The 144,179-nt window shown below is 42.1% G+C and overlaps 3 protein-coding genes across 3 annotated transcripts in view; 2 read left to right on the top strand and 1 right to left on the bottom strand.

Annotated features, from left to right (window-relative positions):
* TEX30 (testis expressed 30) overlaps positions 1-9,792 on the top strand; it is a 17,189-nt gene extending 7,397 nt beyond the window's left edge. Inside the window, exons 2-5 of the mRNA XM_082244517.1 lie at positions 1-91; positions 3,520-3,571; positions 7,236-7,438; positions 9,529-9,792. The exon at positions 1-91 is cut by the window's left edge and continues 146 nt beyond it. Coding sequence (XP_082100643.1) covers positions 1-91; positions 3,520-3,571; positions 7,236-7,438; positions 9,529-9,693 — 511 coding nt within the window. The 3' untranslated portion in view covers positions 9,694-9,792. The remainder of the gene's footprint in view (positions 92-3,519; positions 3,572-7,235; positions 7,439-9,528) is intronic.
* A 20,108-nt stretch (positions 9,793-29,900) lies between these two features.
* On the top strand, positions 29,901-60,242 carry RMP64 (ribonuclease MRP subunit p64). Its single transcript, XM_082247193.1, has 9 exons — positions 29,901-30,036; positions 36,437-36,591; positions 40,524-40,600; positions 42,003-42,134; positions 46,067-46,144; positions 51,300-51,637; positions 53,088-53,146; positions 54,322-54,572; positions 59,801-60,242. Exons 1-9 carry the CDS (start codon positions 29,952-29,954, stop codon positions 60,183-60,185), a joined length of 1,560 nt encoding a protein of 519 aa, XP_082103319.1. The 5' UTR covers positions 29,901-29,951; the 3' UTR covers positions 60,186-60,242.
* A 16,907-nt stretch (positions 60,243-77,149) lies between these two features.
* On the bottom strand, positions 77,150-118,749 carry LOC309548154 (ileal sodium/bile acid cotransporter-like; the record flags this gene model as incomplete). The annotated part of the gene is made up of 6 exons (XM_082248116.1): positions 118,055-118,749; positions 109,357-109,475; positions 99,586-99,674; positions 84,693-84,868; positions 80,839-80,996; positions 77,150-77,277 (listed from the first exon to the last, which is right to left on the bottom strand). Exons 1-6 carry the CDS (start codon positions 118,447-118,449, stop codon positions 77,150-77,152), a joined length of 1,065 nt encoding a protein of 354 aa, XP_082104242.1. The 5' UTR covers positions 118,450-118,749.
* Between the last annotated feature and the right edge of the window lie 25,430 nt (positions 118,750-144,179).

The following is a 144,179-nucleotide window of genomic DNA, read 5'->3' as shown; positions in this document are numbered from 1 at the left end:
CCACTTGGCATCTCATGGATTGCTCTGTCTACGATTTACATGCAAAGGACTCAATCTTGTTTACAGAACCAAAGCTTACAATGCTGTGGTGGTATGTAAATCATTAACATGGGCAGTAATTTCAGGTTTGCTACAAAAATCCCAAGTAATATAGCATAGTTATATAATTACATTGTTTAGGAGGAGAAATTACACAAAAATCCAGTTCCTTCTACCCATATGTTCCTTAGTCATTTAGCAGTGATCTGGGTGCTTTTGCTCATTCCAAGTGCCACATATGGCATGTAGCTAATACATTGTAAACAAGCCATAAAAGTGAGCAATCCAAACTGAATTTATATTGGAAAATAGATAGTTAGTGCATACCTTCAATGAAAACCATTATAATTACAATCAACCAATTAGTAGATCTCTAAATATAGACAGCTGATGTTCCATTCAAATTTCTACAGTTTTTCCCTTGCGGGCTTGCCTATTGGTCATAAGGTGGTAACGACCAGCAGCAATGTTCAGGAGGTTGCAGATCTTATTTTTAATGTGGTTTTCATTAAAGGTAACTTTTACTTATTCATTTTGTATATCATATGATTGATTTGAATTGCCCTGGTGTGTGGCGTGTTTACGCTCAGGCTATGCCAGTGTTTATGGTGGAGTTTGCATTAAATCATGCATGCGCACAGACGTACATCTGTGGCTGTAGAAAATCTGCACCCAAGGTTGTATGCTTGTGCCCAAGTGCGTGTTTATGCAAGCATTGGTGTAAATATCATATAGCACTGTACAGCCATTTATTGCAGTGGGAGGCTGTATGGTGCAGCTGTGGCACCCTTACACTGGCTATGATCTCTGCCACTGTATACGCTCTTCCGGGCATGTGCATGAAACCTTAAAGGATAAGTTCACCTTTAAAAAATAAATAAATAAATGCACCAATTTTTGCAGGTAAAAAAATATATGCATTGGAAAGCATTGCACCAGAGATCAGCAGATCGCTGATGCCATGCAGATCTCCTGCAGACTATCACTGTGAGCTGTCTGGCCGTACATCACATACTTGCTCCTCCCATTGCTGGGTCCATTGACACAATGCCCCGCTCCCTCATCACTGGCTTTAATTGACAGCAATGGGAGCCAATGGTTCCCGGGTGCCCCAGCAAAGCCAGCGAGATCTGGAAGTGAGGGGGGAGAAGAGCTGCAGATGCGCACAGCACTGGATCGAATGAGGGTTCAGGTAACTATAAAGGGGGGGGGGTGAGGGGTGATGCTGATGCCTATTAGAATAAAAAATGTTTAGGCTTTAGAACCACTTTAACATTTTCTGCATTAAGGTAAAAAAACCTTCTATGTGCAGGAACCCCCCCAGCCCCCTTTATGCTTACCTGAGCCCGATCTCGATCTAGCTGGGCATGAGGACTGTGGCTATCTCCACTCTCTCCTTCCCTACAGGGCAGATTGACAGCAGCGGGAGCAATTGGCCATCTGCTGCTGTCAATCAACTCTGAGACAAGGGAGCAGGGGGCGGGGCCAAGTCCTTATGTCTGTGTCTATAGATGCAGGCAGCGAGGATCGGGATTGAGCCCGCATAAGTGCCCTGATAAGTAATGGCTCCTATCATGTCATGGGCACTCCACATATCTGGCCTTTATGGAAGTGTGGCAAAAGAAAGCCATAAGAAGTCCTCTTTGCAGTTAGCGAGAAGCCATGTGGCGGACAAACATGTGGAAGAAGGTGCTCTGGTCAGATGAGACCAAAATTTTACTTTTTGGCCTAAAAGCAACACGCTATGTGTGACAGAAAACTAACACTGCACATCACCCTGAACACACCATGGTGGTGGCAGCATCATGTTGTGGGGATGCTTTTTTTAGCAGGGACAGGGAAGCTGGTCAGAGTTGATGGGAATATGGATGGAGCCAAATACAGGGGAATCTTGGAAGAAAACCTGTTAGAGTCTGAAAAAGACTTGAGACTGAGGCCTTCCAGCTTCCAATGGTCCAGCAGGACACCTTTCACCTTCCAGCAGGACAACAACCCTAAAAATACAGCCAGAGCTACAATGGAAAGGTTTAGATCAAAGCATATTCATGTGTTAGAATGGCCCAGTCAAAGTCCAGACCTAAATCCAATTGAGAATCGGTGGCAAGACTTGAAAATTGCTGTTCACAGACACTCTCCATTCAACCTGGCAGAGCTTGATCTATTTTGCAAAAAAGAATGGGCAAAAATGTAACTCTCCTAGATGTACAAAGCTGGTAGAGATATACCCAAAAAGACTTGCAGCTGTAATTGCAGTCAAAGGTGGTTCTCCAAAGTATTGACTCAGGGGGCTGAATACAAATGCATGCCACACTCTTCAGATAGTTATTTGTAAATAATTTTGAAAACCATTTATCATTTACCTTCCACTTCACAATTATGTGCCACTTTGTGTTGGTCTATCCCATAAAATCCCAATAAAATACATTTAAATTTTTGGTTGTAACATGACAAAACTTGGAAAATCTCAATGGGTATGAATACTTTTTCAAGGCACAGTACAATGCATCACATAACTTGATTTTGTTTGTTTTTTTTACATTTTTTAAAATTACATTAATTCAATTCTATGGCATATCGTAAAACACTGCGTTGTAATAAAATGTATGTCTGCATTATTTTATCACAATGCGCACCAAGGGGTTTTAGGGGTCTTATACTGTAGAAACTCTGAAAGCTGTGAAGTGAAAAATTGCAAAAATGGTTTGGCCACCTGAGGTTAAAAGTGGAGAATGTGGCTTGGCAGTGAAAGGGTTATATCCGGGGCACAGCCTATCTGCACAGAACTGCAGTTTTTTTTTATTAGGCATAACTGGCAGAACTGCTCCATTTTCTTGCTGGTGATATGTGGAAATTGCCACTCTCTTTGTATAGACTTATATACCAGTAAAGTTACTAAGACTTTATCTCATAGGCACCTCAGAGATACAGACATTGGTGTGCGCAGCCTATGGCATTAGGGTGTGCACCTCGAAGCTCAAACACACACATGACTGTGTCTGCAAACTCAGCTACATGGAACGGTGAATGAATGGGAAGTCCTCTGTGCTTAGAGCCTTCCTGTTCATTCACAAACTGAATCATTGTAAACACAGTTAGCTATGCTTCAGTTATGAATGGATACAGTAAACAAGTGTGTTCACTGTGTTCATTTAGAAAAAGAAGGGGCCGTTAATTCACATATCCTGATGGAGAGGAAAGCCACCAGCACTGCAGAGTGTGGGGCCAACAAGAGGGGGGGAAACCTGGGCAGTAGGGGGAATCAGTACTGCCCATAGGGATTAGGGTGTGCCTAGGCACACCTGGCACACCCCCTGCGCATGCCTATAGATACAGACCTGCCTATGAAGTTTGAATGTGATTGGTGATACAACAAGCAGAGAGAGGGAAAGTTAGTTACACAGCATATCCCTCAGGAAGCACAGATGTATGAATACATGTAAACTTTGAATTTATTGTTAGAACTATTTTTTTTCTTTTTAGATGTATATAAAATCTCTGGATGATTATAACATTGGCGGGATTTTCCTTCTAGGTGAGCTGTCTTCTCTACCATTTAATGTCCTATTCGTTATAATTGTAATATCTGGTCAATATTATTATAAAGCACATTCTGCTGAAATGAAAACAGCGTAGGTTAATTTTTCTATATTCAGTGCCCATCCACTGATGCTCCCCTTTGCCCCCCCCCCCCACTCCTCCAAATTTGGTGTTGTTTATACGTGAGTTCTGGCAATACTTTGCCCACAATCACAATTGTCAGTGTGCTGCCTACATTTGTTACCCATATATACATGTGTGTGTGTGTGTGTGTGTGTGTGTATATATATAGATATACACATGTCATGCCAACATATTTACATAACTGCCATTGTGTTGACTGCATATTGCCAAAAAATGCCTGTGTATTACCACATTGCACATCCCAGTTCTCCAAGTGTGTGACTAACCAACTGGTTATTTTGGGGACATATTTTCATAAGTTAATCCCTCCATCCCGATCCCAGTCTCAAGGGGTTACAAAACTGCCTAGGTACTTTATGATGTATCAACATACAGTATGCTAATCATAGGAGTGTGCACAGGGTGTGTCAGGTGTGCCTAGGCACGCCCTAATCATCCTGTGTGATGCCGATTCCTCCTGCTTCCTGGTGCCCCCTGTCTCCCCCACTGCAGTGCAGCCCGCTTTCCTCTTCTCCTTTCCCATCTGCTGCTGCGGGGGATGATTCAGGATGCATGACTGAATGAACACAGTGAGTATCCTTTATCAATCGCTCCTGTGAATATTCTTAACTGAAGCATAGTAAACTATGTTTACTATGCTTCAGTGTGTGAATGGACAAGAAGCTGCTCATCACAGAACACTTCCCATTCATTCACTGTCCAGTGCAGCTGAGGCTGCAGAGAAAGGGACTGAGGAAGCTCTGTCCTCAGTCCCTTTCCCTGTTTAGACGCTTAATATTTCACCAAAGCCCCCCAACAGGGCTCCTAAAAAAAGAAAATATTAAATAACATTGTAAAGAATAATTAAAAAAATAAAGTTGTTAAAAATACAGTACTTAAAAAAAATAATAAAAAAGTAAAAACTACTGACACCAATCTCGGCTCTACTGATACCATCTGCTGCTCTGCTGATATAAACGCATGTGTGTTTGTGCGCTGGCGTGCACACCCTAATGCAATAGGCTGTGCACACCAATGATACTAATCATGCCAGTAAAATGGAAAGACAACCGTATGCCAGGAATTACTCATTACCAGCTCAGTCCTCATGAGCCTGTCATTCTATCCTCCATTTTCTGCTACCCAAACAAATTTGGGCCTGCACACAATATTTTGGCCATGGGCCACCACAGACCTGATAGCGAGCTTGAAAACCCAACTCCGGGCAAATAAAAAAAGGATTCAATGCAGTGGGGCTGTGCAAGGGATAATTGCTTCTTTGTATTTACAGAAACAATAAAAGGTAATTTACTTACCCAATCGTCGGGGGGCTACTCGCAGCTAAACTGGTCCTCACAGCTCACATCCTCGCACTGTAGCTGTCTAGGGTCCTGAGGTCATCAAAACCAAAGCAGGAGCCATAGCCCTGCCCTGGGTATGAGGATGCGGAGGGACAGTCCACCGCCAGATAGTGTGGGAGAGCCTCTGCCAGAGGAGCAGAGCATCAGGTAAGTAAATGGGTTCTCCTCTCCCCAGGACAAAATGAGCTACTAACTAAAGAACTGCAAGGCATCATATTTTATCAGCTCGGAGTTGGGCTTTAAATATTTGCATTTACTTAAAGCAGTGTTTCTCAACCTTTTTTCAGTCAAGGCACCCATTAAAATTATGGACAGTCTCATGGCACCCCTTAAAATAATGGATAGTCTCATGGAAGAGCACTAAGGGGCTGGAGGGGGGCTGAAGAGCACTAAGGGGCTGGAGGGGAAGCTGAAGAGCACTGGGGGGGGGGGCTGAAGAGCACTGGGGGGCTGGAGGGGGGGGGGCTGAAGAGCACTGGGGGGCTGGAGGGGGGGGGCTGAAGAGCACTAAGGGGCTGGAGAGGGGGGGCTGTACAGCACTGGGGGGGGGGGCAGCAAAAGAAAAAAAATGAATAGGAGGAGCGGTGGGGCGGCTGCATATAGAGGAATTGATCTTTCCATATTCTTCCTGCAACCGCTGATTGCCTGCAGAGAGGAGAATCAGGCATCAGGCAGCTGTAGGAATAATATGGAAAGATCAATTGCTCTATATGCAGCCACCCCACTGCTCCTCCTATCCAGTCACACAGGGAGGCTGCTCAATCCTTGGGTACTCACCTTCTTCCAGCCCCCGCGAGCAGCGCAGCACAGACCGAGGGAGCAGCTGCCTTAACATGAGGAGATGATTGGCATGAGTACCGGCTTGACACCCCCCATTGGTATGCCACTGCTGGCGTGGATCATCCAACTGTAACAGCTTTAATTGTAATTGCCGGGCGCTCGCTGACACACACACTCCAGCCTCCTAGCCCGGCCTCTTTGATAGACATCACACGTCCTGGTTGGCCAGGTGTTCTGTCCATCAAAGAAGCCGGGCTAGGAGGCGGGACTGTGTGTGTCAGCGAGCGCCCGTAAATTAAAATTAAAGCTGTTACAGTGGGATGATCCGCGCTCTGATATTATCCAGTCCGTCGGCTGGCCGGCTTTCCTCTCCTCTTGCTCCCGGAGCTGGCCCTACATAGTTTTCCACTCGCAAAATGCGAGCAGGCGAGTGGAAAATTTGAGGGCTGTGTGTGTGTGTGTATATATATATATATATATATATATATATATATATATATTTTTTTTTAGCAGAGACCCTAGAGAATAAACTGGCAACCGTTGCAATCTTTTATGTCACACTGTATTTGCACAGAAGTCTTTCAAACGCAGTTAGCCCAAATTATAATGTGAAAGAAGATGTTACGCCGAGAATGGTGATCTTTTATTCTAAGCAAAAAAAAATTGTGGTTTCCATTTTATCCAGAATCGTGCAGGTCCACTAAATACCTTTTCTCATCAGCAGTATATAGCAGTCTTGTGACTTCTATTAGTGTCTGGCTGAGCAGTGGTTAAAGCTTATAGGAGGAGTTTTAATTCTCCTCTGACTGTCCTATGAGGCTGCATGACTCTGTGCCCTGTGCCAATTACTTACACCCTCCCCTCAAAAAAAAAAAAACTCTAGCAATACACACCCAACTGAGCATGTGCAGAGTGCCCCCAAAGCTCTATACTATCAGTAGATGGATTTGGAACTGTGGGGAGGATGAGAGAAGACAGGATCAAACAGCCTTTTTACACAATGCAGAGGCTTAACCCCTTAGGTTCCACAGTGAGTATAACAAGCATGGTTTACTGCATATACAGACTGATTTTACTGTTGTGGATTTAGTAACACTTTAATGTATACATTGATACAATTTTTTTTTAGTAAAGACTGTATGAATGTGAAGTGTAAGATATTCTGCAATTTAAAATATTACCAGTTTAGCTTTTTATCTTAAAGGTGGTAAATTAAGTTGGTTATTTGCTGTTAAGCAGTAAGTTAAAAACAGTTTTCTGTTGCTAACATCAATATGACTTTGACTAGTAACCTAACTCTTATTAACAGACTTGGTTACAGAATGGATGATGCCACAGCTGTTTATATTGAATGGTGGTGATTAAGATTTTGTTTTTCCCATTCTTCTTGCACAGGCCGATCCATGGGGTCCCGTGCTGCTGCTTGTGTAATGAGAGCAGCTTGTGAAGATGACGATGATGCAGTCCAAGGCCTGATTTGCCTGTCATATCCTTTACACCCTCCTAATGCAAAAAGCAAGCTCCGGGATGAAGATATCTTGCAGATAACTAAGCCAATGCTGTTCATCTCTGGTTCAATGGATGAAATGTGTGATAAGGTGAACATAAACTTAGTATGCACAGTTTTTATAATTAGCATTTACACCTTTGATAGTTTTTTACACTGATCAACAGATATGGACTTGTACATGTTAAAGCGAAAAGATCTCTGCAAAGTGGTTTACTTGCATGCCAATAATATGTCGACCTGCATACTTGTTTTGGGTCTGTAACCCAGAATGTACTTTAATCGGTCAAAATAATCAAATCAGAGAATCAATAAAAGCCCAAGAGATTCTAATGGGAGAACCACAAAGCCCAGACAGCAATAAATTCACCCACGTGTAGAAACGGAGATCCGAAGAAAGTATACAGATGACTGTCCCTCCACCAACGGATATCCTATGCGCTCACCTTAATGGATGGACCCCTGAGTCAACAGGAGGTCATAAGCGCATGTACCCGTGAATTGGGGTAAAGTGAACACCAGCCATGTATACTGCTCCCTCCAGGCGATCACCTACCACATGCAGATAAAAAGAGATCTAAGTGCTCTCTGTTTACACTAATCGAGCTTTATTAAGATATAAATAATACCACTCACATTTAAAATGAAAAATATTAGCCTAAAGAGACAAAATGGAGCCTTGTGTAATCTTTGTCTCGTAGAATGGCAGAGGGTGATGTCATCAAAGGCAGCTCTCCCCATACGCGTTACGTCCAATAGGACTTCCTCGCTGATGAAGTCCTATTGGACGTAACATGCACAGGGGGAGGAGCTGCCTTTGATGACGTCACCCGATGTGATGTTTTTTTTTTAACTCTTTATTTATAATAGAAACTGTATCAACATTCTAGAAAACAAATGACAAATCACATCCATTACAATTCAAGCAATATAGTGTAAGGTATTCATAAAGCCCACATTTTGTGCTTCTAAGTACACTTCTATTCTTTAGTACAATCAGCATACAAAACATGTTGCTGTGTTCGCTGCTAACAGGTTTTGGTTAAAAGCAGCAGAAGCCAATGGCTCTCACTGCTCTCAGGCAAGCCTATCACAGCTGGTAGAAGAGCTGCTGCAGATGTGCACATCGCTGGACTGAGATCGGGTTCAGGTGAGTATTTGAGGGGGGTAAAGCCATTTACCCTAATGCAGAGAATGCATTAAAGTAAAAAACCTAGCTTTACAACCACTTTAAGGCTACATGTGAATTCTAATCTCATTGACTATAATAACCCAGTTCAGTTCACACCTTGTGTGAATCAGAACCAGCCTTGGAAATTCATTGTGCTTCAGTGTAGGCGGAACTATGTAGACATTTGCTCAGCTTGAGACACCTACTGAAAAGCAATAGCTTTGTCATCTTAGGTTGTTTTGAGCTGGCCAATCCTTATGTTATAATAGCATTTGCAGTGCATCTAAAACAGCTGATCGAGGAGACCTGCCAGCCAGTAGCCAGGGGCATGTGAATGGGTTTTCAATTTTTTTTGTTTTTTATCACTGTTGAAGGGCTGAGTCTAAAGCTTTGAGTGATATGTAAGAACAAAATACTTTAAAGTTTTACTAAACCCAGGACCCTACATTTACTATATCTGGTCTCCCACAGTACACACCATGGACATGCAATTATTTTAGTAAATATAAATTGCTAAATACCTTTATTCATCAGCAGTATATAATAGTCTTGTGACTTCTATCTGTGTCTGGTTAAAGCCTGTAAAAGGAGTTTTCATTCTGCACTGGCTGTCCTATCATGATGCAGGACCCCTGTCCCCCTGTCTGGACAGTGCTGATTGGCCCTGTGCTGATCACATGCACTCCCCCAAGAAAAAAACAACTCTCTAGCAATACACAACAATCTGAGCATGGGCAGTCTGACTCCAGTAACTCCGTCTTATCCGGACATGTTCTGTAGACAATGCGGGAGGATCTGTGTGTACAGTACAGGATCAAACATTTTTACAAAATGCCGAGGATTTACCCCTTAGGTTCCACAATGAGTATAACAAGCATGCTTTACTGCCTATACACACTGATGTTACTGTTGTGGGTTTAGTAGCACTTTACGTATGAATTGATGCTGTTGTGTCTCTAGTTATATCACACTTTGCAGAATGTACTTTTAATTACCATCTCTTATTATAGGCTTTGTTGATGAAGACCATTGGAAAAATGAAAGCTCCTGTACAGATCCACTGGGTTGAAAATGCCAATCATGGAATGTCTGCCAAAGGAAAGACAATGGAGGACGTTATGACAGAAATAAATGAACAGACTTTGTCCTGGATTCAAGACATATTGAAGCTGTAAAGACTGGTATCACGTTTACTCAGCAGAAAACCAAGCCACGTCTACTTTGTTACTATGTACTCTCTAGTAATTTGCCAGCGTTTGTTGGAAACACCATTCTTAGACATTAGCAATTATAGAACATCTTCTATTTAGGGGGCATACCTAGATATCTGTTTCATTTCTAGAGTATGGCCCAGTGGGGATGTTAGTAGTATTTGCAGCATTGTTCCTTGTAAAAAAAAGACATTCCAAATTCCTGCTACATTATAAAAACCACCACGGGCATTAAACTTTTGCCTTGAACTATGCTCTTTAGTTACAGGATTACTGAACCACGCCTATGGTGGCTTACCATAGTGTGATAAAATTATATAGTACAGGTATTAACTGCAGTTACATGTTAAGGAAAATCTGCCATGAGAAAATATTTGGGCTGTCATTGCTTACTTCCTTCTGATACTTGTACGTGCCTGGCTGTCGTAGTCATTTTCTAGCTTTTAACACTCCTGGAGCCACTGACCCGGAACCTGTAGGGAGAATTCCCTGCTCTGAAAACTTGTTACAGGTCAGTGGCTCCAACTCTCCATGCTAGAGGATTAACAAGACCGGATGGCATCTAGCATTTTAAGGAGGAAGGCATCAACATCATACCAAAATTTTTCCAGGTCTTTTATTTCAGTTAATAGAACACATCCTTCCAGTTTTAATATGCGTTCAGCATTAAATGTTTCACTCTTTTTGTCATGTTTAATTTTGGCTTTTTTCCTTGCTAGTCTGGCCTAGTCGAAATTAGTTTTTTACTGCTTTTTCAGTGTTGTAAATATTTTTCTATTATTAAAAAAATATGTAGGTATTGTATGTAAATTTTTCCACAGGCACAAAGCAAAACATCGCAATTGTGACACATAAACACCCTTATTCGCTGCTCAACCTAAAGCGGGGTTCCACCCTAAAAACTATTTTTGCATGTCTGGTAGCTTAGATGAACCTGAAAAAGAATTGGATAATTTTTTTTGTTTCACTTACCTTGTTTTTAATGAAAATATACTTACTTTCCTTCCTCTTCCTCCCTCTGCGGCCGCAGCCCACGACGCCACTTCCTCCTTGCATTGATTCCTGGGAGATGAGCGTCATTAATCCCAGGAGTCAACACGCCTGCACCGGAGCCACTCATCACTTCCAGTGCAGGCGCGTCATTCCCTGCTGAACAGCTTCTGGGCATGCGCAGAAAGTTTTCAGGGATGACGAGCAGGGCATTCTGGGACTCCGACGTCACCGAGAGGACACAAGGAGGACGCTCCGGCTTCAGATGCCCACACCTGAGATGGCAGCGCTGGACAAGACATTTTCAAGGTAAGTATTTCTTCTTACAGGTAAGTGAAACAGGGGACAGTTCAGAGGCTATCGTTGCTTAAATGCACTAGCCCTGACTGTCCCGGGGGTATTTTTAGCTTAGAAACTTTTTTTTAGCCCGGAACTCCGCTTTACGGGAGAGCAGTAAGAAGGCAGTAAAACACAGCTCAACCGTGCATTTTTACCACCTCCTCCAACCTCACAGCTAAACTTAGCCCATAGGCTGTTAAAAATCTAATCTTTAATGGTGTAGCTTATTATTTAGAACTACGTTCTTTAATCCTTGTGGACATTATTAAACTTAATGGCCTTTCTCTGCTTACAATTTGAGCCCAATTGGGGTTTGCGAGATCTGGCTTTCAAGATTTATAACATTACTTGGTAACCTTCCCTTATACTGTTTTCTTTCTTATATGCTTTTTATAACAAGTGTTGTTACAAAGTTCTATACAGAAATGTCTATTGTCAATAACAATATGTTATGATATTTTAAAAATAAAAATTTATATTTTAAAAAACAAATTAAAGAGGAGTTCTAGTCTCCCCCCACTAATTTTAAAGCCAGCAGCTACAAATACAGTAGCTGCTGACTTTTACTATAAGAACACTTACCTGTCCAGGGATCTAGTGATGTCCTCACCCAAGCTGATTCTTTAATTGGCTTCAGGTCCAGGCGATGGCATCTTAAGTAAGGGAAACTGGAAATGAAGCCTCCCGGCTTTACAGCTGTTTTCCTACTGTGCATGCACAAGCTGCGCTGCTCTTAGTGAATGTTCCTGCAGTCTTCTGGGACCTGTGATGTGTCCCAGAAGGCTGCAGAGGGAGTTGTGGGGGGCCAAACTTGTCAAAACCAGGTACCTGCTTACCCCCCCCCCCCCCCCCCACAAAAAGGGCCAAATGTGGTAGTGGAAAGAGGGGAGGGGAGAGTATGAAAACAAGTTAAACTTCCCTGGTTTGGGTAAAGTTCCTCTTTATGTCTTCATTGAAATACTGGCATGCAATTTACAAACTTTTGCAGGGTTTATTTTTGCTTTTACCTGATAATTTCACTTTTGGCAGATGTGTCTGTCTGTCAATCTCCATACTACCATACTATATGCAAGGAAGATGGCAAAGAAGGATGCAGGCAGAGTTGAGGGAGGTGGCCAAGGATCTCCTTGAATGGGTTCCATGAGTACTAGGGACTAGTAATCCTTACCCAACAGTAACAGTGGTGCATATATGGTATCCTCTACTAAGCTCCATGGCAACAAAAAGAAAGGGTTGGACCTAGCTGCAGAGAGATTTTTCAACCAGCTTAACTACTTTTCTCTCTGACTAAATGTAAAAATTGATTAAACCTACACAGATGAAACAACCATGCAAATCAATTGGGGAGGGAAGGCTGAGCAGATGCTTCCTCCTGCACCAGATTAAGATGACCATTTTCCTACGAAGGTCCTCCTAAACAGACTTTAAAAGACTTTGCTAAATGATAGTTACTTAACTTAAAGTACACTGTATTGAGAGAAATGTGTGGGCTGCCATTGCAGGCTTCTTATTTTTAACACTAGGTGCCTTCTGGTCATGCTTATATTTTGGTTTCAGTGCTGTAAGTAACTGATGTGCAACAAATGTAGAGATGAGGACATCTGACTTTCACTTACTACATTCTCATCCAGGTCTGTGTCTTACAATCTACGAAGCCAGACGAGGCCAAGCACTTAGAATCTTCAGGTGCTTGTCAGCATTAAGAATCCTGGTAAATCTCACGACAGGTGCCCTTTAGGCTTAGGAACAGTTCCTAATAATAAAAAGTACACATATTTTATAAAATAGTATTGTATTTTGTGACAACAGGAAGTTATTCATACAGCTATTAACTTACTGATACAATAAATCCACCTAAAATAAATATAGGGTAATCTTAAAAGTTAATTTAAGGACACAAACTTTAAGACTTTACCCTTTGGGCTATACTGCCTTCTACAGGTGAATTGCACACTGGCAAATAAAAAAAAAAACATAGGCCAGATCAGGAAAAGCTGCCTACTACTAGCATGCCTCAGTTTTGTAGCAAAACCGTACCAAGAGCGTGGGCATGAACACAGAGAGGTGGGACCTGTGTCCCTCAATGGATTCCAAGAAAAGGACTTTAGGTGGGTAAAAAAGTTCTATTTCTTTATTCGTCCATTAACCAGTTGCCGACTGCTCACAGTATATTTACTGCGGCAGTCAGCCCCGGCCAGGCAGAGTGACGTAGGTCTACGTCGCTCGCCTGTCACTCCTTTTAGAGCCAATAGCGGACGAGCGCGCGCCCGCTGAGGCTCGTTCACAGAGGAGTGCGGGCGTGTGACCGGCGGACCCGATGTCCACCGGTCACACTACGATCGCCGGTACAGCGGGAGAAAGACAGAGCGGCTTATGTAAACAAGCCGCCTGTCAGTTCTCCCTGTGTAAAAATGAAGATCAGACGGTTCTACCATGTAGAACCGTTGATCTTTGTTTTTACACTAGGAGACCTGTCCCCCTACAGTTAGAATCACGCCCCTAGGACACACTTAACCCCTCCCTCTGCAATAAAGTTAACCCCTTCCCTGCCAGTGTCATTTTGCAGTAACAGTGCATATGTATAGCACTGATTACTGCAGTAATGTCACTGGTACCCCCAAAAGTGTCAAAAATGTCAGTCAAGGGTCCGATCTGTCCGCCGCAATGTCGCAGTACCGCAAAAAAAATCGCAGATCGCCGCCATTACTCGTTAAAAAAAAAAACACCAAAAATGACAAAAATCTTTCCCTTTGTTAGTAAACGCGATAACTTTTGCGCAAACCAATCAAAATACGCTTTTTGCGATTTTTTTTACCAAACATATGTAGCGTAAAACAATTTGGCCGAAAATGTAAAAAAATTTTGATTTTTACATTTTTTTTGGGGGGGAATTTCATATAAAAAAAGTGAAAAATATTGTTATTTTTGCAAAAATTACGCTCTTTTTTTGTTTATAGCGCATGATCAAAAAATCGCACAGGTGATCAAATACCACCAAAAGAAAGCTCTGTTTGTGGGAAAAAAAGGACGTGAAATTCGTTTAGGTACAGCGTCGCACGACCGCGCAATTGTCCGTCAAAGTCACGCAGTAAAAAATCGCAAAAAACCCCCTGGTCAGGAAGGGGGTAAAATCTTCCGGGGCTTAAGTGGTTAAGGGACACAGGAAGACATTCATCTTCAGAATGTCCAGAAGCAGTCCAACTGAGAGGTAGTAAACACAGAAAACAAATTCTAGGTTTGAAGGATCAAATTAAAGTTTAAAGGAATCTGAGAACAATAAAAGGTACTTTTCTTAGATATGCATACATACAGTACTTGAATAGAATTTGTTTATAACCAAAGTTTTGTGTCACTAGGACACTGCCGAATCAATAGAGAGGGCGAAACACTTTCTAATAAAGTCCTCTTCAAACAGTCACAAGGCAAATAGGAGCTTGGAAAGTACAAATATCTTTTCAGGGTGTTCCCAGCAGTGTTAATTTCATAGACTAAAACCGACTAAAACGTTTTCGTTGACTAAATTATCACAATTTTAGTCGACTAAAATACAACTAAAACTAAAACAATTCAGATGACTAAAATACGACTAAAACTAAAATGCCATTTTAATCTTAAGACTAAAATACGACTAAAACTAAAATGGCATTTTAGTCAAAAGACTATAACTAAAACTAAATCGAAATTTGCTGCCAAAATTAACACTGGTGCATGCTTAAAGCTTAATAGCATAAATAATAACATATTAGATTTTTCACTCCAGGACCAGCAGTAGTATATAATGAGTTTGAAAATTGTAGAGAAATGCTTAAATAATGCATTACAAATTACAATTGAACTACACCCATTCGATTATAGATGACTAAAATGAGTTTTAGTTGACTAAAATGTAGGACGTTTTAGTCGACTAAATACGACTAAAACTAAAACTCTTGCAGAAGACTAAAATGGGAGTAAAACTAAAATGCCATTTTAGTCCTAAGACTAAGACTAAAACTAAATTGAAATTTGCTGCCAAAATTAACACTGGTTCCCAGTCTGTGTAAGAGAGAACTTGGAACAAGTGCACAGAAAAGGTTTTGGTGGTCTTAGGCGATCTTAAAGACCCAAGACTAGGCAAAGCACCAGTGGAAGCAGCAGGCTGTCCTTTTGGCTTCAAAGTGCTATGTACTGTCTCAATAAAAGCAGAAATTATCAATTTTAGTTTGGGAGTGATGGCAGAACACTGTGACCCCTCAGACACAAGTTGATTGGGTAGGAACTGAAGAGATTCTGAATCAGTCTCAGCGCCTGATGGCTCAGAGTCTGCAGGCCAATCTGATGCAGAATCTGCAGAGGAAGGCATAGCATGCTTGTTGCCTCTTTGTTTAAGGTCAGCAAACAACTATGTAATTTGGGCCATAAAGTAATGCATGACTGTAAACATAAAGAAAAAAACCTTCTTGGACAGAGCAGAAAAGGGCGGACATGCCCAACAGAACTAGTGAAGACTCAGAAGATAGCACAGACTCTAGCTGCCGAGGGCAAGTTGATTCAAGTCTTCAGAGGTACATCAGTAGGAACAATGCAAGCAGCACTGGAGCCGATGTTCTGATCAGGGGCGTACCGTGGGGTTGGCCAGAACGGCGCCCGCCAGGGGCGCAGGCCAGGGGGCGGCGGAAAAACACTGTCAGTGTAGTGCAGAAAAGGCAGTGACTTACCGCTCCTCCTGGTCCTCCGTTCAGCCTGAGCCCCCCGGGCCCCGCGTTCGGCGCCCCCCCGGCGCCCCGCTCAGCTTCAATCCCGGAAGCCGCTCGCTGTGTGTGTGTCACTGTAACTGTGTGTGTCACAGTGTCGGACTCGGACGTGCGATGGGCGGGCCGGCGGCGCCCCTCGTCACAGGGCTCCGCCCACATGATGATCCGATCTCGCGTCATCAGCAGGCTCCTAGGCGGCAAGGCAGCTCCAGAGTCCAGGCTAAGGCTCAGCAGAGCAGGCTGCCGGTAACAGAATTCTGCACTCTCTCTGCCAGAGTGCCAGTGCAGTGTGACCCCGTCAGTGAGCGAGGAAAGCAGACTCCCAGTCGCAGGCAGCTCCCAGGTACTACTATATGAGAAGAACTTATAAAAGAAGAAATATTATAAAATTAAATGTATACTGTATATATATATATATATATATATATATATATATAATATAAACACAGGATATGGTGACCTCTATACTGCACTATCTCTATATATATATATATATATATATATATATATACGCACAGGATATGGCATCCTCTATTATTATTCTGCACTGTATATATTATATATATATATATAGTGCAGTATAGAGGATGCTATATCCTGTGTGTATATAATATATGTGTGTGTATACATATATATATATATATAGTGCAGTATAGAGGATGCCATAGCCTGTGTGTATATATATACACCGTATATATATATATATATATATATATATATATATATATATATATATATAGTGCAGTATAGAGGATGCCATAGCCTGTGTATATATATATATATATATATATATATATATATATATATATACCGTATATATATATATATATATATATATATATATGTATATAGTGCAGTATAATAATAGAGGATGCCATATCCTGTGCGTATATATAGTATATATATAAATATATATATATATAGCCTAAATCTCATCTGACTACTATGCTTCTGAGTCAAAAAAATTGAAAAAGGACTGTATAACCTAAACATTATCTCTAATGGATACGCAGACGATTAGAAATTAATAGAAATTGATGTAAAGAGACAAACAACAGAATATCTAACTCTTTAATGATTGGGGGACTCTTTAATGATTGGGGGGGGGGGGGCGCCGATACAGCTTCTCGCCAAGGGCGTTGGAGACCCTAGGTAGGCCTCTGGTTCTGATTCAGGAAAAGTGTTAAAGAAAAATAGAGCTGGTAAAAAAAAATAGGTTATCCCATTCCCAGTAGAGCCAAAAAAAAATGACATCCATCCTCCTAGGACACTAATAAAAACCCAAGGCGTGCTGATGGTAAGAGGGGTTCTCCTGTACTTGCCTACTGTATTTTTTTTGCCATGTCTAAACCTTCTGTGGCATCAATATAACCCAAAGGCTAAAATCTTCCAGTATCCGTCAAAGCATGAGCAAGAAAGGGGTTTTATTTCTTTGCAAACAATAAGGAAATATACTGAATATAGATGTGAACAATGTTTTTAGATGCTTCAAGGTTGGAAAACGGTTGGGTAAAGCTAAAATGCAATATCTTTAGCAGGCACAGCCACAAATACTGGAATCTAAGTAAAATTGAAAATAAGACAATCTGTGTGTTGTATACAGACAGTAAATAATTTACGGCTTGCAGGGAACAAAGCTGTTGACACATGTTCCGAATCTAGTTCCTACAGAGACTCTGTCAGATGCATTTTCTAACATCTGTTCTCAAGAGTATGTCCTAACAATCTCTTCATTAACTGCAAATAGAAGATTGGAAACAAGTAGATTTTCTGATTTACAAGAAATCTGGCAGCGAGTGATGAAAGGACCATATGGATAGAACTCTGCAAAGCAACTTTTGTTTAACTGTTACAAATAAAGCTAAATCAGGATCAAGTTAGAAATGGAAGTTTTGAATTGCGCTACTGGAAATGAATGCATTGTGCTGAAAATATATATTTTTTTTAATCATTCATTGAGGGACATAGGAATTTTGAGACAATTAGGTTTTAATCTGATGCCTACAGAAGGTTCAAACACTGGCAAACACGAAAAAAGCTGAAGGCCATCCCCTGTAAACCCTATCTTTTAATCATTATAGCTTAGTTTTTTTGCTAGCTTTTTTTTTTTTTATTAACCACTTAATCCCCGGAGGATTTTCCTGCTCAAAGACCAGGGGGTATTTTGCGATTCGGCACTGCGTGATTTTAACGGACAATTGCGCGGTCATGCGACGCTGTACCCAAATTAAATTGATGTCCTTTTTTCCCCATAAACAGGGCTTTCTTTTGGTGGTATTTGATCACCTGTGTGATTTTTACTTTTTGCGCTATTAACAAAAAAAGAGCGACAATTTTGAAAAAATAACAATATTTTTTAAATTTTTTATATGAAATTCCCCCCCAAAAAATTGAAAAATCAACATTTTTTAACATTTTAGGCCAATTTGTTTTCTGCTACATATGTTTGGTAAAAAAAAAAAATCGCAATAAGCGTATTTTGATTAGTTTGCGCAAAACGTATTGTGTTTACTAACTAAGGGAAAGATTTCTGTCATTTTGGGTGTTTTTTTTTTTTTAACGAGTAATGGCGGCGATCTGCGTTTTTTTTTTTTTTGCGGGACTGCGACATTGCGGCGGACAGATCGGACCCTTGACTGACATTTTTGACACTTTTGGGGGTACCAGTGACATAACTACAGTAATCAGTGCTATACATATGCACTGTTACTGTAAAAATGACACTGGCATGGAAGGGGTTAACTTTATTGGTGATGCAGGGGTTAAGTGTGTCCCTAGGGGCATGCTTCTAACTGTAAAAGGGGTGTGGCTGGTGATGTAACCACAGAGACATACGATCCTACATAGCAGGATCGTATGATCTCTGCAGTTAGATCAGGGAGAATGACAGGCGGCTTTGTTTACATCAGCCGCCTGCCTTTCTCCCTCTCCACGGGGAGATCGCGAGTGACCGGCGTACATCGGGTCCGCCGGTCACACGCGCGGACTTGTTAGAGAACGAGCAGGGGCGGGAGCGCGCCTCCGGCAGCACGCGCTCGCCCCCTAGAGGCTCTCAGGCTAGCAACGTAGTACTACGTCACTTTGCCTGTACGGGGCTGACCGCCGCAGTAAATAGTCGTGCGGCGGTGGCAAGTGGTTAAGTCGGTACACTGTAGCTATTTTTTCTTTAGATCAAGACTTCAAAAATGCTGCTTGAGGTATCTCTAAACAGCAGCAGCAGATTGGTATATCCTTAGCAATAGCTTTTGAGGTTACACCCAGACCCTGCTGGACTGAAATACTGCAGGGCAAATCTGGAATGGTTCTTCAAACAGTGGGCTCTGCATTGTAGCACTTTTCAGACCTTGGTGTACCATATTAGCCACAGAACGCTTTCCGAGTCCAGAACTGTGGTGCAGCCTCTGTAAAACCCAGTCTCTTAGGACCCACATGGTGAACAGGCCTTTGAATGTGGCAAGGCCAGCCTGGAATGTGACCTTTTAGCACTGGGCTCTGCATTATGGAGCTTTTCAGATCTTCATGTGCTATGTTTGTTAGCAGTTAGTTTCTGGGTCCAGGTGTATGATACAACCTCTGGTGTGACCCTGTCTTTCAAGGCTTATTTATTGAATTAGGCCAGTCGGCTGAACCATTAGGTGTTACTTCACAGTAAGCACAGTGTGGGCATCATTTTAAATTTACTGGCATCCTACTGCAACAGTGGTTAAGGCATTGAGCATTAACGTCATCTGCTAAGTGTGCATTCTCTTTCCCACCATCTTGCTTCTGAAGCATCAAGTGGCTCTTTGGTTCCATTCCACTGCCCACTTACAGTGACTGAAACTCAAGTTTCATAACCCAGGCAGCTGATGTTATTGAAGGCTTTCAGTCACCAGATGCCTGGGTTCTGGGTATATTTGCTGACTGCTACGCTGTGCAACGTGTCTTCTCCAAGGAAAAACAGGTAATAGTCCTGCTGCTATGGGTGATCTCAGCCCATACTCCTCTAATAGTTCCAAGGATGTTTTCCCAGTATCCCCAAATAGAACCAACACCTGTAATTTGGGACCCCTATCAATATAGGGTCTTCATCTGTGGAGTCTATTTGGGAAGGGGGGTGGCCTCCCCCAAGTCCCCCAGGAACTTCCTAGCTGTGTATGTGCCCAGCTACTGGAGTTCTATGTGCTCTCTGGGGCCAACTCCAACAGAATCATGTAACAAAATGTGAAACTAAAGTGCCACACCACTGCTAAGATTTCCATATACATCTTTGTTCTGATAAAAGTCCAATAAGTACCTGTAGATCCAATAATAAATCCAAATAAATTCATTGGGGGTTGATTGATAACAATGTGAAAAAACTAGACGTGAACTGGACCTTTTTAATGTTTTTTTTTTTCCAGTGTGAATACAAAAACAGGCCCTGTCAGCAGCTGATTTGGCAGCCAATTTGAGCCCAGATGAAGGGGGCATGTTTGTACCCCTGAAACGTGTTGGCTACTTTTTGGATTGTCTCCTGACTTTCATTAGAATAAAGTTGTATCTGGACATCTTAGCAGTGGTGTGGCATTTCAATTTTGGCCATTACAGTATCCTTCAGTGGAGTCCGATATACAAGAGGTTGTTTCAAACCTAATTGATGTGATGTTTATCACCCTGTGTGAATAAGTAGGATCAGCCTGTTGTTATAGCCCCTTGGGTCTTGTAGAGCTCCTACAGCTACAAAGACACGTCTACTACATTCACTGTTTAAGGGCTTCTTTGTGGTCTGAAAACATCCTGAAACGTCCGGGGCCCCACCTGAGACTCTGCTTGACCATTTCCTATTTAAGATGTGATTTACTAATAACTGGTCCATGCACAATGTAGATCCATGTCAACAGAGATGCCACTAGAAAAGTCAACGGTATACATTACCTATGGGGATTTCACTGATAATATGTTGAATTCCCTCCTTAGATCTCAGTTTGAGTTAACTGGATTGGCCTTCCATCCTGTATCATTGGTAACTCTGATCTTTCAAACCATGTCAGAATGGATTAAGCTTCGTAGATAAAATCCTTCCTCTGAGGTAGTTCCCCACATTATGGAGCTTTGGAACAGATGTCTAGAGCCTTTTACTTTTGTTGTGAGGGTCTTCTACAAGCCTCTGAACTTGTGTCCCACATAGGACTGATGTCTGTATAAAAGTTCAGGGCACTGCGCATTTCTGTATATTTCGGTTGTCTGTATAAATGCACTGCGTGGGACGCTGAAGAGACATCGAAGGAACAGCTCATTTGTCTTCCCTTCAAGGGACATTATCTCTATGGACTGGCGCTTTGAACTGTCATTAGTAGTGCATTGGGTGGCCACAGTATGCTCATATCAGAGCTTAGAATATATGCAGAAAGGTCAGAGAAGCACCCTCCCTCTACCTCCTCTGCCTTCACATCACAGTTTGTTCTGTCAGATCCTCTGAGTCTAAGTCCTGATTAGACAGTAGGTCCAGAGGTCAGAGATCTGTAAACACTTCTGGCAAGCTTTCCATATGAAGGTTCACCTCCCCCCCTTCCCACTTCTACAAGGCTGGGTTGTTGGGAATCCTTAATATTTGGATACTCGTGGTTTAACCTGCAGCATGTTTCCTGTGCTACTACTCCTAGCTCTTCTTTTACGCAGACCTCACTGAGTTATCTGCATTCTGGGACACTCTATTTCTGTCTTAGTAGGATCTTGCCCTTGGGAGCTATGCCAGTGGCGTAACTACAGGGGTTGCAATTGCGGCTCCCCTGTACACCTGGATAGGAGGGGCGGTGGGGGCAGCATGTAGAGAAGTCACTGTCCTCCTTTTTCCTCCTGTAACTGCAGGAGGAAAATGGGGGAGATTGGTTCCTCTGTATGCTGACCCACCACTCCACCCATCCAGTTCACTTGTATTCTGCTGTCTCTGGGCCCCTGTGTGCTCCCCTAGTCCCTCCCCCACTGTGCTCCCTCCCCTCTCCTGTCGGCTGCTGCATGGATGTGTCACAATAGAGAACCAGAAAGGGGTCGGTAAATATGTAATTTACCAGCTCCTTCCTTTTCTGAATGGACAGAGTCATAGTCAGTGACATTGTAAAAAAAAAAAAAATAAAATGATAAAAAATAATACAATTAAAATACCAAAAAAATAAAAACTACTGACACCAGTGGGTGAACTTTCAGGATCGCAAAGGTCACACTTGCGACCAGGCTTTGGCATTCCACCAAGAGGCCCCAAGATGGCAGGAAGGGGGCCCACTGCAGAACTTGTCAAAGGGTCCCGTTGAGGGACCATAATAAAGGGCCCCGCAATGAGAGTAAAGGGCCCCAGGATCAGTGGGAAGAGCCCCAGTCCTGAAGGGAAGGGCCTTGGCCAGGGTCTGGGGGGCCCTTCATGATTTCTTGCACCGGGCCCTGAAGGTTCTAGTTACGCCTCTGAGTTATGCCCTACAAGGGTATTCCCTCTGTACCTCAGGGAAATTCTGTATCCCTAATAATGCTGATTCTCAGTGGTGTAGTAGTTACCACTTTCGCATAGCAGAAAAAGAGTCACTGGTTCGATTCTCAACCTGGACACTACCTGCCTGAAGTTTGCATGTTCTCCCTGTTCCTGAGTGGGTTTCCTCTGGGTACTCCGGTTTCCTCCAACACACCAAAGACATGCTGATAGGTTAATTGGATCCTGTATAAATTGGCCTTATTATGTATATGTAAGAATGTGATTTAGGGACCTTAGATTGTAAGCTCCTTGAGGGCAGGCACTGATGTGAATGAACAATATATATGTAAATCGACAGCGCTATCTAAGTACCTGAAATAAATAAATAAATTACAAGTATTCTCTCACCCCAGAGGGACCATCTGAGTTACAGAGTCAGTTTGGACCAGTTTCCACTTTTCCATCCCCTAGCAATGTTCTGATTCCTCAGTGTCTTACAGGTAGCACTTGTAGTTGTTGACAGCACTTGACCTTATGTCTACCCTAGTGTTTTTTTCTTGTCATTCCCATTGTGCGACTCTTAGGCAACTTTCCTTGAGATGTTTTATGGACTCTAATAGCCAGAGGTCTCTCAGAGGGCCCAGTCTCTGCAAGTTTTCACCAATTGGAGCCTTACAAATGTCTAGTGTAGGTAACTATTGGTCACCAATGAGTGAGGCAAGCCAGGTTAGATGCTCCTTCTGGGTTAATAGAATCTTCCCTAATGGTCAAGGTACCCCCCCTCCTTCACATTTAGGGGCTAGTGGGGGCACTTGGTGGCTTGCCCTCTTTACTTTATCTCCTTTATTTTCTGACAATTGGCTTTCCTTAGTATCCTTTGCATCTGGGAGTCTGGACTTGCGGAAAGATGTGCAGGCCGTCCTTAGGGTTTTATTGTCCCTGATATACACCCTCAGTCTCTTGGGGTCCCTGGGGTGGTTCCATCCATCATCGTGAGAAAACTCCTGTTTCAAGACTGTCCTCATGTCTGAGAATTGAGTCTGGTTCCCCAGAGCAATTAGTGTCTGCTTCTTCAGGGAGGTCCAGTTGTGAGTATTCTGAACTCTGTTGGCCATCACCTTAGTGCTGTAAGACCTTCACCTACTGGAAGGCTTTAAAATTCTCCCTTTGACAGAGCAAGTGACCTGGTCGCTATGCTAGAGGACTTTGAGGATATTACTCTCAACCTCATGGTTCCTCAGAAGCACTGTTTTTGCTTTCTGAGATTTTAAAAATGTGTCCACTTAGTTGTGCTTTATCTCTTGCACTGCAGGGAAAGACTATCTCTGGAGTGCTTTATAATCCTTTAAATTTTCAGCAGACAGCTCCAGCTGCAACCCCATGGCAGAAACTCCTTGTGCACACACTCATCTGGGGGTCTGCATGGGTTTGGATTATGTGGAGTTAGCTCTTTCTATTTTGGCTGATTCTATATTCTGTATCTATAGAAACTTAAACTATCTTCCCTGCTCCTGTCCTTTATCAGGTGGTCAGTCTTAGCTCTCTGGCTAAGGGTTTTCCCTGTTCTGCAGCGGAAGTTGCTCTGCAGGATCATAATGAGTTGGTGGACTTGTATTCCCATGCCCTGTATCAGGCACACAGGCGCTGCAGTGAGTTTTCCCTGTCAGGTTCCAGTGACAGTGCCTAACATCATTCATGAAAGGTCTTCTCGTCCTACTGTTTTCCAATGTTGCTTTACTAGTATGGGAAGGTTGCCTTCCTAGTCCTGTCTATTATGATGGGGGTTACTTCTTGCCTTAATTTCCTCTTTGTCTCTGTCACTTAAGGTGGTTCCATTGGGGTTGTCTCAAACTCTTTAGGTCCTTGACCACCTCTTTGTGGTATTATGTTAGTTCTCTTTTTTAATTATCTGAGGTTTAGGGTTATGTGTTTAAGATTTGGGTCTTTTATCATCCTTAGTTGACAATTTTCCTTTCTGGGCAATTCATGTTGTTGGTCTGTTTTCACCTTTCGGGTAGTTAAATCACTGCATCTGTTGGTGGTTGCTTAGCTTACAGCTGCTGCTGGTGCAGACTCAGTGTCTTTCAAAGTTGTCCTTTCCTTTGGTAGCTATTGTTTTTCTGGACTGAGCTTTAGGTTGATCTTCTGTGACTTCCCCAGGGTCGTTAGTTCCCCTGTCCTGCTGGAATCATCAACTAGTCTGGTTTCGATTCAGGGATTGGTTCTTCTGGTTGTTGAAGATGGCCTTTGGTTATGGTACGACTGTTGCCCAGTCCTGAATGTTTCAGAATTTATTTTGTCCCTAGGCTTGAGTAAATAAAATGTTTGTACTTACTATAAAATATTTTTTTTAAAGTCTACTGAGGGACACAAGTCTCCCCCTCCTGTGTTTTTGGACGTATGCACTGCTTGCTCACAAAACTGAGGCTTGAAGGTTAGAGGCATGCTTATACGGGGGCTGATTTCACAACCACTTGTTTTTGTACTAAGTACTGCTGCATTGTGTTGGACACATTAGGCTTAAAAAATTGTGCAAGAAGCAAAGCTGAAAGTTAAAAGTGCAGTACTTAGGCAACTGCATAGAATACATTTTGCAGAGGTCTGACTTAGGCAAAGCTAAATTTAATTGGCTGCTATGGGTTACTGCCCCTTTCATTTAACTCTTTGAACTGTATGTTGAAGAAGGTTGCATATACTAGGATCCATGTTAAAGACCTAGCTGCCTATTGCCAATAGGAGACTGCTTCTCACAGTCAGACTTATGGCAGATGCTAATGTCATCAGCTCAACCACCTGTCTTCCACACATTGTTGATTGTTGTGATTAACTCACCTAGTTAATTGGCTTGTTAATTAAATCACTATCATCTATTAGTTGCTAGTGGGAAAGTAGAATACTGTTTGTGTTGGTTGTTCCTTAGATATGTTAATTATATTTCTGTACACAATTTCATCTGCATATGATAATGTAATCAGGCACCTGACCTGGTGGGGGTATATATTTGGTGTGAGTTTGTTCAATAAATGTTCCAGATCTTACACAAGCTATTCTCGGCTAGTTTTGTATGTAGGTGAGGCTGTAATATCTGATATCTATGTTCACGATTGGAGGAAGCCCTATATATGACGGAAACACAAAAGCACATTGTGGGTCGTGGTTCCGTTACACCCCCTTTGTGTTTATTATTCATGACCCTTGTCACTTTGGGGCATTCTCCTCTTTTCTTCCTATGCTGGGGATGCCACTGGAAGTAACAGGATTTCTTCCCAAATTAGGGAAATTCCCAGCTTACACAAGTGTGAAAAGAACACGTGCCTCCCTTGTAGGAATTCTCCTACCTATTGTTCTGATGGCAATTCTAAATTCTTGGATTTGCCATAAAATTCTCTGACAAAAATGAAATAGAATTAAAATAAATAGATCTAGGTTTGAGCTAGGGCAGTGTCATGGTTAGGGTCAGTGTCTTTTCACGTAGGAATAAAAAAGTGCACATGATACTTGGTTACCAGTCATAGGTCATGCGTGCCCCAGCAGCAGTGCACTCCTAAACAGCAGCAGACTCAATCATGTATATATACGTGACTGAGCCTGCATGTGCAGCCCCACCCTGCCACAGTATATCTACAGGAGCAGGGTGGCAAGTGGTTAAAGTATAACTAAAGGCAACTACTTTTTTTAAAGTTTTGGATAGAGTGGAGAGGTATTAGAACACCTGTCAGTTTTTATTGCTGTCTGTGTCCCCATTAAGGAGATTCACCCTATTTGTCCTGGTTATCATTATAATTAAGGATAGGCCGATTATCGGCAAGGCCGATATGCACTTTCCCCGATATATTGGTATCGGCCCCAGATATATTGCCGGTATTTTTGTGACGTCATTCTGCCTTCTTAGGCCGCTTCCCTTGCCTTGGACAGCCTCGTCTGGAGTCAGGACTAGTCTTGCGGGAGTGTATCACAGCCATACACCCACCCACAGAAGCCCCGGTGCCAGCCAGCCACCCACAGGCCCTGTACCAGCCAGCCACCCACAGGCCCTGTACCAGCCAGCCACCCACAGGACCTGCACCTGCCAGCCACAGGCACTGTACCAGCCAGCCACCCACAGGCCCTGTACCAGTCAGCCACCCACAGCCCCTGTGCCAGCCACCCACCCACCACAGGGTGCCAGACAGCCAGCCACCCACCACAGCGTGCCAGACAGCCAGCCACCCACAGGCCCTGTACCAGCCAGCCAAAGGCACTATACCAACCAGCTGCCCACAGGTTCTGCACAAGCCAGCCACCCACAGCCCCTGTGCCATCCACCCACCCACCCACCACAGGGTGCCAGCAAGCCAGCCATTAGGCATTAAACAAAAATTAACATGTTCAGTACCAGATTTGTGTCAAAAATTGTCTTTATTTTTCAAAACTTTAAATGTACAAAATATCGGCCCATATCGGCCAATACCGATAGGTTGTGACTAAAATATCGGTATCGGCCCTGAAAAAAACATATCGGTCTATCCCTAATTATAATTAAAGGTGAAAGTAAAAGAAAATCCCAAATTTTGGGTTGTCTCCAGAAAAGTAATAGAGGAGAAATCTTCCAATGGGGACACTATTTCTGGTGACCTGGGGGTCCCCAAGGAATTCCATTAATTTGCAGGGATTTCCCCTCACGTCCTGTTTGGCTATGGGATAGGAAGTGAAGGGAAATCTCCCCAATGGGACAAAGATAGGGAAAATAAATCTGGTTATAACACTCCCTTGCTCTATCCAAAATGAAAAAAAAAAAAAAAAGTTTTACCTAAAGTTCTACTTTACATTTGATTTTAGAATAAGTTGACTAAATTGAATAAATTTACTTTACCGAACGGAAACTCCATACAAAGTAAGAAGAGCAAGAAAATGTTTCTATCCCACTCCTTCAAAGTTTCTTGTCACTGTGGTTGAAAACCAACGCCGATTTGACCCATTAATGATTAGCAAAACAAACAAATTATTTTCCTAAGAATTTTTGTTCAAAATTCTCTCCATCTATGGCCAGCTTAAAGTGGAGCTCCACCCAAAAGCAGAAGCTCTGCTTGTCTGCCTCCTACCCCCCTTTCGCTGTCACATTTAGCACCTTTTAGGGTTGAGCAGGTACCTGGTTTTGACAGGTACCCGCTCCCACTTCCAGCTGAGTTCGCTGCGGCGAAGAGACATGTAAGTTTGGCCCCCTTCTCCTCCCCCCTGCAGCTGGCCCTTTTACAGAGCGCAGCGCAATTATCGCATGCGCAGTAAGAAACCCACTGAGAAGCTGCAAGGCTTCACTGCCAGTTTCCCTTAGCTGAAATGGCTGTGCCAGCACCCGAGAGCCGATTCAAGAATCGGCTCAGGTGAGGACACCGCTGGATGCATGGAAAGGTGAGTGCCCTAATAGTAAAACTCAGCAACTACAGTATTTGTAGCTGCTGACTTTTAATTTTTGGAGGGGGAGGGGTGGAACATCACTGTAACACATGTTCAAATTACCTTAACCACTTTACAACTGCACTAAAGCTGATATACAGCTACAGTGCGGCTCTACAGTTCTGGGAGTGTGAGCCTAGATGTCCACCTGAGAACGTGCTTTCTACGTTTATCAGGAAGTGTCTGTGATCACTGCGTCCCTTTGACACAGCTGATCCCAGATCGGGTAAAAGGCCAATCACAGCAGCCCTTTACTATAGTTATATAATTGGTAAGGTTAAATAAAGACACCAGTCCAACCTGTTGTGTGTATGTGTGTGAGGTTATGTCAATATTAAATCCCATAAAACTGTATGTTGCGGCCGTTAAGATGCCCATCTAAAAGTTTTTGAAACTAGGGACACTCTCTGCTGATACCACTGCTTGTAGAAGAGAGTTCCAAATCCCCACTGCTCTGACAGTAAAGAACCATCTATGAAGTTTATGGCTAAACTGCTTCTCCTCCAATTTCAATGAATGGCCGCTTTGACTTTTTAAACTCCCTCCCACTGAAAACGTTTTTTCTCTATGCGAAGGTCACCGGTAAGGTATTTGTATATGGCGATCATATCCCCTTTCAAGCGTCTCCTCTCCAGAGAGAATAAGTTCAATGCTTGCAGTCTTTCCTCATAGCTGAGATTCTCCAGTTCCTTTTATTAGCTATGTTGCCCTTCTCTGGATTCTCTTCAGTTCCAGCACATCCTTCATCCAGCACCATGTGATCAGCTGAGCCGATTATCGGCTCTCCTTTCCTAACGTGCTTTGTCTTTTTAATCTATCAGGGCACAGTGAGTATAGCATTTACATTGATAATCAGGGAACTGATCATTAGTGCTGCCTATCAGTGCAGCCTCATCAGTGCCCATCAGTGCAGCCTCTTCAGTGCCCATCTGTGCAGCTTATCAGTAGCCATCAGTGCAGCTTATCAGTTCCCAACAGTGCAGATTATTAGTGCAGCTTAACAGTGACTATGAGTGCAGCTTAACGGTGCCTATCAGTGCAGTTTATCAGTGCAGTGTATGTGTCCACCAGTGCAGCTTATGAGTGCCCATCAGTGCAGACGTATCAGTGCACATCAGTGGAGCTTATTAGTGCCTATCAATGCAGCTTATTAGTGCCCATTTGTGCAGCTTTTCGGTGCCTATCTGTGCAGCCTCATAAGTGCAGCGTTATCAGTGCCCATCACTGCAGCCTTATCAGTACCTATCAATGCAATGTATTAGTGCCCATCACTGCAGCTTATCAGTGCCTATCAATGCAGCGTATTAGTGCCCATCACTGCAGCCTTATCAGTACCTATCAATGCAACATATTAGTGCCCATCACTGCAGCTTATCAGTGCCTATCAATGCAGTGTATTAGTGCCCATCACTGCAGCTTATCAGTGCCTATCAATGCAGTGTATTAGTGACCATCACTGCAGCCTTATCAGTGCCCATCACTGCAGCTTATCAGTGCCTATCAATGCAGCGTATTAGTGCCCATCACTGCAGCCTTATCAGTACCTATCAATGCAACATATTAGTGCCCATCACTGCAGCTTATCAGTGCCTATCAATGCAGTGTATTAGTGCCCATCACTGCAGCTTATCAGTGCCTATCAATGCAGTGTATTAGTGACCATCACTGCAGCCTTATCAGTGCCCATCACTGCAGCTTATCAGTGCCCATCACTGCAGCTTATCAGTGCCTATCAATGCAGCGTATTAGTGCCCATCACTGCAGCCTTATCAGTGCCCATCACTGCAGCCTTATCAGTACCTATCAATGCAACGTATTAGTGCCCATCACTGCAGCTTATCAGTGCCTATCAATGCAGCATATTAGTGCCCATCACTGCAGCCTTATCAGTGCCTATCAATGCAGCGTATTAGTGCCCATCACTGCAGCTTATCAGGGAAGAAAAATGACTTATTTACAAAATGTTATAACAGAAACTAAGAAAAATTTCTTTTTTATTCAGCAAAAAATAAAAACCCATTGGTGAGTAAATATCCGTTTTAAATGTGTAGATATATACTCTTCCACAGATGATTGGAGCTGTATGTACCCTGTCATTAGCCCCGATAAAGTGATGTCTCAGTCGGTCGGTCCCAGTAAATGATGGACCATGATCCATACTCAGCTCTGCAGTACAGCAGGGACACACGTGTGTTTACATGGGCGGGGCCATCGGTGAGCAGGAAGTTTTGGTGTCATGGAGTGAGTACTTCCGGGGCACTGTGAACTCATACACACGTTGCTGTGGTAGAATTGGGTGCTGTAATATGGCAGCTGAACCCTGGAACCGCCTGGATATCCCTCGTCCTGCCATCCAATGCCAGGTGTCCTTGCCGCTGGGGGAAGACACAGGTGAGTGCACGGAGCTCTGCACTACAGCGCCGCCTCTGGCTGCTTCATAGAAGAGCATGAACTGCCCATACTAGACACTGCCAGCTTCCCTGCACTGCATACAGCATGACCCCTCCAGTACAGAACACTGTGCTTCTGATCAGGGTCTATCCTTTAGTGGAGCTCACTGGCTCATGAGGTAGGTGATGAGATGACTGTCATTAGGGCTCATTCACACCATGTCTGCTGATCTGTATAGAATATAGATCAATGCATGATCAACACAATGAAGAGCTCAGTTTGCATCATCCTCTGAAAAAATGCATCTACATTTGTATGGAGTGCCACTCCCCATGCTGTGTGTCACTGCATTGGGTTTAATAGAACTGAATGAGCCCAGGTTCACGTTGAATCGTGGAGCTTCACTTGAAATCGCATGCCGCATGTCAGTGCGACTTGGCTGACATCTGTGCGGCTTTATGCACAGATGTCTATGCATGTCGCACCTGAAATCGGCAAAAATAGCACCCCTGATTTGAACAGTTCAGTTACCAAAATAGAGTGCGACTCATCAAATCGGATGACAAGTCGCACTGGTGTGACGGGGGCCTAATGTCATTTTGTGACATTTCAATGCAAAAAAGTAACAAAAACAAACTTAAATCCTTGTGTTGTAACAATACACATCAGCACACCCATGTTTTGCTGAAGTGGCTGGCATGAATGAGCACTAATGGAGTGGGTTGTGTTGGAGGTTTGGCTACCTACCTTCTCCCTTTACTCCTGAGTCACCACCAGGCTCATCAGAAATTCTGAGCAAGCTTCTACTCCTGAAACCTGCCCAGAGCCTATCTGGCTGCCCCCTACTGCCATGTGACAGCAGTTGGCACTGGTGATTGGATGCTCAGACCAACAAATGGCCGTGTCCTACTAGCTACAGAGATTTCTAGTTTTACATGTCGTTGGCGATAGGTAGCAGAGTACAGTCTAATCAAAGTGTTGAACTCGTGCTAAAGGATATATATTGGGTAGGTGAGTAGGCTGCAGCCTCCCAGAAATATAGTCAGAGACTATATAAAATATGAAATCTAGGTATGGGAATGGCGCTGTCTACTGTAAGGTATGTAGATAATTTGACACGAAAGTGTGTAAAGAAATGCACAAAGATGAATAAATATCAGTGGCACAAAGATAAATAATCACAAAATAAGCTAAAATATAATGTGGCAAAAGGTTCAAACCTTACAAAGTATCTAAAATATTTAAATAAATAACGATTGCAGTGTATAAAGCGACTAAGTGTATAAAGGGATATTAAATATAAATGGGTCCAATAAAGTGCAAATGTAAATTTATATAAGTTATTAAATAATTAAAGTGACCAGTGCAATTAAATGAAATCTACATAAAGTGACTCAGTGGCAGCAAAAAAACTGTGCTGTATATATCTGGTGCATCAAAGATGATAACTAATAAATGAAGATAAACTAAGTGACAAAAAAGATTAGTCCATATAAGTGACAAAATTCTTCATACTGGAATCAACCCCCGTGGTGGGTGGTAGGTGAGGTGCTCGGTGCCCCTAAGGTAGGTAGCCCACTCACCAGAAATACCCCACACAGGGGTAAAGAGTGGGTATATAGATACAGGAGGTAATCCCTCTGTTGAATCCTGTTCCTCTCCGGGGGTCCTGGGGTAGGGATAGGTCAGGAGTGCCCAGTATGGCTCCGGAATGGTTCCTACAGGAATGCCCAGGTCTCAGGGGGGTCCGCTCTCATATAAAGTATATGCTCCAGTCACAGCCAGGTATAGCAGAACAAGGTGTAGGCAGGTGGATAAAAAAAGGCCAATAGTGTAATATTGCTTAAACTCTTTATTCGCATTAACACATAAAAATGGGAACTCACAATAATCCAATGTAAAACGAGCGTGTAATAGGTCTTTGGAACGCAATGCGCTCCATGCGAATGCTGGAACCGGAAGTGATGCGACGGCGCTGTACACGTTTCGTAATCCCACGTCTTCAGCAGCTGTTGTTGTTTTTTTTTTTTTTTTTTTGCGAGACCCAACTCTGGAGGAATGAGTACAGAAGGTACAGCAGTCGACAGCATTGCCAGTCTGGAGGAGGGGGAGTGTTAAAAGTATTAGCAGATTTAATTACACTAACAAATTGCAGACAAATCCAGCTCACACTTTATAATCAGTTACAACAAACAGTGTTTTCCTTTTTTTTTTTTTTTTTTTTTTTTTAGGATAAAGATTTTACATGCCAGTGTTAATTGGTTTGTCTCATCCATGTGTACTGATACATTCTGCTGGAGAGCTTGTGCTGTGAAAAACAGACTTGCTGTCCGGAAATCAAGATGGAAAAAAAAAACAAAGTGCTAAAAGAAAACAAATGCAGTCATCACATCTAAGAATTGGTCATCTGCAATATAATAAATGTTTTGCTTTTGGTTTATTACTGCATTAAGGTTATACCTGCAGTTCAGCTTTAATTTTGCAAAAACATGTAAGTTGTATATCAACCCTTTACAGTTGATGGGAGACAACCCTTTACAAATTCATAATGCTGGAAATATTCTGTGAGCTTCCCATTCATGCAATCAGTGTGATTGGCTGTCAAAATGATCACATGATCGGGAGCCCTCCCCACTCCTGATTGTAAAACATGACTGGGAGCTGTAAGTAAATGTGGTGGTCACTTTGCTAGGGGTGCTGGCTGTATGCATACAAGGTGTTTCTAAAATGTTCAATGAATGGTATCAGGAAAAAAAAAACAAAATGGAAGATACAAACAAATTACCTTTTATTGGCCTTTAAAATATTCGCCACCCTTCACAACACACTTTTGGCAATGTTCATAAAGCTTCTGGAAACTGTCAGCGAAGGCCTCATTAGGAATCGACTACAGGCGGTCCCCGGGTTACAAACATCCAACTTAAGCCCCGTACACACGTACCGATCATCGGCCGAACGATCAGCCGTCTTTTGTCCCCGGGCTGTCGTGTCCGCTGAAAAGTGCAAAAGACTGCACACGAATTTTGTCCGCCGACTGCAGAAGTGATGTCATGTGATGGTTAACTTTCCCTGTGTTTTTTTTTCTTTTTTGAGCATGCCCAGTCTTGCAAATCTGCTGTCTGTCGGCCGAATTCTGTACTGACTGGCGAACAATCGGCCGTTCTGGTGTCGGCATACAAAATTTTTAATGCTTGCACGACAGATTCTGTTTGGCCGAAAGTGCGCTGTCGGCTGTCGGAAGCATCATACTAACAAGCCGAAAATCGGCCGATCGGTCGTCGGCCGAATCTTTTCGGCCGACAATCTGCAGGTGTGTACGGGCCTTTACAAAAGACTCCTACTTACTAATGGAGAGAGACAACCAGAAGTGAGGGGAAATCTACCCCTTGGAAGGGAAATTCACTCCTGTAGGAGTTCTCATGGGAAAAAGGAGTCTCCACTGAAGCTTTATCACTAATCCTTGTTTCCAACAACCCAAAATGTTCAAAATCCAGTTGTCATAGGGACAGAAAGTGAGGTGACATCTTCTGAACAGGAGCACAGACAGCAAAACAAATAGCATAGGGGAGGGTTCACACCCCTGTACCATCCAATAAACGTAAAAATGATTATTTTGGCTAGAGCTAAAATTGAAAATGTTCCTGTTCCGACTTACAAACTTGACTTAAAAACAAACCTACAGTCCCTATCGTGTTTGTAACCCGGGGACCCGCCTGTATAGTAATTAAGTGGTGTGCTGTTCTACTTATTATACAATGTGATGCTTTCAACAACAAATAATTGAATATGCAAAAAAAACAAGGAGAAACCAAGGAAAAAATTGGACTTTTGAGTGAGGACAGCTGGACTGTATGATGAATAAATGAATAAATTTATTAAAAAGAGTCACCTATACAACCGATGAGGACACATACAGAGAATTGGCATACAAAAGACTGTAAAATTCCTTGGCTGCATTCCTGGCAGCTTTTCCTGGGCTAGTTTGTCTATCTCAGTTGTCTCCTTGGATGATTAATCTTCCCCATTGTTTACCCAATACATGGATATACTTATACATATATATATATATTTTTATCTTTTTGATCCCAGCGTGCCTCCTGTGCCATCTTTCGGATTGCTGCCAATTCTTGTAGTGCGGTTTTTTTTTGATTTTTGGTTCTCAGTTTTCTTCATTCCGGCTGCCCCCCATGCTGGTTATTGTCTATGCCCCAGCCCCGGACCAGGCGTTCTCCGGATCGGCTAGTATTTTTTCAAACATATCATACTACTCAAGGTGGTGTTTTCTCTACCATTTTTTTCTTTTTTTTTTTTTCTCCTTTTTCAATATATTATAATTAAACCCCGTCTCATTTATATTTTGTTATAATTTAGATTACCAGTTTAAGATATACAACCTGTACTTAAGCTCCTGATGAATGGACGGAGGTCCAAGAAACGCGTCGAGCCTAAAATAACTCATATGTAATTTCAAATCTGATATAAGTAAAGACTGCAAGCCTACAGTGAGCATGAAGTCATATTAAATCTGTTATACCTTTTAGAGATCCTAGTGTGATCCATGTGAAATTGTATTTACTTTTAATTAATGTGAATTTTACAATCTTTTGTATGCCAATTCTCTGTATGTGTCCTCATCGGTTGTATATGTGACTCTTTTTAATAAATGTATTCATCATACAGTCCAGCTGTCCACACTCAAAGTCCCATTTTTTTCCTTGGTTTCTCCTTGTTTTTTTTGCATATGTATTTAGGGATGGAGGCAACTGGACAGAAAAGGTGGCAGACCATATTTCTTTTATTTCTTTTCTTTTGTTTTTTTAACAAATAATTGAAGTGATAAAAAATACATATAAGTAAAGAAAGTCCATATAGAAAACCCCTAAAACAGTAACACCAATACAACAGTGCACTATAAAGCAGTGATAATAAAAATAGAAAGATTAAAAAATATAAATATATATATTTATAATAATGGCCAGAAGTTCGTCTCCCAATAAATTTGATAAAAGTTTGTGCATAGGTGCTCCACAATATAAATGAAAGTCTTCAGTGATCTGTAGTGATTCCTGTGTAGGATCCAACCCACCTGCTTTCCACCTTGAGTGCAATACACGCTCACCTGAAACAAACAGATATCTCTCAGTGTGAACAACCGCATCACAAGAAGATCCTCTATCTTCCCTTGAATCCTCCTCTGCCCAGGGTAGGCTCCACATATAATTTTGAACAAACAGAATGATTTCATTGTGCAGTACGTTTTTTTTTTTTTTTTTTTTTTTTTTTTTTTTTTTTTTAAATCAGATTTATTACTTAAAAACAACTTAATCTGATACACTCACATTTAGGAAGATTGTAAGTCGCATAAAATCCAATAAGAACACTTGTGAAGCAGGGAGCGGCTTCAGCTCATGTATATGCGTCGCAGTGACACCAGATCTGATGTCATAGGCTCTTTCTATGCATTGCGTCACTGGTCACGTGACTTCCTCTTTAGGAATCAATCGCAAGAACCACTGTCACACATTCTTTGATTGCCGTCACGTCCTTGACCTTGGACTTTTGCAGACGACACTTTTTGGGTCTCAGGGAAGACTTTGAGTGCCATTTTATCAATTACCACTTGAATTCAGGATTGAATTGGTAGCACCAGGTCTCATCCCCTTTGACAATGGTTCCCAGAAAAGATGGAGCCTGGTCACACATGGTAATGAAATCTCCAGAGGTTTCCATCCATTTTGCTTTCTGTTCGTCTGTCAGCTTGTGCGGCACAAACCAGAAATGGATGTTCCACTTTACCCAAATCTTCGCAGCTGATGGTGCACATCATGTTCTTGCTAGTGCCCAGTTATTTCGCCATCAATCTTAGTCAGTCGCCGATCTCATGCCAGCATTTGTCGCACTCGCACGATCGTGTCTGGGGTTCAGCTTGTCAACGGCTGACCCAAACGTGGCTTATCCTTCCCGTCGTGAAAGCCTCTCCGTCACTGTTTTCCCTAATTTTTAGCAGAACTTAATGTTCACTCATTGGTTCATTGCACTGTGACTCTACCTCACAACAGACTACGTTCGACTGCCTGCAGTGGATTTACACATGTACTCTACGCTAGGCGGTGCTTCTCTTCGTATCTCTGGATAGCCATGTGCATGTGCGCACACCTGGCCCATGTTGCCATTGAGTTATCGAACCATTCACCAAACTTTAAACACACCTGATATGCGGTGCACCTTGGCATTGTGCTGCCACATATGACTATGGCCAGTGTTAAGGGGTTCAATTGTACTAGTTGTTTGTATTTATTGTATATGAACTAGTTTTGTTTTATACATTGTTATTCCAACAATTCATATGTGTATATGGAAAGGGTTCAACATGTAGAAATCGTATTCTTTTCATATTTAGAACAACTCCTCGTCAATCTCTCAGAAAGTTGTCAATCTGCCGACTCCTTCTTGAAGAGCAAAGAACTGAATGTTGAAGCTGCTACTCTGGATTCTGTATTATATATTTATCATCACCGGCTGAACTCCCACAAGCCATATCTGGCTTTAAAGCAGGTACAAATATTACATTTCTGATGTGACCAAGAATTTCCTTTTGTCCTATCAATGTAGGTATTTTCTCTGCCTATTCCTTCCTCTAATCATGGTGTCTGTACTTTGCAGAACAAAGCATCTGTGTGCATTCAGCATTTTGGAATCCCTTTTTTTGTGTTTCCGGAGCTCCATGCTCCAGGCTTGACAAAGTTTGCTTGAACTCTAGGAACCAGCTAGATTTTTTCACGCATGCCGAATGGCCGGCTTCTTTTGGACCGGCTGCCAAACACACAGGCCCAATGGCGGACAGTTTTTAATGAACCGGCTGATGTTGCCCACCATTCGACCCGTGTGTACTTTGTTTACTTCTTCTGAGAGAGATTAGAGGAACACTCCAACCACCATGACCACTTGGTGGTAGGAGTCAGAAACGCTGCACATGCTTGGATATTTACAATTATGTACTGGGGGCTAGTTTCACCCCTAGCACATGTGACTTACTGCTGTGGGTACACCTTGCGGGTACTACTGGTGGGAAACGCTTGTGAAGATCACGAAGCGGCGCTTTAGGAAGCATGCAGAGCCGATGCTTCCTGTATCCTGTGCATTTCCTGTATTCCTGTGCATTTGATATCACTCCGCCTGTGACAGGACAGAGCCGGAACTACACGCGAGGCATCAACTCCGCTCTGTCACAGCTGACAGATACCGTTCTTTCGCCAGACATCCCAAGTCTCCTGCGAGGTGTGGGAGTCTCCTGCATGCGGGCATGGCACTTGCTGGTGTCAGGGAGCTGCAGCCTGCATGCGGGAGACTCCCGCACCTCGCAGGAGACTTGGTATGTCTGACAAGACCCCCTCTGGCAGTGTAACCCAGTTGCCAGGCCGCTAATTCTAGTCGCCAATGTGACCTGGCGCCTGGGGTTTGTCGAGCTCTGATGTAGAGAACTATCAGGCACTTTGTTCTTGAGGCTTAAAAACAGTGTTTCAAGTATTTGGTGCCTATACAGTATGATTTAGGCTCCGTTTCCACTATTGCGACTTGTGCGACTTGACACATGTCAAGTCGCACAGCAAGTCAAAAGCCATTCATTTCAATTTGACCCGTTCTAACTGCTGCGACTTCAGCGACTTGTGCACTACTTTTGGGCCGACTTCAGTGCGACTTCCTTCTATAATGACGGACAAGTCGCACTGAAAGCCGCAAACAACTTACACTACGAAGTTGCGCTAGAAATAGCACGACTTCGTAGCCGCGATAGTGGAAACGGAGCCTAAATTACCTATGTGAATATTCACAGAAAATGAACAGTTGGTGGAGTGCTTTAGGAAACACTGTCCTAAAAGTTGGTGGTTTCACAGAAAGGAGTTCTTAGTGGTCGATGCTTGGATGTTCTGTGGTCTTTGGATATAGAAGTAGGGCTGGATAGCCTTCGTCTTTTATTGTTGGTTGACCTCAGGAGCAACACATAAGGTTTTTACATTTAAATTTGTGCAATTTTGTTACCCGTGACTTCAAGCCTGTTCAAGCCTACATTAGTAATAGCTCTATTGCTGGAAAGAATCCTATCCAATCTAAAGGTAACAAACTATGACCACCCACCTTTTATATTGGGTAGGTCCTCCTTTTGCTGCCAAAACAGCTCTGACGCATTATGGCATGGACTCCACTAGACCTCTGAAGGTATGCTGTGGTATCTGACACCAAGCCATCAGTAAAGGTTCTTGTAAGTTGGGAGGTGAGGCCCCCATGGATCAGACTTGTTTTTTCCAGCACATCCCACAGATTGAAATTTGGAGGCCAAGTCAACATCCAGATCTCATTGTTGTGTTTCTTGAACCATGTTTGCATTGTGGCAGAGTGCATAATCCTGCTAAAAGAGGCCACTGCCATCAAGGAATATGACCAATCTACCCCCACCAAGACCCAATAAATCAATATTGTGACGCCTATTAGAACCAACATTAACTTGCAATTTGAATATAGAAAAGAGAACTGGGGGGGCTAAGTGGACTTTAAAGGTACCGCCATGGACAAATGATATACATGAATACAGAAATTAGTAAAATATCGAAAGTTTATTAAACAAAATCACAATAATATAAAATTGTCCATAACATAGACATTACGAGCAACCAATTACACAATAGTTCAGTAATACCAGCAATATTTATACGATTGGTACATCAACAATTGCAATTTGAACAAGACTTCTATTGGATCAGACTACATGGACAAGCCGTTGTTCCCCAAGCACATACATGAGTCTTGACCCATTATGAATGTCACAGGTTTTCCAGTTTTCCTTCCCTAGACCACTTTTGATAGGTCCTGATCACTGCAAACTGGGAAAATCCCACAAGAGCAGCAGTTTTGGAGTTGCTCTGACAAAGTTAGCTAGCCATTACCTTTGCCTCTTGTTAAGTCATGGGCAAGACTAGTGTTCTCCAAACTGTGACCCATGCAGCACTGTTTTCTCATTGAAAGGGTCACTATTCCTCCCAATAACACCAATGATGTGACCCTATTCCTTCTACTGATTATGGGCACTATGTCGTTTTTGCTCCTGCTGACCCCCAAGCCTGAGACCTTATCTATTCCCACTGGCCACAGTCTGCACCCCCCCCCCCCTAAAATTTAAAGGACCATAAACTGGCCCTTTTTGTTTTTTAAAGTTTGGAGACCCCTGCCCTGGGCTAGATAATAAAATGATCACTGTATACTTTGTAAAATAGAATCTGGGGATACAGCAAACTCGGTTTGACACCAACTATAAAGATAATCGTGTTATCAGATGAGAGATATCTGGTACTCAGGATGAACTGCGACAATGCAGTGTTGTGTGTTTTTTTCTGTGTGTGTGTGTGTGTGTGTGTGTTTTTTTTTTTTTTTTTTTTTTTTTATTTTTATTTTTCCTCCCCCCTCCCCACATGGCTGCGTTTGTGTGCATATCATGCGCCCTGTCCATCATATGGACTTTCCCCGGGCAGTTTAGAGTTCAATGTGGAAAGTTTTTCATTTAAATACTTTATCTGAAGTTCCATCTGTAGTACTTCACCTTTAAAATTTATTAGCTGTTTTTACTAGGGGAATGTGCTTTTTATGTTTCTATATGTAGCTTTAAGATGGTTGAGGTCAGGGGACATGATACTGTAAATGAATGAACTCTTGTAAACCATATTCTTTGAGTGAATAGTAGAAAAACCTTACGTAAATAACCAATTTTATTAAAAAAAAAAAAAAAGTCTTCATTTGCTTTGCTTTTCAGAGAACCAGAACCTTAAATACAATTTAGTTCTAGTGATCATCAGATTGCTAGCTTTAAGTATTTATGTAAAGTTTCTGACGTTCCTTGGTAATGCGTGCTTTGGGAACAAACCACAATATCATCGTATTTTCTTGCCTGTAAGTGACCCATTAACCACTTGCCGACCATCCTGTAGCAGTTTTTTACTGTTACAGGGTGGCTGCTGTGCGCAGAATTGTGTGTACATATACGTGATGCTGCACTTCCGGGTAGGGGGCGGGCATGATTATACACAGCGGTAGCTGATCAGTGGGTGCCACGGACTCGATGGTTGCTGATACCCGCCGATCATCAGGGCAGATTGCTGTTCTGACAGGAGGGAAGGCATGGATCCTGTGTCTCTGCAAAGCGGAGAATAAAAAATGCAGAGGTGGTTAAATACCACCAAAAGTAAGCTCCATTTGTGTGAAAAAAAGGACATACATTTAATTTGGGTGCAGTGTGGCATGACCACGCAATTGTCAAATAAAGTAACACAGTGCTGTATCACAAAAATGCGCTGGTCATGAAGGGGGGTAAATCTTCCAAAGATCAAGTGGTTAATAAAACATGTTTAGTTTCAGCTACAGGCTAACTTTGCAGTCCTTCTTCTTCTTTCTTTTTGTTTCTGACTTTTTTTTTTTTTTTTTTTCCATCTTCCCCCTAGGTGCAGCAATGTGTAAGGCGGATACGCGCTATGGGCTTGGAAGCTTCCATACAAGAGATGTTGGACTTGTGTCCAAAGTATGTTTGGTATATCCTCCCTTCCCTTCCTACATTATTTTTAGCAAGTTATATATGAAAACAAATGGAATTCGGCTCCACAACACTGCCGTCTAAAAATATTTATTAAAGACTGTACATGCTACCACCAGGACATAAGCAATAGTTGCAGGTTTACGCGTTTCGCACAGACATTGTGCTTACTCGGAAACTAGTCAACCTGCAACTATTTCAGGTGCATTTCTGCATGCACTTTTGAATGCATTTTTGATGCATTCCAGATGCTTTTTTATTTTTTTATCACTGTTCTGGAGTCTGGTGCATTTTAGATGTGCTTTACCCCGTTCCAGAATAGTTTAGTGCAGGAGAAATGTAATATTTTTTTTTTCTCTGGAACTGGAATGCGCTGCAGTGGTGTAAACTATGCCATTGAAAACCATATAACCTACCATCAATGCATTTTTGATTCAGGAAAAAAAAAACGCACTGGACTGCATGTGTTGTGAACTGGCCCTACCTACGGTCGTTTTAAACTTGTGGAGGTTTTTTCTGACGTTCCCTTTGTGCCAAGGCATTTAGTTAGCTCACTGTCAGCTGTATTCTTCTTCACTTTGTGTCTATGACCATTTTTTTTTTAAGTTTTGGATTATGAAAGGGCTACAACCCCAGTTGATTAATTTTTTCCCTCCTTTTGGAGAAACAGGAAGTCAGAAGAAATCTCTACAAAGCAAAGGGCATTTCCCTCATACATGGTTGTCACCAGAACAGGTGTCTATATTGAAACAATATTCTCACTGTAATCCGGTGACAAGAAAACCTGACAGGGGTTTCTATCCCTTTCCACATCTATCCTAAACTCTTTGGATGTAAGTAAGACAAATATGATTATGTTACAAATATGATTATGATAACAATAATTACCATACCGTGACACGGATGGTTTTTTTTTTTTAAACTGACATATGATAGCTAAATATAACATTTTTTATTTTTGTGGTAATGTGTTTTTAAGCAATTGTGACATCAATGTCCTTGACTTGTACATCATAGATCTTCTGTCACTTGAAATAATAACCCCCCACCTACTGATCCTTGCTTTCTGCATGCTTCTCTGTCATAACTCTGTGTAAACTCCCTCAACCTGTGCCTGGTAATTGGCTATTCAGACCTGAGCATCTGCAACCGATGAGGAAGGGGAGGTGGTCCCAACCTCCTTCGTACCCAGATGTAGTAAGTATTTCTGGAGGGCTGCGATAGAGGCAGTGTAGGATCATGGTGGAACTTAGTCGGTGGGGGGTGGTTGTAGCAAGAGCACCTGTCCCCAATTAGTTTAAGACAACATTTTCCCATCAGTAGTCCTTGTAAATGTAGACCAATCATACATTTTAAATAAAACCTTTTTTTTTTTTTGTTCTCTCTTCAGTAAAACCGAGCTGAAAACTGGAAGCTGTGTCCTTGTTCCTAGCCAGCCTATAATGGAGCTAGTGTCTATGAAGATTTTGGGTGCTTGTAAGTTATTACTACGTCTCATGGATTGCTGCTGCAAGGCTTTCCAGTATCCTTTCCTATGTCTTGGTTCTTTTCTGATTTGTGCGATTGCAGAAAACAATTCATATGTACAGACCAGAGGTGCATCAAATGGAAATTTTGGTGCTGAATCCAAAAATGCGGGATGCACATGACCAATAATGGAATTGAAAATGAGAGTTTTTAATAAAAAAAAAAAAAAATAAATAAATAATTTTTTTTTTTTATTAAGTTGACTTTTTAATTTTAATATCATGAATTTAAATTAATATGAATTTATTGTCCCATAATCAGTACCTTTTTTAGCGCAAGAAAAATACATTCCATTTAAATTCTATGTATATCTTCACACTGGTTTGTTGCTCTTCGATTGTGGTATTAAAAAACCTTGCTTGCTGCATTTTTGGTCATTTAAAAAAAAAACGAACCAAAAACGCGCCTCCCCGTTGAAATGCATTGAAAATGCAGCAAGGATGCATCCATCCTGCATATGTGTTGCGTTTTTGATGTGGTTTTTGAGTCACATGACCTATGAAAAACACACCATAAGCACAGCAAAATCCTTTTTGGCCAATATGTTTTGGCCACAGAATTTTTGGTGCATCTCGAATACAGACACAGGGCAAACCAGGCAGCAGTGTAGTCATATAGGAATTTGTGGCAGCATAGTTGGTAAGGTTCTCATGAAAACAAAGGTAATAAAAGGAATTGGTCTGCCAATAGCACCTTCCCTGTCTTACTGGTAGTATGAAAGCTTAGTGAATGCTAGGGGCAGCTTGGTGTGTGTGTATATGTATATGTGTGTGTGTGTATATATATATATATATATATATATATATATATATATATATATATATATATATATATATATATATATATATATATATATATATATATATATATAAAATCCGTGCCTATAATTTGTTGCAGTCAGTATTCCGGACCACATAAATGCATGGATTTTTTTTCTTTTTTTTGCAGTCACTATTGAAATAGGAGGCACAAAACAGCCAGTTGAGAAATGGGGTGCTTGGATTGCATTTACATGTTCAAGTATAAAGATTATGTCAGTGCCACAAAAAAAAAAAAAAAATCAAGCAATGACTTGTAATCTTTAAAGGCTAACTCCACCCTTAGCAACATGTTACACATGAATTTAGGGTGTAACATGTTGCTAAGCAACCCTCCTACCCCCCGTTAAGTTCCCCCGACCCCCAAACCCCTCCCGTGATCGCGTGCAGGTATTTTCTCAAATTTGAAATTGACTCAGCTCTTTAACCACTTCAGCTGCGGAAGGTTTTACCCCCTTAATGACCAGGCCATTTTTTGCAATTTGGCACTACATTGCTTTAACTGACAATTGTGCGGTCGTGCGACTCTGCACCCAAATACAATTGATGATTGATTTTTCCCACAAATAGAGCTTTCTTTTGGTGGTATTTGATCACATCAGCGGTTTTTAGATTTTACGCAATAAACAAAAAAAGCGACAATTTAGAAAAAAAGATAAAAATCCCAAAAAGCGTATTTTAATTGGTTTGCGCAAAAGTTAAAAAGTTATAGCGTTTACAAACTACGGGATAGATTTTTGGACTTTATTTGTTTTTATTAGTAATTGCGGAAATCAGCAATTTTTTTTTTTTTTTTTTTTGCGGGGCTGCGACATTTCGGCGGACAGATCGGGCCCCTAACTGACATTTTTGACACTTTTTGGGGACCAGTGAAATTAATACAGTAATCAGTGCTGAATAATATGCACTTACTGTATAAATGACACTGGCAGGGAAGGGGTTAAGTGTATGCCTAATAGTGCTTACTGACTGTGTGTGTGTGTGTGTGTGTGTGGGGGGGGGGGGGGGGGATGGGTTGGACAGAGGCAGAGAGAGATCAGTGATTCAGGTTAGCTGAATCACAGGATCTTTCCCTGCCTCTCTGACAGAAAAGCCGCCTGCTTTGTTTACATAGGCAGGCGGCTCTTCTGTCATTCTAACTGAAGATCGCAGGAGGCCGTCGGCCAGATCCTGCAGTCTGGCTCCCGCTGTGTCTTATCACAGCAGGAGCGCTGCTCCAACAAATCCACGTGCACATAATCACGTAGATCTACGTGATTATGCGCAGCCGAGCCACCCTGCCGCAGTAAATCTGTGTGGGGCGGTCAGCAAGTGGTTAACTGAAAGCCTGTGCAGAGGGCCAACTAGGACAGAAAGTGAGAGGGAATCTTCCCAATAGGGACAATAATAGAAACACTTTTTTTTCTGATAAAAGAAATATTAAACAGGATTTTATATCTGTCTCTTGTTTTTGGGGATAGATTGGGCTTCATTTACTAAAACTGGAGAGTGCTAAATCTGGTGCAGCTCTGTATAGAAACTAATCCTCTTCCAGGTTTTTTGTCAAAGCTTAAAGTGGAGTTCCAGCCACCTATCAGAAAAATAAGTCAGAAGCTACAAACCTGTTCATATCCCAGAAGACTGCAGGGGGGGGGGGGGGTGGGGGACTGGGAGGAAAGAGAACTTGCGCAAAGCGTTCTGCGCTTTCTGAATGACCTGTTGGCAGGGAAGGAGGAGGAGGGCCGAACTTCTGATGTACCTCGCCGCTGTGAGGTCCGATGAAAGCGGGGAAGATTACCTGTCAAGAGGGGGAAGACAGATACTTACACTTTTGGGTGGAACTCTGCTTTAACCACTTGCAGACCACTCGCCGCATATATACTGTGGCAGGCTGGCTCGGCTACGCGAATCCCTGTTCTGTACGGCGATTTGCGGGAGCGCTGCGGGGGCAAGTGCTCCCGCCCCACTAGGCAGTGAGGATGCCGATTCATGGGACCGGCAGCCGTGATTGCTGCCGGGCACCTGCAATTGCTCCCTGCTAAGAGGACGGTCAGCTGTTGTAAACACAGCTGTCAGTTCTCTCTGAAATGATCAGAGTGCCTGTGATCCCCCTATATAGGATCACAGGTCTCTGTGGTCATTTCACATGTCCCTCCCCCATACAGTTAGAAAACACTCCCCTAGGCTCACACTTAACACTTTAATCACCCCTAGGTTTACCCCTTCCCTGCCAGTGTCATTATTACAGTAGTAATGTCACCGGTACCCCCCCCCCCCCTTACAAGTGTCAAATGTCAGGGGTCCGAGCTGTCTGTTGCAATGTTGCGGTCCCACTAAAAATCGCTGATCGCCGCCATTACTAGTTTAAAAAAAAAAAATTACATCTTTCCCCTAGTTTTGTAGATGCGATGACTTTTGTGCAAACCAATCAAAATACACTTATGATTTTTTTTAGCAGAATACAATTTTGGCCTAAAAGGATGAAAAAAATTAGATTTTTAAAAATTATTATTTTTTTGGGAATGTTCTATAGCAACAAGGGTTTTTTTTTTTTCAGAATTGTCGCTTTTTTTTTTTTTTTTTTAATAGCGCACAAAAAAAAAAAATTGCACAGGTAATCGTATACAACCAAAAGAAAGCTCTATTTGTGAGGGGAAAAAAAAGGACATCAATGTTATTTAGGTACAGCGTCGCACGACTGCACAATTGTCCGTTAAAGTAACGCAGTGCCGGATCGCAAAAAAATGGCCTGGTCATTAGGGGCTAACTCCTTCCGGTCCAGAAGTGGTTAACAAGCTGAAGTTAGAAGCTGATTGGCTACCATGCACAGCTGAAGTAGATTTTGCACTCTCCAGTTCTAGTAAATCAACCCCATTGCCTCGCTTGCTGGCCCAATTGCTGGTGCTGCTTGAAACATAAAATGATTATCCTATCGTTTTTCCTAGAGTTCCAGTTTAAATTCTGTTCTGTCTGTTTTAGTATGTAGACTGGTTAACTAGTTTTCTGCCCATTTGTTTTAAAAACTGAAATCTCAATTCCATTAGTCTGAATCCTTACTTATTTTGATATATGTAAAACAAATTTGCAAAAAAAATCAGTTTGGATATTATTCCTTTATCCCGTAAAACAGCTTATGTTTGCAGCACTTGAACTTGGAAGAGTTTATAGTTCTAAATGTTGTACAGTTGGGATTGCTGAGCCGCTTATGGTTTGTACCTAAACGTCATATACTGAATACTTTAAATAAAGTTGGGAAATTCTGCTGTTTAAGCTATGTAAATCACCTTTTGTATTGTTGTTGTTTTGTGTTTGTTTTTGTGTTTTTTATATTTTCATTTTTTTTTTTTTTGTAAAATTTTAGGATGATAAAGTTCATCTTCAAGAAAATTTTAAGCCATTTCTTGCAGTGGAGCTGTTTCCACTCTCATGGCTGCTGTTAGGCTGTACGGGGCACCCAGGATTTCTATCTGGATGTGTTTTTTTTTTTTTTTTACAATGCTGTCGGGGGGGGCAAGTGTGACATACTGGGGGTCTAAACAGACAGAGAAAGAAAATGAGGACACAGATTTCTTCAATTCCTTCCTTTTTAACCTCAGCAGAGAATGAACAGGAGATGGAGGATCCTGATCCTTCATAAACTAAAGCATAATGAGCTAGTATGCATATACCTTTGAACGAAGCCCACGGCACCGTCGCCCGGACACCGCTGAGGGAGCTGTCATGTTCCGGACCTTCAGAACGAATGCGCCGCTGGTGTCAGCGGCTGGATGCAGGGCGAACATCTCCTAATCCGTGCAGGTTTAGGAGATATTCATTTTACTTACAGGTAAGCCTTATCATAGGCTTACCTGTAGGTAACATTTAAGTATACTCCAATACTACCGCTTTAATGGACACAGGAATGATTGGTACAGATCCCCCTACTGTGCTTTCCATCCCCCTGTGTACCTGCAGCAGCCGGAAGGTGGGCAGCATGCAGAGAAAGGGGGGTGACTTGCATATGAATACCTGCAGGTTTTTAGATGTAGACTTAATTTACATATAAATAGTGGGTGATTTACATATGAGTACTGACCCTATTTATATACATGTGTTTGCGCAATTTGCACATGAGCTATCTGTACATTTCACACAGGAAAGATGCCCTGATTGTTTCTTCCTCCTGCTGGCTTTCAGCTGCTGCTCAGAGAGCTCCTCAGGGCATCCTTTTGTAATCAACTGCTGCACTGATCCCTCCACCTGCCTGGGCCCTCCTGTGTGTCGGGCCCCCTACAGGAAGACTGTTGGTACCCCCCTATTTTTGACCATGCCCACACTGCAGAGGTTAATTGCACATTTTGTGTAGGGGAAAGGAGAAAACTTTTTTTTTTTTTTTTTTAATTTACATAGTCCTGTGCCCCTCTGGCAAATGGCACTCCTCCATGCTCTAGCAGTGGTCTGTCTCTGTGTCATCACATCCAGTTTAGGGCTATGGACCCTGCTTTGGTCTTGATCACTTCAGGACACTAGACCGCTGGAGCATGGGAGAGAAGATGTTGTGCAGAGAAGAGGAGAATTGGGTAACAATCTTTTTATTGTTCCCTTAGACCTAAACAAGCAATTAACCATTGCAGTGTGGGTACAGCTTCGCTGCAAGTGATAATTTTATTAGTTGTCTGGAGGTGGGCTTTAATGCATGGCAACATCTACAGTTACCTTCCAGAGTGCCTGGGCACACTTTTATGCAATACTGACTTTTCGTTAGAAAGTTGGCTCTTCCCCCCTCTTTCATGTCACAATTGGACATTGGAGCTACAGTCCTAGTAATAAGTCAGTCATGAGGTATAGGAGGCATAAGAGTGAGTGGAGCCACACAGTAATGCAGTATTTGCCTCCGAGTGCCCTGGTTTTTGGGGTGTGCCCCCCTGGAAGATAACTACGCATATACGCAGAAACTACAGGGGTCTACACTATGATTCTCACAGAACTTTAAAAAGTCACAGCAAAATAAAAATGCTGTACATCTCTACAATACATTCATATTTCCTTCACATTTCCTCACATTTTATCCATAAAAAATATGTTCATCCTGGTAGAAATCTACTCTGCTCAGAATTGCCTTTTGTGGGCTTACACTACACTGTCTTTCCTAAAGCTAAGGTCCAGCTTTACTCTCACTTTATATGGTTTGTTTGGGCCTAGATGACCCAAACAAACTTTTTTTTTTTTCTTCATGAATATGTGCACCCGCTGGAGGTGCTGTATAAACTTTATGTAGCCTCAGCTAAATACAGTATACAGCGATGTGTTATGGGTGTGAGAGGAGACCTTCCCATCTCACACCTGGAACAAAATGCAAAGCTCCCTGTGAATGGCTATCAATGCATACAAAGTTTCCTTTGATTGGCCAAATCGGAGATCTTGACATCATCAGTGCGCCTTTCCAACTTAGCCAATCAAAGGAAGCTTTGTATGATAGAATACAAAGCTGCCTATAAATGGCTGACTACCACTCAACCCGACATACATTTTGTTGGGAGTGTTAGACAACAGGAGGGTTTCATCTCTCACCCAGAACACAGTGCAGTGTACTGAATGTAGCTGAGGCTATATAAAGTTTAAACAGTGCACTCAGTGAGCGCACACATTAGTGAAGGAAATAGTTTGTTTTGGGCCAGCTTTCCCCAATGATCTATATCAGGGATTCCCAAATTTTTTTGGGCCGAGACCCACTTCTGAATACAGTTATTTTTCGGGACCCATGTGCTTGCAATTGAATATTAAGTGCTACAGAATTTTTTGGTGCTATAAAAATGCAAATAATATTAATGCATATTTTAAAGCAAGGGGGATGTTGGGGCATAAAATTGGCACAACATGGCAATACGCTTTAGGGGCATATAATTGGCACAAACAAAGGCATAACATTTGCAAAACATTGCATAGAAATGATTACTCACTGAGTGTAGATTCTGACAGACAGTGTAGATTGACAGACAGAAGTGCTGTGTCCCGCTCTTTCGTCCGCTAGGCACCACACGTGATGCAAGGGCTGTGGGCATGGTACAGGAGATGCAAGGGCTGTGGGCATGGTACAGGAGATGCAGGGGCTGTGGGCATGGTGCAGGAGCTGTGGGCATGGTGCAGGGGCTGTGGGAAATCGGCAGGAGATGATGGGCTGTGAGCATGGTGCAGGAGGGGTCTGGCTTACCCACCCCTGAGGCGCCTTCCTTCCGCTTGCCGCTGCGTCACTCCGCATGCGCCGCCTGCCCAAACGTGTACGGGCCTTCCCGAGCGCTTGCGATGACGCATGCGCAGTGGACATGGGCCGGCCGCAGCCCTTTTTTTATGGAAAGGCAGCGGATCCAGCTTGCTATAGTTTGAGCGGGTCCGCCCAGCGTGACCCACCAGTGGGTAGCGGCCCACAGTTTGGGAACTCCTGATCTATATAAAGTGAAAGTAAAGCTTGACATCAGTTTTAAATTGAAGGGAATGGTGTCAGCCCTGCCCAGTTGTCTATTTCTTAAATATTCTTTACCATCTCCTTTCTTTTTCTCCCCAACAGGGGAGTGGGGTTTGCAGTTTAGGCAAGGCAGAGCTGATTAGACTCCTTTTTAAATAGTGCAGGAAGAATGTAAGAATGTAAAGATGCAAGAGGGCTCTGAATTTTCAACAGAATCAACAGGTATTTTTTTGCATATATAGTACATTTATTGCTAGGCTTTCCATGTACAGTACTTTAAACGTAGAAGGGTCAAAAGCACAAAATCCGATATTTTCATCCTTGCTCGCAGCATTTTTCCTTTCCATAAATTATTGTATTGCACCTTTGGACTCTCCTAAAAAAGTTTAGAAAATAGCCAATTCCCTTGCACAGTTCCCCCCGCATGTCATAGCCCTCTCCTCTTTTGGGAGTGTTTTAATTACTCTCTATGCTGACCCACTGCTCAGCCCCTCACCTCCCTACAATCTTTATGTAGTTGCTGGGAGGGAGAGCATAGGGGAGTATTATAGTGTCACTTGAGTGACAGCTCTGAGTGGCACTGCTGACATCACATCCAAGATGGCAGAACCCAGCAGCAATATTGGGGCTTTTGGATGTCTACCCAAGAAAAGCTTTTCAGGCAAATAACTTTACTGGACGTTTTTTGTTGAAATTAATGATCTGATGACCGGGTCTCTTTATGGCCTTATTCTTGCAGTCTTCATCTTCTCAAAGAGCAGTGTGCACAACAAGCTTTGAGCAATTTTTACAAAGCATTTAAAGAGCCGCTTATTGGAGACCTGGCTGTCATTTTTTAGACAAGCTGTTAGGCTTTAGTAGGTATTCAACAAGCTATAAGTAGTGCTAAAGATTACCCTAGCCTGATAGCAGCCTGGTTATATGGACCATCCTTGCTCCTAATATGATCTGTGTTTAACTTTTATAAACTGTAAAATGTGATTGTACACACTATTTTTATACAAGCTGAAGGCAGTGTGAACTAGGCTCTAGTATAACTGTTTTTACAACGTAGAAGGGTCTTGGGCAAATGAGAGAGCTTAGGTTGTTTTAAAGTAAACCTGTTGGCCATAGTAACATTTTAAAAGTTGCTTGTCTATGTTCCGATCACTATTTTCACATTGGTACTATGGACAAAGCAGAGTGTCAGCTTTGCTGCTGAGTTGAGGGAGGGCAAAGAAGGGGTGGATTCTTATATATTGGTATCATTTAATGATTTCTTGTTTCATGTCTGGGCCTCTGGTGCAGGAGAAATAGTATGCTTTGAAATTAAATTTTCATTTGTTGGGCTGCAAGTTGATTTCATGCGGGCACTTAGGACTGTTAGGCAGTGGACTTAAAGAGGAAGTAAACTTCCATGGATTGTTGGTACCTATAGGTACTCCTATAATCAGGCTTACCTATAGGTAATGTAAATATCTCCTAAACATGCGTAATTTCGGAGATATTTACTGTATATGCCGCTGATGGTGTCATTGGCTCATGCGCTCTGAAGGAACAGGCACCCGTGCCGTGACCAGCGGCTCCTGCGCGGCAGGAGTTTCACGCTGCTCCGCCCAGTCACACAGCCGGAGTCCGCAGACTCTGAAGGAAGGCGGGCGAAGATGGATGCGGCCTCCAGCAGTGACGAGGGCTTCGTTTGCAGGTAAGTTGCACATGATGTGCTAGTATGCGGCGCAAACTAGCACATTATGCCTTTACTTTGCAGGTCAGGAAAAAGGGGAAAAAAAGAGGCAGCATTTTACTTCCTCTTTAACTCGAGTTAATCTTTAACTGAAGCAAAAAAAAAAAGATCAGTATGAATGGTTCTAGTGCATTTAAAAATCATGTCATGATACAATATATATGATTTATTTGATATGCAGTGTTCTTATTTTTTTAGGGTTCTGTATCGAGGAGTTCTGAAAAGGCTTATCTCCCTATACAGTGCACAAATATTGGTACAACTTGAGGTGTCAGCATTTCAGAGAATGCCTTACTTTAAGGACTTTGAGTTTCCTGTCAAGATTGAAGATTACCTTGGCCCTGTGTTCAGTGATTTAATGAACAGAAAACTACCAAAAATGTTCACAAAGAAGGGCTCAATACAACTGCTGAATGACATTTTCAAACCAAGTGATTTGGTTACTGAAGCGTTAAAACCGCCAAGTACTACGAAACCAAAAGAAGCAAAGGGAAGCGTTATCGATTTGGGGCAACAAGTTAAGAGATTAAACCGAGGTAATAATATGGCAGTGTGAAGTATGAAAAATAAGTTATTAAATAATTGGAGCCTATAACCTTAGAAAACAAAAGCAACAACTCTATATTTTTATAGGTAATATGTATTTTATGGAATGATGTGCTGTCCATACATAGTATTCCTTTTTTTGTTATTTTATTTTTAATTTGGAAAATTGTGAACCATAGTATTTATAATGTGAGCATATACACAAACCACTGTACTGCCCTTTTTACTGCTTATGCGCATGGGCATATTTTAAAACATTCGGTGTACAATACACCTGTATTTGTGGCACCAAGGAACCACATCTACTGTGTAATTTTGCCCGTAAAATTGTATTACCTATTACGCTGTACATGTGTAAGCATATGTAAACACTGGTAGGGCCCTTTCACACGGGCACTCCGTATGTCCACAAATCATCCTATTTTTTTTGCGGATGATTTACGGACATAATGTAAGTCAATGGCATTGCGGATGTCAGCGGAATACCATCCGCTGACATCCGATTTTCTTCCTTTCAGTTCTGTTCCGTTTTTTGGAGCGGAACAGAACCCTATTTTTCCTCCATTCAAAAAACGGAAAGGAAGCAAAATCGGATGTCGGCGGTGTCATCCGCTGACATCCGCAATGCCCATAGACTTACATTATGTCCGTATATCATCCGCAAAAAAAAAAAAAGTGCCGGAGCGGATCGCAATGCGGTCCGCTCCATGTGAAAGAGCCCGTACTTGTGTTACACAGTCATGCATATATTCGTATTTCCCCTAATGCAAGACTTCTGGGAAATACATACATGTTCGTGTTAAAACACAAGTACCGACGTTTGCACGTATATACCCTTGAACAGTGTATTCTGTAAAACATTATTATGGGTAGAATTACATGGCATATATGGCTCCCAGGTGCCACACAAAAGGGCTCTTTTACACTGTGCGACCATATTCCCTACAATAAGCCCAATGCGCATGGGCCTTTAAAAAGGAGCTGATTGTCTTATTGCCCTTCTCAGCATTCTCTGCATTTAAAAGAGCTTGCGTGATTGGTGTCCTTGCATTTGGTCACATGGCTGGCCCTAAAAATGAGCCTGTAGCAACTTCTTCAGTGTTGGTATATGAATACCTCTACTAGCCTGTATTCATATAGGGGAGCAGGATAGTTACAGTGGTTTTTTTCTGTATAGGTAGCATCCCGACCGAGATTACACTTTTTTAATTGTGAACGTAGGATGATGGTTGATTCGCACCCAATAACTTCCTATATGACCATTTTGGGATAATTATAATGGTTGGAATGTGAGGATAAACATGTAAGAAGTACTGCCTTGATTTATAAAGGCTGTGGTACTGTCTAGGATTTTTTAAAAAATTTTTATTTCTAACTTTTTTATTTTTTTATTTAAGTGTGACCAACTTTTAAACCTATCTTGTCCTTTGTCACATGCAGACAAGCTTGATGAACTTGATGTGAAAGAATTACTAGCATCAGAGGGTAACCATTTCCAAGTAAGTAAAAATGACTATTCTCTGTGAATGGGACCAACTACTGTGTCCTTGGTCACTTGTAGACCAGCTTGAAGACTAATAAAAGCCTTATGAACATTAGTACAGACTGTTTCTACATTGTTTACATTTCAGTTTAGTATTGGCTGAAGAAAGTTACATTAAATGTCTTGTGTGACACATAGATTGCAATTGTGAGTGCTCTGTGGTTGGGTTTTTCAGTTCTGCCACATCAGCTGTGAGAGAATAACCATTATTAGTTTTTTCAATTAGTGTTTTTGGGCAGTGTGACTAGAGGAGTTACCATTTTGTGACAGGAGGTGTGAGACTGTAATGTGGGTATGCACTCTGCTGGCACTTCTGTCTTGTTGAAGGGAGTGCTGGCACTTCTGTCTTGTTGAAGGTGGGTTCTGCCTTTTAGAATTTAATGTCCCCAATAAAGTGGTTGTAAACCCTTGCATATACCCAGTGAAGTAATTGGCATCAGGTGATACACAGAGATAAAACAAATCCTCCTACGTAAGTTGTACCTGTTTATCTTCTCTTGTCAAAGTTCAGATAAGGCTTGTCCGAGAGATCAAAAAAAGGGGAGTGAAGAGCTAAAATTACACTCTGCAGAGCCCAGTAAGGAGAGTTTTGAGAGCTGATTGGAGGAAAGTGACACACCCCCTGCACACAGGAACAGAGTTGAGGCTGTCAATCTGCTAAAGCTGCCTCCCCTGCCACCGTTTTTCTCGTTGTTTCAGGAAAACTTGTCAGAAGTGACTCCTGCTGAAAGAGGAACAAAGGTTTACAACCACTTTAAGTGATTCTCTGGGTTGGTATCAGAATCTACATTCTGGTTCCTTGCCATCCTTTAAATCCTCAGAAACCGCAACACCAGTGATCCTGACAGTAATAGCTATATCTGGTATTATACGAACGTACTACTAACAGCACTTAGATAATGTTGTTCCTATATAATCTATTTTTTCATAGGTTTAAAAATTGGTTTTAATTTAGTTGAGTACTTGAGCTTAAATATTTTCTATAGATTTTTTATTTTATTTTTTTATTGTGAACTTGTGGCATAATACCAATGCAGCAGTAATTGGTTGGGTTGGATGTAGATTTAATGTTAGGAGCCTTGCTGTTTTTGGCCTATTTTAATATTGTTGATGTTACATTTTGTACAATAGGTCCTAAATTCAAAAGAACTGTTTGGTAAACTCAAGAGAAAACCAAAGCCATTATCTCCTAATCAAAGGAAGTGCATTAAGCATATATTGCCCAAGATTCAGGAAGCCTCCAGTTTCAAAATTCTGTCCGAGAAACTCCTTTATGCAGTTAGATGGTGTAGGAAAAAAAAATTGAGAAGAGAAGCGATGTTCTTCAGATACAAATACCTTCACAGCAACAGACTGCAGCAAGCAGAATTTCTGGGGCACAGGTGTGTATGACTGTACCTGTAAATCTGTCTCATCACTATATTAAACATTTTATAATCAAAGCATATATATTTTTTTTTTTTTTATGCATCATAATTGATCAAAATCAGTTTATATTTGTGTCCAGGAGTGAACATAGTTCTTTTGCTTTCTGAAGACCGGTGCAAGTAAATAAACACTGCAAAGTTTTAGATCTACACATCTGTTTTAATGCCTTGTTTCCATTGAAATCAATGGTTGATGTGCAATGCAAAGTGCATGAACATAGGCTTTAACCCATGTCCATTGATCTTCAATGAAACATTCGTCTGCCAAAAAATTAGGGTGCAAAACCATATACACTCCAGTCAATAAAAAAAAGCATAAAGGGGCATTGGATGATGTAGGAGTCCTAGGTAATTTGCACTGTCTTTTGATTTGAACAAAACCGCACTAGTAATCAGCATTTTTACTAATCCACGTAATGAAGCTGTGCATGAAATCCTATATACTGCTCGAAAAAATGAAAGGAACACTTTGAAAATCAGATCTTAATGGGGAAAAATCTCATGCTGGATATCTAAACTGATATGGACTGGGAAATGTGTTAGGAACAGAAGGGTGCCAAATCGTTTGATGGAAATGAAAATTATCAACCTACAGAGGGCTGAATTCAAAGACACCCCGGAAAATCAAGATGAAAAAATAATGCAGCAGGCTGGTCCATTTTGTTGAAATTTCATTGCAGCAACTCCTAAATGGTACTCAGCAGTTTGTATGTCCCCCACGTGCTTGTATGCATGCCTGACAATGTCGAGGCATGCTCCTAATGAGATGACGGATGGTGTCCTAGGGTATTTCCTCCCAGATCTGGACCAGGGTATCACTGAGCTTCTGAACAGACTGAAGCGCAACCTGGTGGCATCAGGTGGACCGAAACATAATGTCCTAGAAGTGTTTTATTTGATTTAGGTCAGGCGAGTGTGGGGGCTGTTCAATGGTATCAATTCCTTCATCCACCAGGAACTGGCTGCATACTCTCGCCACATGAGGCCGGCATTGTTGTGCACCAGGAGGAACCCAGGACCCACTGCACCAGCATAGGGTCTGACAATGGGTCCAAGGAATTCATCCTGATACCTAAGGGTGCCATTGTCTAGCCTGTAGAGGTCTGTGCGTCCCTTCATGGATATTCCTCCCCAAACCATCACTGACCCACCACCAAACCGGCCAAGCTGAACAATGTTACAGGCAACCTAACGTTCTCCACAGCTTCTCCAGACCCTTTTACATCACGTGTTCAGGGTGAATCTGCTCTCATCTGTGAAAAGCACAGGGCGTCAATGATAGACTTGCCAATTCTGGTGTTCAATGCCAAATTCCAATTGAGCTCTATGGTGCCGAGCAGTGAGCACAGAGCCCACTAGAGGACGTTGGGCCCTCAGGCCACCTTTACGAAGTCTGTTTCTCATGTTTGGTCAGGGATATTCATGCCAGTGACCTGCTGGAGGTCATTTTGTAGGGCTCTGGCAGTGCTCCTCCTGTTCTTCCTTTCACAAAAGAGCAGATACTGTTCCTGCTGATGGGTTAAGGACCTTCTTTGGCCCTGCCCAGCTCTCCTATTGTAACTGCCCGTCTCCTGGAATCTCTTCCATGCTCTTGAGACTGGGAGATGCAACAAACCTGGCAATGGCACGTATTGATGTGCCATTCTGGAGAAGTTGGACTGCCTATGCAACCTCTATAGGGTCCATGTATCGCCTCGTGCTACCAGCAGTGACACTGACCCTAGCCAAATGCAAAACTAGTTAAAAACAGTCAGAAAAGATGAGTAGGGAAAAAAATGTCAGTGGCCTCCTGTGACCTATAAAACCATTTCTGTTTTGGAGGGTGTCTCATTGTTGCCCATCTAGTGCACCTGTTGTTAGTTTAACACCAAAGCAGCTGAAATTGATAAACAACCTCCTCTTCTACTTAACTGACCAGATCAATATCCCAGGAGTTTAATTGACTTAATGCTATACTAAAAAGTGTTCCCCTAATTTTTTTTTGAGCAGTGTATATCCAGGTCTATCCAGACAAATTGAACTCCCTGGACTTTGAAAATCGTGTCACAGTAAAAAATATTCTAAAGTAAAAATTGGCACTGAGATGTACCACAATTATAAATCCTTTGACACCTTCCAGTGAATATGTTTCTACCAGCACCTGACCGGCTGATGTATAAAGGGCAGTCCTAAAACGACCTTTGTTATCACTGTGCTAATAATTACAGACTATTATTTCCAGTGCTTTTTAAAGCACTTGTACAAAACATACATTCGACCAGGGGTGTCAAACTCCACCTCATGGAGGGCCGCATCAGCATTATGGTTATCCTCAAAGGGCCGGTTGTATTTGTAAGATGACATTTATCCCAGGCTCTCAATTTTTTCTTAAAATAGGTGCAGGAACTTAACCACCCCCCCCCCCCCCCCTCAAACCACATCAAATGTGGCCAAATTACACTACAAGTGGGAGGATCCTAAAGGGGCAATAAATAGCAGGAGTGCGTTATGTGCGGAGTTCAGGGATGTGTTATGCACAGAGTGCAGTTTCAAGGGTGCGCTAAAAAGCCCTGGGGGTAAGGGCCACATGAAATGTGCTGGCGGGCCAGCCAGCCTTGTTTGACACATACCCTAGACTATTTGACACTGTTTTTTAGAAGCCATTGAAGTTAATTCTGTAAAAGATATGATTATAAGCACATCAATCACAGCGTTCATATATGGATGAGTAAACTGCTGATTACTACTATTGTGCTGCTCGAACCAAAGCACAGTGCTGAACGCTCTCCTCTCTGATGCTTTACAGACTATGTGGAAAGGACTAAGCCAAAAAAAACATTTCTAAGCAGCTACATAATTTGTCTCCTCTTTCTCTTCTTTTTTTTTTTTTTTTTTTTTTTTCTTTTTTAGCTGTGAAATTATAAAATTGCAGTCCCAGAAAGGTTTGTGTTGCAGCAATTCCAGTGATTTGGAGTTCACTTGCTGAGCGTTTGACCTTTTAGTTGCATTTGGAACAATTTTACAGAATTGCCAGCTTCAGTAGTTACTCGATATGCAAAGCTGCTGAATATGGCACACAGGTAATTTGTAACGTGTTACAAAACCTGTCTAGACATCTAAATATTGCCAAAGTATAATTGGCAATTAACAAAGGCTGGCCATAGACTGTGCAAATTTCTTTCCTCCAACCACTTTCAGTGTTGATGGAGGAATCCCTCCCATGGAGCCATTGTGTTCTCCTGCTAGCAATAATCGCATTTGTGCAATCTTATAGGCTGGTTGTACCCAAGTTGATCACTTGCCCATAGATGGTTCGAATCTCTTCTGGTTCCTGCTGAACTGGTCGAAATGGAACCGTCTGTGGCCGGATTAAATCTTACTTTGCTGGACTGAATAATGGGCAATGCTGGCTTAAATATTTTTTTGCATAATTTAGTTAGTTGACCTTTATGCCCCATACACACGTGCAGATTATCTGAAGACTTTTGTCTTCAGATTTACCTTTTCTATGTAGTGCAAGGGCCTGCCGGATTGCATACAAATTGAAAGTGTTTAGGTTTGACCTCATATTATATGGTTTTGGTAAGTCTGCAGACAAAAGTCTTCAGATAATCTGCACGTGTGTACGGGGCATTAGTTAGTAAAGGTGCTTGTATCAAGGGTTGCCACTGCTGCCCCACTTCTGCAGAAGCTATTTACATGGCTGTAATGCTGACCCACTGGTTTAACCACTTGCCAACTGGGCCATAGCTAAATGATGGCTACACCGCGTTCGGCTTATTCTGGGAGGGCATACAATGAAGTTGTTCCAGAATTGCACTTCCCGCGGGTACATGGTAGTGTGACTGCTTGTAGTAAAGGGTCAATGACAGCGGCCCTTTACCACGTGATCACTCCGTCCAATGACGGAGCAATCAGCTGTCGTCAAACAGGCGCATGTCCGGTTCAGTTCTCTCCTCGCATGCTGTACATGGTGATCGGTACAGTGTGCGAGGAGAGGGGGGAGACTGCAGCACCACTCACCCCTTTCTCAATCGTGCCTCAATCATGCCTCATTCATGCTTTATCTATGTGCTTACCCATGCCACGTCAGTGCTCATCAGTATTGGGTAGTCAGGAAATTAGATTTGTAATTGTATGTCCCTAGAGCACCTGACTGTGCTTCCTGAATGTCAGGCCTCTGTATGTGGCTATGCTGTGAAAAAATGTGTCCCATATGTGGTTTCACCATACACAGGAGTAGCAGAATGTATTTTGGGGTGTTATTTTTGGTATGTACATGCTATGTGTTAGAAATATCTTTATAAATGGACAACTTTGAGTAAAAAGAAAAGTGCATTTTCATTTTCTTTCCACATTTTTCAAAAAGTTGTTAAAAAAAATTACATGTTCAAAAAAACCTAGATTATGTGTTTGGAGTGTTGGCTTTCCAAAATAGGGTCATTGTGTGGGCCTTTCCATTGTCCTGGTGCTCCAGGGCTTTCAAAAGTGTGATAGGTTGTCAGGAAATGATATGTGTCATTTATGCTCCTAGAATGCCTGGAGGTGCTACTTGGATGTTGGGCCTCTGTGTGTGGTCAGGCTGTGTAAATATCTCAGAAGGAGTAACAGAATGTATTTTGGGGTGTAGTTGCAAGCATGACTATACAGTGTGTGAGAAATAACTTGGTAATATGACAAGTTTGTGAAAAAAAACAAAAAAAAAACAATCCTTTTATATCTTAAAGAATTCCGCTTTCCTCCTACACTTCAAACACATAATGTGATTCTGTCTAAACTGACCCTAGTATGTCTATGTATGGATAAGATAATAGGGACCTTAGATTGTAAGGTCTTTGAAGGCAGAGGCTGAAGTGCATGTACAATATGTAAAGCGCTGCATACATTTTCTGCACTATATAAATACCTGTAATAAGTAAATAATGACAGATTTCCTTTTTAATAAGAGGAACCTTTTCTTACAGAAGCCCCCCCCCCCCCCAGGTGAGCAATAATCTATAGGCAAGCAAAAAAGGTGTTTTGTGGTTGCTGTTCTTGCTTGTAACAGGATTAGTCAATACTTACTTTGGTTTATAGGTCATATTTTACTAAAGAAAAAACATCAAGTTTTATTGCTTCATTTACAGCGACTAAGTTTATCTGTGTGTTCATTTATTTAGTGGTTTCAAGCATCATTATTAAACATGTCTTCCCCTTTCTTTAAGTTTAAACAAGAAGCTGCAGGGCTGGAAAAAATCCATGTGTCACTGTCTGCGTGAGAGAACCCTGAAGGCAGATCATCTGAAGACCTATTTAAGAATACAAAGATGTCACCAGTCTTGGAAGTGGAAGGTCACTTATTCAAGAAAGCGCAAACTTCACAAATGTCACGTTGCTCATTCTGAATCTCAAGTTAGAAGGACAGATTTAAAAAGTTTGTGCTCAGAATTGTTTTCTGGTGATCAAGAGGTGTCACCAGTTGCCAAGGATACTGCTTTAAGATCTCAGACTTCTGAACCATTTGTGTCCAGTACCAGCATGAAAAATGCAAAAAGAAGTCTTCCTGAAACAGATGACATAGATGATATATTCTCATCAATTGGGATCTAGATCTTCAATTCACTGTAAACTGTTGCAAAACCAATAAATGCAATATACATTGTGTTTTCACTAAATTAGATGAAAAGGTAAACTGTCCATTTGCGCTGCCATACACCCCTCAGGTATCAAAAGTAATAGGACACATTCTTCACTCTGATTTTTTTTTTTTTTTTGCTGATATTTAATGAAAACCTTTTAAATGTATTTATTTATTTTTTTAACATTGAATTTGAGTCCAGAATAAAACTTATGGCCTTAGTCTTGCAAGATATCAACATTTTATGGGATGGATAAACTGTTTTCATATTTTTAAGATCTTATTAAAGAGAAATGTAGCTTGGTTTGAAGTGAAGTTGATTTACTAAAATTGGAGAGTGCAAAATCTGGTGAACCTGTGCATAATTGCCTATCAGCATCTAACTTCAGGTTGTTCAATTAAAGTAAATGTTATTCAATTGACAAAAAAAAAAAAAACTGGAAACTGATTGGTTTCTCTGCAGAGCTGTGCCAGATTTTGCACTTTCCAGTTTTAGTAAATCAACCCCAGTGTGCCTATATGCTATTGCCTGTTCAGCCTGAGACAAAATACAGGTGGTGCTTGAGCAGGAAGGGGTGTGGTCAAGGGCAGGCTGTGATTGGGAGGGGCTATGTGCCAGAGGCAAGTTGTAATTGGGTAGGGGGCCATTTTTAAAATGCATATGTAGACACAGAAAAAAAAAAGAAAGATATTTAGGGTACACTTTAAGCATCCCATGCATGCATTGCCTGGCTAATATATACAGGTGCATCTAAAAAAATTAGACTATCAAAAAGTTTATTTTATTTCAGTAATTCAATTAAAACATTAGGAATTGGTTTATTATATAGATTCAATACTCACAGAGTGATATCATCATTTCAAGCATTTTTTTTTCTTTTACTTTTGATTACCAAGGCTTACAGCTAGTGAAAACCCAAAATTCAGACATCTCTTATTCTCAGAAAATTAACACTCAATACTTGGTTGGGGCTCCTTTTGCATGAATTACTGTATCAATGTTATGTGGCATGGAGGTGTCCAGCCTGTGGCACTGCTGAGGTGTTATGGAAGCCCAGGTTGCTTTGATGGTGGCCTTCAGCTCATCTGAATTGTTGGGTCTGGTGTCTCTCATCTGCCAATTGACAATACCTTAAAGATTCTCTATGGGGTGTAGGTCAGGCAAGTTTGCTGGCCAATCAAGCACCGTGATACCATGATCATTCGCCAGGTATTGGTACTTTTGGCAGTGTGGGCATGTGCTAAGTCATGCTGGAAAGTGAAATCAGTATCTCCATAAAGCTGGTCAGCAGAGGGAAGCATAAAGTGCTCTAGAATTTTCTGGTAGAGGGCTGCGCTGACTTTGGACTTGATAAAAAAAAAAAAAACACAGTGGACCAACACCAGCAGATAACACGGCTCTCCAAATCCTCACAGACTGTGGAAACTTCATACTGGACCTCATGCAACTTGGATTCTGTGCCTTTCCACTCTTCCTCCAGACTCTGGGACCTTGATTTCCAAATGAAATGCAAAGTCTTCTTTCATCTGAAAAGAGGACTTTGACCCACTGAGCAACAGTCCAGTTCTTTTTCTCCTTAGCTCAGGTAAAGACGCATCTGATGTTGTCTCTGGTTCAGGAGTGGCTTGACACAAGGAAAGCGACAATTGAAGCCCATGTCCTGGATACGCCAGTGTGAAGCACTGACACCACCCGTTGTCCACTCCTTGTGAATCTCCCAAATTCTTTAACGGCCTTTGCTTTGCAATCCTCTCAAGGCTGCGGTTATCCCTGTTGCTTGTGCACCTTTTTCTATCAAACGTTTTCCTTCCACTCAACTTTCCATTAGAAAGTCTTAGATACAGCACTCTGTGAACAGCCAGCTTCTTTAGCAATGCCCTTTTGTGACTTGCCCTCCTTGTGGAGGATGTCAATGACTATATTCTGGACAACTGTCAAATCAGCAGTCTTCCCCATGATAGTGTGCCCTGAGGACCGGAGTTGAAGAACACTGGACACAAACAGGCCAGGTTTGCAAGAAACCTGAAATACATCACAGGTTATATCATTTGCTGCTCGTTGCCCATCCAACTATGACGAGGTCTGGGACTTAGATGGAAAACTCCCGCACATGTGTTAATTAACATCCGTACTTATCCCTGGGGTTCGTGTGACCACTGGCTGATGAGGGCCCCCTACTGCTTGATAAGGATAGGCTCGTGGACGATCTTGTTGAAATAACTGCTTTTGTAGTTCCCTTGTCTTACCTTTTTTATATTGATTCCATCTTAACTTAGCGGATGCTATATTGTATGATGTATATTCCAGCGTGTTCCCTGCTGTTTCCTGTAATTGCCCTTTACTCACTTACGTTGTTCCCCTGTTTTGAATTCTCTTGGACACTGTTGTACCATTTTGTTATGTGGTGTGCTTCAATAAACTTTGTTTTGCAATTAAAAAAAAGGATCAGGAAACCTTTACAGGTGTTTTGAGTTAATCAGCTGATTAGAATGTGACACCATGAGTCTACAATATTGAACTTTTTCACAATATTCTAATTTTCTGTGATACTGAATTTTGGGTTTTCACTAGATGTAAGCCATAATCCTCAAAATTAAAAGAAAGAAATGTTTAAATGAATATCACTGCATATAATATATATATATATATATATATATATATATATATATATATATATATATATATATATGAATTTCACTTTTTGAATTTAATTACCAAAAAAAAAATTAACTTTTGATCATAGTCTAATTTTTTTCTTTTTTTTTTTTTAGATGCACCTGTCTATACCACATCTCTGCTACTGTGTCTTCTATTTTCTGAAAATGTAGAGAGCAGCAGCAGCACACTGATGTTATTCCTGTGCTCTTTTCTCCAGTAAATATGAAAACACTGTACACTCCAGCAGACATTAATTACCTACTAAGGGCCGGGCATACACAGTTCAAAACGTGGCCAATCCAGCAGGAACCTGCTGAGATTCGAACCAGTAATGAGCAGGCTCAATGTACCAAGTTAATCAATCGATCAACTTGGGTACAATCAGCCTGCCAAATTCTCTTACGATTATCGCTAGCAGCTGATAGCGATTATCACTATCTTCTCCCAGCGAGGATGGCTTCCCCTGCCAGGAGCAGACCGCAATAGCTCGGCAGGAGCGATTCCCCTGTCAGCATTAAGGTGGTTGCAGGAAAGAAATTCACACCAAGTATAGTCAGCCTAATGCAGTCTCCAACTTTTGAGTTTTGCTGACATAAAGGCATTTTTAACAAGTTAAACAAAACAACTGCTCTAATTTGTAACTAGCTTTTAGAACAAGGTGCACATGAAAGGGCTTTGTATACAGCAAGCAAAGCTTTTTTTACCCAGCATACTTACCAGCTAGCCAGATAAGAGAAATTTACACTGTTAAAAAACAGAGGGTTTAGATGATCAACATTTGCAAATACTGCAGATGTGTAAACTGCATTTCCTTTCTTCTGTATAGTGGAGTCCTTGTGCTAAATTGAGAACTAAAGTGAGCGATTAGGGGAGAAGGGCCTTAGGCAGGAAGGTGGTCACTCGAACAGAGCTCAATCATTTCTCTGACATCCCCTGAAAATAAGCCCTAGTTTGTTTTTTGTAGACAAAAATTAATATAAGACCCAGTCTTATTTTCGGGTAAACACTGTGTGTGTGTGTATATGTATATATATATATATACACATATATGTGTATGGAAAAGCGCTGTGTAAATTTACGATGCTATATAAGTACCTGAAGAAAAAAAAAAAAATCTCAAAAATAAATAATGGTTCATACACTGCTCAAAAAAATTTAAAGGAACACTTTGAAAACACATCAGATCTCAATGGGTAAAAGTACCGTGCTGGATATCTATAGTGAAATGGACTGAGTAGTCTGTTAGAAACGAAGAGAGAAGATTGGTGGGGAGCTGAAAGAATACCATCATCCCAATGAATGTAGAACAAAGGAAACCCTCCTAAAGGTGGGACTATTGTAGGCAATATGGGACAACAAGCACAAGGAATGAATGTATAAAAAGTATAGATTTATTAAACACAACAATAAAATTGTCCGAAGGACACAAACTGTTTAGGTGTATGTAGATAAAATAAAATAGCAGCACGAGGAGAATCTCTGACAAGCAAAAAAGAGAAGGGTGAAACATTCGATGCATTTCGAGACTTCAAGGTTATGCTCTTCTTCAGAGATGCTTACATACATATATACATAGATGTTCTAGAATACAAAACAAAATAATGAATAAATATTATATAGATATAAGGAAGGTAGATATATGCATTAATATATCAGAGTATGACATGCACCATTAAATGAGAACTGAACAGACTCAAATGACATGCACCATGAAATGAGAACTAAACAGACTCAAATGCGATGCTCCACAAGGTTAGCCCAGGGGTTATATAAAACACCAATGAAAAAAACAGTATATCAGAAGAAAAGTTCATCAAGTGGTGAGACTACACAATATCCCAATCCAACCAAAGAACATAAAAAGAGTATATAGGATATATCTCCAAAGAACAAGGTATTGGGCGGCACAGTGGTGTAGTGGTTAGCACTTTCACCTAGCAGCAAGAGGGTCGCTGGTTCGAATCCCAACCACGACACTACCTGCCTGGAGTTTGCATGTTCCATGTGCGTGGGTTTCCTCCGGGTACTCCGGTTTCCTCCCACACTCCAAAGACATGCTGGTAGGTTAATTGGATCCTGTATAAAATTGGCCCTACTATGTATGTATGAATGTGAGTTTAGGAACCTTAGATTGTAAGCTCCTTGAGGGCAGGGACTGATGTGAATGTGCAATGTATATGTAAAGCTCTGCGTAAAATTGACAGTGCTATATAAGAACCTGAAATAAATAAACAATGAATAAAAGATCGTCTGTGTTGACCTAAGGAATGAGCCAGGGAGGGTGACCAGAATCCCACAGGGAAAGGTGATGCCACTGGGGGTGCAAGATAGAGCCCAGATCAGCCGGACAACCTAGGGGCTGCATAAAATAGGTATAAGCCACGAGGATGAACTATATGGTGCTTTGCAAATATTCTATGTTTGAATATGATTTTTCTAGCTAGCATTTTTTCTTTGAAAACACTTCTAGGACAGTGACCATGTAGGCGCAGCCATATTTGCGTAGGTATATAAATGATGGATTGGCATTCGGTCAGCTATTGACCAGAAGTATCCAAGCTTGAATAAACTAAAAATAGTCAAATAAACACTTAACAAAGTATAGGTAATTAGAAATGTCATCAACTATTGGACACATTTCACATAAAGACAGGTAATGTGAGTACCTACCAGGATTGCAGCCATACAACCACATATATTGATTGCTGTCCAAGTAATACTAAAGCCAAGCAGGTCTTGAGCTGATTATATAGGCAGCCAGGGTTTCAAAAGGAGCCAATCAGTGTCCAGTTTAAGATACCATGTGGCAACAGCCAATAGTAGCAGGGCTGAAGAGAGGGCTCAGGTACAACCCCGTAGGCCGAAGGGGCACCGCGCGGCCACACCCAAAGGGAGTGCTGTCCGTCCACCGGCGCATGACATATCCGTGGGCGGCAACAAGGGGGCAGGCATCTGAGATGGCGACCAACCACAAGTCCACATTGGCCATGAGCAGAAACAGAGTCAGAGTCCCTGCACACAGGGAGATGACAATCACACTTAAGGTGGACATGCCTGCAGCCCCCATGTGCCGGGCAGCACCACAAGGAGGAGGACAATAGGCCACTCAATTGCAGAAATGTGATTGTGCAAAAAACCATCATACATATAAAGAACATCAAAACCAAAAAAGGGGGCTCTGACTTTAGGAGCATACAAACGGGATAATCCGGCTAGTAACAAGACAGGTGTAAATCACAATCCTGAAATAACTTCAACAGTTTGTAGGTTCAGATATTTACAGATCTCCATTGATCTCTAGCATCACAGAAAAAAGAAAAAAAAAAGGTTACTTATTTGGTGAGCTCATAAACATATAAACATATAGGCCAAAATTATCTCTCCCAGCCCCCTGAGTGGAAACAATCCAGAAAGGACCTAAAGGATTTGGCCTCATTGAGGCCCGGTAAAGTGGTAGCATTAGGCCTAAAGATCCACCGGAGCTCACACTTGAGGAGGGTCTTGTTCCAGTCCCCTCTACGTGAGCTTGGGTGGACCTGAAACCAACACCAAAAAGCAAATATAGAGGACATTTCCTCCATGAATCTTCGCAACGTGGTGCCCAAGTGGCAATTCATCATCACAAGATTGCATACTCAGATTGTGCCTATAGGCTCTCCTCCACAGTTCCAATTTGGTTTTGCCAACATAGAATCCAGAGCACTCGCAGGTGAGGATGTACACCACCCCCTTCGTCTTGCAGTTGGCGTAGTGTTTGGGGATATATTTCTCCACATTAGGTAACACAATGTTTTTGACTGTATTGATATACGTCAGTAATTACACCCTCCACATCTGAAAGTGCCTGAATATTTGTAAGGATCTTTACGAGCACTTGCCCTGTATTCGCTCTGTACCAGGTTATCCTTTACAGACTTGGCTTGTCTAAAAGTAAAGCCTGGTGTTTCTGGGACAAGTGGTCCTACATTTGGGTCGATTGTTAGCACGTGCCAGTATTTTTTGATGATGTTTGTGTTGATTGGAGTACCTAGTGATAATACAGGTGGGTATGGAAGAATTATCATGTGTCTTGTTCGAGTTAAATAAAAGCTTATCTGCTTCCTGTTTAAAAGAGCTATCAAGGGAGCAGTTTCGTCTGAGTCTGAGATACTGGCTGAATGGTATGGACTGTACTAAACTTCTGAGATGAAAGCTGCTGGCATTGAGAATTGAATTCCCAGCCGTAGGCTTGCGATAAAGAGTACTAGTTAGGTATCCATTGTCATCTTTATGAATCTCCACATCAAGAAATGATATGGATTTCAAGCTGTAGTTTGTGGTGAACTTATGATTGAAGTCATTAAAGTCAAGTGCCTTTTAAAAGTCCTGTAGTAGAGGACAATCAAGCCCTCTGATAAAGGAGGCAATCTCGTTATCATGGATAACGAACAGTAGGAAAACACGTGCAACACTATCCTCCAAAAAAGACAGTGGTATCATCCGATAGGCAGTAATCTCATTGAGAAATTTCACAATTAATTCTACCAGTTGGTTAATGCTGTATATCTGCAGAGTATTCTTGACAAAACACAATGGGAATTTGCTCGTACAACACATCCTCGCACTCCCATGTTTTAAGCTCTCCCCAAACTCCACAAGAATGTTTTTCCTCTACCTGGTTGCCCGATTTTTTCAGGCAATGGCTCTCTCACGGAGAATTTAAGCACTCTTGTGGATAACCATCTAAGACCATTTGTGGTTAGCTTTCCCTCTTACATATGTGACACAATCCACCTTCTCCAAATTTTGGAAGACCTACACATATCCCAGGATGCTTATTTGGGGTAGCTATTGACATCGAAGCACTGTATATTTCGATTCCTCACCACAGAGGCTTTTCATGTATCAGACAAATCCTCGCTCAGGGAAGCCTCCATGATGGACCTAAGATAGAGTTTGTCTTGGAGTCCTTGCATTTCATCCTTCATCACAATTATTTTTTCTTCAGCTCCCACTTCCTCCAGGTACAGGGGGTAGCTATGGGCACATGCTGTGCCCCTTCCTATGCTAACCTGTACCTGGGGGAATGGGGGCATATGTTGTTGGACTCTGACATACTGGCCAGATTTATGGATCATGTGATCCTTTGGTATAGATATATCGACAATGTCTTCTTAGTCTGGGATGATACACCTGCTCTACTACAGGATTCTTTCTAAGGCACTTGACTTTAATTACTTCATTCTTAAGTTCACCATGAACTACTGTTTGAACTCCATATCATTTCTTAATGTGGATATTCATAAAGATGACAATGGAATGGATACCTAACTAGTACTCTTTATCATAAGCCTATGGCTGGGAATTCAATTCTCCATGCAAGCAGCTTCCATCCCAGACCTTTAGTACCGTCCATACCATTCAGCCAATATCTCAGACGAAACTGCTCCCTTGATAGCTCTTTTAAAATGGAAGCAGATAAGCTAAGAGAGAGGCTCATTGCTTGCGGATATTCATCTTCATGTCTGAAAAAGGCTTACAAAAAAGCCACTCAAAAAACACAAGAGCTTCTATTTAACTCGAACAAGACACATAATTCTAGCATACCCACCCGTATTATCACTACTTACTCCAATCAATACAAACAGGTCACAAACATTGTCAAAAAATACTGGCACTTGCTAACAATCGACCCAAATATAGGACCACTTGTCCCAGAAACACCAGGCTTTACTTTTAGATGAGCCAAGTCTGTAAAGGATTGCCTAGTACAGAGAGAATACAGGGGGGAGTGTTCGTAAAGATGCTTGCAAACATCCAGGCACTTTCAGATTTGGAGGGTGTAATTACTGACGTTATATCAATAAAGCCAAAAACATTGTGTTACCTAATGGGGCTAAATATATTCCAAACACTACGCCAACTGCAAGACAAAGGGGGTAGCGTACCTCCTCACATGCGAGTGCTTTGGATTATATGTTGGCAAAACCAAATTGGAACTGTGGAGTAGGGCCTATAGGCACATTCTGAGTATGCAATCTTGTGACGATGAATTGCCACTTGGCGCGTCATGTTGTGAAGATTCATGGAGGAAATCTCCTCTATATTTGCTTTTTGGTGTTGGATCGGGTCCACCCGAGCTCACGTGGAGGGGACTGGAACAAGATCCTCCTCCAGTGTGAGCTCAGGTGGATCTTTAGTCTTAATGCTACCACTTTACCGGGCCTCAATGAGGCCATATCCTTTAGGCCCTTTCTGGATGGTATCCACTCAGGGGGCTGGGAGAGATAATCTTGGCCTATATGTTTATGTTTATGAGTTCACCAAATTAGTAACTTTTTTTTTCTTTTTCTGTGATGCTAGAGACTAATGGAGATCTGTAAATATCCGAACCTAGAAACTGTTGAAGTTATTTCAGAAATGTGATGTACACCTGTCTTGTTACTGGCCAGGTTATTGAGTATGTATGCTCGACTCAGAGCCCCCTTTTTTGGTTTTGACGTTCTTTATATGTATGATCATTTTTTGCACATTCACAGTGCTGCAATTGATGCCAGAGTGGCCTATCGTCCTCCTCCTTGTGGTGCGGCCCGGTGCATGGGGGCTGCCGGCGTGACCACCTTATGTGTGTATGGCGCGGCAGCCTGCTTTCCCTGGCTGTGGACTGTTTGTTATCTCCCTGTGTGTGGAGACTCTGGCTCGCTTCTGCTCACTGCTGATGCTTCCACTCACGGCTGATATTGGCTTGTGGTTGGTCGCCGTCTCAGATGCCCACCCCCTTGTTCCCACCCACGGCAATATCACGCGACCATGGGCGGATATGACACAGCACGAGGTCACTCCCTCTGGGTGTGGCTGCGCGGCACGGCCTCGGCCCATGATAGTGTCCCTGAGCCCACTTTTCATCCCTGCCACTATTGGTTGTTGCCATATGGTATCTTAAACTGGACACTGATTGGCTCCTTTTGGAGCCCTGGCTGCCTATATAATCAGCTCAAGCCCTGCTTGGCTTCAGAATTTCTTGGACAACAATTGGTTTATGTGGTTGTATGGCTGTAATCCTGGTAGGCACTCACATTACCTGTCTTTATGTGAAATGTGTCCAATAACTTTTTGCTGATGACATTTCCAATTACTTATACTTTGTTACATTTTTATTTGACTTAATTTTTAGTTTTTTCCTGCTTGGATATTTCTGGCATTCGGTCAGCAATTGACCAATCTGGCTATCAGTTATATACCTATGCAAATATGGCTACATTCTGTATTTGAATATTATTTTTCTAGCTAGTATTTTTTTTTGAAAAGTACCATATAGTACATATCCATGACTTATACCTATTTTATGCAGTCCCTAAGTTGTCCGACTGAGTTGGGCTCTATTTTGCACCCCCAGTGGCATCCCCTTTCCCTGTGGGGATTCTGGGTGAGTCGCCATCTCTGGCTCATTCATTAACTCAATGCAGACGATCTTTAATTCATTGGTGTTTTATATACCCCCTGGGCTAATGTTGTATCGAATTTGAGTCTGTTCAGTTCTCATTTCATTTGGCCTGTCATGCTCTGATATATTAATGCATATATCTACCTGTCTTAAATCTATATATTATGTATTCATTATTTTGTTTTGTATTCTAGAACATTTATGTATATATGTATGTGAGCATCTCTGAAGAAGAGCATAACCTTGAAGTCTCAAAACGCGTCGGATGTCGCACCCTTCTCTCTTTTTTTGCTTGTCATAGAAGTTCTTCTCGTGCTGCTATGTTATTTGATCTACATACACCTAGACTTTTCATGTCCTTTGGACAATTTTGTTGTGTTTAATAAATCTATACTTTTTCATACATTCATACCATTTATAACTTGTGCTTGTTTTCCGATATTGCCTACAAAAGTTCCGCCTTTTGGAAGGTTTCCTTTGCTCTGTTAGGAACGAAAGGATGCCACATTGATGGAAATTAAAATGATCAACCTACAGAGGGCTGAATTCAAAGACATCCCCAAAATCAAAGTGAAAAAATGATGCAGCAGGCTAATCCATTTTCTGAAATGTCATTGCAGCAACTCAAAATGGTAGTAGTTTGTATGGCCCCCACGTGCTTGTATGCAATCCTGACAACATCGGGGCATGCTATTAATGAGACGATGGATGGTGTCTTGGGGAATTTCCTCCCAGACCTGGACCAGGGAATCGCTGAGCTCCTAAACAGACTGAGGTGCAACCTGGCAGCGTCGGATGAATCGAAACATATTGTCCCAGAGGTATTTTATTGAATTTAGGTCAGACAAGCGTAGGGGCCACTGAGTGGTATCAATTCCTTTATCCTCCAGGAACTGGCTGCATACTCTCGCCACACAAGGCAGGACATTGTAGTGCACCAAGAGGAACCCAGGACCCACTGCACCAGCGTAGGGTCTGACAATGGGTCCAAGGATTTCATCCCAATACCTAATGGCAGTCAGGGTGCCATTGTCTAGCCTGTAGAGGTCTGTGCATACCTCCATGGATATGCCTCCCCAGACCATCACTCGCCCACCACCAAACCGGTCATGCTGAATGATGTTACAGGCAGCATAACATTCCCCGCAGCTTCTCCAGAACCTTTCACATCTGTCACATGTGCTCAGGGTGAACCTGCTCCCATCTGTGAAAAGCACAGGGCGCTAGTGGTGGACCTGCCAATTCTGGTGTTCAATGGCAAATGCAAATCCAGCTCCACAGTGCCGGCCAGTGAGCACGGGGTCCACTAGAGGACGTCGGACCCTCAGGCCACCCTCATGAATTCTGTTTCTGATTGTTTGGTCAGAGACATTTACATCAGTGGCCTGCTGGAGGTCATTTTGTAGGGCTCAGGCAGTGCTCATCCTGTTCCTTTTTGCACAAAGGAGCAGATACTGGTCCTGCTGATGGGTTAAGGACCTTCTTCGGCCCTGCCTAGCTCTCCTATTGTAACTGCCTGTCTACTGGAATCTCCTCCATGCTCTTGAGACTATGCTGGGAGACACAGTAATCCTTCTGGCAATGGCACGTATTGATGCCATCATGGAGGAGTTGGACTGCCTGTGCAACCTCTGTAGAGTTCAGGCATCGCCTCATGCTACCAGTGGTGACACTCAAAACTAGTGAAAAACAGTCAGAAAAGCTGAGTAGGGGAAAAAATGTCAGTGGCTTTCACCTGTAAAGCCATTCCTGTGTTAGACGTTGTCGTATTGTTGCCCATCTAGTGCACTTGTTAATTTCATTAAAACCAAAGCAACTGAAACTAATTAACAACCCCCTCTGCTACTTAACTGGCCAGATTAATATCCCAGGAGTTTAATTGACTTGATGCTATACTCTGATTAAAAAATGTTCTTTTCATTTTTTTTTAAGCAGTGTACTTACACTTGTGAGTCTTCCACAAAAAAATGTGTTGACTTGCTTGTTCTCATTCTACGTGATCAGTGCTATGATGTCACCTGATGATGTAGCACCATTTCTTCAGGTAAGTGGGGAGGTGTCCTCTAGTTAATTCTGTCATCATCTGCGCTATATAGTTTTACAAGCTCCTGTATAAGACACAGGTCACCGCACTCCTTAGGATGAGATGAGCCCCCAAATATGCCAGAATCTGTTTAGAGGAAAGTGCCTCCCCCTCCACCCCAACCCCATATTCAAGATAGATGAAATACTATATAATCTTAAACTGATGAGCAAACGCTCTAAAATACCAGGAATACAGTAATTGGTATGAAAAACCCAGAGTATTTTATTATTTACAAGATTGCTGTGGAGAAAGCTCTTACATTTGTGTACAAAATATGTTCCTACACAGATACATAACAGTTAATATACATAAGGAGATTTGCTCAAAGATATAAAATAGTTTATTAGTAAAAATATATATATATACATTACATTATAGTTTTTTTTTATTAGAGGATCAATTCACAATAGTTGTGCAAAAACTGAGCCTAGCTTCTTACTGATCAGCTTCGACTCACAATGACCTTGAAAGACTAAGGTTGTCTCTTTCTTTGTGTTTCCATTTAAACTGAAATTGATATGGATATAATCTAAAACTGACTCCAGACATCACATCTATGTAAATCAATTCAAAGTCTGCTTACACAACTAGAAAATATTTTGAGGATGTGTAGGTCAATGATTTCCACATTTTCCTTCAATTTAAGGATAAGCAGCTCTAGTGTTTACCTACCCTAAATGAAGCCTTGCAAGGCCGACTGCTTTTAATTCTTGTAGTTTGTAAGAAATATTTAACTATATTATGTAGTTGTAGCACTTAAAAAGTTTTTTTTTTTTTTTTTTAATTAAACTAGTGTAAGTCAATCAATTACTGCATTTAATTGTTCTTTTTTAATGCATAGAGCTTAGCCTTAATGCTCATCAGGAATTCAGATAGAAAATAACTCCCAACACCAAAGCAATCGTGCTTTGGTGTCCTACGTTATCAGTAGTGCTTCTGTCCACTATCCTCAAACCATGCTGCTGCCCTCATGGCAAATACTTGCCATACTTGATTTTTGTGTTGATCAGAATGCCTAATTTTTCCCATGTCACAGTACTTCAATTGGCAACTGGTGGCTTAGATGCCAAATCGCTTTGTGGGAAATTAAAGGGACATGTTTCTGTGCCCCATAACTAAGAATTATGATGCTGGCACTATGCAGCTATAGGTTTTACCGTATAACATTTTGTTAACACGTTTTCCATAATCTGGTAAATAAGGAGTTTACACTGGTTGCAAATGCAGGGTAATCAACCTGCTGTTTTGCAAGAAGTTTTGACTTTTTTGCATGAAATATCCTGTGGCGTCTATTCAATTCAATTCAAGGGGAACCATTTAAAAAAAAAAACCCTAGTGCATTTGAAAAAGTGTGAGAACAAATGGAATAGATTACGATGTGAAAATAGTTATCTGGGGTAGCCTCAGGTGAGAATTTTTTTTTTTTTTTAACAGAAACTAGGCAATGTGAGATTTTTCACATAATAGGTTATGTAACAGTAATTATCCTATCCTATTAGTATCATTGTTTGCATTTGCAGACTTTCTAGCATGACATCTTCCACTCTAACGAATTTTACTGCGCATAAATACACTTTGGCCAGGTTCATTTTTTTGGTAGTCCAGTCTGAGCACCAGGAATACATTTATGTATAACAATTATTTAACAATTACACTTACGAATGCTTCCCAGCTGCAATTATTTGCGAAAACCCCAGCAAGGGTTCCTGCGATGAGCTGCAAACAGCAGAGTAATAGGAGGCTGCAGGCTCTTGCAGCTAAGGGTGCCCACTCGCATATAATCACTCATGCTACGATCACATGCAAGTTATTAGGCCAGGATGCAGACTTCCTGCGTCCATGGCTGATCGCTCGGATTTGATGGCAGCACGAACGATTACATGCAAGTGGGCACAATTAGCTGTAAGAGTTGGCAGCTTCCCTTCTCTTTCAATGGGGCTTGCGCTCACAACTAATCGCGGGGACCTATACTGTGGTTCTTGCATATAATCGCAGCCAGGGTGCATTCATGAGTGTTAATGCACCCAAAATCCAAGATTCTTTCTTTTTTAACTCACAGTCCTTTTTTTTTCGCTTCCCAACTCCCCGTTTCTCTCATTCCTTCTTCCTTTTTTATCCTTCTTTGTCCCTTCTCCTAAATTTTTCTTGGCAAAGGTTGTTTTGGATTTTGGAGTGCCAGCGCTTATTGGCTGTCATCCTTACAATGTAAATAATTAAGTAGAACTATAGGCAAAACTTTTTATTGTATTTTAGATAGAGCAAGGGAGAGTTTTTTTTTTTTTCACTATCTCTGTCCCATTTTGGAAATTTCCCTTCACTTCCTGTTCCATAGCCAAAGAGGAAGTGAGAGGACATCCCAGAAAATTAGGGGAATTCTTTGGGGACGCCCAGGTCACCAAAACTAGTGTCCTCATTGGAAGATTTCCCTTCTTTTACTTTTCTGGGGACAATCAAAATTTGGGTTTCTTTTACTTTCATTTTCAATGATAATGGTAAAAGGAGTAAATAGAGAGGGTGAATCCCCTTAACGGGGGTGCAGACATCAATAAAAACTGACAGGGGTTCCCTAATCTCTCTCCATAAAAAAAAAAAGTTGTTTTAAGTTATACTTTAAGTGCTAAAGTTTGATACATTTATTCCTCCACTAATAAATTTGCAGCACTTAATTGATATGAGTACTAGTGTTTTAACTCTTATTTTTTTTTTTTTTTTTGGACATTTATTTAAAAAAAGTTGGTTTCAAGGCTTAGGTAGTTAGGGATGTGGTTTTTAAAGGATAGAGAAGTGACAAATTCAGTCATGTATTGTGTCAGTTCTTTTTAAATGATGAAACATTTGGAAATATTTTCATACAAATGTACCCACCCCATACCAACCCCTGACTTCCATAATTAAATAAACCATTGGAGTAGGGGTTTGGTGGACAGTATGATTTGTAACTCATTCTCTCCTGTAAAATAAAGCCCATTGCAGAGAGTAAGAAATAGGGGATGATATGGCTTCTTTCATTTTTCTTTTTTTAATTACAGTCATGCCATAAGCATATAGGACCATGGTGTACTCAGAGTAACATTAGTAAAAACAAAAAACTGGGCAATTCAAGCTGAATAACTGATCAAAAATGCTCAGTAGGAGCTGATCATTTCCTTCACTCTAAGTCCGTAAGGCCACCCTATATAATAAAAGACCAATAAGGGAGAATGGAATGATGGCATAATTCTTGACTTTCATTTAAAAAGTTGAGCTACCTTTATCTCTGGATCTGCAAACAGTTTTAAATGTTATGATTTTTCTCTTTTACAAAGTCGCATTGCTTTTTTACAGAACCAGGTTATGGTATCATCAATAGCTGAAGCAATGATCTAGTAATAACTGAAAAGTGTCTACCGCTACATTGCTAGCATTGGAAAGGCATTCTTTGCTAGGGCTTTTTCTTAGTAGACTTCTTCGGACAAGTGTGTTTAAGTTTATAACTTAATTACTGGAAGTTTGAGGCCAAGGCTGAGGGTGTAGAACTGTTAGGATGTTTTATCTGGTATGAGAGGTAAGTTAGGAAATTGGGTAGAAAGGGCAGGAAGAAGGAGGGAGAGGAATTTAAAAAAAAAAGGATCTTAAGAGGAGGAAAAGAGGAAAGAATGAGGGAGATGAAATCTGTAAAAAATTTTAAATATTTTTTCAATATATTATTCTATCTGGCGGTCTGTTTTTGACTTGACTTGACTTGAACTTTAAACATGGATGTATTCTATGCTCCAGGAATTGTTTGTGGCTTTGCTAAATATGGGAGATTAAGATGGATGCAGGTTTTGAGATGTTGAATAATCCTTGGAATAGCGAAGCTTTTCCTTAGCAGATTTAAATTTAGGGTAGAATGGCTTAGGTGCTACACACTACAGCTACAGCCTGGCACACACCTAGCCTGGTACAACCCCAGGTAGAAGCCACTGTACTAACAATCCCATGTTAGTACAGTGATCTCCCCTGCTGTGCTATTGTGTTCTGACAAGGGGACAGCCCCCCCGCCAGAACACTCCTGTCAGCAGATCTTTTTCAGTCATGAGCCATACACGTGGGCTGAATGGTGGCCAGTTTCTATTGAACTGGCCCATGCCACCCGACATTCAGCCCATGTGTACTAGGCTTAATACAGAGAAGCTGAACTTTGGGGCATGTCCACCACATGTGGAGCATTGTACCTGGCATGTTGTACTCCTAAAAGTAATTGAGAGAGTAGGGAACATATGTTGATATTCTTGCTAGGTTAAGGTGCAAGCATAATACTTTAGACAAGGTTTCCAGTGACAGAATACTCAGTGAGCTTGTAGGGGACCAGAAATGTGACTATTTATCCTCTGTACAGGTCAATCTCAGTCCTTTTTCCCATAAGAGAACCTAATGAAATTTGATAGCACATTTTAAAGGGGTTTTGTTTGCTCATTAGTTTGAATTACCCAGTTTTTTGGGTCATATGTGTACTTTTGCATTGACAAAGCAGTACAACTTTCGATATTACCAACATAAGACCTCAATGCTTATATTATTTGAATTAATGTACATTATATCTAAAGACCATATTGCATGGATATTTTGCTGTATAACTAACTAGACTAGTTCCAAAACTAATATAATATTACCTACCCAAAAGTTTTTGCATATAACTAACACACAGTATAGAAAAATAATGTATATCACTTTGGGTTCACCATCTCAAGGCTGACACCAACCAGTTCCAGAGGTCTGTCAGTCTTTCAGAAATGGAAAAGTCCCCTTACATAGGTGGATCGCAGTTCTTTCCTTTCTCATCTATTTCAAATCCTACATTTGTGTGTGCGTAGGGTGAAACCGTTTCTTCCTCTTCTTCTTTTTTCCCACATAACCTTTTATATATCTGGTACACTAGAAGAAAATTTTGCAATTAGTAGCTGATAAATACCTACGATTAACTTACATCTGTATAACAGTATCATTTGTTGTATCTGGTAAAGGGATCAAAACAGGATAACCAAGTTTCCTGTCTCTACAGACTAAAAATGGTTTAAAGTAGTTGTGAACATACAATGTTATAAATGAGTTATAATGCAACTATAACATTGGAGGCACCATAACTGCTTTTGCTTCGTTTTAGAAATGATCTTTCTTACCATTTTATAGTCGTCATACTTTCTAAGCAAAGGGCTAGTTTACTGTCCTTCAGGCTTTGGGGGGTGAGACTGTTGCCAGTGGGAGTAGAAAATGCTCCAACATCAGTTCTCCATCATTTGATTTAATAGGAGACATAGTGCCCCATTGATGGTGTCAGTGGGGCGAATCATGCCCCACCATTGGCGTCAATTGGTGAACTAGTGCTCCAAGGGCCAGATAAGGGCAATTAAAGGGACACATCTGGCCCTCGGGCCACAGTATGGAGACCAATGTTATAGGGTTAAAAATTTCTGTCTAGTGACTATGCATCTTTTCTTCCTGATAGTGGGGGCAGGGTTACAGCAAACCTGCCTGTATTCCATAGTCTGTTTAGTCTAAGGCAAGATGTAGGCTGCGTTTGATCAGGGGGCATGTTCAAGGGGCAGGCAGTGACTGAGAGCGGGTGTGTGCCAAAGGCAGGTAGTGATTGAGAGGGTGTGTGTGCCAAAGGCAGGCAGTGATTGAGAGGGGATGTGTGCCAAAGGCAGGCAGTGATTGAGAGGGGATGTGTGCCAAAGGCAGGCAGTGATTGAGAGGGGATGTGTTCCCCAAAGGCAGGCAGGGACTGAGAGGGGGTGTGTGCTTTAATGGCAGGCAGTGATTATTAGGGGATGTGTGCCAAAGGCAGGCAGTAATTGTGTGTGCCCCAAAGGCAGGCAGTGATTCAGATTGGGTGTGTGCCCCAAAGGCAGACAGTGATTAAGAGGGGGTGTGTGCCCCAAAAGCAGGCAGGGATTAAGAGGGCGTGTGTGGCAAAGGAAAGCAAAGGAAAGCAAAGGAAAGCAGTGATTGAGAGTGGATGTGTGCCAAGGGCAAGCAGTGTTTCAGAGAAGGTATGTGCCAAAGGCAAGCAGTGATTGAGAGGGGATGTGTGCCAAAGGCAGCTAGTGATTGAGAGGGTGTGTGTGCCAAAGTCAGGCTGTGATTGAGAGGGGTGTGTACCAAAGGCAGGCTGTGACTGAGAGGGTGTGTGTGCCAAAAGCAGGCAGTGATTGAGAGGGTGTGTTTTAAAGGCAGACAGTGATTGACAGAGATGTATAGTAACGAAGTAGAACTACTTAAGTACTGTACTTAAGTACCGAAATGCGGTATCTGTACTTTCCTAGAGTAGAATTTTTTTCTCCTACTTCTACTTTTACTTCACTACATTTTTTCGATGATTTCGATACTTCTACTCAAGTATTTTTTTTTTGTGCTGCATAGTTACTCGTTACTTTTAAAAAAATTACCACTGCCAGAACAGTAGATGGCAGGTTGCATAAAGCTCAAAAAAATGTGTATAATGTCATTTGTAAATCAGCGCATACGAAAATAAAGGCTGTGTATAATAAAAGCTGCTATACCAAATCTTTCCAATAAAAAGAAAATATGAAACAAACAAATAAATGGTGCTACAGCGCTTAAAGTGCATCAAGAAACTACTAACAAACACAGGTTAATCATTTGAATAAATCATTTGAAATAATAAAAACAATAAGATGTTCATACTTTTGACTTCTTTCTTTAATAACTACATAACACAGTACTTGTACTTCTACTTTCAGTACTTGAGTAGAAATTTTTTTTCAAAACTACTGGTACTTTTTACTTTTAGTACTTAAGTAGCAAATTTTTTGAAAAAACTACTTGCAATACTTAAGTAAAAAAAATGTTGAATACTTTAGTACTTCTACTTAAGTAACTTTTTCTGCGAGCACTTCCACTTCTACTCAAGTAATTTTTTGATCGAGCACTTGTACTTTTACTCAAGTAGAAATTTCGAGTACTTTATACAAGTCTGGTGATTGAGAGGGTATGTGCCAAAGGCAGGCAGAAATTGAGAGGGGGGGGTGTGCCAAAGGCAAGCAGTGATTGAGAGAGGGTGTGTGCCAAAGGCAAGCAAGGATTGAGGGAGGGTGTGTGTGCCCAAGGCAAGCAGTGATTTAGAGAGGGTTCATGCCAAAGGCAGGCAGTAATTGAGAGAGGGTGCATGCCAAAGGCAGGCAGTGATTAGGAAAGGGTGTGTGCCAAAGGCTGGATGTGATTGAGAGGGGGGGTGTGCCCAAGACAGGATGTGATTGAAAGGGGGTGTGTGCCAAAGGCGGGATGAGATTGAGAGGAGGTGTGTGCCAAAGGCAGGATGAGATTTAGAGGAGGTGTGTACCAAAGGCAGGATGTGGTTGAGAGTGGGTGTGTACCAAAGGCAGGCTGTGGTTGAGAGGGGTATGTGCCAAAGGCAGGCTGTGATTGAGAGAAGGTGTGTGCCAAAGGCAGGCTGTGTTTGAGAGAAGGTGTGTGCCAAAGGCAGGCTGTGATTGAGAGGGGGTGGGTGCCAAAGGCAGGCTGTGATTGAGAGAAGGTGTGTGACTGTGTTTGAGAGAGGGTGTATGCCCCAAAGGCAGGCAGGGATTGAGAGAGGGTGTATGCCCCAAAGGCAGGCGGGGATTGAGAGGGGGTGTTTGCCCCAAAGTCAGGCAGTGATTATTAGGGAATGTGTGCCAAAGGCAGGCAGTGATTGAGGGGGGGACATGTGCCCCAAAGGCAGGCAGTGATTGAGATGGGGTGTGTGCCTCAAAGGCAGACAGTGATTGAGAGGGGGTGTGTGCCCCAAAGGCAGGCAGTGATTGAGAGGGGTTGTGTGGCAAAGGAAAGCAAGGATTGAGAGAAGGTGTGTGCCAAAAGCAGTCTGTGATTGAGAGGGGTGTGTATCAAAGGCAAGCAGTGATTGAGAGAGGGCGTGTGCCAAAGGCAAGCAGTGATTGAGAGAGGGTGTGTGCCAAAGGCAAGCAGTGATTGAGAGAGGGTGTGAGCCAAAGGCAAGCAGTTATTGAGAGAGGTTGTGAGCCGAAGACAAGCAGATATTGAGAGAGGTTGTTAGCCAAAGGCAAGCAGTGATTGATAGGGGGTGTGAGCCAAAGGCAGGATGTGATTAAGAGGGGGTGTGTGCCAAAGGCAGGATGTGATTAAGAGGGGGTGTGTGCCAAAGGCAAGCCCCAAAGGCAGGCAGTGATATAAAGTCCTATTGGCTTTCATGCAAATTTTAAATGTAAAACCTTTTAGTATATGAATGCTTGAATGCCTCGGATTTCCCTGGTAACACAAGCAATAGGTAACAATGATCTTAGCACATCATAAAAAAGTTCAAATATTTAGTTAATATCCTATTCGAACATATTGCTATTGAGTTTTTTTGAAAGCCAAGCATTTTCTAATCCTTGTTAATGCACAGTTTGCAATCATTTCTTTACACATTTAGCACTGTAGGAGTGTAAAGGTACATTCATTACGTGAACTCACCTATTAAGAATATAATGGCTATTAAGATCTGGAAAATGCTGTATATCAGAGGAAAAGTAAATATCTTAGCCAACTGGTCAGGAGAGAATGACAGTTGTACGATGGTAGAACATAATTGAGTGTTCTGCAGAGCAGTTTCCAATGCTACAGTGCGACACCTTTAATATAAAAAATGTAATCCATTTTTAGAGCACATTCAGAAATAAAGTAGAACTTTAGGCAAAGCTTTTTTTTTTTTTTTTTTTAATCTAGCGTAAGGGTGGGTCTGTGTCCCAATGGGAAGATATCACTTCACTTCCTTTGCCATAGGCAAAACAGAAAGTGAGAGGAAATCCCTACAAATCCAGGGAATCCCTTGGGGCCCCCACGTCACCAGAACTAGTGTCCCAATTGGAAGATTTTCCCCTTGATTACTTTTCTGGGGACAACCCAAAAGTTGGGATTTTCTTTTAATTTCACTTTTAATGGTAATGGTAAACAGGAAAAACAGAGAGGGTGAATGGGCCTAACTGGGGCACAGACAGCACTAAAAACTTTGTAGATGTTCCAATCCTTCTCGAACTAAAAAAAAAAAAAGTTATGCCTTTAAAAGTTATACTTTTAGATGCAAAAAAACATGATACATAATACCCATTTTTTTTGTAAAATATAAAAGATGATGTTATGCCTAGTAAATAGATACCTAACATGTCACGCTTTAAAATTGTGAACACTCGCGCAGCGGCGACAAACAACGTAAATTTTACTATCCATAGGGGATGCTTTAACCCAGTCATGTCCAAAGTCCGGCCCGCGGGCCAGTTGCGGCCCGTCCTTTACTTCCATAAGGCCCCCAGAGACATGGCTGATCAATGTCTCTCTCTGTGTCTGAGCCATTGCACATCCCTGCCCCGATGCCGATGCAATGGGGCGGGGGGGCGGAGCGGAACTCGGCGGGACTCGGGAGCAGCCGAGCTGCCGAGGGAGGCCCCGCCCCCGCTCTGCTCTATGTGCCTGGCGCCGCCCACGACACGGGAATGCAGAAGGAATGCTGAAGGAATTTGAAATCTGTATTCCTTCTCTCACCACACAGCCACCTGTAGAAGCCCCGTGTGGAGCTGACCGAGGAGGTCTACTGCCTGTCTTAGTAAGTTTGATTTTATCCATAAAGCCCTGATGCTTCATATATTTCCATATATATCTATATATATATCTATATATATATATATATATATATATGTGTGTATATATATATAAATATGTGTGTGTGTATATATATGTGTATATATATATAAATATGTGTGTGTGTATATATATATATATATATATATATATAAATATGTGTGTATATATATGTATATAATGTAAAAAAAAAAAGTCCAGGAAGCAGCGCCGAGGGGTAGAAGGGGGCGGGCGGCGCCGGGACTTCCGATGACAGCGCGTCCTTCCTTCTCCTCTGCCCTGCCCATTGCCTTCTACCTCTCAGCGCTGCTTCCTGGACTTTTTTAAAAGTGATTTGGATAGTGTCAATGGCACTGGCGAGGCTGCAATTATGGGTACTGCGCTGGCGAGGCTGCAATTATGGGTACTGCGTTGGCGAGGCTGCATATATGGGCACTGCGCTGGCAAGGCTGCAAATATGGGCACTGCGTTGGCAAGGCTGCATATATGGACACTGCGCTGGCGAGGCTGCAATTATGGGCACTGCGCTGGCGAGGCTGCATGTATGGACACTGCACTGGCGAGGCTGAAATTATGTACACTGCGCAGGTGAGGCTGCATGTATGGACACTGGGCTGGTGAGGCTGCAATTATGGGCACTGCGCTGGCGAGGCTGCATGTATGGGCACTGCGCTGGCGATTTGTACTTAATTTTAAATGTCAGGCAAAATGGTCGGCCCTCACACATGTTCACTTCATCAAGTCTGGCCCTCTTTGAAAAAAGTTTGGACACCACTGCTTTAACCACTTAAGCCCCAGGCCTATTTCTGACACTTTTTGTTTACAAGTTAAAATCAGTATTTTTTCCTAGAAAACTACTTAGAACCCCCAATCATTATATATATTTATATATATATATATATATATATATATATATATATATATATATATTTAGCAAAGACTCTGGAGAATAAAATGGCGGTCATTGCAATATTTTTTGTCATGTGGTATTTGCGCAGCGGTCTTTAAAACGCTATTTTTTTGGAAAAATTACGAGAAATCACATTTCACTGCATTTAAAAAAAAACTAAACAGTAAAGTTAGCTCATTTTTTTGTATATTGTGAAAGATGATGTCACGCCAAGTAAATAGATACCCAACATGTTACGGTTTAGAATTGCGCACACCCGTGGTATGGCGACAAACTGCGGTCAATAGAAATCTCAATAGGCGACGCTTTAGAATTTTTTAACGGTTACCAGTTTAGAGTTAGAGGGTAGCTCTTTTTTTTAAATTATTGCTCACTCTCTGGCAATCGCGCCGATACCTCACATGTGTGGTTTGAACAGTGATTTCATTCACGACTCGACTTCCATATACGTTTTCTTTTGTGCGCGAGCTAACGGCGACGGGGGCGGCTAAAATTTTGTTTTTCTATTTATTTTATTTTTTTTTTAACTTTATCACAGGTTTTAAAAAAAAAAAAAAAATCTGATCACTTTTATTGCTGTCACAAGCAATGTAAACATCCCTTGTGACAGTAATATGCAGACCCCCTAGACCCCTCCACTACACCTCCATGTATTCAAAACGCCGCAAACGGCATTTTTGAATACACTCGTTTTTTTAATTTGCCACCTTTAGCAGCAGAGTAACCCGGACATGACGTCATGGATGCCGCCTCCGGGTTACGTTATTGGAGTCCCGATCTAAGCCGCTTCCGCGACTCCATCCAGCCGGCGGACGTGCAAAGCCGTGGAAGGCGGTGGGAGGGGGGGGCGTCCCCTCCCGCTCGCCAGGGGTAACGACCGAGCGGCTCCCGGGCGCGACGTCCCCTCTCGCTGCTTGGAATAGCAATTCGGCGGCTAGATAGCTGCTTCAATTGCTATTACAAAGAGAGCCAACCGCCGGCTCTAAAAAAGGGTACCAGGAGGATACCAGGCATTATCCCGGTACAACCACTTGAAGACTGATGATGGAACCAGGTACGTGTCTGGTCGGCAAATAGTTGGCAACTAGCAACTGGTACTAGTAAAAAAAAAATAAATAAATAAAAATTTCATAAAAATATCCCATAGTTTGTAGACGCTATAACTTTTGCGCAAACCAATCAATATACACTCATTGGGTTTTTTTTTTTTTTTTTAACCAAAAATATGTAGCAGAATACATATTGGTCTAAATTAATGAAAATATTTTATTTTTTATTTTTTTTATTGGCTGTGTTTTATAGCAGAAAGTAAAAAATTGTGTTTTTTTTCCAAAATTGTCGCTCTTTTTTTGTTTCTAGGGCAAAACATAAAAACTGCACAGGTTATCAAATACCAGCAAAAGAAAGCTTGATTTGTGGAAAAAAAAAGGACATCAATTCTTTTTGGGTACAGCGTCGCACGACCGCACAATTTTTAGTTAAAGTAAGGCAGTGCCATATTGCAAAAAACGGCCTGGTCATTAAGGGGAAAAGACCTTCCAGTCCAGAAGTTGTTAAATCACCTTACTTGCAGCTAGTTGGGATCTAAGCTTGGCTAACCCAGACTAATCTAGGCTTTGGGGCTTAGTAGCAGCCGCTTACCTGAGACATGTTTAATTCCATGATGTAAATTAATGCATGTAGTTATTTTTTTGTGCTAATAGACAGTATGCTGCTGAGCCAGTTCTTATCAAAAGTCTATACGTGATTTTAACCACTTAATACGCATGCAAATAACACATACCTGCTCCATGTCAAATTAGCTAAAACTGCCAAGATAAAACCCACAAAGAAACCTATGGCTGGGAATATAGTTCCTATAATCCACAGTTTGGGATCGATGATCCAAGATCCCCTGTACAGTACTCCACCAATTACAGCAACAATGACAATGAGAATAGCTCCAACAATAGATCCTACCTAAAAACAAAAAAATGATACAAGTTTAGTTGCTTAAAATGTATAATATACAACACACACACTTCTATTTCAATATGAAGAAGAATGAACCTGAAGTTTGTTTTTATATTTTAAAGCAGAATCTTCCCCAGAAAAAAAAAAAAACATAAGAAAATATCAAACAGCCCATTAAAAGAAAAAATAAATCCAGTTTTTGCGGCAAAATTCTCTTTAAATTCACAGCTTTTCCCACCACTAGCTTTGCCACTAGATGTCCACAGTCCAATGAATAGCATCATTTGATCCACTTTCTCTGAGCTTAGGTCATCTGCTACCCACTCAGCCTGTGACTGGACAGTGAAAAGAGAAGCAGCACAGAAGAGCTGATCTCTCTGTTTCGCTGCTTTCTCCTCCTATCAGCATTCTTCTTTGTGCACCTGAACAGATTGATTCCTTGTACTATATCTTCCTCCCACACTCCAGCCCTGCTGTACTGGGACTACAAAATGGAAAATGGTATACTTACTTGAAGATAATTTGCCTTTCCTGTTGCACAAGCATGACAGCATATACGTATGGGTAGGCTCTGCCCCCTGCCCAATCACAGGACCAGTTATACTATATAAATGAGTCACCCCCCCCCCCAAGGGTGGCATTCTTATAAGTATACTCAATAGGAAGCTCTAGAGAGGGACCTATATGCTCTCATGCTTATGCACCAGGAAAGGAAAATTACCATCAGAAAAAAATAAAATTTTCTGTTTTTCTGGCACAAGCATGGCAGCATATATGTAAGCGATTCAAAAAGTAATATATTTTATATAGATGCATTACATACAGAGTGATATATTTCTTGCATTTTTCTTTTAATTTTGACAATAATGGCTTACAGCTAGTGAAAACCCAAAATTTAGTATCTCGGAATATTTGAATATTACAAAAGGCCAATAAAAAAAATTATTTTTTTAAAATAAATGTTGGCTTACTGAAAAGTATGTCCATGTACAGTATAGTATGCACTTAATACTTGGTCAGGGCTCCTTTTGCATGTATTATTGCATTAATGTGGTGTGGCATGGAGGTGATCAGCCTGTGGCACTGCTCAGGTGTTATGGAAGCCCAGGTTTTCTTTGATAGTGACTTTCAGCTCATCTGCATTGTTGGGTCTGGGGTCTCATCTTCCTCTTGACAATACCCCACAGATTCTCTATAGGGGTTTAGGTCAGGCAAGTCTGCTAGCCAATCAAGCACAGTGATACCATAATCCTTAAACCAGTTATTGGTACTTTTGGCAGTGTGGGCAGGTGCCAAGCCCTGCTGGAAAATTAAATCAGCATCTTTATAAAGCTGGGCAGCAGAGGGAAACATAAAGTGCTCTAGAATTTCCTTGTAGAGGGCTGCACTGATTTTGGACTTGACAAAAACACAATGGGCCAACACCTGCAGATGACAAATTTTTGAAGACATTCTAATTTTATAACCCTCCCTAATATATATATATTTATATATATACAAAAGAAAAGATATACCTATGCTCAAATCCCAGTAGCTTGTCCATGTATTTGAACTACCAGGTGCTAAAGGGGTATGACCACATTGTAACACTACAAATTCTGTATGAACCCTCTGCACACTGCTACACCCTTTCCAGCACATTATGCAATGTAAAGCAGGGATATTTACAGTAGTTCACATATATTGCAATACATGTTTAAGCTGACCAGCTGCATCAAAGTGATTCATCTTCTGGCCAGTTCTTCACTGCCTTGCCACTGCAAATGCTCCGTGGACACCATGCCAACATGGGGCATAAAGACCCAAGGTGGGGGAGAGCAGCTAGGTTCAGATCTGGTCAATGACCTGTGTTACAACAAAGAAAATATATACCTGTGCTCAAATCCCAATAGCTTGTTCATGTATTTGAACTACCTATTACACTTTTGAAGGCCCTGGAGTACCAGGACAATGAAAACGCCCCCCAAATGACCTTATTTTGGAAAGCAAACACCCCAACACAAAATCTAGGAGGCATAATGTGTCTTTTGAACATGTAATTTATTTTCACAAGTTTTTGGAAAATGTGGAAAGAAAATGAAAACGCATTTTTTTGTTTTTACATAAAATTGTCAATCTATAAGATTTTTCTAACACATAGCACATACGCAGCAAAAATTACACCCCAAAATACATTCTGCTACTCCTCCTGAGTATGGTGATACCACATGTGTGAGACTTTTACACAGCCTGGCCTCATACAGAGGCCCAACATGCAGGGAGCATCGTCAGGTGTTCTAGGGACATAAATTACACATCTTATTTCCCTACTACCTTTTACACTCTTGTGAGGCACTGTAGGGCACTGATGGCACTGATGAGCACTGTGGTGGCACAAGTGAGGCATGGCTAAACACTAATGTGGCATGGATGTGGAACAGATGAGCACTGATGTGGCATGGATGTGGAACGAATGAGCACAGATCTGGCACTGATGTGGCATTGATGTGGCAAGGATGAGCACTGCTGTGGCACGCATGAGGCACTGATGTGACATGTATGTGGCACGTATGAGGCACTGATGTGGAATATGTGTGGCATGGGTGTGGCACAGATGAGGCACTGATGTGGCACGAAAGAGGTACGGATTAGCACTGATGTGGCACTGATGAGCACTGATGTGGTATTGATGTGGCACAGATGAGCACTGGTGTGGCATGGATGAGGCACGGTAATATTAGCACTGATATGGCATGTATTAGCACTGATGTGGCATGTATGTGGCACAGATGAGCACTAATGTGACACGGATGTGGTACGGATGAGCACTGATGTGGTATAGATGTGGCACGAATGAGCACTGATGTGGCATTGATGTGGCACAGATGTGGCATGGCGGATGAACAGTGATGTGGCATAGATGTGGGACGAATGAGCACTGATGTGGCACTGATGTGGTACAGATGAGCACTGATGTGGCATGGATGAGGTATGGATTAGCACTAATATGGCATGGATGTGGCACAGATGAGCACTGTTGTGGCATGGAAGAGGCACTGATGTAGCATGAATCTGGCATGGATGAGCATTGATGGGACATGTATCTGCACGAATGAGCACTGATGAGGCACTGATGGATGAGGCACGGATGAGGCATGGATGCGGCATGGATGGGCATGGATGAGGCATGAATGGGCACTCCAGATCCAGCCAACTTGCTCTGCAGCACTGGCTCCCTCCTCGTTTTGTTCCAGTCACCCCCTCTGTTGTTGGGGTGTAACAGAGGGGGCGACTGGAACAAAACACTCCTACAACAAGAAACACGTTGGATAGTGGAACTAAACGCCACCTCACCCCCAGGGCTCAATGATTCCCTAAGCTTCCAACCCTTCTTGGAGCGCTTTTCCTCAGAAGGATGGGAAAAATAATGAAAAATAATCAATATCTCTCATGCCCAATGACTAGGTAAGTCCTGTATCCTCCAATTTCAAAATGCATATGCACACGCATTATGTTGTATATCTTCAATATCTTTTTTTAGTTAGACTTACTCTCCTCTCCTGGCCCCACCCTCGTTCATTTGTATACCATACATTTGATATTATATATTTCTGTGTACCATGCTTTCTTTACTTGTATTGCTATACACTACAATCCTACTATGGACAATCTTCAGGTTTTTCCGTGTTTTGAACTCATCTAAATGCCCATATGTACATACACATATGGACATACATGCTGTATATTTTGACCTATGCCAACAATGTGAATTATTTATTGACTGCATTGCTATGAAGATAATACCTATATGCTTTGTCAACACTGTATTCTATAACAGTTTGCTTTGCAATACTCGCAATCTTGCAACTGTTTTTGCTCCCTCACTTCCTCTTTTCTCACGCACCTCTCTCTGCTGTATGTACCATCGCATGTGCCGACATGCACCTTCCGCCCATTGGTTTAATGTTTTTCTTCCCCCCCCCACAGCGGCTTCACCCGGCGCACCAAGGGGGCGTGCCTCACGCGCGTCCCCCTTGCTCTGGCCTCTTCTACGGGCGCTGTCTGGTCCACCCAGGCCGGCCCCGCCTGGCTTTGATGAGGTCACATACTGGGTCGTCGCCGCTGGAACGCATGCCACGCTTCCACCCCTAGGGGCGGGACGTGCATCTCAGCGGTGGGGGATCCCTTTGGCCAAGTCGTCCGCGCAAACAGCGGGCTTCGGCCCGCACTGCGCATACGCCAGCGTCCCCGCCATCACATTTAAACAGCAGCAGATACTGACTCTCGATCTGCTGCTGTTCTTTGGACCAGGACACCAAGGACTCGATAAGGTATGCTAATACTCTCACAAACTCCTCCATCTAGCATTACTTACTATGCCAACATACCTAATACTATGGTGCCCTGTCTTTACAGGAGTACACCCCCGACTTGCATACCATTTAAAACCCTTGGTCTTCCATATCCAACTATTCCAGGTACTCTCCCTTTCTTAAACCCTCCTGCACACACTGTAATACCTCCCAGACTCTCATGTAATACTGCATATATACTATGCTCTCCCTCTCAGATCTGTGATCCAGCAACCCGAGCCAGTAACTGGATACTCCTGAGCCCTTCCATTCAGGTACTCCTGTTTTAAAACCACACTTAAAGACTCTATATAATATATATCAATAGATATAAAACAACATACCCATGTACGTTTCCATTTCCAGTACCAACATTGGGGCCGTTCCACTCCCACTTACCCTGGAGTGACGCTGGACCTCTCCTTACCACTCTCCCTGGATGAACATCTTATTATATTTGTTACCCATTTATAACTACACCAAGCTACTCTCTAACGCAGATTTTACTAGTTTACATCTGTTCAATTTTATAAACCAGTACTCACCTAAGGTATATATATGTTCCAGGAAATTAGTCTCAAGCTGGAAACACACATCTTTACATTTGGAGCCTTCCTAAACACTCCTCAACAAACGTGCTGACACCCTCTATAAGGTATATCCCCTCTTGCCTTACTACTCAATTCAACCATTAACAACAGGTTGCACACTTTGCTAACATTACAATATACTTCCTAAACCTTCTCACATATGCCACCAGAGATGCCTTCGCGACTTTCCCATTTGGCATCCTCGCTGAAGCCCCCTGCGGGAGGGACACCACTTGGCGGGACCCCCTGGTACACCGACAGCACTCCCCACAGCAGACTTTCCTCTGTTTTTCTTTGCTTTTGTCACACTTCAATCATTCAACTGGTATGCACCTTTGACTATCTATAATGATATCTACATGTGTAACGAATAACCACTATGTCACATTCTAGAAGGAATACTAATGCGACACACCATAATTTATGTAACTAATATAATATTATCTATTATATTGTTTAGGAAATTAATATTCTCCACATCCAGACCCCTGAAGAAAGGCTTATTCGCCTGAAATGCGTCGGGTTTGAGGATTTCCTTAATACCTACATATACCCCACAGTATATATATTACTATCATTTCCATTTCTTTTGTTTTACACCCACACACGATTTTTGTGTATATATTGTATAAATTGTATATCTCCAGATCTTCCATAGATCTATTTTATCTTTTTGTTACTTAATTAAATGATTTAATTTTACTACGTTTGGAAGTGTGTTTGTCGTTAAAATCCCGCACTCAGGGGGAAAACTTTTTCTATTTTGGTTCAGTCTAAAGGGATGTTGGCAATTCACTTCCAGTTTTTCTCATAGCTGGGGCACACAACTCTAATCTCTAGACAGAGCTCATAATCACAGAGAAAATACCATAGTGTAGTATGTAAAACCTCCAAAAGATTTTATTAAAACTATGTATTGCTCTCACATTATATTATTTCACTGATTCAACATTTAATACACTATTACCTAATAGTGTTGTTTGGACTTTTCAGCACTGGACATTTATTGTGTTTTTTTTAGGATCACTGGATATTACTGGAGCTTTTTTTATGAGTATTAGTACTTTATTTAAATAGTTCATTTCTATTCACTCTTTGGATTTATATATAGTATTTTGTATTGCACATATTGGTATATCACAGCAGCGCAGCACTCTTTTTTATATATATATTTGTTACTATATGTGATGAACACACATTCAGTGATTGCAGCAGCTGTCAGATTAACACAGGTTAACACTTTAGTTTCATCACATTTATTTTCACAGTGCAGTTTCGCGATTGGCAGTGGTGGTACAGCACAGTCAGAGGTGAAGATTTCTCTTTCCCATCTCTGTGGAAGGTGAGGCAAGCAAGCTGTGTATAATATTGTACAAGTCCTGCCTGTGTGTCTCTGACCATCCCATGTGCCATGTATGCAATCTCTGACAGCCCTGTGTGCAATCTGACTGTTCCATGTGTCATGCTTGCAATCGCTGACCATCCCTTGTTACATGTATGCAATCTCTGACCATCCCATGTTACATGTATGCAATCTCTGACCATCCCATGTTACATGTATGCAATCTCTGACCATCCCATGTTACATGTGCGCAATCTCTGACCATCCCATGCTACATGTGTGCAAACTCTGACCATCCCATGTTACATGTGTGCAATCTCTGACCATCCCATGTTACATGTGTGCAATCTCTGACCATCCCATGCTACATGTGTGCAAACTCTGACCATCCCATGTTACATGTGTGCAATCTCTGACCATCCCATGTTACATGTGTGCAATCTCTGACCATCCCATGTTACATGTGCGCAATCTCTGACCATCCCATGTTACATGTGCGCAATCTCTGACCATCCTATGTTACATGTGTGCAATCATATGGAGAACACAGGCACCACTCTAAGTGCAGTATGAACGATTTATTCGATTAAAAATCATGTGCAAATGGTGCTCACAAACGAGCATGTAATTGAGCATTAAAAGTATCCATAAGGGGAAGATCCGTTCATCCGGTGCTGTAATTCAGGAGGGCTCCAGCGGTCGTGGCTCCCAGAGTAATTGCCGGTGGTTACCGGCACTTCCTGGTTCCTGGAACGCACAAGGGGCTCCTCCTTCCCAGATGTGACGCGATGGACCACCGGCAATTACTCTGGGAGCCACGACCGCTGGAGCCATCCTGAATTACAGCACCGGATAGACAGATCTTCCCCTTATGGATACTTTTTATGCTCAATTACATGCTCGTTTGTAAGCACCATTTACACATGATTTTTAATCGAATAAATTGTTCATACTGCACTTAGAGTTGTGCCTGTGTTCTCCTTTCAGCTGTCTCCAAATCCCCTCTTCTTACTTGTCACAAGAGCAGCCTTCAGAGTGCAGTGCATATGGACTGTCTGATATGGACTTTGTCATATGGACTATCGTTTGCTCTTTCATAGAGATTTGTCCTGTCCATTTTTTCAGGTCCCTAGTGTGGAACAGGTGGGTCCAGTATTTTCCTCTTTGCGCCAGTATCAATATTTATTCTGTTCATGTATGCGATCTATTACCATTCCATGTGCCATGTATGCAATCTCTGACCGTCCCATGTGCCATGCATGCAATCTCTGACCGTTCCGTGTGCCATGCATACAATCTCTGACCGTTCCGTGTGCCATGTATGAAATCTCTGACCACTCCATGTGCCATGTACGCACTCTCTGATCACTCCATGTGTCATATATGCAATCTCTGACCATCCCATATACCATGTATGCAATCTCTGACCCTCCCATATGCCATGTATATGATTTAGGACTGTCCCATGGGCTGTGTATGCAATCTCTGACTGTTCCATTTGCCATGTGTGCAATCTCTGACCATCTCTTGTGCCACATATGCTGTCTCTGATTATCCCTTATGCCATGTATGTAGCCTATGACCTTCTCTTGTGTCATGTATGCAGTCTATGACCGTCCCATATACCATGTATACAATTTATGACCGCTCCGTGTGCCATGTATGCAATCTCTGATCATTCATTGTGCCATGAATGCTGTCTCTGACCATCACTTGTGCCATGCATGCAGTCTCTGATCATCACTTGTGCCATGTATGCAGTCTCTGACCGTCTCTTGTGCCATGTAAGCAATCTCTGACTGTCCCGTGTGCCATGTATGCAATCTCTGATCACCCCGTGTGCCATGTATGCAATCTCTGACCGCCCTGTGTGCCATGTATGCAATCTCTGACCGCCCCATGTGCCATGCATGCAATCTCTGACCATTCCATGTGCCATGCATGCAATTTCTGACCACTCGTGTGCCATGCATGCAATCTCTGACCGTCCCATGTGCCATGTATGCAATCTCTGACAGTCATGTGTGCCATGCATGCAATATCTGACCGTCCCATGTGCCATGTATGCAATCTCTGACAGTCATGTGTGCCATGCATGCAATCTCTGACCGTCCCATGTGCATGCATGCAATCTCTGACAGTCCTGTGTGCCATGCATGCAATCTCTGACCATCCCATGTGCCGTGTATGCAATCTCTGACAGTCCTGTGCCATGTATGCAATCTCTGATAAAGTCCTGTGCCATGTATGCAATCTCTGACAGTGCTGTGTGCCATGTCTGCAATCTCTGACCGTTTTGGTGTTTCTCTTTTTTTTTTTTTCTGTAAGTTAAACACACACTTTAAGCACTAAAACCACTATAGCTTAATGCACAAATAAAGTGTATGCCATATGGGGGGGGGGGGCAAATAATGCACCTTTGCCTGTGTAGTCAAAAATGCTTGCACCGGTCCTGCATGTTAATGCATAGCAGTCATTAGTACTGAAGAGGTAATATACTGTATATCACAGGCAAAGCAATGAAGGGTTAATAGACATCAGACAATTAGCACTGGCAGGTTAACCTACACCAGGCAAAGGGCATTGCATCGGTAATGTAAACAAACTAAGCATTAATACATTATTACACAGTAAGCCAAGCCTGCAGCCAGGCATTGCTGAGTCAATAGGAAAGGCTCCACACTGCAGCAGCACACATCTGTACCATCAACCTATTCATTAGCAGTACCGCAGACACAAATCACAACCTGCGAGGCATTAACAGAACAAACAGAACTGTGGACAACAGGCCAGCAACGATTCACATGTGTGATGCCAACAGCATATACAATGCATCCAGAAAGTATTCACAGCACTCCACTTATTCAACATTTTGTTATGTTACAACCTTATTTCAAAATGGATTAAACTAATTATTTTTCTCAAAATTCTACAAACATAACCCCATAATGACATTATGAAAGAAGTTTGTTTGAAATCTTTGCAAATTTATAAAAGATAAATAATTAAAAAAAAATCACATGTACATAAGTATTCACAGCCTTTGCCATGATGCTCAAAATTGAGTGCAGGTGCATCCTGTTTCCACTGATCATCCTTGAGATGTTTCTACAACTTGATTGGAGTCCACCTGTGGTAAATTTGGTTGATTGGCCATGATTTGGAAAGGCACACACCATTCTATATAAGCTCCTACAGTTAACATTGCATGTCAGAGCACAAACCAAGCCATGAAGTCCAAGGAATTGTCTGTAGACCTCTGACAGGATTGTATCGTGGCACAGATTTAGGAAAGGATACAGAAAAATGACTGCAGCATTGAAGGTCTCAATGAGCACAGTGGCCTCCATCATTCATAAATGGAAGAATTTTCGAACCACCAGCACTCTTCCTAGAGCTAGCCCCTGGCCAAACTGAGCAATATGGGGGAGAATGGTCTTAGTCAGGGAAGTGACCAAGATCACGATGGTTACCCTGACAGGGCTTAAGCGTTTTTCTGTGGAGAGAGAACCTTACAGAAGAACAACCATCTCTGCAGCACTCCACCAATCAGGCCTGTATGCTAGAGTGGCCAGACGGAAGCCACTCCTCAGTAAAAGGCACATGACAGCCCACTGGGAGTTTGCCAAAAAACACCTGAAGGACTCTTGGACCATGAGAATCAAAATTCTCTGGTCTTATGAAATAAGGATTGAACTATTTGGACAAATGGCAAGCGTCATGTCTGAAGGAAACCAGACACTGCTCATCACCTAGACAATAGCATCCCTACAGTGAAGCATGGTGGTGGCAGCATCAGGCTATGGGGATGTTTTTTCAGTGGCAGAACTGGGAGACTAGTCAGGAATCAGGATCAAGGGAAAGATGAATGCAGCAATGTACAGAGACATCCTTGATGAAAACCTGCTCCAGAGCGCTCTGGACCTTAGACAGGGGTGAAGATTCATCTTCCAACAGGACAATGACCCTAAGCACACAGCTAAGGTAACAAAGGAGTGGCTACAGGACAACTCTGTGAATGTCCTTGTCTGGGCCCAGCCAGAGCCCAGACTTAAACCCGATTGAACATCACTGAAGAGATCTGAAAATGGCTGAGCCATCCAACCTAATTGAGCTTGAGAGGTTCTGAAAAGAAGAATGTGAGAAACTGCCCAAAAATAGGTGTGCCAAGCTTGTAGCATCATACTCAAAAAGACTTGAGGCTGTAATTGGTGCCAAAGGTGCTTCAAAAAGGTATTGAGCAAAGGCTGTAAATACTTATGTACATGTGATTTTTTTTTCGTTTTTTATTTTTAATAAATTTGCAAAGATTTTAAACAACCTTTTTAACATTGTCATTTTGGGGTATTGTTTGTAGAATTTTGAGGAAAATAACGAATTTAATCCATTTTGCAATAAGGCTGAAAAAGTGAAGCGCTGTGAATAATTTCCAGATGCACTGTACCTGTAGGCAATTCTGAACAGCACTATTGACTATTGTCTTGTGCACCATGTGGTGCACCTTACCACCTGAATGCCTAATGGCCAACAGGAAGTCCAATAAATGTCCATTCATGGACTCATGATGAAAGAGACACTTGTACATTCCCTAGAGACCAGTACCCTACAACCCCAGTACCTGGACAAGAGGGAGGCTTCCTTATTATAGGTGCTTTACACCCGAACGGAAGGAACGTCACCACAGGAGAGGCTGAACCTGTGCGGATAGGCCAGATGAATCCGGCAAGGTGAGGGTAAAAATTCTGCTTTAAACAGTTGCATAACTGGCTGAGAAGTGAGACGAAAAAAAGGAGAATGTCGTTCTAGGGGGAGACGACTTATTTATATAGTATTACAGGTTCTGTGATTGGGCAGGGGGCGGAGCCTACCCATACGTACAGTATATGCTATCATACTTGTGCCTTATGGTGTCTTATACTTGCCAAGAGGTCCGTTTAATAACTCAATAAGATGTGGGGGTTGGGGGATTTTGTCCATTTTAGTAATTAAAGTGCATCCATCCACTGCAACTTTCTAATTCTTGTTTATTCACAGTTTGCATTTATAAAAATGAATACTGTAGCTGTGCAAATGTGCGTATGTAATGTGAATTCAACTATTAACAATATGCATATGTTATGTGAACTCGCCTAATTAGGAATGTAATGAATAATAAGATCTGTAAAATGCTGTATATCAGAGGCAAGTGGGCTCCCGTTCATCTGACCACTGTGAAAGCCAATCACAGTGGTTACATGATCTGGAAGTCAGTCCATGGGCCTTGGTGGGCAGGCGAGAAGGGGTTCAAAAAGATCTCCTACACTAGAGAGCAAATCTACAACACATTTAACATAAAAATCAATTGATGCTTTTTCACTTTCAGACACCCACCAAAACATTCACCATATTTAAAGCCTATTTAATGAGTGGATTGCCTTGTGCACCTTCGGCATCCATTCTATATTTTTATGTTGTTTAGCAAAAATCTTGTTGTTCCATTCTTCAATGGAAAATCCAGGTCTCCATGACATTTGCTGTATTTATAAAAAAAAGTGAATGTTTAATTGGCTGACCACACACCCCCGTTAAATAAAAAATGGCTGATTTTATCAATACTTGATTTACATTAAAGACTCACTCTACTTGATACACATTGTCATACGCATCAAAATAATGAACATTTTAGCCATACAACCTAATTTTCATAGATAGAATTAAAATTCTGACCTTATTGCGCAGCAAATTATGAGACTGAATAAGACTGAGGAGCCTAGAGTGAAACTAAAGACAAAATGTTTTTGGATAGAGTAAGGGAGGGTTATAACCCCGTCCAAATTTTTTGTTTTGCCATCTGTATTTTATTAGGGAGATTTCTCTTTACTACCTGTCCCAAAGCCAAAACAGGAAGTGAGAGGAAATTCCTTAAAATTGAGGGGGGGAGGGTCCCTTCTTGTCACCAGGGTCACCAGAACTAGTGTCCCCATTGGAAGGTTCTCCCTCTATTACTGTTTTGGGGACAACCAAAAATGTGTTTTTGTTTTTCTTTCACTTTTACTTTTGGTGATAATGTTAAACAGGACAAATAAAGAGAATGAATCTCCTGAATTAAATACCTGACAGTTTTTCTAATTCTTCACCACTCTATCCAAAGTTAAAAAAAAACGTTTTGCCTATAACCACTTGCTGACCGCCTCTTGTAGCTTTACTGCTACAGGGCGGCTCGGCTGCGCATAATCACATAAATATTCGTGACTTGCATTTTCGGGTAGGTGGCGCATGTGCGGGCATGTGCGCCACCCTGGCTGTGCTGTCATTCACTACAGCACAAGCCTATCAGTGGGTTCAGCCAATGATTTAAGGCTGGCACCCATGGATCGGCAGAGCGATAGACAGAAGAGAGCCTTGTGTAGGTAAACAACACAGGGCTCTCTACAGACAGCAGTGATGTTTCATTTTATTCTACCTGAGAAGCAAGGACTAAAAACTCGCACATTGCTTAGTAAAAACAGCACACAGTAAACATATTATACATTGTTAGGCACACAGTTAACCCCTTGATCGCCCTAGATGTTAAACCCTTCCCAGCCAGTGTCATTAGTACAGTGACAGTGCATATCATTAGCACTGATCACTGTATTATTTTCACTGGTGATGTCAGTGTAATTTAGTAATTTCCCCATCTGCATTAGTTAGTGCCAGATTGCTTATATATTTATAATAGATTATAAGTCGCTGATTGCTGCCATTAGTAGTATAAATAAATAAAGATGCCAGTGTATATATACCATAGTTTGTTGATGCTATAACTGTTATGCAAACCAATCAATATACACTTATTAGGAATTTTATTTTACCAAAGACTTGTAGCAAGATATATTTAGCCTAATATGAAGACATTTTTTTTTTTTTTTTTAGGATATATTTTATGGTAGAAAGTAAAAAGTATTGTTTTTTTTCAACATTTTCAATATTATTTTATACATAAAATAAAAAATGAAAAACCCAGTGGTGATCAAATACCACAAAAAAAAAAAAAAAAAAAAAAAGCTTTATTGGAGGGATGATACAAATTGAATTTGGGTACAGTGTTGCATCATGGAGCAATTACCTGTTTAAAGTAGCTCAGTGCTGAATGGCAAAAAAATGCCCTGGTCATGAAGGGGATGAAATATTCAAGAGCTGAGGTGGGTAATTTTACTTTTTTTGTACTTGGATTCTTTCTCAGTTTTAAAAATATATAAGAGATACTTAAAGTTAAACTCTGGCTTAGTCAATTATTGCCTAAATACAGGAAGGACGAAATGTTAGCTAGGGAACGCTAGGATGCATGGGAAAACCATAACAAATTGTGGTACATCTGGCTTCCCTATTCTACCTCGGAAAAAATTCATAGATGATTTTCTACTTAGACTAGAGTAGATGGTTGGCCTAAATGTAGGGCACAAATAATTGGCTTTATCTGCCTACTCTCCCAACTCCTGCTCTTCTAATAACTCTCCTCCTTCCCTTCTCCTCATTTCATTCTCTCCATGGGCCTAGATCTAGAGGAGACCTTTGGTAGTTACAAGATTTTTTTTAGACCACATAATTTCAACCAACCCAAACCCTATTAATTCCTTCTCTTTTACTTCTGATTCTCTCTTTCTCTACCCCCCTCCTTTCTTCCTTTTAGAATTTTTTTGTCCCTATGGATGTCTGACTCACGGACCTCCTCCAATATTTGATTTTAATATCTGATGTAACAACTTATAAGATGTTCAAATGATTTTGCTAATTGCAAACTGTGGCATCTGAGATACCTTTTTATACAAGTAGAATGATGACTATTGTTACCTGATATTCCCCTTCCTGTCCTTTTCTTTTGTACCCCCATGTGTTTTGACTTTCATATACTAATAATAATGAAAATATATTCAACCTAAATACAGAAAGGACATGTATTCTGTCTTATGTGTATTTTTTCCAGCTCTGTGCAGTATTGCAGTGTGAAATTTCGCCTTTGTGCAGGAGCTTCCTGTAATAAAGACTTCTCACTGCTGCCCCCTCTCGGTGCGCAGGTTAACTGGTTTTGTCCCCCACGCCCCCAGGTGTAAAACTCCCCTCCGCTGCGTTGTCTGACAGATGCAGCATCGGGGAGTAAACACAGCTGCACTGAGGGTGGAGGGTCCATATGAGGTGCACCTCCACATGTGGTGCTTGCCCAAAGATTCATGTACCTGTCTATACCAGGTACATGAATCTGTCGCCTGCTCTGACATTTGTCTAGTGGAGGCACATCGGAATTATAAAGGGTGTCTTAGACACTTTCTTTTAATTCCCCTGATTGTTTTTGGGAACACAGAAATTACTAGTGATTTTGTATTTTTTATTTTTTTTGTTACTAAAACACATTTTCTTTTGTTCCATACTGTTTGAAATTTAAATCAGTGGTATAGACTCTGACATGCATCATTGCTAATTTTTCTTTACAGTCTTACATACCTTTAGAATTTTCTTTGCTATCTTTGGCCACTTATAGTTAACACACATTCCAACTGCAACAGGAACAACCAATGCCACCAATGAGATGCCTGGAATAAAAACAGGTAAGGTTTTAAACTAGCACAACCTTTTGTTTGACGCAGTTTCCCCACACATGGCTAATGTGTAAGGTAAAGTTTACTGGCTTGGAAAGATCAGTTTGTAAATGGATAGAAAATTGTCTAAAATATAGAATTCAGAGAGTAGTGCTTAATGATTCTTACTCTGACTGGTCTAAAGCCTCGTACACACGCAACGATTATCGGCCGACCGATCGGCCGTCTTTTGTCCAGTGTTGTTGTGTGAGTTGAAATGTGCTCTAGACTGCACACAAATTTTCTCGGCCAACAACAACCAACTTCAGAAGTGATGTCATGTGCTGGTTTACTTTCCGTGTGTTTTTTTCTTCTCTGAGCATGCCCAGACTTGCTCATCTGATTTTTGTCTGCCGAAATCTGTACTGACTGAGGAACAATCGGCCGTTCTGTTGACGGCCAACAAAAATTTTATAGCAAGCACACCGGATTTTGTTCGGCCGAAAAGTCGCAGTCGGTTGTCGGAAGCATCATACTAACAAGCCGAAAATCGGCCGATCGGACGTTGGCCGAAAATTCACGGCCAACAATCGTTGCGTGTGTACGAGGCATAAGGTTATTAGTGGTGTACCCCAAGGTTCAATGTTGGGACCCTTACTTTTTAATATCTTAATAAATGATATAGGGTCTGGGATTAAAAGTACAATTTCAGTCTTTGCAGATGACACCAAGCTTTGCAGTGGAATAACTTCTTTACAGGATGTCTCCAACTTACAAGCTGACCTCAATGCACTGTTTCATTGGGAAACTATGTGGCAAATGAAGTTTAATGTTGATAAATGTAAAGTTATGCACTTGGGTGCTAAGAATATGCATGAATCATACATAACAGGGGGAGCAGAACTGGGGGAATCCATAGCAGAGAAGGATCTTGGTGTTCTGGTAGATCATAAGCTTAATAATAGCATGCGATGACAAGCTGCGGTTTCCAAGGCAAGCAAAGTTCTTTCTTGTATTAACAGAGGCATGGACTCCAGAGAGAGAGATATAATTTTGCCCCTGTACAAATCATTAGTAAGACCTCATCTGGAATATGCAGTTCAGTTTTGGGCACCATTTCTTAAAAAGGTTTTTAGGGAACTGGAGAAATTTCAGAGAAGGGCAACCAAACTGATAAGAGGCATGGAGGAGCTCAGCTATGAGTAAAGATTAGAGGAACTGAATTTATTCTCTCTTGAGAAGAGGAGATTAAGAGGGGATATGATCAACATGTATAAATACATAAGGGGTCTTTATAGTGAACTTGGTTATTCACTTTAAGGTCATTACAGAGGACAAGGGGGCACTCTTTATGTCTAGAGGAAAAGAGATTTCGTCTCCAAATACGGAAGGGTTGTGAAAATGTGGAATAGACTCCCTCCAGAGCCTGGATTCTTTCCTAGGTATATATAATATAAGTGGGTACTAATATTTATAGGTAAAGTTAACCCAGGGAATATCTGATTGCCTCTCGGGGATCAGGAAGGATTTTTTTCCCCTGCTGTAGCAAATTGGATCATGCTTTGCTGGGGTTTTTCGCATTCCTCTGGATCAACTGCGGGTAAAGGATTGTATGGTTGTGTTTTCTCTACTGTTTTTTGTTTTTTATTGGTTGAGCCAGATGGATTTGTGTCTTTTTTCAACCTGACTAACTATGTAACTATGTAGCCTATATAATATTCCAAAATATCTTATCCATCTGTCCATCTGGCATAAAAATCGATTCTTCAGTATTAAGTTATACTTCTCTTACCACCACAAACATGGATTTGAAGGTATCTTTAGGCCTCGTTCACATGGGCATACTTAAGCATATATCTGTGTGAAGGGCTGTGTTTACCTGCAGGGGATGCACAGGTGTTCTGTGCATCCATGTGAAGGCAGTCCAATTCATGTCAATTGGAATACAGTGGCTATATGAACACAGCTGCTGCACCCAATTTGACATTGGTGTTGGTGCAGGTGCACTATCTGTGTTCAGGGACATGCACACACACACGCAGCTGTTGCATCCCAATTGACATGAATAGGATTGCATGCACATGGATTGCATGGGACACCTGTGCATCCCATGCGGGCAAACATAGCCCTTTGCTTGGGTGTTCATTTAAAGTGATACTAAAGTCTTGTTTTTTTTTTTTTTTTTTAAATAACAAATATGTTATACTTATCTGCTCTGTGCAGTGGTTTTGCACAGAGCAGCTCAGATCCTCTTCTTCTCGGGTGCCGTTTCGGTGCTCCCAGCCCCTGCCTCCTGTCGAGTGCCCCCACAGCAAGAAGCTTGCTATGGGGGCACAGAGCTTAGCCACAGCTCCATGTGTCCATTCAGACACGGAGCCCTGACCCGGCCCTGCCCCCTTTTCTCTCCTTATTGATACTCAATGATACTATAGGATGTGGGTACCTTTCTTATGTTAATATCCTTTCCTCCTGAGCAATCAATTGCATTCTGCGGCCAGATTTAGTTGTGTCAGGTGACAAAATAAAAGAAGTACCACTTACTTTAACAGCATTTAGTTCCTGAGGGGACAAGGTACATGTGGTACTTGGTCCCATCTTCCTAGGTGCCCTGTAATGCTAACTGTGATGTTGGACAGGGCATCCCCTTTCTTCAACACCACAGCTAGCATGGAGATGGCTTCAATACTAGTGAGTGTCTGTCTTCAGCTCTGGGCACTTGCCCATGGCAAGCACCAGCATAATGAGTAAAAAAGGAGGTGAGGTGTGACATCTTCTCCTGCCTCTTGATTCTCTGTGCCAGTGCTTGCCTTGGTAAAGTGCGGGGAGCTGGAGATAAGTGGTCGCTAGTAAAGCAGCCATCTTCTTTTAACCGTGGTGTCTGGTGGCCCTGTGCCAAGAGGACTGTTTGACATCACAGCTATATATTTAAGGAGGACTAAAGGTCCACAAAGAAATCTTCAGAGCTGTTTATAATTGACCAGTTGATCAAGGTGCATGAGATAGAGTTTGAGGTATCCGATTCTTTAAAGGATACCCTTCTTTAGATCTCCAGCTTAGGTGATTTTTACCTTTTTCTTTATGTATATGACATCACAGCTAGCATTACTAGGAAGATGGTACCACATAAAATTTGTCCCATCGAGAACTGAATACTGTAAAAAAGGTAATATTTCTTTAAGGTGCATTTTACTCTTAATGGACCACACATCCTGATAGGTAAATGCTATTTAAACTACTCAGCACTTTGTGTTTTCTCAAAGGCAACTCCAGAGCAACCCATCTGACATTGTAAAATGCTACAATGCCAAGTAATAAGTGTGCTGAGGTACCATGTGCATCCTTCAACCTGCAAAATTTTTCGAATCCACTAACCTCCCCACTAGCGTTAATCATTTGTAATAATGTATACCCTTATCTAGTCCATTTATCACCTGAGCTTGATTTGTTTCTAACATTTTGCAAAGTCAATTGCATTGTGCTCTCAAAAAATCACTACCTGGATAATGTAAGTGAGCTATGTGATTATATTGAAGGAACTGAGCTTAAAATAATATATTCCGAGTCAATGAGTTTCAAAGTGTCAGCGAAGATAAAACAGTCAAGTATGAACTGGTAAATGTATAACTGGCCTCCACTTTGTTGTTCCTGCGAACGCATTGGCGATTTTGCATAGGTTAATTATTTGCACTTTATGCATAAATTATCATACTTGAAGATAATTTTGCTGTGCTCCCTTCACACTTTGCTTCTAGGTGCTAATGACAGTGCACACAGCTATTCCTGTAACATATCTCGAAAAACGAAAAGCTTCACTAGGGCAAAAAACAGACTTTCAATGAGAGTTAGTAATTGCCGTGGCTCCAATTCCACAATCCTAAAATTGGTTACATATTTGTGACTATTTATTACATCAATACAAATAGAAATCATGCTACGAAAGATATGAAAGTGTAAATAAAGTCTGCTGTGCTAATAAAAACAAAAACATAATAAAAATCAGAATGCAAATAACATACGTGCATATGTGCGTAATCAATCATAGTAAATATAAGATGAATAAATTCACTGTCCCACAGTAGCAAGAAATCTCTTAAATGTTAAATCATCATCATAATATACTGTACACTCACCGGCCACTTTATTAGGTACACCTTAAAGTATTGTGTTGGATCCCTTTTTGCCTTCAGAATTGCTTTAATTTTCATGGCAAAGATTCAACAAGGAGTTTGGAAACATTCCTCAGAGATGTTGGTCCATATTGACATGATAGCATTGCACAGTTGATGCATATTTGTTGGCTGCACATTCATGATGCGAATCTCCCATTCCACCAAATCCCTAAGGTGCTCTATTGGATTGAGATCTGGTGACTGTGGAGGCCTTCAGAGTACAGTGAACTCGTCATTTTCAAGAAATCAATGGTGAGATGATTTGAGCTTTGTGACATGGTGCATTATCCTGCTGGAAGGAGCCATCAGATGATGGGTACACTGTAGTCATAAAGGGATGGACGTGGTCAGCAATACACAGGTAGGCCATGGTGTTTAAACAATGCTCAATTGGTACTAAGGGCCCAAAGTGTGCCAAGAAAATATCCTCCACACCATTACACCACCACCACCAGCCTGAAGTGTTGATACAAGGCAGGATGGATCCATGCTTTCATGTTGTTTATGCCAAATTCTGACCCTACCATCTGAATGTTGCAGCTGAAATCTAGACTCATCAGACCAGGAAACATTTTTCCAATCTTCTATTGTCCAATTTTGGTAAGCCTTTGCGAATTGTAGCTTCGGTTTCCTGTTCTTAGCTGACAGGAGTGGCACCTGGTGTGGTTTTCTGCTGCTGTAAACCATTTGCATCAAGGTTTGATGTGTTGTGTGTTCAGAGATGGTATTCTGCATACCTTGGTTATAATGAGTAATTATTTAAGTTATTGTTGCCTTTCTATCATCTCGAACCAGTCTGCAAATTCTCCTCTGAGCTCTGACATCAACAAGGCATTTTTTTTCCACACAACTGACGCTCACTGGATATTTGCACTTTTTCAGACCATTCTCTGTAAACCCTAGAGATGGTTGTGCTTAAAAATCCCAGTAGATCAGCAGTTTTTGGAATACTCAGATCAGCCCATCTGGCACCAACAGCCATGCCACGTTCAAAGTAATTTAAATCCCCTTTCTTCCCTATTCTGATGCTCGGTTTGAACTTCAGCAAGTTGTCTTCACCACTGCCTAAAAGCATTGAGTTGCTGCCATGTGATTGGCTGATTAGCAATTTGTGTTACCAAGCACTTGAACAGGTGTACCTAATAAAGTGGCCGGTGAGTGTATATCCATCAATCATCAAATATATAGTCCAAATATCCTCTGTGCAAATAAATATACATGTTAAAGTCCACTTAATATCTTCCAAACACCTCCGTATATGTGACAAGTGTACTTTCTTCAAAATGTGCTTTACACCATTTTTCCACCATTTCAGAGCTTTCCACCACCATTCATATTTGCCCACACCTTCATATATGGACCTAATGGGTTAATTAGGTCTAGCAGTGCTCTTACCCCTTTAGGGTTCATGGCTCCACACCTCCACCTTGTTGCATTTCCTCCATGGGACAGTATATATGGTGGCTCAGAAATCAATAATAGACTTCATAGCACATTATTTATGACCATTTATCAAAGCGAAGCTAAAGGAACTCACATTTGTCTGTGCACTAATCTGGTGCACTGCAGTAGGATCGCTGGATAAAACTCTCATGGCATCAGTATGCAAACAGATTGCCTTGCTTCCTATTGCTACATCCCGGCATACACCGTCCTTGCACAGTTTGAAGAAGCTCATAGACTTGAAATACGCAATTCCTCATCTAGCCATGTTACTTGCAGTAAGCCCCAGATGTCTATTCTGCACAGTATACAATTGATCAGACAGGAATAAGTCTTGTTCAGTCATTACCTCTCAGCTAAACTGACACTTTCTGCCTATTCCTCATTCCACCCCACTCCAAAAAACATGAATATGTATGCTCAGCATGAGTGTACAGTCGTGGCCAAAAGTTTTGAGAATGACACAAATATACATTTTTACAAAGTCTGCTGCTTCCGTGGTTTTAGATCTTTTTGTCTGTTGTTACTATGGTATACTGAAGAATAATTACAAGCATTTCATAAATGTCAAAGGCTTTTTATTGACAATTACATTAGGTTGAGTCCCGGTTCACACTACCGCGGCTTGCCAGGCGACTTGGCCGCCTGACAAGTCGCGGTCCATTCAGTGCAATGGGAACCGTTCTAATATGAGCGACTCAAGTCGCTCCGACTTATAAAATAGCTCCTGCACTACTTTTGACCGAAGTCGGAGCGACTTGCATTGACTTCCATTATGTGAAGTCCGTGCAAGTCGCGCCGAAGTCGTGGTGCACGGCGACTTCACTAGTCGCCCCCGAAGTCGGATCGCCATAGTGTGAACCGACACTTATGCAAAAGAGTCAATAATTGCAATGTTGACCCTTCTTTTTCAGACCTCTGCAATTCGCCCCGGCATGCTGTCAATCAACTTCTGGGCCACATCCTGACTGATGGCAGCCCATTCTTGTATAATTAATGCTTGCAGGTTGTCTCGAATTTGTGGGATTTTTTTTTGTTCATCCACCTCTTGAGGTTTGACCACAAGTTCTCAATGGGATTAAGGGCTATGGGTTTTCCTGGCCTTGGACCCAAAAGTTCGATGTTTTTTTCCCTAAGCCAATAATTTATCACTTTTGCCTTATGGCAAGGTGCTCCATCATGCTGGAAACGGCATTGTTCATCACCAAACTGTTTTTGGATGGTTGGGAGAAGTTGCTCTCTGAGGATGTTTTTGTACTTATCTTTATTCATGGCTGTGTTCTTAGGCAAAATTGTGAGTTAACCCACTCCCTTGGCTGAGAAGCAACCCCACACATGAATGGTCTCAGGATGCTTTACTGTTGGCATGACACAGGACTGATAGTGACACTCACCTTTTCTTCTCCGGACAAGATTTTTTCCGGATGCCCCACACAATAAGAAAGTGGATTTATCAGAGACAATGACTTTACCCCAGTCCTCATAAGTCCAATTCCTGTACCTTTTGCAGAATATCAGTCTGTCCCTGATGTTTTTCCTGGAGGGAAGTGGCTTTTTTGCTGCCCTTCTTGACACCAGGCCATCCTCCAAAAGTCTTCACTTCACAGTGTGTACAGATGCACTCACACCTGACTGATGCCATTCCAGAGCAAGCTCTGCACTGGTGGGGCCCCGATCCCACACCTAAATAAACTGTAGGAGACAGTCCTGGTGCTTGCTGGACTTTCTTGGGCGCCCTGAAGCCTTTTTCACAAATGCAGTGGAAATGTTTTTTATGGGATTAAGTTAATTTTCATGGCAAAGAGTGCCATTATTGGCTAATCATCCAATCATTCTTCATAAGATTCTGGCTTATATGCAAAGGTATGCAGAATACCATCTCAAGAACACTGAGGCAGCAGACTTTGTAAAAATTTATATTTGTGTCATTCTCAAAACTTTTGGCCACGGCTGTGGATGTCTATGGAGCAATCTGTAGACAGTTTTGTGTGAGAGTGGTGGGATTGTGCTGACACGGATATCTGCGCTCTTTTAAAGCCACTTTATGGTAAACCTATGGGCTCACTTTATTCGTTCTCTTTATCTTCAAAAGTACTTTCATATCACTAAAGGCAGGGTACTCTGCTGTAGAAATACAGAATATACTGTAACTTCCATGGCTAATATTTTGGCTCCTTATTCCCACCCCCTGTGTTTTCCTTTTATCAGTTTAATTCAATGCTAGCCTCACCTACCAATAAGAAGGCACAGGGCAGAAGATGTTGGCAAGATATCACTGATGAAAATTGTGATTGGTGTTTGCCTAGTAAAGTAACCACGTTTTGGGCATTCTCGGTAAATAATTTTAACTCCAGGTCTGTTGAGCAGAGACCTGGAGGAGTTTGCTCTATAGTCTTAAGGGAAGACAACAGGTTTAGTTTGAAGAGCAGATAGGCAAAAGGTAAAAGACTGTCCCTGGACAGGTATGTAGGACCGCAGTATGGTATGTTCTTAACAGAACACAAGCTTTTTGTATGTCAGTATCATAGTACAAGGATAGTTTCTTTCCAGTAATTAGTTGTTGCTCTAAAGGCTCATTCACATGGGTGGCCAGGGTGCGGTAAAATCAGAAGGTGGAACCAATGTTCCCCCCCTTCACCGACTGCCCACCTAAAGAGGTTACATTTAGCAGGTCCTACCTTCACCGCTAGCATGCGGTTGGAGCACAATGGTTCACCCTTTGTAAAGTTTTATAGGCAGAGAAGAGGCAACATATCACTCCTCACCAACTGTTAAACACCATCTGAAAAGCAATCCACCACAGATTTATTTTCAGAGGGGGGGCAAGGGCTTCCAGATGTGTGAAGGAGCCCTACCTGTATATTGAAGGGTAATAGCGATATACACTATATTGTCAAAATTATTTGGACGCCTGCCTTTACACACACACATGAATTTTATTGGCATCCCAGTCTTAGTTCCTTAGGGTTCAATATTGAGTTGGCCCACCCTTTGCAGCTATAACAGCTTCAACTCTTCTGGGAAGGCTGTCCACAAGGTTTAGGAGCGTGTCTATGGGAATGTTTGACAATTCTTCCAGAAGTGCATTTTTGAGGTCAGGCACTAATGTTGGACAAGAAAGCCTGGCATGCAGTCTCTGCTCTAATTCATTCCAAATGTGTTCTATCAGGTCGAGGTCAGGACTCTGTGCAGGCCAGTCAAGTTCCTCCACCCCAAACTCGCTCATCCATGTCTTTAATGGACCTTGCTTTGTGCTCTGTTGAAATTGTCCAAAATGTCTTGGTGTGCTGATGCCTTAACCTCCTTAGCGGTAATCCCGAGCGTGACTCGGGGTTGGTTTTTCATATCAGGAGCGGTAACCCCGAGTCACGCTTGGGGTGGATTGCAGAGAGCGCAGCGGTGTTCTCTTACCTTCTCCTGGCAATCCAGCGATGATCTCTCATTGCTGTGACCGCCAGCCGAGAGTCCCGCCGCTCCTCCGCATGCATGTATATATATATATATATATATATATATATATACACACCGGTATATATATATATATATATATATGCATATATATATATATATATATATATATATATATATATGTATATATATATGCACACACACATATATCTATATATAATATATAATGCATGAATTATAATCTAATCAATAATATAATTTTATTATATATATTATATATTAAATAATAAAATAATATTATTGATTCGATTATAATTCACGTGTTTGTGTTTCAAATTTATCACATCTGGGATGTCTACTAGAGTCTTGTTTTGGTCAGGTTTAAGTCAGTAATTACTAAGAATTGTAGGCCTATAATACATAACGCCAAATTTCCATGAAAAGAATTGTACCGCTTTTGGTATATAATTCCTGACATAATCATACCGCCAGGGAGGTTAAGAGTTCCCTTCACTGGAACTAAGGGGCCAAGCCCAACCCCTGAAAAACAACCCCACACCATAATCCCATCACATCATAATCCCACCTCCACCAATTTGGACCTATTAATTATTTAAAATTATTATTGAGACATCTTTAATAACAGCAAACAATGCAATTACTGTTGATATACTTACCAATGGTATCATAAGGTACAATGATGGAATCCGAATCAACCCATTTTTTTGAGTACAAAAAAAGACACAAAGGCATCATGCCCAGAGCAAGCAATGTTGAGCAGGTAGTCATACTTAAACTGCGAATAAAACCAAATGAAAACATGTTAAAGTTTGCTTCTTTTACCCTAGGAAAAGTCAACATCCAAATTAGAAGTATATGCATAGATTTCTTCCACTGACACATCAATGTAATTTTTAATGATTTAGCAAGAAAAAGATCAAAATGCAGTAATTTGTAGCAGCGATTAAAAATGAATCATTCACCTAAATTACTACATTTAATGGAATTTTACTCGCTATGGATTATTGCATCCTGAGGGTATTTATTAAAACTGAAGCAGCCAGAATCTGGAGCAGCTGCGCATGACAACCAATCTGCTGCTATCTTTTATTTTCAAAGCTTAAAGCATACCTCTAAGTTTACTATCAAGCTGGCCCCAAACAAGCTGCATCCTTTACTAAGTGTTTTGGCCGCTGTTGGCACTGTATATACTGTATGTAGCATCAGCTACATACAGTATATAATGCTGTGTTCCAGCAACTATACGGAGACTTGCTGTTTGCTGCTGGAACAAAAACAAAAAAAAGTCGGACTGATCACTGCTCAGCCATTCACAGGAAGCTTTGTATTTCATAAATGAATGCAAAAACTCTCCACCTCAACCAACCCGAGGAATCCTTGTATTCATTCATAGAAATACAAGGTTTTCTGTGAAAGGCTTAAAGCAGAACTCCACCCAAAAAGGAAAGTTCCGCTTTAAGGACTCGTCTCCCGCCGCTCCTCTTGCACAATTGGCACTTTTGAGAAGCGGGGGGATGGGGGGCAGGGCAGGTACCCGATTGTGATGGGTACCTGCTTCTCACTACTGTTCCGAGTGCCGCGGCACTCGGCAACAGAAGTTCTCCTTCCTCCCTCATTCTGCAGTCTTCTGGGACCATTCACAATGCGCAGCCCGACTCGCGCATGCGCAGTGTGCACCTGGCTGTGAAGCCGCAGGTTGTCACAGCTGGGTGCCCATAGTGAAGATGCAGGCGCTGCCGAGGGAGGACAGAGGATGAAGACGGCTGGGCTGAGTGCACCGCTGGACCATGGGACAGGTGAGTGACTGTTTTTTAAAAGTCAGCAGCTACACTTTTTTGTAGCTGCTGACATTTATTTTTTTTGACAGGTGGCTGGAACTCCTCTTTAACAGCACTCAAGTTTTTTTTTCATTTCGGCAGCAGACAGGGAGTTTCCATCCCACTGAACAGCATATGTAGCTGTTGCTACATACAGTTTATATAGTGCTGACAGTGGCCGCATCTATTAGTAAAATAAATTAGGTTTTTTGGGCCAGCATGACCCAATAAGACTATTTAAAATGAAAATAAACGTGGAATAAGGCTGGCCATACACTATACAATTTTCTTATTCAATTTCCTTTAGATTTACCTTTAACTATGTAGTGCAAGAGCCTGCCTGATTGCATACAAATTGAAAGTGTTTAGGTTTGACCCTATATTACATGGTTTTGGTAAATCTAAAGGAAAGTTGAACAAGAAAATTGTATAGTGTATGGCCAGCCTTAGGGTCCTCCCACATGGGCTTTCCGATCAGGTCCTCCTGTCAGTTTGCTCAGATGCTCCATGCACCCCTATGGAGTAGCGGATGTCAGCGGTGACATCTCCGCTGACACCCGCTACTATCCAATCCTGTTTGTGAAATCCAGATGGATGGAAACCCTATTTTCCATCCGTCTGGACTCTGGAGGATTGGATCAGATAGGATTGGCAGAAAATGGACAGGCGGTCCGTTTTCATCCGATCTCCCATAGAGAAGAGCAGGGCTGTGACAGCTCTGCGTCTGCACAGAGAGCGGAGACGGAGCTGTCATCCGCCTGCTCAGAGGGGATCAGTGGATCGATCCCCGCTGAGCAAAACAGAGTCCGTCGGGCGGAAAGCCCTTGTGAAAGGACCCAAAGGCTCCTTTCACACGATCCGCCTCCGTTGGCGGACTCCATGCTGCTTAGCTGGGGATAGATCCGCCGATCCCCAATGAGCAGGCGGATGGCAGCTCTGTCTCCGCTCTGTGTGCGGAGAGGGAGCTGTCAGATCCCAGCTGTTCTCTATGGGGGAATCGGATGAGAACGGACTGCCTGTCTGTTCTCATCCGATCTGATCTAATCCGCTGGATGGATGGAAAATAGGGTTTCCCTCTGTCTGGATTTCACGGACAGGATCGGAATCGGATAGCAGCGGGTGTCAGCGGAGGTGTCTCTGCTGACATCCGCTGCCCCATAGGGATGCATGGAGGATCCGATCAGGTCCGCCTAAAAAAACTGACAGGAGGATCTGATCGGATGCCTCGTGTGAAAGGGTTCTTAAGCCTCGTACACATGCAACGAATTTCCGCCGACCGCTCGTCCGTCTTTTGTCCAGAGTGGTGTCTGTTGGTTGGAATGTGCTCCAGACTGCACACGAATTTTCCCGCATGACAGAATTCTACTTCAGAAGTGATGTCATGTGTTGGATTGCTTTGTATGTGTTCTTTCATCTCTGAGCATGCCTAGTCTTGCTCATAAGATTTTTCCCCATCGAAATCTGTACTGACTGCACGAAAATCGGACGTGTTTTGACGGAGGACAAAAATTTTATAGCCTGCACACCAGGATTTTTTCTGCCGAAAAGTCGGAGTCGGTTGTCGAGAGCACCATACTAACAAGCCGAAAATTGGCAGATCGGTCATCGGACGAAAATTCCCGGCCGAATTTCCACTCGTGTGTACGGGCCTTTAGGCTGTAACTGAACAAGCTGAAGATAGAAGCAGATTGGTCTCCATGCACAGCTGCTCTAGATTCTGTCTGCTCCAGTTTTGATAAAGAATTCCCCTCCTTGTGCATTGTCATTGCTCTTTATACCTGCATGCTAAATAATTGTCATAATCTTTAGTGGAGCTTCCTTGAAGCATCTGTTACACATCAAGGTAGATATAGGGGTCAATTTATAAAAAGCTGGAGGAAAGATTGCAAGAAACAGAAGTAAAATGTTTTTACCCATAGTGCGCACACAACCACACTTGCTATGTCCCATATATACCCTTTCTAGGCTTTGCAACAAATACATTTTTACAGTATTACATTATTAGTCCTATGCCAACCTTAAACCTGGAGGAAGTTTGGGTGGTTCTAACAATGGCAATGGTATCACTGGTGTAGTTCTCAGGATTACGTGACCATGCAAGCCTTGCTAATGTGTAATCACTTGATCCTGCAAGCCTTGCTAATGTTTGAAAGTTCTTAGAAAAATACAAACTACTAAATGGAAATCTTTTCAATGGAGTCTGTAAGGCAGGCCATAGACGATTCGAATTACGTACGATTTATCGTTCGATAAACGAAAGCGGCATCATCGAGTGTACCATCAATGTGAGCCGAAAATCGTACGACAAAACACTATTTTTTGTGCCTTTTAACCACATCTCTACCGGACACACTCCCTACTGTTCTGTGTTTTGTTAGGCGAAATCATACAACTCCCCCACTAATGATACGAAATTCGGCCGATTTTCGCAAAAAAACCCAACATGTTGGATATGTGAATTTTTGCTGTCGTACGAAAATCGAACGTTTTACATACCACACTAACGATACGAAAATCGTTCGATAACACTGCCATTTACGATTTTCGAACGAAATTCGAATCGTCTATGGCCTGCCTAAGTGATATAAGATGCACTTGAATGAGAACTAAGAAAGAGCTTGCATGAGGAGGTTTAAATACAGTTAAAATGTAAAACCTTGAAGCCTATTTATAAAGTGCTGTATTAAAATGTATACCCCTCTTATGCCACTTTTGGCAACATGAACATCAATCATATTCTATTACATTTATAAAGAATCAAAGATCTAGGTGTTGCTGATACCATTGTGACTATCGCATTATGACAGTTTTTTAGTTCTTTTGGTTGATGTTTTTGTTTTCCTTTTTCTTTTATATCGTGTTCAAGAAATTTGTGTGTACATATCATGTGATGTGGAGAATCCTCATGTTTGATTTGTCCTATTGTATGATATTAAGCATGACTCCGGACTGCTTTCAATGTCAACATGTTTTTTGTCTGATGTGCACGTTCTCTTGAATAAACCAAGTTTTAAAAAAAAAAGATCTACAGTAGGTGTCATACTGAAAAAGTGGTGAGCTAGTGACAGTCTCTAAAGCCCCGTACACACGCAACGATTATCGGCCGACTGGTCGTCCATCTTTTTGTCCAGAGTGGTGTTTTGTTGGTTGGAATGTGCCTAGACTGCACATGAATTTTCTCGCCCGACAAAATTCTACTTCAGAAGTGATGTCATGTGTTGGGTTGCTTTCTTTGTGTTCTTTCTTCTCTGAGCATGCCCAGTCTTGCTCATTAGATTTTTCCCTGTCGAAATCTATACTGACTGCACGAAAATCGGCCGTGTTTTGACAGCGGACAAAAATTTTACAGCCTGCACACCAGATTTTTTTCGGCCAAAAAGTCGGAGTCGGTTGTCGGAAGCATCATACTAACAAGCCGAAAATCGGCAGATCGGACGTCGAACGAAAATTCCCTGCCAATTTTCGACGCGTGTGTACGAGGCTTAAGAGTTTCAGGCAAAAACGTCTTTTTTGGAAAAGGGCACTAAGGGCCAGTTCACACCAGAACACGGTGTGGGGAAACCCGCATTCCCTACACTTTTCCCACACTGTGTTCAAAGCGCACTGCAGTTCCGATCTGCAGCGGGCATCAACATTACCCCAAATGCAGGTCACAAATGCAGTGCGTTTGCCCACACTGGATCGCATTGTACAGAGGTGTAAGGGGTTGGTGTTGTGCAATTTAAACCCATTCGAAATGAATAGGATGAAATTGCACAGCACAGAACTGCTCTGAGGAAGGGAGCATGACTCCCAAAATGCATCAAACTTCCAATTACAGGGACATGTTCATTTCCACAAGTGGTGGACTCTCTCTATGCGATTTTTTCTCTTCATGTCTGCGAGTATGTCTTTGGCATTTTAATAAACTTTTTAAAGGTGTCCACAGGTAATGCACTAGGTGTTTGCGCCTCCTTTTCTCTTTCATGTGCTTATGTTTGGAGTTCCCTGCCCGAGGAGAGCGGCACGCCTGTCATCCCCATCGGAGTGAGCGATTGGGTGATTCGGTTGTTTAGAACTGCATGTGAATCGCACAGGAACACACAACACATTCCTGTGCGATTCTATGCGTGAACCGGCCCTTAACAGACAGAGGCTTTTTTACTAGTGTATGTATTCCAGTGTCATTATGCTATATTAATCATGTGTAGTGGAATTCAATAAAACATAATAGCCCTTACAGGGCAAAATCTGTTGAATATTATAAGAAAATTTCCTTTTACTATATGTAGAGACCAAGAATTATTGTAAAGAAACATTTCCTGTGGCCTTATCTACCTATCTGTTTTTTATGGAATCTGCTGAATTACGAAAGGTATTGAAATTGACAACGTAGATAAGCTAACCTGTATTTATCACAAGTGCTGCCACAAATGTTATCTAAGGTGATAGTCATGTTGATAAAGTCGTTTAATAAGATTTAAAAAAGATCATTTCGAAGTCAGTTACAAGCAGTGTATGTGCAGGGTCATTCCTATCATGAAACACAATGAGAATATTATCCTAGGTGTTGCCCTTTGACTGAGTCATGAAATAAGCTTCTCACCTTGCTTTATGATTCTCAGCTTTATCCTGCCTTTATAGATAATACAATATGCCAAAGTACCTAATCTGCACCCTTATTCCGGTCATACACAGCTGGAAAAATCCAATTTGTTGTAGTTTTTTTACCAGTTTTGATTCCATTTCAAATAAAAAAAAAAAAAAAACATAAATTGAATCTGTAAATGTATTGACCAGTTTTCATATCACAATCAACCAAATCCAAGTTGTAGGCAGTAGAGTCTAAAGCTGGATACACGCTATACAACTTTTGTTGTTTGATTTCCTTTAGATTTACCTTCAACTATGTAGTCCAAAGACCTGCCTAATGGCATACAACTTAAAAAATGTTTAGGTTTGACCTCATATTATATGGTTTTGGTAAATCTAAAGCAAAAAATCTAAAGGAAATAGTATAGTGTGTATCCAGCTTTAGTTTCTGCGGGTTAAAATTTATTGAAAAGTCATCCTCATCTGGGGCCTCTCTCTGGCATGGTCAGACTGATGCATGGCTGGTTATGTATCCCCTGTTACCTTTGGGGCTGGGGAGGTATCAACATAGGACATTTATATGTTTTCTCTTCTTTTCCTTCTTTTTGACTAACCAGACTGTCTACTCGCCATACCGCTCTGGTTGAAGTTACTGTAATGGAATTTGGATGCTGTTCTGTTTTATATTTCCACTATATTGTATATGGTCACTTGCATAACTTGGAAATTGCCCTTTTCTCTTAAAAAAAAAATAAAAAATATTGATAATTGTCATGTGTAGGGCCAACCTTATGCTAGAATTACACAGGAGATAGGGATACATTGAATATGAGCTCTATCATGCTTCTAAAATCGCCAACATTAGGTTATTAATTGCTGCAAAAAAAAAAAAAAAAACAGAACAAATGGCAGCCTATGGTGTAAATTAGATAAGTAGCTTCTAGTAGCATTTAGTAGCACACAAATAAGTGGAGCTTTGTGTTGTCATTAGAGGTTAATTGCTACTATTTGCTTCTTGTGTTGTTTACACCATAGGGAGACATTTCCCATCCCATCTAGGTATAGTCCTCTCCTCTAATGGGCCATACACACTATACAATTGTCTTTAGATTTACCAAAACCATATAATATGAGGTCAGATCTAAACACTTCCAATTTGTATGCAATCAGGCAGGCCCTTGCACTACATAGCTGAAGGTAAATCTAAGAGCCGGCTCACACTGGGGCGACTTGTCAGGCGACCTGGTCGCCTGACAAGTCGCCGTGGGTCGCCTGCCATAGATTAGCACAGGACCCATTCTAATAGGAGCGACACAAGTCGCTCCGACTTAGAAAAAGGGTCCTGTACTACTTTGGGGCGACCTGGAGCGACCTGCATTGACTTCAATGATATGAAGTCTGTGCATGCTGCTCCGAGGTCGCGGTGCGCGATGTGCACCGCAACTTCACAGGTCGCCCCGGCAAGTCGGGTCGCTCCTATGTGAACCGGCTCTAAAGGAAATCTATCAATGAAAGTTGTATAATGTGTATCCAGCCTTAGGCTAGCCAAACACTATACAATTTTCTTATTCAATTTCCTTTAGATTTACCTTCAACTACGTAGTTCAAGGGCCTGCCTGATTGCATACAAATTGAAAGTTTTCAGGTTTGAACTTATATTATATGGTTTTGGTAAATCTAAAGGAAAGTTGAACAAGAAAATTGTATAGTGTATGGCCAGCCTTAGTGATTAGGTGCTAGCATTTTTAGAAACATGATTAAGCCTGCTAAGACCTCCCATTCACTTTTAGCATTAAGTTGGTTTTCTGGTGTCAAAATCATCCCATGGTGGAAGTGGAGCTTACTGGGAATAGTGTTACGGAGAGGGTCATTTATTAACAAAAGGGAACTGTGTTATAATCTTAATGTGCATTGAAATGGGTGTTTAAACATACTGGGCAGTCAGAGATTACAAACCAATCAATCTGTATGCCACAATGTACAACCAGGCTGTGAAAATGGTGCCATGTTCATTACTACGGCAAATAGGAGGAAAGGAGCAGAAACAGACTATGGTATTCCTAGCAGTCATTTGTACAACATATACTGCCCAGTTCTCAACAATCATGACAGGTGCAAATTCTTTATGTGTGTAAGTGTAACTTATCTAAGTGTCTTATCTTCTGTAATTTATCGTATCTAAGTCACTCTGTACTGTTGTTTTATAGTGCCCTGGTAATCAGATAGAAGTGTTTATGGTCATGACACCTACCAGAGATGAGTGGAGTGATTTAGATCAAATGGATTTAAAAGTTTGTGAAGTTTCACCAAAGCAAACATTTTTCAGTTTTGCTCATTGAACTGCCTAGGTACAAATAGCTTGAAAGGAAAAGAAAATGTTTTTATTATTATTATTTTTTTTAGAGGGTCTGTTTTTTTGTATAGGGATCTATAGGATAGTTGAGCTTATTTCATTAAGTGATTTTTTGGGTATTTGATTACTGTTTTTATACCATACTGTTAATTTTTCGTTTTTAGAGTTACTTTTATTCACAGTCTATTTTTTCTTGCTGTGAAACAAAAACACATAAAATAATGAGGCTATAAGGGAATGGGGCATATTTTGGTACAGGAACGTGTTCAGGATAGGTAAAATGGGCTTTCCTACACTTCAGGAGCCATTTAAACTCCCTTGCAACTTAAAAGCCTCCAACACCTATCTGACATGGTTGGGGGGGCTTGTAGTTCCCTTTAACATTTTCTTTCATTTTATGTGAAATATTTCAGTGGCTGATACAGCATACTGACCTCATTCTATTACTGAAATAAGAATTTTGCGTGCAGTCTCCTAGTAATAACATATAAGTGCAGTGATTTGTAATCATATATTTTGAATAAAATGACATTTTTTTTTAAAATAAAATACAAATGATGTTCCCCTTTCATGGAATATTAACAAGTGATTAAAATGTATTCATTATCTTACCTTAAATCCATGTCTCCATCCACCCAGTATGTCAAGATATTAGAGCCGGTTCCTCCTGGGCAACATCCCATGATGAGCACCACCACTGCTTGAACTGGGAGGACATTGAATATATTTGCTAGTGCAAAACCTGTAATCGGCATGATTCCAAACTGACAGAGGAATCCTACAATGATACCCCATGGATATCTGATATGACCCCAGAATTTCCTAAATTCCACACTGCAGCCCAAAGAAAACATGACCAGTGCCAACAGTGTTGTGATAGAGGTACTTAAGACGGTGCCAAGTATTTTGTTAAAGTTGTCAGGGGGCATCAAGCAAGATGAACCGATGCATATGGTGGAGTTTTCTGGACAAGTACTGTCGTCCAATCTTGATTGATCCATGGCCATTTTACAACATAATATGTACTACACTATGATATAAATGTACTGAATGATTATTCCATCTGATGCTGAAAATAATCTTATGCTGAGAGATCTGTTATATATACACTTAAAATGTAGTAAAAAGTGACAGATGTATTTTATGAGGTCAGTCCTCCCTATGACATCAAGTAAAATGAGAAAGACGACAGTTAAGTGATGGAATCCTCGAAAGATATTTAAAGTAAAATTTTACAAGAGCTCAGGCTTAATTATTAATGGGTCCCTGCTTATGTGAATGTAGTTGTGTTCATTTTGATGGGTAAACTTTAACCGCTATTTTGCCATTTTGCCTCTTTCCACATATTTAGAATTTTTGTATTCTATGATAAAACTTCCATAACTTTTTCTTTTTATTTAGGCAAGCTGTAAATAAAATATGAGGTATTTTTATAGCTCAGTGACATAAATAATGTATATATATATATATATATATATATATATATATATATATATATGTGTGTGTGTGTTTTTTTTAAATATTCTTAAATATTCTTAAGCTGAAAATAAATCTGTTTCATAAATAAACAAACCAAATTCAAATGAATGAATGTGTTTTATTTATTTATTTATTTTTTTTGCTAATCAACATGATATGATTTAGAAAAGAAAAAAAACTTCAGTAACACAAAGTTAAGGAATTCCAAATAAACTTGAACTCATCAAAGTCCCCATCAAAGTCCCCCTTACATTGACATCCCCCCTACATCGGAGTCACCCCATCAGAGTCCAACCTTACATCACAGTGCTGGATAAAATCTTGCAGCGGGTTGGATTATGCCCCTGGGCCATAGTTTGGAGACTCTTGTTCTAATGCTTTGCAAAATGCTTCATGCTAGTTTCTATTGTAAGTCTTTATTTTTCATTTGCAGTGCTAATGGTTGAAGTTGGTAACTATCATTAAACAACTATTCATCTAAACAACGTTACAGAAAAAGAGAAGACCTGCCACTAATGTCACTGTTTTCAGCCTTACAAGCGCTGACCATGTGTAAAGTTATATTCTCTGCTGAATTATTATTATACAGGATTTATATAGCGCCAACAGTTTGCACAGCGCTTTACACAATGAAGGCGGACATTACAGTTACAATACAATTTGGAATCAGAGGGCCCTGAATTATCTGCATGTTTTTATAGTACTTATTTCCCCATAGCGACGCCTACTTTAATGTCCCAGTTTTGAGATGATGACAGTTGTAACCATTGTAAAATAGTTTTACAGCTTTAGTCTTTCACAGGTTGCCAAGGGAACAGTATAATCTTGAAAATGGCAACATATGTTAATTACATAATTTTTCTTACAGCTGATGTAACTGCTCTGAAATGTTGTTGTACAAATGTATATGGCTATCTTTAAAGTGAACCTGTGCCTAGATTATGCACACTATTACATTTATATACTCTGAACAAGCAGTAAAAGTACTTTACATCAAGCCTTTATTGACATCTCTAGCTATGAGTGTTGTGGAGAAATGTGGGTTAACCACTTAAGCCCCGGAGGATTTGGCTGCTAAACGACCAGGGGGTATTTTGCGATTCGGCACTGCGTGATTTTAACGGACAATTGCGCGGTCGTGCGACACTGTACCTAAACGAATTTGACGTTTTTCTTTTGGTGGTATTTGATCACCTGTGCAATTTTTTGATCACGCGCTATAAACAAAAAAAGAGCGTCAATTTTGCAAAAATAACAATATTTTTCACATTTTTTTCCCCCCCCAAAAAAAAATGTAAAAATCAAAATTTTTTAACATTTTCGGCCAATTTGTTTTATGCTACCTATGTTTGGTAAAAAAAATCGCAAAAAGCGTATTTTTATTGGTTTGCGCAAAAGTTATCGCGTTTACTAACAAAGGGAACGATTTTTGTTATTTTTGTTGTTTTTTTTTTAACGCGTAATGGCGGCGATCTGCGATTTTTTTTTTGCGGTACTGCGACATTGCGGCGGACAGATCGGACCCTTGACTGACATTTTTGACACTTTTGGGGTTACCAGTGACATTTCTACAGTAATCAGTGCTATACATTTGCACTGTTACTGTAAAAATACACTGGTATTGAAGGGGTTAACTTTATTTGAGAGGGAGGGGCTGTGTGTGTCCCTAGGGGCGTGATTCTTACTGTGATTGGCTGTCTGTTGAGCTGTAGGGACACTGATCAACGGTTCTACATTGTAGAACCGTGTGATCAGTGTTTTTACACTGAGGAGAATGACAGGTGGCTTGTTTACACAAGCCGCCTGACTTTCTCCCTCTCCCCTGCCGATCGCCAAGTGACGTCGCTCTGCCTGTGAGGGGCTGACTGCCGCAGTAAATATACTGTGAGCAGTCGGCAAGCGGTTAAAAGTTCATAATAGAGGCAATGAGAGACTTTTTCCAATTATTCTTTTGGCAGTCTACCAGTCTTCTGATGTAAACACACAGCAGGTGTTTCTAAAACCTGGTACACAGGGTTCAAATACTGGCTGGTATCAGCCCATTCAACAGATACCAGCTGACATTCAGCCTGTGTGTACACCAGCCTGTCCGACAGAAGCCAGCCAATCAGTCTGCTTCTGTTCAACAGGCATGCTCGAAACACAGCATCCGATCAGCGAATGGCAGCCAATGGCTGCGAGCACTGACCGTTGTGTTGGGGCGTTTTGGCTATGCGGGGAGATTGCTGGGCTAATGCTGCATAGTTAATATAGCAAACCCCCTTCTTATTTTTTTTTTTTTCATTCAGCCTGCTGGGTTGAAGAAAAAAAAAAAAAAAAAACGATAGTGTGTACTAGGCTTCACCTGTCTCTTCTGCAATATAGAGCTGCCTGCTTGTTTGTCACATTTTAGGTTTAGTTTTAACCACTTTAGCCCCGGAGGATTTGGCTGCTCAATGACCCGGCCCTATTTTGCGATTCCGCACTGCGTGAATTTAACGGACAATTGCACAGTCGCGCCACGCTGTACCCAAACGAAATGGACGTCTTTTTTTTCCCACAAACAGAGCTTTCTTTTGGTGGTATTTGATCACCTGTGCGATTTTTATTTTTGCGCTATAAACAAAAAAAGAGTGACAATTTTGAAAAAATATAGACAAGGAGCAAGAAGGTCACTAAATAATTAGTAATCCAAATCCCACTCACCCAGCGCTAAATATAAAAATGATAAATAAAATATATAAAAATCTTAAACCATAAAAGGCTGAAGCTGCTGCTATAAATCACAAATTAATATATAAAGGTGTGACAGAATCACTAATAAATAGATCAAACCTGTAACACTAGCAGCGCTAACAATATTTTTCACATTTTTTATATGAAATTCTCAAAAAAAATGTAAAAATCTACATTTTTTAACATTTTAGGCCAATTTGTTTTTTGCTACATATTTTAAGTAAAAAAATTGCAATAAGCGTATTTTGATTGGTTTGCGCAAAAGTTATTGCATTTACTAGCTACGGGAAAGATTTATGTCATTTTATTGTTTTTTTTTTTTTTTACTAGTAATGGCGGCGATCTGCGATTTTTTTTTTCGGAACTGCGACATTGCAGCTGAAAGATCGGACCCCTAACTGACATTTTTGACACTTTTGGGGGTACTAGTGACATTACTACAGTAATCAGTGCTATAAATATGCACTGTTACTGTAAAAATGACACTGACAGGGAAGGGGTTAACTGTACTGGTGATCAAGTAGTTAAATGTGTCCCTAGGGGTGTGATTCTAACTGTGGAGGGGCGTGGCTTGTGAAATAATCACAGAGACATGCGATCCTATATAGCAGGATCACATAGCCTCTGTGATCACTTCAGGGAGAATGACAGACGGCTGTGTTTACATCAGCCGTCTGTCTTTCTCCCTCTGCTGCGGGAGATCGTGAGTGACCGGCGGACATCGGAGCCGCTGGTCACATGCGCTGGCTCCCCAGGGAACGAGTGGGGGCGGTAGCGCGCCGCCGCCGGCGCGCGCTCTCCCCCTACAGTCTCCTGAGCGAGCGACTAACGGATACATCGCTTTGCTCAGCAGCAGCAGAGTGCCGCAGTATATGTACGGTGGGTGGGGTTAAAGTGGTTAAGAATGTGTAATTAATTTGATGTCCATAGTCAGGAGACATTAGTAAGATTTTAGACATACTGATGTTGCCCATACACATATTGATTTTTGGATGAGAATGTTCGTACGAAATTCGATAAATTGACAAATATTGTTTGAAAATTGTCTTTTGCTTTTAACATTCAATTTTAAAATGAATGTAATTTCTGAGCGATAACCACATACACTGCCTGAAAATGAGTTGATCGAGAACATTTTTCCTTCCTGCCCTTTCAAATGTTCTCGTCGTTGCAGTCGAAAAAACGGACATTGATTTGACCACACAAACGATTAGAAAATCGAACCAATTTTTTTTTTTTTAAACAAAAATTTCCGAACGAAAATCTATACTTGTATGGCCAGCATTAAACTTACTTACTTAAGACTTGAAGCGGAGTTCCACCCATTTTTAATAGGTTGGAATACATAGCTGTATGTAATCCCCTTTAAAACGGCTTTTACCAATGGAAACTTTTTTTTTTTTTTTGCTAGTAAATACCTTAATTTCGGCTTTATTCCTCCTCTCCTCACTTCCTGGTCCGATCGGCGATGACGTCATTCGGCGATCCGCAGTGTCTGCTGGGATGTATTAAATTCCAGAAATCTCGCAGTAGCTGTATCTGTACTGAGCCGTGCCTGCCCCGCCTCCGCCCCGCCTCCTCTCATTGAGTTGCATTGTATGAATGTATTAAGGCCATTCTCTGCCCCGCCTCCGCCCCGCCTCCTCTCATTGAGTTGTATTGCAATACAACTCAATGAGAGGAGGTGGGGCGGAGGCGGGGTAGAGAACAGCCTTAATACATTCATACAATGCAACTCAATGAGAGGAGGCGGGGCGGAGGCGGGGCAGAGAACAGCCTTAATACATTCATACAATGCAACTCAATGAAAGGAGGCGGGGCGGAGGCGGGGCAGGCACGGCTCAGTACAGATACAGCTACTGCGAGATTTCTGGAATAGAATACATCCCAGCAGACACTGCCGATCGCCGAATGACGTCATCGCCGATCGGACCAGGAAGTGAGGAGAGGAGGAATAAAGCCGAAATTAAGGTATTTACTAGCAAAAAAAAAAAAAAGTTTCCATTGGTAAAAGCCATTTTAAAGGGGATTACATAGATCTAAAGTTCCAAAAATGGGTGGAACTCCACTTTAAGACATTTGTAGGTGGAGGTGCCAGAGTTGATATTGTATGGGATGTAACTTTTGTGTTCAGTATGGTTTCTTTATAAAAAATAATATGTGTCATTTCTTTGTGTTTTTTTGAAACCTACAATATTTACCATGCTACAATATGTCCCTATAAAAAAAACTAAAGCCAATGCCATTTATATCCAGGGTGCAATTGAAATGTTTATTGTTTGAGCAGAGTGGTGTAAACTTTAGTTCACACTGTAAAATCCTTTATAGATCCCTCCTCCCATGGATATTCATGACTGTACAAAATACAGCTTTTGGCCTTGCAACATAAAGACACAATAAGGCGAATTTATGAGAACAGGAGCAGAGAGAATCTGGAGTACCTGTGCATGGCAAATGCCTTCCTCTGGATCAACAACGGGTATAGGATTGTGTATATGGGATTGTATGGTTGGGTTTTAACTACTGTTTTTTTTTTTTTTTTTTTTTTATTGGTTGAGCCAGATGGACTTGTGTCTTTTTTCTTTGAAAATCTTTTTTCTTTGGTTTTAAGCATGAACAAGTAATGTAAACAGGAACATATACATGTACAAGTACAGCATAATGAGAATAAAGGCAAAAAGAAAAATGAACAAACATAGCACGTATCCAATATAGTGGTAAGTATGAGGAAATTATCAAAATAACATTACCACATTTGTGGCTATCACTCACTTACTGCATAGAAGCAAAGGTTATAATGACATAAAGGCCATAATTGCGGGCCTCACGCACACCCTAGGGCAGTGATGTCAAACCTTGGCACCCCAGATGTTTTGGAACTACATTTCCCATGATGCTCATGCATTGTGAAATGTATTGGAGCTTCATGGGAAATGTAATTCCAAAACATCTGGGATGCCAAGGTTCGCCATCACTGCCCTAGGGCATGCGATGAGGGAAGGCCCCGGCTCCCCGGAGGGCACCCCTTAAGGGAGCAAACTGCGCCCCCCAAGGAGACCAGGCCCCCAACCCATCTCAACTCAATCTTGAACAAACAAGTCACTAGAAACAAGACATAATAATCAAAAACTCACTTTTTTTCAACCTGACTAATTATGTAACTATGTAATCAGATTCTATCTTTTTTTTTTTTCAAAGTATAACCGACCAAGCTAAAGAAAGAAGCTGACTGATTGTCATGCGCAGCTTCTCCAGATTCTGTCTGCTCCAGTTTTAGTGAATTCCCCATCTTGTGGGCACACAATGCTGCCAAATTGGGTCACTTTGTATTTGAATTTCATAATTCTGCTCTAGAATTCCAGTTGCTTATCCACTTCGTGCCCACGTTATGGCTGAAAGACCAGCGCTGTTCTCTAGTTCTGGCAAATTGACGTCCTCCCACAACCACTCCCCCCCCGAGTGTCCCCTGGGGTACACATCTGGCATGCTCTGTTATCATGGAAAAAGGGCCAATCACAGCAGCCCTTTACCATGTGATCGCTGTGTTCAATCACAGATGATCACATGTAAACAAACTTGACAGTTATTGGCATTCCTTTCCTCACAACATGAGAGAAGAGCTGGTAACCCGCAAGTGTGACAGGGGACATTTACACTGATAATTGGGGCACTGATTATCAGTGCTAAACTGTGTTAATGTTCCTGTAATTATCCCCAACAAAAACCTATACTTGGATCACTCCCACACTCTCATATGCATGTGAATAAATCAAACTTATACATTAAATGGTGCCACGCTCCACTGTGTGCTATATATTCAGCACACAATATAATGTACATAATGTATGCTATTATCACCTATACAAAGGTACCTTTATATAGGTGGTAACAGCATATAATATGTACAATATATTTTGTTAGCATATGCTGAATATGTAGCACACTGTGGATCATGGCACCAGTTACTGTATAAGACTGATCATCAGTGCCCTGATTATGAGTGCAGGATTATCAGTGCCCATCAGTGCAGCCTATCAGTTATCATCAGTGCAGCTTCATTAGCACACATCAGTGAAGGAGAAAAATTACTCATTTGCAAAATGTTATGGCAGAAACTAAGAATTTTTTGTTTTTTTAACTACTTCAATACTGGGCACTTTTACCCCCTTTCCTGCGCAGGCCAATTTTCAGCTTTCAGCGCTGTCGTACTTTGAATGACAATTGCGCAGTCATACGACACTGTACCCAAATTCATTTTTTTTTTTTTTTTGCATTTTGTGGTATTTATCTGACAGAAAATTTTGTAAATAAGTAATTTTTCTCCTTCACTGATGTGCGCTGATGAGGCTGCACTAATGGGCACTGATAGGCACTAATGAGGCGGCACTGATGAGGCTGCACTGATGGGGTGGCACTGATTAGGAGGCACTAATATGCAGCACTGATTGGCACTGATAGGTGGCACTAATGTGCAACACTGATGAGCACTGATAGGCACTGATAAGCAGGACTGATGGGAACAGATGGGCGGCACTGATTGTCACTGAAGGGTGGCACTGATGGGCACTGAAAGGCAGCACCGATTGACATAACTAATGGGCAAAGATTGGCCTCACTAATGGGCACAGACTGGTGTCACTGATGGGCACATAGTGGCTTCACTAATGGGAAATGTTGGGGCTGAATTGTAATTGTGCCCTGATTACCTTTATACATATTCCCTGTGAGGAGATGCCGCTTATCAGCTCTCCTCACCTCACACTCTGTCAGTGTAAAAGAAGAAAAGACAATAAACGACACTTCCTTGTTTACATGTGATTGGCTGTGATTGGACACAACCGATCACATGATTAAATAACTGCGGCTCTCTTCCACCCGCCACGCGCTCCCATGCCAAACTGAGTGCCCTCTTAAGACACTGTCCCAGAACGAGAGCCGCACCACTCTGCCGTTATATGTCCGCGGGTGGGTGGCAAGTAGTTAGTTTTTTTGGTCTTTTTTAGTTTGTTTAGCAAAAAATAAAAAACCCAGTGGTGATTAAACACCATCAAATGAAACCCCTATCTGTCTCAAAAAATTATTAAAGTATCATATGAGTACATTGCTACATGACAACGCAATTGCCATTTAATGTGTAAAGGCTGAAAATTGGCCTGGTCAGGAAAGGGGTGAAAGTGCTCAGTATTGAAGTGGGTATTGATCCTGGTAGTGAATAGCTTTGTCAGTCCTGACACAGACAAAATGTTTCTCTTTAGTTTTGGATAGGGTGGAGAGGAGTTCACATGTCTGTCCGGTATATGCAGTATTTTTGATGCCTTTGGGGAGATTTTTCCTCACTTTTTCATGTCCTCTTGACTCTTGTACCAATATAAGGTATGCAGTCTTCATTGGGACAGGAAGGCACAGAAGTCAATAAAAACACTCACAAATTCTTACTCTATCTTTCAATTATTTAACCTGTTACTGCCGTCTGTAAGCAGAGGTGTACCTAGGGTGACAGAGAGAGGGTGGGGAGACAGAGAGAGGGGGGGGGGTGACAGAGAGAGAAGGGGGTGACAGCGAGAGAGGGGGTGACAGAGAGAGAGATGGGGTGACAGAGAGAGAGAGGGGGGGTGACACAGAGAGAGGGTGACACAGAGAGAGGGGGTGACAGAGAGAGAGGGGGGGTGACAAGAGAGAGAGAGGGGGTGACAGAGATAGAGGGGTGACAGAGAGAGGGGGGTGACAGAGAGAGAAAGAGAGGGTGACAGAGAAAGAGAGAGGGGGTGACAGAGAGAGTGATAGAGAGAGCAGAGAGAGTGAGAGAGAGAGTGAGAGAGAGAGGGAGGTGACAGAGAGAGAGGGGGGTGACAGAGAGAGGGGGGGTGACAGAGAGAGAGAGAGAGAGAGAGAGTGACAGAGAGAGAGGGAGTGACAGAGAGAGAGAGAGAGAGGGGGTGACAGAGAGAGACGGGGTGACAGAGAGAGAGAGGGGGGTGACAGAGAAAGAGGGGGGAGAGAGAGGGGGTGACAGAGAGAGAGGAGTGATAGAGAGAGAGCGAGAGGGGGGGGTGACAGCGAGAGAGTGGGTGACAGAGAGAGATGGAGGGGTGACAGAGAGAGAGAGGGGGGTGACAGAGAGAGGAGGTGACAGAGAGAGAGAGAGAGAGAGAGAGAGAGGGGGTGACAGAGAGAGAGGGAGGGTGACTCAGAGAGAGGGTGAGACAGAGAGAGAGGGGGTGACAGAGAGAGAGAGAGGAGTGACAGAGAGAGGGGTGTGACAAACAGAGAGAGAGAGAGGGGGGTGGCAGAGAGAGAGAGAGGGGGTGACAGAGAGAGAGAGAGAGGGGGTTACAGAAAGAGAGAGAGGGGGATGACAGAGAGAGAGAGGGGGTGACAGAGAGAAAGAGGAGGGTGACAGAGAGAAAGGGGTGTGAGAAAAGAGAGAGGGGGTGACAGAGAGAGAGAGAGAAGGGGTGACAGAGAGAGAGAGCAGAGAGAGAGGAGGGTGACAGAGAGAGGGGGTGACAGGAAGAGAGAGGGGGTGACAGAGAGAGAGCAGAGAGAGGGGGATGACAGAGAGAGAGGAGGGTGACAGAGAGAGGGGGGTGACAGAGAGAGAGAGAGGGGGTGACAGAGAGAGAGAGAGAGAGAGAGAGAGAGAGAGAGAGGGGGGTGACAGAAAGAGAGAGAGGGGGGTGACAGAGAGAGAGAGAGGGGTGACAGAGAGAGAGAGAGAGCGGGAGACAGAGAGGGAGTGACGGAGAGAGAGAGGGGTGACAGAGAGAAAGGGGGGTGACAGAGAGAGAGAAGGGGAGTGACAGAGAGAGAGAGGGGGGTCCCCCAGTCAGCTTTGCCTGGGAGGGGAGAGGAGGTTGAAGGAGTCTCACCGGGCTGAGCGGCGGTATGGGCTCCTCTGACAGCCCCGGTGCAGTCCCCATCCCCAGCCTGCTGCCGAGCTTGAGCCGATTTATGGATGTCACGGTCATGTGACTGCTGACTGGCTGCATGTATGGGCGGACAGAGCTCCAGAGAGCCGGCACTGCTGCCTGGAGTGGACACAGGGCTCCAGGATTAGAGTCGCACGCTGCCTGGGGGTGCCGGGGGTGCAGGCTGAGCGGAGGGTGCAAAAATCACTGCTAACACTGGCAATTTTTTTGCACCCCCCCCCCCCTCAGTCCCTTCTAGAATTTTCTAACAAAAGTCACGTGTCCACCACAGGTGAACCTATCACCTGCCAGCACATGTAATCCCACGTCCTTCAGGCTGTCTCCAGGCAAGTTCCCGCTTCTTTTCCCTGAGGAAAATCCTAAGGAAAAGCCCGCCTAATTTTCTGACTAGAATTCTATACTCTCTTCTCCCACCACTTATCCCGTGAGGAAAAGGGGGCAAATAAAATGCCCCTTTTCCTTCTATTCTTGCCTTTTGTATAGCAACTGTTTACTTATTTTTTCTTTGTACTGCGATTACCTGCGTTTATATACAGATAGCTGCGGTACATCGCTCCTGGACGCTGTCAACGTTATTTTTCTTAAATGCACAAAACCATATGTTGTGAAAACGTTGCTAAACGCAGTGTGTGAGTGGGGCCATAGGGATGCATTGTCTGCATTTAGCTGTGGTAAATAAATTGCTCTATCGTAGCTAAAAGCTGAAATCTAACCACTCGTGTGAAAGGGGCCGAAAGGCCATTTTTAAAAACATTCAATTACAATATGACTTGTGTCGCAATTGTATACACTGTGTTATTTTTTCATTATGTGCTATTTTTTTCCCCACGAGAGTGGAGTTACCCTTTAATTATTTTAGGTGTTTAGGTCAGTAAATGGAACGTGTAGTAACTATTGCAGCCACCCTGCTGCTACTGCATTCAAGGCGTCTGTATACACTGAATGTCGCCGCCTGGAATAGCTCATTTCCCTTTTGTTAAATCAGTAAAGATTAACAGTGAGCATGCAAGGAAACTGGAGATAGTTATCCATTTTACAAACGTGTTAAACCGTTACAAAAAATGTTTTTACAAAATCCTTCCCCCCTGACTGAGTTAAGGTGAGTTTTCAGCAAACATTTCTTCTTGTTCACAATGCACAGCGACTGAAAAGAAGAAAGTCTGTAGGTGGCAGCAGCACAATTGCACAAACAATAACGCGCCTTTTCTTTTTCTTTAATATGTCTGAGCGGGGATGGAGCATTTGTTGACATGGAAAGAATCCAAAGTAACAGAGATAGATTATTTGTCATTCTGTTTTCTTCTTGTCATCTAGAACAATCTATTTTTTAATAGAAAGCACTCTCCGAGCGAATTATTATACTGTCCTCATGACAATGTAATACTGGAGCAAACATTAGATTATTGACTTGATAAAGGGCCATCTGGGGCCCATTCTTTTCCTCTGGCTGCACAGGGATAGATGACTTCTTTCTCTCCTACCCACACCTTCACCTAGTTTGCTGCTTTCTTTGCTATCTTTCATGAAATAATATCATACATTAAAGCAGAACTCAAAGCAAACTGCCTAAATATATATACTGTATATTTATATATTACATGAGGGCTGTACCAAAAGTAATGCAAGAGTAGGCATAACTTTTCTATTGACTTACATTAGTCCTTCAGATTTCACATGTTGGTAGGGTAACTCCTTCTCTATAATAGCTCTTCTTCTTTTTCTGTTTTTTAAAGTGATATTAAAGCTTTGGATTTTTTTTTACATGTAGCACTGTCCTTGTAGGGCTTGCTGTGTGATGACTTGTTGGGCCTCCCCTGATTACCAGCACGCAGTCACTTCTTACTCTAGTTCACGCATCCCTCCTTACTCCCGATGGCTCATCACACAATAAACAGTCCAGGGGTTTTGGTTTTTAGTGTCTATTTTGGAACTTAGATGGGAGAAGGGAATAGTGGGATACTCCAACTGTAACTATTCACAATGGATAAGAACAACTCTCACTTGGCCTCACCAGGTTGCTTGTGGAAGCAGTCACACTGCTTAATCTATACTGCCACATGTATGGAAAGGGTTAGGTCTCCTTTCTCATTTCTATCCAGCAATAGACTTGGTGATCTACATTCTCTTCGGTACACTCACTAGCATCCCCTTTACTGACACCTGTCCACTGACTCTTCTAGCTGCAGGGGTGGCCCCCCTTAGGTCAGGCCCCTCGACACAGATCTGTACTCACTGTACTGCAGAATCAGACCCTTCAGTGCCTCCCCTCAGTCAGCTTCACCGGACCTCTGAGTTCAGTTCCTCACTAGCACTCTCCAGGCCCTCAGTTCAACTACCTGAGGCCGCATGGCACCTCTACAGAGGAGGAGGCAGCCACCCCCTCCCTCCAGGACTCCGCTATCCAGCCGAAAGACACTGAGCACATGTGCTCCTGGCTTTTATACAGTATCCCAGCATGCAACGAGGCACTTTCCTCTGCCAAACCATCAGGGCTGTATTAAATGCCTGTGCACTCATCAGGTTTCCTCCCACTGTCCAATATGCCTCCCTATTGGACCAGTGTGAAACACTCTGCAGACAGAACGAGTTGCACCTGAGCACAATGAGCAGAACTCACTAACATATCCTGCTCTCTGGTAGGCAGAGAACAATATAGATTTACCTGCAGTCCTTCTGGTAAGCAGAAAGGACTCAAAACTATACTTTCTCTCTAGCACCTACCTAGGAGAGTGCTACATACAATAAAATAACAAACATGTCATACTTACCTGCTCTTTGCAGTGGTTTTGCAAAGAGCAGTCGGGATCCTCCTCTTGTCAGTTTTCCAGCTAACTCTCCTGGCCCCTCCCTCCTGCCAAGTGCCTTCAGAGCAAGCAGCTTGCTATGGGGGCACCCAGGCAGGCTCGCTCCTCAGCCGCTGCTCCGCATGTCCATTCACACACAGAGTCACGGCTTGGCCCTGCCCCTCTCTTTTCTTATTGGCTCACTGGCTGTGATTGACAGATAGAGTCCCCAGAGAGCTGAGGCTTTTGTGCACAAATTGGGCTCAAGTAAGTATTAGGGGGGCTTCTGCACAGAGAAGTCTTTTTTTTTTTACTTTCATGCATAGAATGCACAAAGGTAAAAAAACCCTGAGCCTTTAATTGTGAAAATGAAGATGACACCATTGACAAGAGTCAAAAATGACAAGAGCAATGTCTTGTCTTTATTTAAAGGTGATTGCAGTGCTACAATTACCTTTTTATATTTTCATTTGTGTGTTATATATCTACATTTATAGCACACAGCTATTTACTATATCTGGATAGCGCTGACTTTATTTATTATTTTACTAATGTCTTGTCTTTGGGGATTCTTGTCAAAAGTGTCACCTCTATAACCATATCTGTAATCATATCTGTAATCTGTAGCCTGTGGATGTTGGACAGCCTGCATTCCACCTTCGTCAAGAACTCAGTGACAGCAAGTTGCTTCTGCGTAGAATCCATCCATTGTTTACCTGCAATGAAAAAGAAGAAGAAGGGTTATTATAGAAAAAGAGTTACCTTACCGACATGTCAATAAATAAGTTATGCCTCTATATATATATATATATATATATATATATATATATATATATATATATATATATATATATATATATATATATATATATATATATATATAGGGCTTCTAGATGTGCCTGCTGAAGGGAGCAGTATCCTCACTGGCTCCTGTGAGAGGCTTCTCATAGGGCAGTGTGGGAAACCCAATCAGAGTACACATCCCAGCTTGTAACTACCCCAGAAGGCAGATTATGCTGCAAAAGATTCTGGGAGTGGGTATAAGTTTGGGGGGAAAGTGCGTGGCACAGTGTCTTTGGCGGGAGCAGAGTCACAGGAGGGAGAGTGCAGCGGTCTCTCCTCCTGTCTGAGGAAGAGGATATAGCTGAGGGGATCCGTTGTGCTGAGAGCCTGCGGAGAGCGAGAGGGGTCAAGTCCCAGGAAAGCTTACACAGGTCGTGAGTACTGAGGATTGCCCCTGGGGGGGTAGGAGAGTATTCAGTGGATTGTACAGCATAACAGTGTCAGGAGTTCTACAGTTTCACAGTCCTGGATCTTCTGGACTTTCAGTCAAGGATTCAGCACTTCTATCAAGTTGCAGTGTGTGCTCAGTGTTAGTGAGTGTTGGCTGGCGCCGGCTGGCGTTAAGGAAGCGCCAACAAGCATTTTCATGATCAAAAGTCCCAATTGTAATTAGTTTGAGCCTAATCTCCCTTCTCCCATCCCCTTTAACTTATAATAAAAATCACAAACAAAGATGCCAGAGTTGTCGTTGCTTCAGTTGTCACACCCAGGGACTCAGCTAACATGGGCTGGAGAGAGTACCGGTTCTAATGGCAGACCCACATCAGGCCACAGGCCTAGAAACCTTGCTACATATATATACATAGTATACAGTATTTATAGGCAGTGCCCTTTCATTTTGCAGTTAAAAGGATTTTTGTCACCAGGATTCTTAACTAGACAGGCTGAGGGGATCCAGGATGCTTTCATTTGGAGAAAACTGGGTTTGCAGATTTCTCAGTGGTTGGTAAAGCCTGGTATGGGACCCCCATCCAGGCCACACCCCCCAATGTCTTTTACTCTGCTCACCAGAGCTTATTCATGGGGAGTAAGGGGTGAAACGCATTGGGGGCATGGCCTGGTGGGGGTTCACTATCATACAGTAGTTCTTAATATGATCTCCAGCTCCTGGGATACCTAGTCACTCTTTACCATTGCCTGGAGCATAGACGAGCTCTTGTCCTGGCCAGCATTCACAGCGGTGGCCACAGTACTTAATTTCCATACAGCCTGAGTGGCTCACACACATAGCCTTGGTTCACAAGTGTTCTCACCTGTTACAGTCTGGGGCCTGATGGTAGATCAGGGCTCAATACTCCCGAGGAGTCCGAGTAGTTGCAGGGGAGCAGCCAAAAGTGTGCATGTCTGGTGCTGAGAGAACAGACAGAGGGCCCAAGCTTGAGGGCCTAAAGAGCAGGGAGCAGCCAGAAGGAGCACTGACAGGGGTACAGCATTTTTACATGAACACAGGGATTTTAGATGGTCAGGAAAACTGAAGTACAAGGCCTGAGCAGTGGCGCTGCTAAAGAAAGCCAGGAGGCTGAATATTACTTTATTTTGCGTTGATGGTGGAAACCCCAGTGAGAGAAACTGTTTGTTCTGTTGTAATTTTTCGTACTGTTTTAATAAAAGTGGGCCAACAAGCCCTTAAACAGCATATCAGATATGGACTGTAGTCACTAGTGAGTGCTACACTTCACAACCTGTATACTGTATATACTCTACAATATATATATATATATATATATATATATATATATATATATATATATACAGTATCTCACAAAAGTGAGTACACCCCTCAAATTTTTGGATAGAATTTATTATATCTTTTCATGTGACAACACTGAAGAAATGATACTTTGCTACAATGTAAAGTAGTGAGTGTACAGCTTGTATAACAGTGTACATTTGCTGTCCCCTCAAAATAACTCAACACACAGCCTTTAGTGTCTAAACTGCAGGTAACAAAAGTGAGTACACCCCTAAGTGAAAAAGTCCAAATTGGCCCCATTTAGCCATTTTCTCTCCCCGTTGTTATGTGACTCGTTAGTGTTACAAGGTCTCAGGTGTGAATGGGGAGCAGGTGTGTGTTAAATTCACATACAGGTCAATGGAAGTTCAATATGACACCTCAGGGCAAAAAAACTCTCTGCGGATCTGAAAAAAGAATTTTTGCTCTACATAAGGATGGCCTAGGCTATAATAAGATTGCCAAGACCCTGAAAATGAGCTGCAGTACGGTGGCCAAGACCGTACAGTGGTTTACCAGGACAGGTTCCACTCAGAACAGGCCTTGCCATGGTCGACCAAAGAAGTTGAATGCACGTGCTCAGCGTCATATCCAGAGGTTGTCTTTGGGAAATAGACGTGTGAGAGCTGCCAGCGTTGCTGCAGAGGTTGAAGGGGTGGGGGGCAGGGGAGGACTGGGCCAGGGGGCAGGGGGGCAATTGCCCCCTGGGCCGCTCTGATGTCCTGTAAAAAGGCTGCCCCGCTTCTGTCACAGACATGCCTAAAGGATTCCTGGTGAAGAGAAGTAAAAAGTCCCCATCACTGACCTACTGAGTGTGGGTTGAAGACAAGAACAGAGTGCAAGCCTCCGTCCCCAGCATAGATGGTGTAAACTGTGTGAGCAGAGGCTCCTCCCCTGGCCAGCCCCAACCGAGCTGTCCCAGCTCCCCCAACCGCGCCCCTGCTGGCCAGGTTGGGAACCCGGGTTCAGCCTGTGAGTAGCGAGTACGTGGAGCAGGGCTTCAGCCTCGAGTGGGGGTCAGGAGGAGGATGGGAAAAACGAGAGTGGGAGGGGGGTCCAGTCGCTGCACCATGGGCTTCTGGTTTGTACTTGCCCCCTGGGCCGAAAGTTGCCAGTCTGCCCCTGGTGGGGGGTGAGCCTGTCAGTGCTCAGACCATATGCCACACACTGCATCAAATTGGTCTGCATGGTTGTCGTTCCAGAAGGAAGCCTCTTCTAAAGATGATGCACAAGAAAGCCCACAAACTGTTTGCTGAAGACAAGCAGACTAAGGACATGGATTACCAAAACCATGTCCTATGGTCTGATGAGACCAAGAGAAACTTATTAGATTCAGATGGTGTCAAGCGTGTGTGGTGGCAATCAGGTAAGGAGTACAAAGACAAATGTGTCTTGCCTACAGTCAAGCATGGTGGTGGGAGTGTCATGGTCTGGGGCTGCATGAGTGCTGCCGACACTGGGGAGCTACAGTTCATCAAGGGAACCATGAATGCCACCATGCACTGTGACATATTGAAGCAGAGCATGATCCCCTCCCTTCCGAGACTGGGCTGCAGGGCAGTATTCCAACATGATAACAACCCCAAACACACCTCCAAGATGACCACTGCCTTGCTAAGGAAGTTGAGGGTAAAGGTGATAGACTGGCCAAGCATGTCTCCAGACCTAAACCCTATTGAGCATCTGTGGGGCATCCTCAAACAGAAGGTGGAGGAGCGCAAGGTCTCTAACATCCACCAGTTCCATGATGTCATCATGGAGGAGTAGAAGAGGACTCCAGTGGCAACCTGTGAAGCTCTTGTGTACTGACTCCATGCCCAAGAGGGTTAAGGCAGTGCTGGAAAATAATGGTGGCCACACAATAGAGTGACACTTTGGGACCAATTTGGACATTTTGACTTAGGGGTGTAATCACTTTTGTTGCCAGCGGTTTAGACATTAATGGCTGTGTGTTGAGGTATTTTGAGGGGACAGCAAATTTACACTGTTCTACAAGCTGTACACTCACCAACTGACGATGTAGCAAAGTGTCATTTCTTCAGTGTTATCACATGAAAAGATATAATAATATATTTACAAAACTGTGAGGGGTGTACTCACTTTTGTGAGATACTGTGTATATATATATATATATATATATATATATATATATATATATATGTGTAACAGTTTTACCCTCTAAAATATTTGTAATTCTGACAGTCTTGTGTGCCAGACATACATACCAAACATCATAGCTAGGCTGGTATCTAAATGTTATCCATTACAGTTCAAGCAACACTGTCACAATTTTTTTCTGATAACAGTATAGGGCTCATACATGTCTGATGGTGTTTAGGATAACAAATCTTTCTTATTTCTCCTTCTCCCGTTATTTTTTTTACATTTACGTATGACAATGACAGGAGTTGGGTACATTATAGGCCTGTTAGGCTAGTTTGTGTAGTTTCATCAGTAGCCTATTTTTTTTTTTAGGACCTCTGCCCAATGCCCAATGCTTTAGTTAAGTGATTTAAAGGTGACCATTGTGAGCACTTCTACAGTGCTTTAATTTGTTCAGCTTCTGTCATTGACACTTTTGCTGTAGACCTTATTCTGAATAATAATGTGGAGAGGATATAAATAATGGTATGTGAAATACTACAATTGAATGTATAGCTACACATGATACAATATTTTTTTATGGTGGTGCTTTAAAGGTAAACTCCTGGAATTATATTAATTGCCAATTTACTTTGGTCTAGCTTGGCACAATGTAATAATATGATCATCTGGGTCCTTCTCAACCGACTTCCCCACTGCACACTGAACACAGGGGGTTGCTCACTCTGCGAGAGTAGATCCCGACATCATTTATTCTTCTTCTCCACCACCTTGTCCAATCAGAGAATGCCTTGTATTCACTGAAAAAAATACAGGTATTGGGGCAAACACCCAGAAAATTGCGGATATTACTGTATGTAGAGTACCATTACTATTTCCAAACTACAGAATAGCAAATTGAGAATTAAAAGGACTTTCAAAGTGCTGAATCAATATATCCTCCTATTCTCCTGGTAGCCAGACCTGTTTACTAGTCCCAGCTGTGCACAGGCCTTTTTATATGAGCTCTCTAGTTCTTGGGACTCTCACTCTCTGCTGAAAGTGCTGACAGAACAGTAAAAAGGTACACGTGCTGCCTGTTGGTTGTGGGGAGCCCATTAGAGGGCACTCTATTAGTCAGGAATTGACACGAGTTTAGTTAGTGACTCAGAGGAGCAAATGTTTTGTTTGACATTTTATATTTTTACTGGGTTTCCTACTTACAGGAACACTGGAGCAGTTTTGGATTCTATCTGTAAGGCCTTGGTAATAGCCAATCGCAACAAAATGCACAATAGGCATGGAAGAAGCCAGGTATTTAGGTTAAACCATTGGGCAGGGGCTATGAAGCCTATAACGGACAAGAATAAAGCAATTAAAAGTTGGCCTTAACAGGTATATATATATAAAAAAATAGGTTAGAGCCTTTCTAGCAGTTGTAGAATACTACTGCAGGTTTGTTCCTAACTCTGTTATGATAGTAGCTTCACTCATTGATCTCACCAAAGGGAGCAAGTCCACCATGCCACCATGGCGAAATGGAATGAAGAGGCAAAATAGCTTTCCAAGAGCTGAAGGCAGTTTTGTATAAGGGACCTGTGCAAACAGATGTCTGTGATGTACGCCTTGAAGCAGTCTTGCCCCAGGAAATTAATTGGGAAGAACATCCATTAGCATACCTTAGCCAGAAAGGAAACCCCTTTGCCAAGAACTGCCATTATGGAAAGGGAGTGTCAATCTATAAAATGGCCACTGGAGTTATTGAGGTATTACGTTATGGAAGACAGTTCTGATTGATTACAGCGCATTCACCACAACAGTGGATGGCTTGAATGAAATGGAACAATGCAAGGGTCACAGGGTGGGAATGGCTCTGCAAGACTTCAGATTTTATGTGGATCAGATGCCAAGAACCCAACAAGAGAATGCACCTAGATTTCTCACCCACACATGAAGGGGCTTCTGGGTTTGTGTCTGTAATACAGGGGCAGACTGGCAACTTTCAGCCCAGGAGGCAAGAAGGAACCAGTGGCCCATGGTGCAGCAACTCGGCCCCACTCTCCCTCTTCCCGTCCTCCTCCTGACCCCCATTGCAAGCTGAAGCCCTGCTCCAGGTACTCTCTACTCACTGGCTGAATCTGGGTTCCCAACCTGGCCAGCAGAGGATGGTTGGGGGGAGCTGGGACAGCTCAGTTGAGGCTGGCCAGGGGAGGAGAGTCTCAAGGGGGGCATGGAAACGGCCTCTGCTCAGACACAGTTTACACCATCCATGCTGGGGAGGGAGGCCTGCGCTCTGTCCTTGTCTTCCTCCTGCACTCAGTAGGTCAGTGGCAGAGTCTTTTTATTTCTCTTCACCAGTAATCCTTTAGGCATGTCTGTGGCAGAAGCGGTGCATCCTTTTTACAAAAAATCAGAGTGGCCCGGGGCATTTGCTCCCCCTGCCCACTGGCTCAGTCCTCCCCTGCTGATATAGAGGAAACAAACCTATTGTTCTGGGTCCTGTAGCCCAGCTCCTTTGTAAAGCTTTGGGTGGGATAAAGCCTCCAGTCTTAGATCCACTTTTTACCTGTTAACTAGGCCATACTAATAGGTCTCAGCCATCCACAGGCTATGCTGTTTGCTGTCTCTTTCAGTCTTTGCTGTGAGAACTTGCTGTTGGGTGAAATGATCAACTGCTAACAAAACACTAAAAGGTACAAGGGCTACCGGATTGTTTTGGGAAACCCATTAGGGAGCACCAGTGGCAGAGCCAGAGGGCTAGCTGGGGTGGCAATTGCCACCCCAGACAAAATCCTTGCCCCCCTGTTGCCACCCCGCTTGCGCTCGCTTATGCTCATAACATTACATTAGCTGAACGAGTGGGTGCCTGTGCAGCAAGTTCTCTGTGACTGAGCGCGGTGAGCAGCAGTGGCGTCATGAGCCGCTGCACAGCTGACCAATCACGCGTTCCTGCACACCTGATTGGTTCGCTGTGCCGCTACTCATGGCGCCCCTGCTGCTCACCACGCTCAGTCACAGAGAACTAGCTGCACAGGCGCCCACTCGTTCACTTCTTCTTCTTCTACCTGTAACCTTAGGTAAGTCTCTCTGGTCTCTGCATGATTGAAGGGGACACGGCATGCTGGTCACTACATTGATGGGTTGGGATGCTGGCCACTACATTGATGGGTTGGGATGCTGGTCACTACATTGATGGGTTGGGATGCTGGTCACTACATTGATGGGTTGGTACGCTGGTCACTACATTGATGGTTTGGGATGCTGGTCACTACATTGATGGGTTGGGATGCTGGTCAGTACATTGTCAATTGATGGGGGGGGCATGCTGGTCACTACATTGATGGGTTGCCGCTGTGTCTGCTGCTCTCTGCCCCTGGCTGCTCCGCTCCCGAACCCAATCCTGTTGGTGCGGAGACTGAGAGGGACTGTCTGGGGGAGGACCCTGGCCTGCTGTAAGGGGGGATCTATATAGGGGACCTCACCTCACCCTGGCCTGCTGTAAAGGAGGATCTATGGGGGACCTGCCCTAGCCTGCTCTAAAGGGGGATATATGGGGATCCTGCTCTAAAGGGGATCTATGCCATAGATCCCCCTTTAGAGCAGGGTCCCCATAGATCCCCTTTAGAGCAGAGCCCTGTGATCGGTGTGCGGCCTTAAAAGAATAATGTTTACTTTGATAATTGTTTATTTAATTAAAAATGTTTTAATACCGCTTAAAATGTTTGTTTACATTTATTTATAAAAGTGTGTGTATATGTATATGTGTGTATATATATATATATATATATATATATATATATATATATATATACACGCATGTATATCGACCCCCCAAAATAATACCTTGCCACCCCTGTTTTTAAAGTCTAGTTCCGCCACTGGGGGGCACCCTGTTAGTCAGGATCTGAACTAAGTTTTCTTGGTGACTCAGAGGAGCAGATATTTTGTTTGTTTATGCTATGGACTTGCTGTACAAACCCACCTACATTGAACCTGTGTTTGTTCGTTGCCTTGTTGAATAAAAGTGCAAGACAAGCCTCGCTGGACTATTTCTGGGTGTCCTTGTCTCGAGCACGGCTTATTACTGTCAATACCAGTTGAGCCTGTCCCCCTTACAATATATAAATATGCATACAGTGTTTTTCTGTAATCTTTTGTTGAAGCAGCAGAAATGATAGTCATTCTATGTAAGAAATAGGTAAATATAATATTGTGATTCACCTTTCAACTGAATGTCAGTTGAAATCCTTTGTTTACTCTGCTTTCCTCATCACATAACTTTTTTCTTTATCCCTTTAAGCCATACACCTTTGCAGGCATTTCAAGCAGTAAAGGGGTTTACTGATCTTATTAGATGACATTTTCTAAGTTTTTGTTTGTTTAAATATTGTTTCTAACTTATTTTCCAAGAGGTAAGGTTAGAACTGAACGATAAGTCACTTTAATTCATACAGATAATATCTGCCATGCTTCTGCTTACAATGATAAATACGTCCTTACAATTGTATCTGTGCTTTGTGCCTTTTCTGTCGATTTTGATGTTTGACCTAACAATCGACTGCGCTCTCTGCAGCTATTCTCTTATCTTCTTCCTCCCTTTTTTTTTTTTTGATATTGCTTAGATGTAACAGCTGTGCCCAAACGTGTCACTCCCAATCAATACAAGCTTGAACTACAGTATGTTTTTTTTTTATTTTAGCAGCAAATGTACTGTATGATGTTCTCTGTAAATTAAGGGGGTAGTAAAGGGGAAAAAGCACTCGGGTAACATGACCAAGAATAAAAAGAATGCAACTAATATATATAGTTACAGAGACACCAATCCATCATTATAAACCCATCTGTACATATTCAAGGATAACCTATAGCAACCATGCAGAGTCCATAGCAACTGTGAAGAGTCCATTGCAATCATGTAAAGTCCACAGTGTCCACAGTGTAAAGCAAAAGCTTTAGGCAGGTGTGAAGAAATGCTGTAAAGTAAGAATGCTTTCGAAAATATGTATTTTAATTGTTTATTTGTATCAACTTACAAAATGCAAAGTGGGTGAACAGAAGAAAAATCTATATCAAACCAATATTTAGTGTAATTACCCTTTGGCTTCAAATCAGCATAAATTCTTACACTTGCACACTTTGTACACTTGCACAAAATCATGGATGTTGTGGGATTAGAGTCCGGTGTACCAATTATACCAAGCAGATGTTCATGATCATCAATTCATATGTAGGTTCAGTGGCGGCTGGTGCTCAAAATTTTTGGGGAGGGGGGGGGGCGCAAACAGAAAAAATCTAATAGGCATTGCTTTGCGGCAAAAAACGTGGCAAAAAATTGCATGACTTTGAGGTCACAAAAGTGCGAAAGGGGCCTTCAGTAATCAAAGTATAGTGTGCCCCCATCAATGCAGAGTTACTACAGCGTGCCCCCATTCAATGCAGAGTTACTACAGCGTGCCCCCATTCAATGCAGTTACTACAGCGTGCCCCCATTCAATGCAGAGTTACTACAGCGTGCCCCCATTCAATGCAGAGTTACCACAGCGTGCCCCCATTCAATGCAGACTTACCACAGCGTGCCCCCATTCAATGCAGAGTTACTACAGTGTGCCCCCATTCAATGCAGAGTTACTACAGCGTGCCCCCATTTAATACAGAGTTACTACAGCGTGCCCCCATTCAATGCAGTTACTACAGCGTGCCCCCATTCAATGCAGAGTTACCACAGCATGCCCCCATTCAATGCAGTGACCAGCATGCCCCCCATCAATGCAGTGACCAGCGTGCCGTGCCCCCATCAATCCAGTGACCAGCGTGCCATGCCCCCATCAATGCAGCGACCAGCGTGCCCCCATCAATGCAGTGACCAGCGTGCCGTGCCCCCATCAATGCAGTGACCAGCTTGCCATGCCCCCTTCAATGCAGTGACCAGCTTGCCATGCCCCCTTCAATGCAGTGACCAGCTTGCCGTGCCCCCATCAATACAGTGACCATCTTGCCGTGCCTCCTTCAATGCAGTGACCAGCTTGCCGTGCACCCTTCAATGCAGTGACCAGCTTGCCATGCCCCCTTCAATGCAGTGACCAGCTTGCCGTGCCCCCATCAATGCAGTGACCAGCTTGCCGTGCCCCCTTCAATGCAGTGACCAGCTTGCTGTGCCACCATCAATGCAGTGACCAGCGTGCGTGTGTGCCCCCTTCAATGCAGTGTGCCCCCCCCCGAGACCAGTGCACTTACCTGGAGCCCTGGAGCAGCTTCTCTTCAGTCCCGGTGGCGGCTTCTCTTCAGTCCTGGCGGTGGCTTCTCCTCACTGTGTCCCCCGGCGGCGCGTCTCCTCCAGTCCTCCTGCTCCCTCCTCCTCCTCGGCCAATGGCATGGGGTTTGCCTTGCGGCCAATCAGGAAGCGCGTATCGGACGCGCTTCCTGATTGATTGGTCAGGAGGAGGATCGGTGTGACACTAGCGAATTTTCATTCGCTATTGTCACACAATGGGTGGGGTTGTGAAAGACAGTTTCATGTCACAGGTCATACACCATGGCAAGACTGAGCACAGCAGCAAGACACAAGATAGTTATACTGCATCAGTAAGGTCTTTCCTTAAGGCAAAGATTTCATGCCAGACTGGGGTTTCAAGGTGGGCTTTTCAAGCTGCGGTCATTATTGAGGACCGTAGATGCAGTGGTGCAGCAGATATTATTCATTGAAATTTATAAGGAAAAAGGGTTTAATTCTATGTTGTAGATATTTTTGTTTTGTGCATTGGGATATGTATTTGTATCAACAGTTCACTTTTTAATTTTCGTTTATTATTTATGTTTATTAGATGTCTACTTTGTTGATGGCGACTTCACCTACAATTTCTGATCCAATACTATAGATTGATGTTGGATCTTAGATCAGAAGCTTTTATATCCTTTAGGATAGATGTTTACAACACACTTTATTGTACATTTCTTGTGGATGATGCTTTAGAGGTAAGACTTATTTTCAGGGACATGGCTCCTTCTTTTTCCTCCAGCCTTTTGTCCCCCCCCCCCCAATATGCTGACTCAGGATGGTCCTTCACACACACTCTCCCCCCCCCTTTTTTTTTCATCTAAGTTGTATATTTTTGATATGAGAACTACTTGCTTTTCCTTCTTCCCTCTCCCTTGGTGTACTGAAATAAAAATACTTAGATATGTAATAACGGTTGTATAGATGCACTTGGAATTGATATTTTCCTTGTATGTTTATCCGCTATAAGGTTTACACATATTGAAAATTGGATCCTGAAGAAGCCCGTATTCTGGGCGAAAACACGTAGACCCGAGCCCTGTGGGATTACCCAATATTTAGAGCATTGTACTATATGGTGATATGTATAAAGACATACTTTTATGTAAAACATTTGTTTTGCTATTTTACATTTCTTGTTAAAATTGATAATTAATGAAAATACACTGCTTTTAGTCATGATACACAGTGTTTGACTTTTGGGCACACAAAAAAATCTCCATCTTCCAGTGTCTTCCCTTTTCCCCTTCTCCCCTCCCTTTAGGGGAGACCTGGAATACATTTTGTGCTTTCAGATAAAAGACACATCATGCTTTCTTCCCTTTGACATCGGAAGTTGTCCAGCAGTCCCAATAGCATAGCAGTGGCAGAAAGTAGTGGGACCCACGTACACCCATATACTGTCTTGAGAAGTCTGGCAAGATGTGGTCTTCATGAAAGAATTGTGGCCAAAAAGCAATACCTCTGATGTAGAAACAAGGCTAAGAGCCTCACATGTGCACACAAACATAGGAACTAGGGTGTAGAAAAATGGCAGCAGGTGCTCTGGACTGTTGAGTTTGTTTGCTGAAGGGCTGGAGAGAGGTACAATAATGAATGTCTGCCAATGTCACTGAGAACTATCTTCAGAGTAAAGAAGAACAAGGAATCCTAAAAGTTATGATTTGGATTTGTTGGATTTTTCTTCATTTATCTTCCATTTTGTTAATTGAGATATCCAATTTTGGTGTGCCTGTGTGAACTGTAGCCTCAGTTTCCTGTTTTTAGCTGACAGGAGTGGCAACCGGTGTGGTCTTCTGCTGCTGTAGCCAATCTGCTTCAAGGTTTATGTGTTGTGCATTCAGAGATGGTATTCTGCATACCATGGTTGTAATGAGTGATTATTTGAGTTACTGTGGCC

The sequence above is a fragment of the Pelophylax lessonae genome (assembly GCF_965119305.1).
Source record: "Pelophylax lessonae genome assembly, chromosome: 2".
Classification (NCBI taxonomy): Eukaryota; Metazoa; Chordata; class Amphibia; order Anura; family Ranidae; genus Pelophylax; species Pelophylax lessonae.
Note: the sequence above shows the minus strand (reverse complement) of the source record. Positions and strands in the feature narration are given on the sequence as shown.

Coding starts and splice junctions, on each gene's coding strand:
- RMP64 (XM_082247193.1), top strand. CDS start 29,952: ATGGCAGCTGAACCCTGGAACCGCCTGGATATCCCTCGTCCTGCCATC. Junction 30,037..36,436: donor GCCGCTGGGGGAAGACACAG/GTGAGTGCACGG, acceptor TTTCATATTTAG/AACAACTCCTCGTCAATCTC. Junction 36,592..40,523: donor CATATCTGGCTTTAAAGCAG/GTACAAATATTA, acceptor TCTTCCCCCTAG/GTGCAGCAATGTGTAAGGCG.